This window comes from Cheilinus undulatus, linkage group 17 (genome assembly GCF_018320785.1).
Source record: "Cheilinus undulatus linkage group 17, ASM1832078v1, whole genome shotgun sequence".
Taxonomy (NCBI): domain Eukaryota; kingdom Metazoa; phylum Chordata; class Actinopteri; order Labriformes; family Labridae; genus Cheilinus; species Cheilinus undulatus.
The window spans coordinates 22,707,164-22,837,317 of NC_054881.1; the positions used below are offsets into that span (position 1 = coordinate 22,707,164).

The following is a 130,154-nucleotide window of genomic DNA, read 5'->3' on the forward strand; positions in this document are numbered from 1 at the left end:
AGCTTAATTAGGGCAAAATGAGAGTGGATTCTCAGAAGACATTTACCACACATGCACTGCTTTAAAATTTAATTTAAAGCGCATTTATTTCCTTTAAATTGTTGCAAAAGAAAAATCAACACATCACTAAGGCCTAATGTTTGATGGTGCCAAGGCTGTGCAGCCAAGCAGCGTCACTGATACATCACGTGGGACGCTCTCTGGCCCATTAAAAATCTATTTATATTTTAATCCTTTTAAATTGTTTTTTTTTTTTAAATGCTGAAACAAAAGTTTAAACTTTGATTCATAAATGGGGAAATTATAGAACAATTACGGCAATATTTATTAGTGAAAAAGGAAAAAAAAAACATTTTAACGAGTGGAGCAAACTTATTTGAAATATACCTCACATTTATTCCTTATAAATTATATTTTATCATTTAAATATGTTTTTAAATTGTTCCCAATTACTACTTTGTAACAGAGTCATTTTTGACGAATTAAGATTACACACACATTCAGCCAACACAGCGTGTGTTTTTGTTGAACATTAACTTTTTTATAGTAACGTGTTTGGAGGATGCTTTTCTTTTAAAAGGAGTCCTTCTTACAGAATTTAGACTGAGCAATATAAATGGCCCAGTACTATTTCAAAATGCGTGTTCTGCACGGTTGCATATTTCTTTTATTTTTACTTTCAAAACTGCACACTAGGATAGTATTTCTAATTTTGTGAAGTGTCAACAACAAACAGGCTAAAACACTGAAAAATACATGAGCCTTAACAGGGTTAAAAATGTATTCAATATGAAGTTATTTTGACTTCCGGCTTAGCTTTAATTTGTAAAATTTGCTGCATTTGTTTCAGCGTTGCACTCACAACTAAGCTAATTTAGCTTAATCTGACATTTAGCAATAAACTAAAACAGGAAGGTGCCACTTTAATTTGTTTTCAGCCTCAGACTATATCAAAACGTACTTTAATCTCAAAATAAATGGTTAAAATTGGTGTAGATAATCCTAATAAGGGGTAAACATGGCACTTCTCAATGCAGGGGTGTCAGCTAACTCTGTTTCCTATAATAACAAGAATGACACAAAAACCTGTTAGATAAATCATGTAATAATGTAAAATAATACTCTTGTAGTTCATTTTTATTGCTTCATTTTTACTTTATGGCTGTTTAGCAGGCTGGAGACTACATACTCATTGAATGCCTTCAGATGTAACTCGGACTGCTCAGGTTATAAAACATGTATGTGTTATGATGGTCTCACCACCAGCACCGTCACCAACCCTCCTGCTGAGCAGCCAGACAGGCAAGTGAGCAGGCTGAGAACTGAACCCAGGAAATAGTCCAGACCCTGCAGGACTCATGGAAAACCTCCAGTATCCCATAATAACTGTGCAAAATGACCCAAGTGAATATCAACGGAAGCTGAGAGGGAATAAAGCGTAGGATTTGCGCAGGTGTTAGTGGTAACAAGGGTAAAATAGAGTGTACCAGAAATGGCTGTGATACTTACCTTGAAATTAAAGCAGTTTTAAAACTCATAAACAGTGTGTAGACTTTAAAATATGTGATGTATTTTGTAATATGTTGCAAATTTAAGGTTAAAAGGCCTCAAGTCTGGCTAGCTTTAACAGTACTGCACTTTCTCCTCTGTAACCCCCTACTAGCTTCATTAGCATTTCCTTTCTAGCCGCCATTATCGGCCGGTTTCCCGTTGCAAATCGGACTCCACCACCGAGAAAAGATTTTAGGTCGCCCCGGGCGCTTAGAGGAGGGCAACCCGGAGGCTAGACCTCGACCTCCCGCAGTGCTCCTGTAGTTCACACCCCACCCACCACCACCACCGTCACCGCACACAACCACACACCAGCCCCCTCTTATGAATATTCCAGCTGAGAGGGGCTACAGGACGGCAAAATCTCCCTGAAGTCTCGTCTAATCAGCCTAAAACTGCAGTGTGATCACAGAGAGGGCCTTAAATCGATCAGATATAAGCTATCAGCAGGAATTATCGAAGCGTGATGTTAAAATCCTAATTGAGAAAAGCGTCTGGCTTAAGGCCTTTGTGTGCGGTAGAAGAAGGTATGGACACTCGCAGCCTCTACTGGACCCTAGGGTGGCTTTATAAAATAAACAAAACACGGTAATTCTCAAAAAAGAAGAAGAAAAAAAAGAAAACCGCATAAAGCAAAGGCACTTAAACTTATACCAAAGTATGGTACTACCAGACGACAGATAACAGAAATCACTGACAATTGCTATGATTTTGATTAAATTTGAAATTTTATTTGTAAATTAAACAATAAAAGCCTGGATATATATATATTGTTTAATTAAATCAATCAATTACAAAATCGTAATTTTCCTATTTTTGAAGACAAAAGAAGAAACTTTCAAAAAACACTGAATGGCTTGTCAGAAAATTTGCAGTGTGGATAAGGTACTCAAAAATGAGAGTGGCACTCTGATGTGGTAAATATCCTTTATTAGACAGAGATATCAAAATAAAGGACAAATAAATGCATAGTAAAAATGATAAAACTTTTTCACATCAGAGTTCAAGTTTGGCTTTATTTGCAATAATCTGGCAAGTGATTTATTCATTTTTAAAATTGCATTCTTGTCCTCTTATTCTGAAGAGCACCTGATCATGGATACATTTTTTTATTTAGATATTTTTCTTCTCTGTGCAGCACTCACCTGCTTCTATTTACAGAAAATGTGACCCCCCCCCCACCAATTCTGGGGATTAAAAGCTTGCAAGGATATATAAATATCTGAATGAGGCTACTTGAAGTTGTGTAAGCCTGGAATGGTTGGAGCCAGTGGCATGTTAGAAAAGGAGTACGAAATCGAAATTGTCCTTTAAAAAGTCTTTTTATTACTATTTATGCTCTTGAACTGCTTCGGATCAGTTTCTTGTTTCCAGTTGGACACGAATCACATCTGCCCTTTTATAGATTAATGACATATTTATTTTTGGAAGAAATTGGGATGGGGAAAAATTATCTTTGCTGCTTCATATTTTTGTGAAGTTTCTGCCTGACTCAGGTAATCTCAAAAGCACTAAAGAAGCCCCCCACCTCTCTTTCCCGAAAACGTCAAAAGATCTATAAAATACGAGCTTTCTCAGTTAAAATGGGACACATCATTTGCAGAGAACTATTAAACTGTTAATGCAGACACAATTTGAATTAAATAACAGAAATTATGGTTAAAAAAAGTCCGATATTGTATTAAAAAATATATTTTTTCTCAGTTTGTAGGGAAAATACCAGGCACAATAAACCCAACTAAAAATAAATTTGTTTTTCTTTGTATCACAAAAATAAAAGAGGAAAAAAATCTACTTGCCCTTAATTTGCATTTCCAAGCAGTAAATTAACACTCCAAAATGTGCATTACACTCTTTAATATGATGTCATTACAATCATGATGTTTTAAATAAAACTGCTTTATTTCATGCAGATGTGAAGCCTCCACAGCTGGCTGCTTGTGCAAAACAATTGTAATCCTATTGAAAAAATATGAATTTTATAGAGAAAGGTCTAACATTTAAGAAATGCACAGATTAAGACTTGCAATTTCCCTATATCTACTCAAATCCAATTAAGAGTGTTTTTAAGCATTTTATATAGGTTACAGTTAATATTGTTGAGTTTATCCTTTTTTTCTATATGTTTATGACCTGAAGGTCATTGTAGTCCTTCTGATGAGGTGATACTGACTTTCACAGTCATGCTGGAAAAGAGAATGCAGTGAGATGTAGGCTTACACAACAACCATGGGCATTAACACACACACCTGTGAGGCGACCAGTACTTCATGTGTTTAAACCGATCCAGTATTACAAATATAAAACATGTTGGTATTTACACAAACTATCGTAGAATTCCTGTCTCCCCATTTCCACATTTTTCTTGGTAGCCATCTCTGAATTTCCACTCATTCCTGCACACCGACATCAATCACCTTCGATGTCACGGTGCGGGCAGCGTCCAATGGGGTGAGGCGTTGTTGAGATGTGGAAGAGGATGTGGAAGGGGAGAAAAAAAAAGGCTGTTACGGAGATGTTTATTTTCCTGGAATCATTTTCTTTATCCTCCATGAAGGGTAGAAATAAACACCACGTTGTCCTGGTCTTGTAGTTGGTAATCCAGCTCCCCCTGAGGTTAGGAAAAACATACCAAACATTCAATATTCAAACGTCTCTACTAGTCAGAGGAGAAAAACACTCATGTGTTCCCAGTGTTGTCCAATCAATGACAAACTTTTCATTTCATTTACATCCTGTGCTGCGTCCTGTAATTGAATCAATGGGTTCAAATTGAAGCGTTCATTCTGCGTGTGCATGTAAATATGTGTTCAGATATATGAGGCCCCAAGGACAAACTTGTTCTGCAGCTGCATTCACACTACATGAAACATGAAGTGACTCAGAGAAAATGAACAATCACAGAGGCTAACCTTCACACCAAATTCCCCATTTAAACAGAGACATTTAAACCAGCTATTGGAGTTCATGAATGAAGTCATAACTACAGCTGGATGCATGATTCCCCATCATTTTACACTAGAATGGTGCATCCTCAAACAAACAACACCGCTTAAAAGAGCTCAAAATTAAGATAATACATGCTTGACAGACTGATGGAAATACACGCTATCACACACTGCACCATCTGACAGTGAACGTGGCTTCCAGTGCTTACCATTAGCTCCCAGTCTGCATCATTGATAAGCACCAGAATCCCAGGTCTCCTGTGGGAAAACACAACAGCTATGGGTCAGACACGTCTCCAAAAGGTGACAACCACACACAAGACGAGCGTGTGTAAAAGACTGAAACAGGCAGAGCTGGAAAGCAATCAAATAAATATGTGGAGAAAAAGCCCAAACGTGTAAATGTATAACATAAAAAATTGGGGACAATACACATAATACTCCATTAATAATAATAATATTATTAATTAAGTAAAACGCTAGGGTTTTCCATTACATCAACATATGACAACTATATCTGTAAATGCAATTAAAACAAAATATAAAGGTGTTTTAGAGGAGAAAATAGCTTTATCAGGTAAAATTTCCGATACTTACCTTTTTAATTCAGTGTGTACATCTGGAGATTGAATATATTGGAATTACACAAACCAAAACACATTGAAGCATAGCTGTCAAACTCACTTTGAAAAAGCTTATTTTCTTTTACATTGTATGAACGAAATCATGTTTTTATATTTTCTTATAGGATATATATCAACTGCAATCAAAGCTATGCTTTTATGAGTCAAAGAGAGTGGAAAAATGTTCAGAAATCTGGAGAAACTGTGGGTTTATCTTCATATATACTACATTTTAAGTACACATTACCTTCTTTCAAAGTATAACTAATGTATACTTGTCCCACGTTGCCAAACAAACCATCAAAAGGCTAATTTTCTTTTACATTTGAGAAATGAAATTACATAAAATTCATAATTTTGTATTTTTCTATATTATATAACAGCTTCAATCAAAGCAAGTCTTCTAAAGGTCAATAGAAAATAAAATATGTCCACAAAATAGTACAAATTGTGTGTTTACCTGCAAAATACAGTATATTTTAATTACACATTAGCGTCTTACTAAGTAATAATATATATATATTGTTATTTTAATAATTATGATATATACTTAATCCATGTTGTCAAACACACCCTAAAAGGCTCATTTTCTTTTACATTCAGTAAAAGTTATCACATTTAGTTTATATTTTCTACATAATATACATCAGCTTCAATCAAGAAATGCTTGTATAAGTCAAAAAAGTGGAAAAACATGTCAAGAAACTTGTAGAAATTGTGTTTATCTACAGGTATAATATTATTTTAATATACATTACCTTCCTATTAAGAATTACAAAAATACACTTCACTCACGATGTCAAACTAACCTTTAAAATGATTTTTTTCTTTTATATGCGAGAAATAATATTGAATTAAAAAAATATTTTCATTTCTATTTACCATGTAACATCTTCAATCAAAGCTTCTTAAATTAATAAAGTGTAAAACGATTTCGATAAAACTGAAAAAATTGTGTTTATCTGCAGATAAAGTATAACTTTAGTACACAATACCTTCTTGTTAAGAATTAAGTATATATACCTAACTCATGCTATCAAATACATCTCCAAATTTCTTATTTTCTTATACATTCTGTAAAATAAATTGTATAATATTTGTGTTTTTATATGATATATATATATCAGCTTGAATCAAAGAAATGCTTGTATAAGTCAAAAAGTGGAAATAATGTCCAGACATCTGACAAAATACAATTTCTAAGAAATTTTTGAATAATTATTGTGGAGGACACAAAAAAACGCAAACATTGTTGCAAATATAAATAATGGTATAAATCCATCTTGTATGTGACTTTATGTGTGTTCCATATGAGCTATGCCCATGCCACAGCCTACAGGTTTATAAAAAAACACTTCTTATATTTTCTTTTCTGCTGCTTCTGCTCATTCATGGAAAATATGGAGGAATTGTCTCAATCTTATTTGTTACTTGTTGCAATTTCCAAAACAATTTTCCAAAAGTGTCTTAATCTATATTAATAAAAATGGTAGTTGCTGTGATAAAGCACACATCAGTGGAAGTGGAAGATTGTGAGTGTGCAGATGGGGGGTCTCTAAAAATAATGGGGGTCCTAAAATAACTTACAGATGATGTCAGAGTCACGATCCCCTCTAGAAAGGATAATGGGGGAAGGTAGCACAAGGCTCCTATGGGTGTAGTGTTATGAGGGGAAAAAGGCCAAAGTGGGTGTATTTAGTCACAGACAAACAGGCTAAAAAAGAATTTTGATGCCTGAGCCATAGCTGCATTTAAAATTAAAACAATAAAACAAGAATACAATATGATTCATTAGTGTGCAATACTGCATGGGTCATGTGCAATATACACTGGGTTCTGAGCAAAATGCAAAGGAGGTGCATGTGCAATATTGTATTTTTTAGTACCATTTCCATTAGTGATATTGTGTTTTTCTTATTTGGTGTTTTTAGTTTTCATTATTTTATCTTTTGTCTATGCATCTGCACTGGCAGGGCAGCCATACATTTCTGTCAGGACAATAAAGGTCTATTTATCCAGACAGTATCAGAGGAAACAGAGCAGGTAGTGTGGACGATGTTAAAGATACTCCTGCGTCTCATAATGCTCTCCACCTTGTGGATGCTGGATGACGTCAGTGAAGAAAGGGCAGCATGAGAGGAACCTATGAGCTCCAATGTGGGTGTGTAAAGCTGCATTAACACACAACAGTGCTGCGGTTAGAAATATAAGAGAAAGATAGTTCAAATTGATAGATACAGTCGATATATGTTCTTAATTGATGTTAAATTTTGAAACTGTGGTAAAGCAAGTGAGTTAAGAAGCAGAAGAATGAATAAACAACCACATGCATGCAGTAATTTAGTTTAATATTAAATATAGTGTTGTCAAGATTAATTGTCATTAATTAGTGTGCAGAATTTGTGCATTAATTATTCTTAAATTGCATTAATCATATGCTCTAATGCCCCTTTTGGTACACTTAAGCTACTGCAGTGTCTCCCTGCTTTCACAGTGACATAAAATAAGTACAACATTTCTCCTTAATGTCTGATTTCACTCAGAGGACAAGCCAAAACTCTTCTGCATGTGTGTTAACAAAAATATACCATTTCACTGTTCCCTTATTTCCTTTTCAATCCATAACCAGCTCCTTTTTTCTATTGTTAAGTTCATGTTATAATCTTTGATCTGCCTATAAAAGCAGAACTGTGTCCAAAAAATCCAAAATGACACAAAAACTGTATAAAATGCAAAATAGGGGAACTTTAAAATGCATTAAAGAGGATGTGGTTAACTTCAGAAGTCTGAGATTAATTGTAATTACAAACGTGAATCCTTTCACAGCCTTAATTACAAATAAAGTCTTAAATTAAGTAAAGGAAATTTAAAATATAAAATCTGTGTCTATCACTGTAAGTATAAGCTAAAATATAAGCATATTTTACTGGGGTAGAAGTGTAGACGTTCAAACATGACGCTCACAGCTGTTTATGTCCAATTAAATTCATCAGAGCTTTAAATTCAGAATCATCGTGCACTGATTAAGCATTTAGACTGCAAACAGAGTGTACAGAGATGTCATTAAATATTATAAACCAAGTAAAAAGCTCTGATATAAATGTGCAAAGATGAAACATGCAAATTCAACAGAGCAGTCTGAACAAAATCATACCCAGTCTGCAGAGATTGCTTCAAAAGATAAAGAAGAAGCATCTTAAGGTGGTGTTTGCTTAAAAACAGTGTGCTCTTGACAAAGTATACACACACACATCTAATCTATAAGGTTTATAGGTAGTCCGGCTTTTTCTCCATTCACTGGTTTAGGTGGAGCTATAAATAGTCCAGCACAAAGGCAGCTGTAAAAGTCAGCCAGTCCTATAAGAGGGCTGCTGTGAGCCCTGGTGCCCCACATGCACATAGACATGCATGTGCGTACAAACACACAACGCACACTTGCACACAGGTAATCATCTTACTGAAACCCATAACCTGAAGGCTAGACTGTTTTCTTTTTTCAGCATTTCAGCAGTTTTAAGCTGCAGGAGAATGCTGCAGAAATCTCCTTGACTTAACGTCTCCTTAACTTACCTTCTTTTATATTTTCTAATATTCCTAGCAGCTATTTTTTTACACATATCACCTTTTTTGAGAATATTCTGGTTTGTCTTTGAAAATGATTTAAATAAATAAATCTAAAAATTTAATCTGGTGTTTGTGTGATCCATGACAAATCCTGTGAGGCTGCAAAACAGATCAAGTGTGTGTCAAGGGCATGCACACACTCACACAGAGTCGCCCTGGACAAAGAGCTCGGGCCGTTCCTTCAGCAGGTTCCGTTGGATCCAGACCAGCAGCTGCCTCACATCCCCTGAAAAAAAAAAAAAAAACACACACACAAACGTATAAAACCTCATACACGCACACACAAAGCCCATACAGAGGCAGACAACGGGGGTCAGAGATCAGGGTTTAAGGGTCAAGGTGCAACGTTCCAGCCCCCCTTTCGGTCGATGTGACGCGACGGACGCACCAGGCGGGACGACGCTGCGTATATATATGTGTATGTGTGTCTGTGTGCATGTATATTTATGAGTGAAAGTGTATGTTTGGAGGGGGGGGGAGGACACTGGAAATGGGGGGAAGGGTTGAGGAAAGTCAATGGCCAAGAGCGACATTGTTCACCTTGGATGGGGAGAAATAGACGAATAAATCTGTGGTGAAGAAAAAAGAAAACTGAAACCATACACATATTAACATGGCATCTTAAAAGGGTTAAAGAAAGCAGAAAAATACACTGATTTATTCATAAAGGCATGTAAAACAAACAAACAAAAAAAATTAATAATAATTCCCTCCAGATTTTAAGATAAATAAAGGAAAATGTTTGAAAAATACAAGACAGGTGCAGAGCAATCCTTAAAGTTTTAATTTCAATCACAATATTAGCCTCTCACATTCTGAAAAGCAGTTTTGTCCATGGGATTAGTCATTTGGTAAAAGTTTTCACATTTGTTGTTACACTTTTGTCTTTAAAATGTGTGTTTTTGCTGATTAATTTATATTAGATATCATTATTTTTGATATATTTATGTTTTTTAATCATTTATTTTCACTCATTGCTTTTTCAAAGTGTTATGAGTTTCAATAAATGATACCACTTGAAAATCAAGTTGTGTTTGATAATCCTGATCTCAATACATATTAAATTAATCACACAGATTTAATGTAACGATTTTAAAAAAGGGAGAAAAAATTAAATATTTAGTCTAAGATGTTCCTAAAGCATCTAAATCTTAAAAACACAAAAAATGCTATTATAATTCTCCCAAGCTTCTCAGGTAAATTCAATGAAAAATGTTTGAAAACATCTAAACATCTAAATTCAGACTAGTGAATCAATCTTAATTTCAATTTTAGCTTCCAAAGATCATGAAACAAGAAAACTGTGATGAAATGATTACTGTACCCCATGTGTTTTTTCCTTTTATTTAAATGTGTCTAAGTTGTGTAAGTGCATGTATTGCAGATGTAAAATCATCAAGTAGTTGTTGTTTAATAATCGTGATCTCAATACTAATTTAATTGGGATTACAATTTCAGCCATAATCAAGCAGCCCTAGTATGAACTATAAGAAACCATCCACAGATCAATGTAAAGGGTTTAAAGAAAGCAGAAAAAAACAAATATTTGGTCAAAAACAGTCCAAAAGCACCTAAATCTTCAATAACAAAAAAAAAAAATCTAATTCTCCAGATAAATTTAATGAAAAGTGTTTGAAAAATATCTAAATTCAGACCTAATTTTGCAAAATTCAATCAAGCTTGAATGTGAGCGTTGCTCAAATTTTCTCCCAGTCTGACCTCTTGAACAATCAGATTGACCTTGTCTGAACATTAGGTTGAGCGCCTCTCAGACCGGCTGACAGAAAGTCACAAAGGCGACAACAAAGAGAGGTTTTAGGATAAATCCCCACTAAACAACCAATAATGAATATATTATAGATATGGCAGCTGTTAACCTAAAGATTTAAAGTGCCTGTGTGTAAATACTGGGTGTGTTTACGTGTTAAAATGTGAAAAGCATCCTTACATGGACTCAAAAGGCCCTTATTTTTGTTGTGGCCATTTCAAGAATGTGTGTTTAAGTGTGCAGCATGTGTATGATCACAGCTGTCTGCTTAATGTACACGAGCATGACGACACGTGAGAGCGTCACCTCATTCGCTGGTAGCCATATCTCACACACACACATGCTCGCAAACCGACAAACGACCTTAAAATTAACAGCAGAGGCCTCCTTGACCAGTTAACACAGAAAAGAAAGGAAAAAAAGGACATATGGGAGCGGAAGAGAGGGATGAAACAGAGGAGAGTGAGGCAAATATGTTGAGAGAAAAATGGTGAGCAGCAGCAGCAGATGGAGCAGATACAGAGGGTGAGAGGACGGCGGTGAGTCATCCCGAGCCAGGTGTAAGAGGAGTGGGGAAGTCATGGCAGGTACACGACGAAACGCGCGCTGGGACTCAGGAGTTTGGCTGGATTGAGGGCACAGCTGACATCACATTAAAACAAATGCTGCATATTTTTACATGGAATACACTCAGAAAAATGCTGCAAGAACAGTCATGCAAAAGCTAAATTTCAAAAAGTAATGCAGGTGGTTGAACGCTTTACAATACTCTACAAAGTAACTGTCTTTTCCATGATTATGGGCCTATTTTTGCAGAGATGTTAGCATGAAAGTCATGTGTTTTATTTCTAAATTGAGACTTATTGGCATTTATTTTATACCTTTTTAATTAAAAAAAGGAACGTATCAGCTGTAAATATATATACAATATATTTGACTAGTTTTAAGCAGAACCAACAGACCTTCCTTTTTTCATCCTCATTCCTTAAAGTGTGCTCTAAGGACTTAAGTCTCTGAACCAAAGCTAGTTTAATTATTTACACTTGAGAAAAATGTGCTTTTGAGTTGCGTCTTTTAAAAGAAAATATGGAACGGTAGATCAGGAAATGACTATGACATTAATTTAACACGAAAAAGGAACTTGGCATGGATGGAAAAGGAAGTAAAAGAACAGAAAAGAGGTAAATGTTACACAACATGAGGTGTAGATGGCTTCTGATGTGTCCACTGAGCTGTCCTTGAGTACATTAAACCTGAGAAGTCCATGATCCCGCCAGCGTGACGTTGTCATGCACTATTTTTGTCACAGGATAGCATGTAAACAGAGCCACATCTTGGATTTCAATCACTTGTGTTAAAAGTGGGATTTTTAAGCTTTCAGATTTTGTTTGATATTAAAAGGCCAAGTTAGAGAGGAAATATGATCATTTGAATATGATATAAAGCTTAATTTTACACATGGACACAGAGATCCATACAGTACGGGACTGGCACTGGTATTGTTTTTTTTATAACTCTGGCATTTTATGTTATTGGAAAAACTTATATATTTTACTAATTGTTTATCACTGATTCTGTAAAACTGCAGTCCATGCAATTCAATTCTCCTTCGTATTTGTGCTCATAACATACTGCACAGTGGGACTGTTACAATGGAAAAATGCTGGTATATATAAATGTATTTCTCTGCATTCAGCTTGACTTTGGCTTACTTCTACATCTTTGTATGCTTAATTTGCACTGCTTGGGAATCCCTCACAATCTTGAAATGCCAATAATGCCACATTGGTCTCTGTATTTTTACAATTTCAGTTTTTGATTGTTTTTAAGAGGTCCTACATCTATTATACGGTAAGTTAAATCTAAAATAAATAAAGGTTGTGCTGAACAAATAATACCAAGCATGAGCATAGTAAACTTTTTTCAGAGTTGTTTATATTGTCAAAGAAAAGTATTGACTAAAAGTCAAAAATAGCCTGTGGACATCTAAGGGTTAAGGAGCAGTGGTGGACTTATTTGACATGACAGTGGCTGTAGGGAGAAGCTGCAGTGACTTAACCAAAGTGTGCTGAAATGAACAGCAATTGCATTTGATTAATGCAATTTTGTAAAAAGTATGCACTAATTATGGACCTAATTGCATCACAATTAACATTGAAAGCCCTTTAAAAATATACTTCCTGACAATTTCTGCCCTTTCAAAGAGGCAGATGTGGAAATGATTAATTTTAAAAAGTTTTTCATGATTTCTGTGGATGAGAACATGAGATACAGATGATGAGAAAAATTTAAGAGCTAATGGATTTTTTTTTTGTAAAATCTTAAAAAACATCTATTGTAATTAGGAACCACAATATTTGGATTAAATGATGCATAATGCTCGCGTTAAGCTATTATGTCCAACCTTCATTTTTCATGATGTTTTTTTTTTCATATATTAGTGCCATACAGGGTGTTAGCGGGGTCTTAAAAAGTATCTAAATTTGAAAAAATCAATTTAGAAAAAAATAAGGCTTTTTAAAAGTCTTGCATTCTGTAAGGTCTTAAGTTTTGTAGCATTACGAAATGGGTACAATATTTTAGATGCAATTAGGTCTTAAAATGTATGAAGAGAGTCTTGATAAAGGTATTAAAAATTATTCAATTTAATGTCAGATTTTATTATATACTTTGCTATATGTCACCGTTTACATCTGTCAGTGGGTTTTACAAGCTTTAACCAATTATAAGTGCCAAAAAGATGTTGAGTATGACCAATAAGTATTAAATTGTTTGAAAATACACATTTCCTCCCCTTCCCTGAAAGTGGTGATTTTGGAGATATGAGGTGATGGCCTATTGGCAGTGACAGATTGGTTAGTATTTTAAAGGCAAATTTTTATTCAGAATTGCCTTAAAATTGTGCTTTTAACTGCCCACTGGGAAGCATGTGCCTGGATCCGTTTAAGTTGAGTGGCATCTGGTTGCAGACCTCTGTGGTGGGGCGACCTCGACCATGGGCCAGAAGTGACACACTGACCCTTGTTCGGTTTTTCCTTAGTTTGTGGTGTTACTCTTTATTTTATTCCCCTCACATTTTCCCCACCCCCTTACCTTAACCTTAAGGGTTTGGGTGCCTAACCCTAACCCTCTTTTGGTTTTCCTTAGTTTGTGATGTGTTAAATTTACATTTTTCCACCTTAGCATAACCTTAAGGGTCCAGATACCTCACCCTGGTTTTTTTTTTTTTGGGTGTGTTGACTATAATGTTACCCCCACCCCCCACACACACAACCCTTAGGGTTCAGGTGCCTAACCCTAACACTCTTTGAGTTTTTCTTAGTTTGTAGTGTGACAAATTGAATTTTATAACCTTTACCCTAACCTTAAGGGTTTGAGTGCCTAACCATAAACTTCTTTAGGTTTTCCATTATTTATGATGTGTTATTCTTAATGTTCCCCCTTACCCTAACCTTTGGAATTTGGATGACTTACCCTAACCCTCTTTGGATTTTTCCAAGTTTGTGGTGTGTTAAATTTAAATGTACCCCCCTAACCCTAACTTTTAGGGTATGGGTGCCTAACCCCATTGGGTTTTCCTTAGCTTTTGGTGTTATTCTTAATTCTTATCCCCCTTGCCTGGACCCAGAACCCCTTACACAGCGAGCGGGAAATATACGTCATTCAGTACGTCATTCTGTTTCCAGCTTGGGCTATCTACGTCACTTTCCGCCCCATGGTCATAGTCGCCTTATTGTAGAGGTCTGCAACAGATGAGCCCACGCCCCACCATAGAGGTCTGCAGCCAGATCAGCTTCCCTAATTTTGTGCAAAACTAGGGATATGTAAACCTTCTGGCTCTGGCCCTGTATTGTAGTTGCAATTTAGGTCCAACTCCAATCAGCTGGTTTGTGGTACGTTTTACCTTATATATGTTTGATAATAACAGCATAGTGGATATCGGCAAAAATACCAAATCATGGGCACCAGCTTAACAGAAGCTTACGTCTTCAACACACTGGTCTCAGGACTGATGTTGTTTGGTGTGTGTTTATCCCCCTCTCTCTTTCCCTATATTTCCTGTCTCTCTTCAGCTGTCCTGTAATAATAAAGGCAAAAAAGAAATAATCTTTAAAAGCCAATACTAACTAAGATGCCTGTTCCTTCTGCAGTTAGCTAGCAAGCTAACCCAGCTTGTGAAAATTAAAACATTTCTGGATACGCCTGCATGGTCAGTGTTTTCATGACACGTAACATGAGCGTAAAACTGTAATTGTGTATCTGCACGTGCACTTCTAAGCCTGGTTGCGAGTCGTGTTCAGGTTAATTGCAGTGCTGTCGTCCAGCTCAGTAGTGTAATGATAGTGCTGTTTTTTCTACGGATCCAGGCCTTCATATAAAAAAGACAAACACCTCCACATGAAGAGAGCAGCAGGCAGTGAATATTGACCTCTGCGGGGCTAAAAACAGAACTAATCACCACAGCAGTCATAACTCCTTCTTTGTGGTCACCCCTTTCTTTTCTCTCTCTCTCTATCGGTCATTTTTCTCCACCATTACCCCCTTATTCGCTCTTTCATCTGCTCACCCATTTACTTTTTCATTTGCTCTCTCTCTCTCTCCGTCACTCACATACACTCTTTAATTCCCTCATAAACCTGCTCTCCTCCCCCCTTTCTTCTTCTTTCTCACTCTGAACATGTTCAAAGTTGCACACAGATGATAAAAAAGCCGTCGTAGCTCGATACACGGGTCAATGATAATTCAGACTTTCATCAGTTGAGATTTTTATAACAGAAACAGTCATCAGGCACTGTCTTTTTAATGGATCTCTTGTAAAAGGTTACACACAGGTCTGTAAAGCAGCCGGGCTTGTATAAATATACTGAATAAAAATATTGAAGACAATGCGGGGAAATTAGGAGGCGTTAAAAGAGAAAGTGAAGGTGCATCGAGCTGAGGTACAACAGGAAAAAATTCACGCTGATGGTAGAGAGGGGAAAATGCGTCACACTCTCCCAGAGCATCCTGGGATATGTGCGTTGTGTGGGTGGGAGAGACCAACGGAGGGAGGGGAGGCAAAAGGCGCCATTTTGACGCCGATTCAAACCCGCTTTTCTTTTGTGCATGCACATTTTTCCGCCCTTTCTTCTTTGGCTTTTCTGTCTTTGTGTGATTATGACGGTCATGTGAAGAAGAGGGGGGCCGAACGATCCATCTTTCTGCTGATACGAGGGGCCGAAAGTGTGATCCACACTGAAGGGAGAAAGAGAGAGAGAGGGGAAGAGAGGGGAGGAGAGAGAGGGAGAGTGGGGGTGGGGTCTTTCAGTCGAGGGTCATCAATCACCGACTGGGGTCAAAGAGAAATACGGAGGATTCAGAAGCAATTATATCTGCCTCCACTGCACCCCGTCTGTGCTCACACGCACTCATCAAACGTACATGAGGTGAAATTAGTCGGGGGATACGTTTTCAGGATCAGGAGGCACAAACGGACCTCGACTTCTGATCACAACCTGCAAATCAACCAGGAAATGTGAAGTCAGAATGAAAGCATAGAAGAATTTTTTTTCAGCATGTTGAAAAAATTCATTTTTTAGGGTTGTGAACGCAGACAAACACAATGATGCACATGCACACAGAGGTCGGCCAGTGCAGCAAGGTCATATATCGCTGACATTCCCAGTTCTGGTCAACTTTTGTCTTTCTGTTGTCGTGGTAACGCCAGCACTGTGGATGGACACCCTTTGTTAAGTCAAATACCAAAGACTCATATTTCTCTTGTTTGTTCACTTTTTTCATAACAGCATGCAAACACATTTATTTATATCAAACCACAAGACATTTTAACACACTCAACTTTCCCTTTGTCTGTTGTCTCAATGACGTGATCCTGTCTTGGTAATTACAGCGGCTGCAGAAGCATTTCACCCTTCGACTCCTCCATGCTGAGTTAGTGACCCTTGTTGGTAAAAACCTGAATACTTCAGCAAAATTACATCTAATCAGTGTGGATCCTGAGGTGTGCAATGAAGTTTTTATAGTTTAAAAAATGAGACAGAACAAAGCTCTGTCAATGCACAGCTCCTCTGTGAGAGAGAAAACTACACTTTTAACCCCTTTAGCACCTCTTCTTCAAATATACTACATCAGAAAGGGGGAAAATTTACATGGAAGATGGCTGTAAGGTTTAGGAACATAAAGAATGGTTTTGCCTAAAATAACATACTTATTTCTTACTATTCCCAATATGAAGTTAGCACAAAAAGTAAGGAAACTTGAGTTTTGGTAGATTATTTTTAAGGTGTAACAATGCCTCTTGGCAATAAATCGTACACTGTTGGAAAGCCTATTAATTTCCCTTTTAGATGGTGCAACATTTGTAAGGACAATACATTTGTGAGATGAGCAGCAGAGCTGAGTGTGTGGGTTGTGCCCATGACACATTTGCCAAATCTTCTGCCAATGCCAAACGGCTTATCTTGCTATCAGCATTATTTGGAGTCAGCCCTAGTACCATCTTCAAACTGAAGGCCAAGTTCCAATGGGGGACGTCAGAGACAGACAGCGAAGTAGGCACCCCATCCCAACACCCAAGAAGACCATTTTCTCACCCTATCAGCACCTAACCGTGGGTTGTCTTTTATAGATCTGCAGTCAAGGTTTGCAGAACGATATGGCCAACGGCTCTCTGCCCATCCAATCTCTGGTCTCATAGGGCTGCCAGGCCTGCAATGACTGCCCTTCACTGATGAGTCCAGATTTCGCCAACAGCAGTTGGATCATAGGATCAATATGTGGAGGAGGAGAATGCCATGCTGATTGCTGCATCAATAGAGTAACATCTTTTGATGAAGGCAGTGTGATGGTGTGGGGCGACATCTCCCCCTCTGGAAAAACTAGGCTTGTCACTGGAAGTAATCTCAATACAGAGAGATACAGAGATGAGATTCTGCTACCCATATCTCAAAGAAAACAGAAATCTCCAGCAACACTTGTAGTTTAGAGAACAACTATATTAGACCAAAGTGTTTTGGCTTGTAGCCTTCATCAGGGTCAAATAATATGGGCAATCCAGGCTGTTGTGGCTGTGTATGGTTCTTCCACAGGCATTGGCAGAGAAGATTTCATGGATGCAACTTTGTCTCATTGCCACACAAGATATCTGGGTGACCAGCCAAACTTCTTCCATTTGAGAATTATGTGCTCTTGCGAACGCTCAGTGCTGCAAAAAATTTGTGTAGCTTTCTTTAGATCTGTGCCTTGCAACAATCCTGTCTCTGGGCTCTGCAGGCAGTTCCTTTGACCTCATGGCTTGGTTTTTGCCCTGATATGCATCATCAGCTGTGAGGCCTTCTATAGAGAGATGTAAGCCTTTCAAAATCATGTCAAATCAGTTTATTTGACCACAGCTAGACTTCGCTCAAGTTCTAGAAAAATCTCAGCAAATCATGTGTAATTAGGACAACACGGACTTTTAAAAAATTTTTTCATGCACACCATTGATCTCTGTTGATACGGGATAAATGTTCAAAGTGAAAGTGGCAGACTCTTTATTTGTAAATCAGGTAAAATGATTAATATTGTAAGCAGAATTTTTGCCTTTGGCAGCCAAAAGTTTCCAAACTGTGTGTCTTAACACTATATGATACAATATGTTGGAATTCGGTTGCTATAAACATGTGAAAACACAGAGATCGATGTGTGACTGAATTTTGGATTTATTTGTGATTTGTGATGATTAGACTGTTGGAAAGTTGTTCACCTCTTTCCTGCCTTGGTTTAATGTAAGCTGGGCAAAAATATGAGCCCATCATACGACCAGTCTTGACAGTATTAATCCACCCCCTAAAAGCTACAATGATATAAAATCACAGAGCAGTTCATGTCACTGCCTTCATTGAAAGTTAACAGTCAGATACATGCTGTGTTTTTGTTTATTGTGAGGTTAATTTCCCAAGTCTATCAGCAACAGTGGTCATTAAAAGCATCATAACAGAAAGATTTGTACCAGGAAACAGTAACTCTAATGCCCAACTTCTGTCTCTGCTCTGGCACAGAGCCAGGCAGCTGTGGTCAGAAGCATTTTTTGAAATCTGAGCTAGAGGATTGTGTTCCTGGTGAGTGGGCATGGCTTCAGCTCATTCAACCAACACGCCCACACCAGCCTAGAGCAGATATTACTGCCTCGTTTTCATGATTTTGAAGCTTAAACTTACAAACATAGAGATTTTTTTCATGACTGACATTTGGCCTGGTGGTTCATAACTCTGTGGCCTGTCATACAACAAATCCAAAATACTTTTAATATTTTATATCACTTTACAGGGACTTAAAAAAGGAATTAAGCTTAAAGAAATACCAGACAGGTTACAATTCTACAACAATGAATGAACCTAGAGGACATCCCCGTTATAAATGGAGGATCTACTAGTGAAAACCCCAGCCATGCAACAAGTGATACTCACAGGGTTCTGATTGGCTTGCAAGAGTCACATGATGCTCCTTCACACCATTAAACAGCAGCTCTGCTCCACCACTGGATGAAAAAGACAGAACCATCAATTCAGAAAGGCTTTTTTTTTTAATCCTTTAGATACTTTTGACGATCCTACAATTATCTTTGGAATTAAATGACTCAGTTCCAGCAAAATTAACAACTAGCTGTGTTTCTTTGTTGTAATCCAAGACAACTATGTGCCATGTAAGCTAAGTGTCAAAAACTTTTGATAAAACCATTCACTTAACACACCAATAATTAAACAGAAGACATTTGATGTTTGTTTAATTACCTTACATTTATTAAATGTATGTAATATGTAAATCTTCCGTTCTTATTTGTAAATATGTTTTACTTTTACTGTACTCCTAACAGGTTTTTGTCCTCCTGTACTTTAAATAATTCCATGCAGGGGTAACTCTTTGCTGGACAAGTACCAAAATCTACTCATTGTCAAGGCATCTATCCAATTTGATATGGACTGTGCAGTTTAACCATCCATCCATCATTGCTGGAGTTTATTATGGTTTTGTCCTTCACCTTTCTCATTTTCATTATGTTCTTTAGTATATTGTACTGCAGTGCCCAAATGCTACTGTGCTAGCAGTAAAGGCAGGAGTTCATAAGCTTGTCTTTGGGCAGTGGGAGGAAGCCAAAGTATGCACACATGGGGAGAACATGCAAACTCCAAACAGAAAAGCCCCATGTGGGGATTGAAACGGAAACGTGCTCATGAGGAGACAGTGATAATCCTGGCCACACGTTGCAGTGCTCTACACCTGCTGTGTATTTGACCTGTAAATGTGAATTAAACAGAATATTCTGTAGGCATTTTTTTCATGTACCCAACAGAAAATGTCTATTCAGAAACTTTACTTTCTACATACAGCATTCTATCTACAGGCACTATGAAGAATTACTCGTGTTATTATTGTTAGTTTTCAACTGACACTTGATGTTCATTCCTGTCTCAAATCAGGCCATGTCTTTGGGGAGGGATGTCTTAAGTAGGTCGACTTTTACAGCAGCCAGCTCTTCCTGAGATCTCAAGTCCTCATTTATGTGATGGGCTTGTTTTTAAGTCTAGGCGCTGTAGTTTTAGTGGGGAGTGATTTACTTCAGTTCATTAACGTCAGTGACTATGTTTTTGTAACTCTTCTGGCGCGTTGAATGAACAGAATTTACACATGAGCTGCAGGAGGAACCACAGAAATAACAAGTCTGATGTGTTGGTCTCTTTACTTCTAAATCCGAGTTTAAAGTCTTTAACAGGCTGAACTTTGGCTTATTTCTACTGAGAAGATGGAAAACTAAAGCCAATCAGTTACTTGCAACGTTTATTTTACTCTCTGGGTGTTTTGTGTACTATGCGACAGAACCCGCGTGATAAATTACGCACCTCTTGTCGACAAATCATCTCTTATGTCCTTGTCAAGTTTAGGAGCGCACGCGACTACCCGACGTGATGATGTACATGTCATAAACAAACTCGTATCCTGCTCTCGGTCAGCTTGTACGCTGGTTTTACGTTTGGTTTTTATCAACGATAAATGCTATTGAAAAATTAAAGAAACACAATCGACGTAAAACATGATGTTAGTGATTATCTTTTGTTAGGACACAAAAACAGGCAAGTGGAACAGTTAAAAAAGCTTTTAAATTCGCCTACCCAAACTCCAGATGAATGCTCAGGGGCGCTGCCATATTGTCGGCACATGCAGGAAGTAGTGGAAGAGCTGGGCGGAAGTGACGTACATTCACGCAGTTTTCCCATTCAGTTTACATAGGATTTATGAATGTCCTGAATTTAATAAAATTTACAGATATATGCTATAATAATATATACATAATAATACAATAATACTATAAAATATTATTTATATTATAATAAGAATATAATACAATAATAATATACAAATATAATAGAAAATATAATATGATAATATAATGATATAGAATAATATAATATATATAAAATAACATATAATATATAATAAAATATATATAAAAAATTTAAAAATATATAATATAGTATACAGTGTCTCATGACTGTTCAGTGTTTACTTTGCTTTTTTTTTTTTCATTTTCATGTTAAAGCAGACACAATATTCTCTTTCCATTGTAAATGGTTGAACAGTTGGTATTTTTGAGCTCCATTTATCAATATAATATTTACCACACAAAATAAAAAAATGTCTATCTTTTTAAAGTTAGCTTTTTAACTGCCATAGAAGAACATTTGTTTTATAGTTACAAACACAATTGCCACATCTCAAAATATGATTAGATAAATAAATTAAGTGCATGATTTTAAATGCACTATTTGTATGTTTGTAAATATTTAGATAGTGTTGTGATTGTACATGTGTGGTGAAGTGTTAATTTGCTGTGTTTATTTATTGTTATGTTGTCAAGTGTCAAAGAAAAAAAGAAGAATGTCCTCTGACCAAATTATTCTGGAGAGCTGTTGAAAATTAAACAAAAATGATATGAAATGCAAGATTAATTTAAAAAATTAAAAAAAGCTTGGAGCGGAGCAGCACTGGACTGTAGCTGATCCTTTACCAATCAAAGGGAAAATACTAAAACTCTATTTTACTCCAGTACAGTTTCTTTGGTTAAATAAGTGAAGTAAAATGACAGCTCTATAAATCTAATCAAGATATAGCAAAAAGTCATCAACTAAAGTTCACTTAAAGTACTGACGAACTTCTTTTGATATATGCAGATATTTGCAGAAAAGTAAAACAACATTTTTCCCTCTCTTGCAACAGCTGTTTATGGATGTAACGTGAAGTTACTGGCCGTGTGTGACTGGCCAGTTTCATGCCATCGACAGAGAGCTTCCTTGTTTTGACTTATTTTTTTTACTCAGTAGGCTAAAAGATGTTTTTTTTTTTTATGAAGTACAAACTTCCCCAAAAATATGTAAGTGAAAGTAGAATTACTGATTTCAAAACTACTTAAATAGTAGTAGTACTAAAGTAATGAAGCAGTCACAGTAATTTGAGTAAATGTGATTAGCTTCTTTCAACCCTTGCGAATGTGCCACTAGCATAGGCTAAGCTCGCACTGCAGTTAAAAGCAACCCAATTTCTGTTTTTCTTTTTTTTTTTTTTTTTTTTTGTCCTCTCTTATGTGACTCCTACCTGATTTTTTTTTCAGACAGTGTGAACATCACAAGTCACAGTGAATCTGATTCTTTCATATCAGGTTCAGGTCACTTTGGCTACGTTCACACTGCAGTTAAAAGTGACCTGAATCAGATTGTTTTTGTGTCTGATTTTTCTCTGGCTACGTTCATACTGCAGTTAGTAGGGGTCTGAATCTGATTTTTTTGCTCACATGTGACCCGTATCTGATATTTTTCTGACAGTGTGAACAGTCACAGTCAAGTCACATTGAATCTGACCCTTTTTGAATCAGAATCAGGCCACTTTGGCTACGTTCACAACACAGGCCTTAATGCTCACGTTTCTGATTTAGAACCACATATGAAAGGCTATGGTCACACTGCAGCTGAAAGTAACCTGAATCTGATTTTTTTGCTCACATTTGACTTGTATCTGATTTTTTTTCTGACAGTGTGAAAAGCGCAAGTCACATTGAATCTGACCGTTTCGAATCAGAATCAGGCCACTTTAGTATGTGGTTCTAAATCGGATGGGTATCTGATCTTTTGGAAGTTGACTGCAGTGTGAACAGGAAAAACAAAAAAATGAGATCTGAGAAAAGATCAGAATCGGGCATTAAGGCCTGCAGTGTGAACATAGCCTTAGTGCTTCCATGATCAGCAGTGAAAATATGAAAATTTCTCAAATAAAATCGTTCTGGCCCTCAGGTGCATGTCCTTCACCAAAATGCCAGATTTCTAGTCTAGCCCTAGGACAGAGAAATGTATACGTTTGGGGAAATTTGGGAGAGGAACAGGACAGTTAATAATGCATACCAGATCCATTCAGAATAGGTGTAAAGCTTTTTGAGTGAGTTTTAAGCTGATATATAGCATGTTTTTGAAGGTGTGAGTGACTTATTGTGATTATTTTAGATATTAAGGAGCCAAAGTCATATAGATACACCTTTTCAGATCCAAATATGTAAAACCACATATGCGTCCGAAGGCCGCCAGTTTCTGAACTTGTATTCCTACGACTCCAGCATGAACCCCTGACTTGTTTTTAGAAAATCCTGATACTAGTTAAGTCATTGGTGCAAATAACTATTTCTTTTTCCTTCTTGCACATGTCATCTGCATGTGCATACATGTATTTGCTCTGTGCATGTCAATATGTGCGTGTGCATGGACTTTGCATGAGTGTGTGAATGCACATCTGTCTCTCGATCCCTCTCTCCCTCCTTATATACATCCTCAATCATACTGGTGACAGTTCCAGTCCCAGTACACAGGGGCTAGAGAGGGGGTAGGAGGGGGTCGGTCAGAGGTTTGAATTGCAAATCCGCAGCCTTCTGTTGGCGTCCAAGCCTTAGCGGGCCTTTCCCTGCCTTCATTCATGTGTTAATGAGGAGTCAGTGCAGGGGCAGATAGACGGATCGACCAGGGGCCTGGAGGGGGCGAGGGGAAGGGAGGAGTGAGGCGTGGGTGAGGCGTGAGGCGGGAAAATGAACACAGGCCTCTGATGGCTGGACATTCTGATGAAGACATGATGTAAACCTTTTTTTTTTGTTTGGAGTATGCTCACAAGTGAAAACAGTCCTGCAGAGAGCTCAGAGGGTGGTAGAGGCTGCAGAAGGTGGGGTGTGGGTGGGATTGTTATGGCTGTACGTTTCATGAGTGATTCGGGAATGATCACACCATCACTGGATGTCACATCATGTTTGCTAAGCTGGGCTGAGGCTCATGTAAAGCTGTGCATGGTACGCCTTGGCTCTGTTGTGTAGACTTCTTTTGCTCTAAATGCGTCCTTTTGCATGTTTTTTTGAAGAGTTTTCAAGCAACTTCAAATTTCACAGGACTTGCAATGATTTCATATTAAATGAAGATTCTTTTACGTATTTAAAATGTCAATTGCATGCATCAAGTTGAGAATCCTGCAAGAAAAAAACTGCAAACAGCTAAAACAGCAATGATTTCCCCATGTTTGACTCAAAACTCCCTGATGCATGAGGTCAGAAACTTTGTCCCATGTATCTTTTCATGGCCTTGTCTCACCCAGACTTCTGCAATCTTCACCTCAACTTCCTACTATTTAACCCCAGTAAAAAGAGATATAACAACCCAAATCCAATTAAACTATAAGAAAAATTAATGCAAGTTTGCATTGCCCCCTTCCCCCGCGATATCTGCACGTATATGGGTGTCAAAAGTCAACGCTACGCTGCCAGGCACCAGCTATAAAGCAGCCAGGGTCACACATGATCAGATGACAATGACCAACACAATGGATTAGCTGTAAAAGGACTTTGGGGGGGAGGGATTAGGGGGTGAATTGATGACGCTTGGCGGGCTGGTTGGCTTGCCTGCGAGATCCTGGGTCTGTTTCAATAAGGAACATAAAGAGGTGAAATTAACATGTACCATGATACCAAGCAGAGAGAATCCTCTTAGAGATTACATCCACGACATGTTACGCCTATGGAACTGTATGGTGGAGGGAGACAAAGAGGAGAGGGAATGATCATTTTCTATTGTAGCGGATTACAGGGCATCATATCCTCTTTAATTATGACATATTTTGCTCTCCCTTAAAGCTCTTTTTAAGTCTGTTTTCCCAGCTAATTTCTCTCTCAAATTAAACTGGACCCCCATTCCTATTCCAACAGCTGCTAGGCCGCATTGCTGCTCCCTCCATGAGGGGGGTAAGCAGCAAGTATTCCTGCAACATCTGTGTTCTAGTGCATGTAAACACACTTGTGTTGACCAAAGCGCACATTTGATATAAAAACTCATGCATACACGCATACAGGCACACGCTCTCCAATGTACAGATACCAACACACGTGCACGCACTCGGTCCATCTGTCTTTGTCTCCCTCCCACTGCCATCACTGTGGGTCTGTCTGCAAAAAATGTGAGATGCTTTGCACAACACGCATGCTCAGTACATTTCATATGGTGGGTTTTCACCTCAATGCATGATATATATCAGATTTTAATGCATTTTTAACATCAAGAGCGGTTAAAAAGTTGCTGATGAGTGCAGAGGAGGGCTTGAGGTGAGAAAAAATAGTTCACTAAACTCTTAAAAAGCACAGCAGGAGGGTCTAAACTGGACCAGGAACCAGGATGTTTATGACTGCAGTTGGCTGGATGAGGGGTAACCGTGAACTACATAAAAAGACACGGGTCAGCTTGAGTTTCATAGTGAAATGCTGCCATCTATTGACCAGCAATGTGCATTGCAAGTAGTCGACTCCAGCATGAACCCCTGACTTGTTGAGAGTTTTTGCTTTGTATCTCAGTGATAATTAGCGAAATCTGCTTGTTGATGGTTTATACCACCTAAAGTGCCTGTGTGGAGTTTTTATTAGTTGTGAAAGAGCCTGATATTATTTCTCATGGCTCTTTTATACCCATAATGGCAGACAAGACTATCAAGAAGATGATTAACTAAGTCATTTTAAGGCCTGAAACTGTTTCTGCAGTGCCAGATTAAACAATTTAGAAGAAGCGCAAATATTTGTAATGGCAAACATAGTTAAACTTAAACAAAAACAGGATGCAGTTTTGGTCAAAACATTACTTTCACATGAACATGACATGGCGTTGAAGAGATCAGACAAAATGGGTTTAGCAGACTAAAATCATTATAAACCAAAAGTTCCTTACACGAGCTTCAAAGGAGCCATATGTATTTTAATTATTTTCATAGTACAATTTTATGCTCCTCATGATTACAGCAAACACACCCAAAATGAGCCAAAAACATGCCAGTTTGGTGACTAATAGTACAGATTAATGCAATAAAGTGAGTGGTCAACCATTGTGCTCACCCACCTACGTTGCTTATTATCTGTTTTTAATTGAGGAATCTCAATAAAAACTGAACCCTACAAGGTATATCTAAACAATGAACCAATCTCTCTTCCTTGCAGCAACAACTCCAAGCAAGCAATTGCCATAACTGGCAATGAGTCTTTCAAATCGCTGTTGAGGAATTTGGCCCACTCTTCTTTGCAGAATTATTTTAATTCAGCCATAATAGCAGGTTTTCTAGCATGAACAATCTGTTTAAGGTCATGCCACAGCTTCTCAATCAAATTAAAGTCGGGACTTTGACTGGGGCACTCAAAAAGCTTCCTTTTTGTTTTGTTTTTTTTTTGTTGTTGTTGTTATTTATTTATTTATTTTTTGCCATTCAGAGGTGGACTTGTGGGTTTCAGATCATTGTCTTGCTGCATGACCCAAGTGCGTTTAAACTCCAGGTCAAAAATTGATGGTGAGACATTCTCCTTTAGGATTTTCAGGTATAGAGCAGAATTCATGGTTCCAGGAATTACAGCATGGGACCATGCTATGTTTGACTGTTGGTATGATGCTCTCATGCTGTGTTGGTTTTATGCAAGATGTAACACCTTCCAAAAAGTTTCGAGCAAAAAAACTTTGGCTCGTCAGTCCATGTAACATTTCCCCAAAAGACTGAAATCATGAACACTGACCATAACAGAGTCAAGTAAGGCTTACTGGTATTTATATGTTGTTCTGGTTCTTTGGTGACCTCTTGGATGAGCTGTCAGTGTTCTCCTGGAGTAATGTTGGTAGGCCGGCCACTCCTGGGATGGTTCAACACTGTTCCAAGTTTTCACCATTTGTGGATAATGGCTCTCATTGTGGTCCGCTGGAGTCCCAAGCCTTAGAAATGGGTTTGTAACCCTTTCCAGACTGATATGTGTCAATGACTTTTTTTCTCATCTTTTCTCAAATTCCTTTAGATTATGGCATGAGATCTTTCAGTCTGCTTCACTTTGTCAGACAGGTTCTATTTAAGGGATTTCTTCATTAAACAGGTCTGTCAGTTATCTGGCCTGGGTGTGGCCAGTGAAATTGAACTCAGCTTTAAGAAATTACAGTAAATTCGCTATTTAACAAGGCAGGAAATTGGGGGCAGGTCAGTTTGGATTTTTTCCCCTTAATAAGTGAAATTATCATTTTAAAACTTTATCTTGTATTTACTCAGGTTATCTTTGTCTTTTTCACAGCACTGTGTAGTGCATAGTTTTGATCAGAAAAAAATAATTTTGACATTTTTGGCATGAAAATTCCAGGAATTTTTACCTTTAAAGCTCCTGTGAGGTACTTAGGTACTCAGGGGTTTACGATGATTATGGCAGCCCCTGGTCAACTGGTAACTCGTTTCTCGTCGCTTATTCAACTTATTGAGCGTATAACATTAGTTGAGGTGGGCCAAGGAGTCAAGTGCTGCCATATGATTGAGATCAGCTGATCTCATGCAAGCCCTCATCAGCTGACAGCCAGTTGATTTGCTCTAAACATGCTATTGGCTAATCGCACACATGCTGCCTTTATTTAAAGTGCCCTAGCCTGGCTACACTTTGCTGCTCTCTCTGTGAGCCACTTTTTGCAACCCTCCACCAACCCAGCTCCTCCTTTATTCTGCTTCTGAGTTAATCAATGCCACTCAGTTGTCACTGATGTCAGCTCCGTTGTTTTTTTTTCTTTTTGCTGCCCCTTTCCTGCCTCAGGCTTTCCTTATCAGCACAGGAGAAGCAGGATTGATGCTGTTCTTGCTTGATATTTTCCACATAGGCTCGTGGAAGGGCAGGGGGATCCCAGAACAGCCACCCAACCTAACAAAAATAATGGCAATGAGTGCTAATTAATAACTGCTAATAAAGAAAAATATTTTAAACTGTTCATGATGGGGGGCTGTTGTTTTGCTTACTGATAGGATTTTTTTCTTAGGCTTAGCCTAAGTTCAGAAAGGAAGACTCATTAAGGCGTCTCCCTTATCCTGCTCTGGTATGGGCAGGATAACGGAGCTGGTATGGCCATTTAATCACTCAAGTTCTAGACCAATCTCATTCTGCCACGACCTCACTCTATCCAATCATCTTGCAGCTGTAATATTTTAAAAATCTGTCATTCTCTCCTCTGCAGTCAGTGTTTCAGTGAGACCACTTGAACCCTCCCCCACCCCAGCTACCTCCATTACATCTCATTGGTATCCAGGTCCAGCTCCTTCATCCCCACCTTTATCCATCTGTTTCTGGGTCACATTTCTAAAATGCAGGAGGACCAAGCAGGTTGAGTTGAATCTATCATTTTAAAAGACCTTTAAATAAATAAGCAACATTTTTCAATAAAATGTAAAATGCACACTTTCTCCCCCAATTGACAAGACTCAAACTCCTTGACACAAGCAATCATTTTATTTGGAAAAAAAGTGAATTGCTATGTACAGTACGTAAAAAAAAAAAAGAAAAAAAAAAAACACGAGATCAGACCTGTCTTGTCTTTTTGCTTTTTAAGTTCATCTCACACAGTCCTGTTGTAAAAAACAGGAGAGTCCACGCACGGTCAGAGCGTTCCTGTACAGCATTCAACAGAGGACAAATTAAAAAAAAAAAATCATCACATTATCATCATTATCATCTCTTTTTCACCATCAGTGTTATCAGATATCAAACCTAAGCCAGTAGGTTTCATATAAGATGAACCTAGAAAATCAAATATTGGTCTCAAAACACAAAAAATATTTTTTTCGCTGTGTGTACGAGTCTTCCTGTTCAGTTTATTACAATTAATGATTCAGGGTTACTTATTCATTAATCTTTTATCCTGACTACAGATTGCCTGTTGGATTGGATTGGATCAGAGAGTGAACTAGCACATCTCACCTCATGAACCGTTCATCTGTACAGCTGATCAGAAAGCAGACAACCAGATGTCTGTTTAAGGTTCTCTGATATTCTACTAAGGTTGACATTGTCAGATTGAATGTTTGCTTGATATCTGAAATGACTGCATTCATATTAAGATCTGGATAAAGTACGGAAGAACATGGGATAGTTTTTCAAAATAAGGTGGCATAGGGAGTAAAAAATAAAAAATGTCTAACATTCTGAATGCTTTTTTGTTCCTTAGGGGTCTAAGCCCTTGGTTGAAATGATTGCATATCTCTGAGAGTTGGCTCCAGCCCTCTCAGGCCCACAAGCTGCACACACAGCATTAGATTGACCACGGATCAGTTGACTAAAATGTAATCCCATGGCTGTAGCTCTATTGCTGCAACACAAAATGAAAGCATATAACCAAAAGACATTCTCTACATCAGGGATGTGGTCAACATTTCCTTATTTGGCTCAGTTTGGGACCTTTTTATCATTCACTGAAAATAAGATTTAAAAGAAAATTCTTTGTGCGTTCATTGTCATTGAAGTTCAGCACGGATACGACTGTATCATCTGCGTACAGTGTTATATTTGAATGACAAACATGAAAAGATGAGATATTTTTCTGTCTGTACAGTTTCATTTCAGATTAATAACAGACATAACTACATCATCTGTATACAGTGATATAAATACCATAGAATTCAGAGTTCAAGTTGCACTGGTTTATAGGACAGTCTTTTTTGGGGGTCTCCCTGACGGAAATATGATTTTTTTACTGGTTTCCTGTGTTATAATTTCCATTGTGTTATGAAAGTCCACAGTCCACTTCCTGTGCAATTCGTATACCATCTATTCTCACTTTTTGGAATTTGTGATCTTGCTAGGTACCAGAGCAGTAGTTGACGTTTCAGTGAACCGTAATGTTAAAAGATGGACCCAAAGCCTTTGAGTAATTATCTAAAATCACACTGCCGTTTCCATTCACAGCAGGACTATAACCCAATAAGGGAGAAAAGCTGTTAAAAAGTGGCACCATCAGCCTGGTCCTTGTTGCTATGTGCTAGCACATTTTTTGTGTAGCAAAGCAGATGCTTGCAATCCGAAATGCATATGGGTGCATTTTAATAACTTCAGGTTGGCTTCACTGAAGTTATTTCAGTGCAAGTCTCAGCATTGTATAATGATTTATTGGTCACTATAGCTTTCAGCCACATAACTGCACTGGCTGGAGAGCAAAAAAGTAGCAGAGATAGAATGTAACTTTATCATCTACCTGCCACTCTATTCTAACAAGCCATATTATTCTATAAGGTATGATACAATAACCAAGGCCTATAGTATTCAAGTTATAGGCTATTTAATAAGAGAGTTGGTATATAATTGATCCAAACTTGTCCTGTGTTCAACCATGCAAATGTTTGCTGTGCTTCCTACAGGGACACTAATTTCATAGGCATTTTCCTGCATTATGTCCGACTTGCTAGATTTTAAAATTTTGTGCATGACTTCTGCAGTTGCCTGGCAAAATTAAGGCATGGCATTGGTTCATTAGTTGCAATGGAGAACTACTCTGATATGATACCGTGTCAAACCATCCCAGCACACAGCCTTCTGTACATATCTGAGCTCTGACATGGGGAGGAGGAGACAAGGTTTTTTGGTAAGTGAGCAAGAAGGTTAACTCAGCTTTGTTCACAGTCGGCAGGAAAAAGTAAAAAAGGAGTTTAATCTATGCTGTTTACTGTAACAAAACCACTGATAGGTTAGGCTACTTTTATTTACCTTTCCCAGTGGCTGGTAAGTTAAACAAATTCACCCAAAACTGCTCTAAAGAGGTGATGGGTACTAATTTCCTACCCTGCTGTGTAGTGCTGTGGCACTTGGGCATTTTAGCCCATCTCTTCTCTTTTCTAACTGTATGTTTTGGTCACTTTGGGCCCTTATACAGCTCCTAGGACTATATTTAAATTAGGGATGTTCCTAAGTGAACAATTTCAGATGCAGTTACTGCAGATTAAAATTGCATTTAGCTGACTAGAAATTCACTCTGTAAAGCAACTTTACACTGTAATGGGACAAAGTTGGTTTGCAGAATGTGGCTAAAGTTAGCAGTGCTACCGCCACCCACCTTTCAGTCCTCTTTGCACATTAACATCCACATTCCTGCTCTGAATATTGTCACTCAGTGCTTTGGTTACATGTGAGTATAATCTGAGATCAAAATAGTGCTAAACTGCACTGTTCCTACAAGATGCTATGGGCGCTATCTGTTTACCGTTGTTTACATCAGATTGAATCACATTTTGGCAGCAGTGCAGTAGTCATGAAGAACAGTTACAAGAGGAACTAGTAGTGGGCTGCTGCATTACAGTTTAGTGAATTGTTAGACCATGATTGTGGGCCTAAGGTGGTACTAAGAATTTTATTAAGGAATTTAACCATTTAGCTGGCTATCGTGTGCATGTCTAATTGAAATAGCATACATTTTGAAAAGTCCAAGCCAGAACTTAGCTTTAGTAATGTTTATGTACTGGTGCATCTACAGTAGAGGAGAAGCATTTGCCTTATATCTCCACTGAAAGAAAGTCTGCAAAATTATGGGCAGCTTTATGATGAGTTTGGGCCAATAGTGCTACTGTTTGGGAAGTGAAGAGAAAGAAATCTTAATAGCTATAAATTAGCTGTCAGTCAGTGTTCTGGCACTGTAAAATCAGTTGAAAAGCAGTCTTATTTTGGTGAAGTTTACAATATTTGATCTGTTTAGTATTGCTGTCTATTGTAACCTAAAGAGACAGCAGAGCATCTGATAGCGTTTAACTGTTGTAGGCTTTTCTCTGGGTTTCCTTTGGGATTCTGTAACAATAATTTGGGCATGTCTACTCATCAGTTAGTGCATCCAGCAAACAACGACTATCTTTCATCTTATGTATTAACAAAACTAGTTAAATCATCTAGGTGTCAGCCGAGACTATCAATACTGTTATACTGCACAGTAGGAGGCAGTTCCAGGGGTGATTAAATGGGTGGAAAAAAGGGGGTTAAAAGTGCATCTGATACTCTGGATTCTACAGTATATGATGAAGTTAAAGCAACTGTTCACTTTGTATAACATTTAGAACCACATGCATTTAGTTAGCTCTGGAAATGTACAACAAATGCTGCAGTCATACCACAGCAAGTTCATAAATATTTATACGAAGTGAAACATTGCTTTTATTGAAAGAGTACAATCCTGTTTAAAGTCATAGTGCTGTTTTAGCTCGATTTAGTGCACAAGACAAACAATATCAAATATATTAGTCCTCTTTGTGTTTTTAACGACTCACAAAGCCCTCATATTTAAGTTGCTGCATTAGTATGGCAAATGTTTCATTGCTGATACACTTATTAATGCATGCCTGATATATTTTTAATGGGATTCAATGGGACTGCTCACTACATATTTAATGAGGTTTTATGAACATGGCTCCGACAGAACGAGCGCTGACACATTCTTGTGAGTTTGGTTGAGAAATGTCCGTGATGTTCAGGTATTCTTTGAACCATAAGACCCAAATAAATAAAAATAAAACATGTCAATAAACGAAGGAATGTCAACTCACACTAATACTCATTCACTCAGATAGAACAACTATACATGAGCTATGCAGGTTATTGTTTTTTATCTCTGCTACAGTGTTTGACAGCAGTTGTTTGCGACAAGAGTGTGTCTGTTTTACTGGTGCAAAGCCAAACTCTGCAGCTCTGTTTGGCCCTCAGGACACTTCGTACATATGTTTCCGTTTGTTCCAAGCAGATGAGCTGGTCATCTTAGTCTCTTATACTTCTCTCCAAGCAGCTCGTCTCACATCCCATAAGGTTTAAATATTTTAGTGAGGAAGTCCACATGGAGGAACATACGGAAGCGTCCACGGTGAGTGCAACATGTTTGATAAGTGAGACCCTCTTTTCTGTTTTCCTATTGCTCTCTTCACCCGCTCTGTTAGCTGCCTCTTCTTTCCATCTCATACCTCCCAGTTATTCACGTTGGACTCTTCCACATCATCCTTCGTGATGCAAAACAAGACCATACCACACTGAGTGGTAAGTGCAGAATAAGGGGGGGTGTCCCTGCAGGTGCTATAGCTCGCTGTGGCGCACCGGAGGTTCAAGCTTGTGTGACAAGGCAGTTAGGACCTTGTCGAACTTTTCGTAGCGCTCTGACTGGCTGCCTTCAGAGCCACGGCTGCCCCACAGCAGACGCATCTGGAACTCGGTTTGGAAGATCTCGAGGATTTCTGCTCGCTCCTGGAATCCTGGAGAAGAGAAAGATACAGAGGATGTGAGTCTTTGTGGGTGACACTCTTATCAAACCACCATAAGGTGCTAGGTGCTGTTTTTCGGTTTCCATACACATCATTGCAACTTGTTATGAGAAAGCAGATTGAGCTTGTTTATGAAACAAAGGCTGGTAAATCTTTTAGTGTAAGGCTTTCCAACATGGAATGGCCTCTTAGGAAACACTCACATGAGGTGATCCATACTAGAGTTTAGCTGTAGATTCCAAATGGTTTGACCAACACACCTAAGAATGGTACAGTTTCTTGGTCCTTGTACCAGTGGAGGAGGGTACAGGAAACAGTCTGTGTCTCTTTGGAGCCCAAATATCCCTGATTTAAGCCAATAAAAGTATGTTTTTCTCACATTTCACCCACTCTCCATAGGGAAAAAAGCTGTGTTTTGCAGCCCAGCTAAGTAGTTTTGTCTGGCGCTGACAGGACATGAGTGCAAACTTTATTGTGTGTAGCTCCAGCCTTATGGGACAGATAAGCAAGCCAAAAAAGTAGGATAGTACAGGCCAGTTTTTAGGGACCCTTTCCAACATTTGATAGTGGAAATGCAAATACACTTACTGTGCTTGTCCCAAACTGAACCACTCAGAGGACAACTAGAGATGAGTGTTAAAGCGCTTAACATGTACCTATGAGAGGAGAACACTTCACCACACTCTGTTCTCCAGATTAAGAAGAAACATCATTCTTGAAATATCATCAATCTGTATCTCAGGACAGGAATTTAACCTCTTTGCCCTCTTTGATGTTTATCAAGTAAACACAGCCTAAGAGATCAATGAAACAATAAAATCCCTTTAACCAGATCCTTCTAAATGAAGTTAGCTCTAAAAATTTACACTTGGAGCATAACAAATTTCCCCAACTGTATAAAGATAATATTTTAACATAGGCTCTTAGCACAGTAGATGAAGGAAGCAGACTGGCCAGGTCAGACTGATCGATCATGAGGTATAAGAGAAAAGAGAGACATGAGCTGATAGATATTGACACACGGTTCAATAAAGCAGTAATGGCCTTAAGCTGAAAGCCATTAGGGAGATATTAAGGATCAGTGCAGTTAGCATGGTAAGCACACAGACTCATACATGATCCTTACATGACGTCATATTACCTTAGTTATGTAGTGATATTAATCATACTGAACACACTCGCAGTTTGTTTTGTGGATTTTTGCACTCAAGAAAAAAACATATCAGATCACGTTTGCAGTGGTAATGCCACTTTACCCTTAAGGGATAAATGACAGAAATCCCCCTCTACAGGGAAATGTATCCAATTTCATGATATTGTCTGAAACATGCTGTTCATTTAAAGCTAAACCACCTGTTATAAGTATGTAGAGATAGCCTGGATGGTTTAGAAAGCGAAAGATGACGTATTTCCCAGTTTACACTGCTTTTTTTTTCAAAATTAACCACAAACATGACAATGTCATCTGCACACAGGGTTATACTTCTCTACAAATGACATTTGTACAAACACTGGCAGCCATACTCCTCAGTTCACATTACAGACCTTCTCTTCATATGAGGTGGCCATTGCATTACAATCTATCAATCCCATATTATTTCACACTTCTCTGCTGATATGTCCAGCTAGCTGTGGAGAAACTGCAATGTGCTTTTAATTGTCTTCAAAATGCTTTTATTACTTTTAAGATAGTTCTTAATACAAGTAAAACACAATTTATGATATTCTACAGAGCAAGAGATGTATATTTTAACAGCCTTCAACTACACAAACTCAACGGTAACAGTATTCAAAGGGTTTTAGTCAGAGGTTGCGCTGGACTTTTTTGTTGTCCATCATTTTGACAGAAAAGGTCGTAAAAAATCGTCATACCATTTTACAACCTGTCAGTATAATTTTCTATCTGTAATACAATATAATTCAATATGACTATGTTAGTAGTGTTTAATTAATGAAGCACCGTTTCCCAACTTATATTCAAAGAACAATCTTTGAGGTTATGCGTTTTTAATGGCATTGAGAGAAGGTTGAACACAGCAGCACAGCGTTTACTCCTCGTCATTTTTATGCATTGACGGTGGAGCAACAACCCCAGTCTTCAAGCAAGCAACTATGAACTTTGCCATTTAAGATATCACGTACAGTTTTAAGGATATTTTGATGTCAACATGTTGTAGTTTGACGACCATGACTGATAAGTTGTTAAAAGGCTGCACTGTGGAGCCATGCGCATTTTTGTCTGCTCCACAGGAGTCGTACTCCAAAAAAAACATCACGCACTCGGATCTTGCACACTGAGTCAGGTGCGTTTGTATTTGCCTTGACTGAGAGAATTCAGAGAATGTGGCAAATTGTTTCGTACCGCAAGCCTGTGTCTCTGTCACTTCTTTAAAATCCCGCTGGATCCATCCTGACAGAGGGCTTCATATAGCACACGCTCATGTGTCATAGCACTGAGACAAATTGGAGAGATGGAGAACAACTTTTTAATTCTGTCTCTGTTATGACCTATGAGTAGGCTACAAACATATGCTTTTATCTGTTATATTTCCATGGTTGGTATCCACATAATACACGGGCAAACTACGATGTTTAAAGTGAGGTTTCGGTTCCAGAGAGAGAGAGGGGAGGATCAGGCGGTGGTGAGCAGGCGAGGTGGAAGCAGCGGGAACTGTTTTGAATCATCATCACCCATTTAAATGACTTGGACTGACACGAAATTTCGCATAAAATCAAACCTATTCCAAAAAATGAAACGACAAAACCCGACAATTTTGGTGTCAGTGTGCAGACATGATTAGAACAACATGAAACAGACTCATTGTGCAAAGGCCTTAACACACTGCATGCTGACCTGTGCCCCTCTGTGACATACTGAGACTCCTCCCTGGTGGAGGAGTTTTACATACTGTGTGTTTAAAATAAGTAGCAATAATTTCACTTGTGACGACATTTGAACCACATCAACTATTCAATTGGTGGTTCAAATTAACAACTAAACCTTTGATCAAAGCATAATATGTTTGTAATTTTGTACAAGTAAAAGTAAAGGTAAAAGGGGAATGATGTAGCAAAATTCTTTTTATGCCTATCTACTGCATGGGTAAAAATCTTTTACTTGCAGTGGTTTTAAAGGACCATTGTCACAAAGTCATTGTGATCCATTCATGAGGCTTTACCGTCCTCATTATCAGCAGTAGTAAACAGGTGAACCAGTATCTGACTAACCTACAGACCCACATTTCCAAGTAAACATTTTGCTTTATCTGTTAATGTCATTCTTACCCTGCAGTTTGGTCTCGGCATTGCTCCTGTAGATCCCCCCGTGATGTGCGATGGTACGGGCCGCCTCTAGGTGGAACATGACTACGTCTACTCCCACCTCTGCACTCTCCCATGGCTCCAGCGCCTCCCCGAGAGCCATGCCTCGCTCCAGTAAGGATAGGACGGGAATAATGTGGGGGAATGAGGTGTTGGACATAACACTAGACTCTGGAACGTTTGGAGTAAAAAAAAAAACAAAACAAAACAAAACAAAAAAAAACAACTGAGGTTTGCATATTTTGTGAATAATGCACATAATTACAACCACACAAACTAGGATCCCACCTTTGCCATCGTTCATGTTCTTCATGAACGGTTTGAGCTTCTTCTCGTACAGAATAGCGCCCTCTGTGTGTCTCTGGCGTAATGTTACCCATGTCTGCTCCAGGCGGGAAATCTAAAGTAATAAGCGGAAGCATTTGATTAGAAAAATAAGTGAAACCTTGAGCTTTAGTGCAATTAACAGTGGCTTTTATCTGTTTTACTTGTGGCAGCTCTAGGGCTCTCATCACAGCAGCAAAGCCAAACATGTTCCCCAGGCTGCTTTTCAGCTCTGCTGCCAGCTGGATGGTCTTGTGGAGCAGAGCCGCTCTTTCCTCCGTGCTCCCTGTGCAGCCCAGCAGGTCCACCGCCATCATGATCGACATGGTGAAGAATCTAAGAGAGAGGACACAGCACGATTTAATAAAAGCTTTAATAAAAGGCTGTTCCTGCTGCTGATAGGGGAATATAGAATACAGAGTCAAAGCTTCCATACTATGATGAAAAATGTATTTTACCAAGTTCTTTATGAGTCAAACTCTGTTTTACAGAGAAAGATTTTAGCAAGATGAATATAAGGGGAGAAAAGAGAAGATGACTGATATGTCAGGGGTAGGAACAGAGGAGAGAAGTGAGAGGAGAGACGATGAGATGATCAGTAGCTGAAATTATTAAAGAGTGAGTCAGTGATGAAGGAAAACAGAGAAGGAAATGCATGTTTGTACCTCTCCAGTAGGTCAAGTCTTAGCTGGTGTCCATGAGGCAGTGTCAGCAACTCCAACCCTGAGGACACTCCCATCATCCTTTGCATTTCTGAGGTTACGCCTAATATTCTAGCCACCTGTCACCAGAGATAAAAAGACTAGAGTTAAATACTGTTTGTGTAGCCAAATGAATTGTTCTTGGTGTAAATGTTTGATGTATTTCTGAGTACCGTGCAGTCCACCATGGTGATGTGTTTAGCTGCTGTTCTTGCATCCACCTCAGCCAGCAGCTCTTTGACTCTCTTCAGCACCGACATCTCCAGAGGTTTATTCTCAGCTGGCATCAGGCGAGACTCGTACCTACACAGAAGAGATTTACCATTTTAAACGGTTAATGGACTTTGCATAGTTATTTTCTAGTCATCTGACTACTTTAAGCAACTTTTACACCGCAGGTCACACTTATCCATTCATGCCCATTCAAACAATGATGTCGAGTTGTCATCAGAATTAGTTTATCCCATTTATATACACTCAAACCCTACTGATGCAGTAGGAGCAATTTGATGTTCACGATCTCGCTCATGGACACTTCCACATACAACTGGGGATCAAACCACCCTACTGAAAGATGAGCCACTCTACCTCTGACCGACATCTGCAATGTTTTAAAAAACACTGTACAAGGACAGTGCACAAACATAATCAAGGACTTCAAGAAAACAGTTATTTTTTCATCTGTCTGTCAACTTACAGCATCTACCAGCAACACTGACTATAGTCTTTCTAACCTAATGTTGGCAGGTTAGTTGACCATGTCAGTTCAATATTAATGGCAGGGTGGGGTTGGAGAAGGGAATTTATAACATAGGAACTGTGCATCAAAATTGCACATTTGTAGGTTCTAATAGGGTGGCTTTAAAGTGAGCAAAACTGCTCTCAGTATTTATTAAGTAAATTTGCTTTCATTTCCTGAAAATTTCATCAAAATCCATCCATAGGTTTTTGAGTTATGTTGCTAACAAACAATCAAACAAACTAACAAAGTAACAAACTAACTAACAAATCCTGTCGATCACATAACGTCCTTGGCGGAGGTAATTAAATAACTGAAACTAAAATGTGAAAATAATTTTAGTTGACGGAAACAAAATAAAAACTAAGCTTTACAAAAGAAACAAAACCTAACTGAAACTTAATTCTGTGCTGACAAAACTAACTAAAATAAAACAAAATTGGAGACAAAATCTCCTTAGTTTTAGTCTTTGACGGCAGCATTATGACTGACATAGACACCCAAGCCTGTAGAGTGTAAAATCTCCTGATTTTGATTAGAAATACTTGTGCAGTGGTAATTATGGGTCTTGAGTTGTATGCAAACATAAAAATTGAATAAATGAAGAGAATAGTGAAGAGCTTTTTGCATCTCACCCCAGACAAGTTCCACATATTGCCAATGAAACTAAAACTACCACTAAAACTAATAAAAACTAAAGTAAAACGAAGCATTTTTGCAAAACAAAAACTAGACTAAACTAACAAACCAGAAGAAAAAACTAATAAAAACTAAAGTGAAATTTAAAACAAAAAGTAAACACAAAATAAAAATAAAAACTAATCAAAAATCCAAAACTATTATAACCTTGGTTTGTAATGGTTATATTTCTTGTCTGTAACACTGTTAAATGTGCTGCTCCCTGTCTTGGCCCGGACACTCTTATAAATGAGATCATTGATCTCAATGAGGTTTTTCCTGGTTAAATAAATCTGAATAAATAAATGCAAATGAAGAGGCGGACTTACTCTCAAACACATGCTAAAAGATTTCTCAATGCTCATATTAAACGAGATAACGCAGATGTGTCACGCGTTGGTGTTAGAAATCACAGTTTATTTGCAGTTATTTGTTGGATGTAGTTGGCAGTGCTGCATAAACATGTTTCGTCTGTATCCGTCTCCATGCAGCCAAACAGTGTGATGCTTTGTTAAAGCTCCAGAAAAGTGTGCACACTTTGCAAGAAAGTCAGAAGGCCCAGCTTTAATTGACACAAATACACAATGTCACGCAGAGATGCTGAGCCATTCTGCAGTTATTTGGGGATAAAAGCACCCATTTCCATGCAAATTGGCCTTATGGCATTAAGCGCTGAATGATGAGGTCGCTGACAGCATGGCTTTAATAAAGTAAAGATTAGTCTACTGTCTGTGAGATCTGATGGAAGTGCACTGCAGTTTTTATGATGCACAAACTTTCCAGAGATCAGGAAATACTTTCAAAAATAAATGATGATAAATAATGTGTAAAAAAGGTTGGTAAATACTAATCTAACATTGCTATTACAAAGCCATAACCAGGAGTTAAGTCAGTCTGAGACCCTCAGATGTTTTTTTATCCATGTGTGGCACTGTTATGCACGACAAAGATGTGAGTGTTGTTTTCTAGACTTCTCCTTTATTCAGGGAGGAAACGTCAAGTTGGTGCTTAACTGAACACATTAGTATTACCATTACTTTAAACTTATATTCTTAATATTTAAGATGAGGCTAATATTTCTGTCCTCATCTGTACATCGTTACAGTGAGTTGTTATTGTGCTGATGTATGCCAAAATGTTTAATTTTCTGCATAGTGTGGTGTTAATCAGTTTTTGGATGCTATAAAAGGGGGGTGTAACTTCATGACTGAAAGCTCAGTTGATAAATGTGGCTCTTGCGGCGTGACCCAGATTTGCAGAGTAGAGGATGAACAACTAGAGGAAATATGACAAACAATAACACAAGAGCAATGAAACTTCCCAAAACCTGTGTGTCTGCCTCAGACACCAGTAGCCTTTCCTCCCCTGACTGCCAATTTCCTCAGTAGTGTTAACACAGTCAATAATCCCACTGCACCAAAATTTCACAGGGGAACGTTTACATGTCCGAAGCTGCTTCCCGCTCCATTGCTTCTGCCAACTCAGCGTACCTGACCATTTTCCTTTTTTACAAGCTTCATCTGCTGTGTCCTCCCATGGCACAGTAAGCCCAATAAAATACAGTATCTGCTCGTCTCAAAGCACAGCACAAAGTCTGCCCTCAGGCTGCTTCCCACTGGATCATCAGCTGTTTGCTCAGGTCTATTTTTCAGCCTCAGCTTGCTCAAACTTGTGCTGCAGAGTCTGTCTGAAGCTGCCTCATCCCTATATATCTGCCTGTTTTGACAAAATGTCAGCAGCCGGTGTGATCTTTAAACATACCCACATCACATCAAGAGAGAGTGCCCTGTGTAATGTGGTAAAAACTAAGTAACAAGCACCAAGTGGGCTCTGCCTTTTCTTTGGACTTCTCTGTCATAACCAGTGATTGCGTGGGTGCATTCAGAGTAAACCCTGGTTTCAGAAGTGAAGCCAATAAGGAAATGCCTGAAACCTGGCTGTAAAAGAAGTGTCATTATATACAACTAGGCGGATAAAAAAAAACATCCTGATGACTGTATTTTTAATCACTACAACACAGTAGGATGTTAATTTGTTATTTTACGGCCAATTTAAGTGAAACTGAGGATAAGCAGGTTATGTTTAAGGGTTTGGCTCAGCCTGGGTGGTAACACAACAATGCGCATATGGTCACTTTTGTAAAGAAATCCAAGATAGCAATGATTAAAATTCCAATAGCTTTTGGGAACCGTGTTGTGAATGGTTGACATCTCAATGGGTACATCTACTTTTTTCAGAAAGATTCTGGTTATAACTAACTTATATTTCTTCTACTCTTGGGTCTAAGTGTTTATAAACTACCATCGGGCAGCATTAAATTTACAGAAATAAAAACAGCAATGCACACTTATGTTCAGGAAATAGTGGCATGTGTCAAAATTCTCTGATGACCACTCAACAGTCACAGAGTCACTCTGATGACCACTCAGCAGTCACAGATTTACTCTGATGACATTCAGCAATCACAGATTTACTCTGATGATCATTCAACAATCACAGAGTTACTCTGATGACATTCAACAGTCACAGAGTTACTCTGATGACCACTCAGCAGTCACAGAGTTACTCTGATGACCATTCAACAATCACAGAGTAACTCTGATGACATTCAACAGTCACAGAGTTACTCTGATGACCACTCAGCAGTCACAGAGTTACTCTGATGACATTCAGCAATCACAGTCACTCTAATGACCATTCAACAGCCATGGAGTTACTCTGATGACCATTCAACAATCACAGAGTCACTCTGATGACCATTCAACAGTCACAGAGTTACTCTGATGACCATTCAACTGTCATGGAGTGTCCAAAAAAAAACCCAAAGAAAATCAGAAAACAGAATTCGTAGCCCTGCTCAATGTAAAATATCCTGCACTGTCTCTTGCCGCTTTACTACATCTTAAATACTGTAAGAAAGCCTCATCCCATATGCACATTTGCACTCAATAATTTATTAACTGAAATCGCTGCAGTTAAATGACTTACCTCATATGCATATTTGCACAAACTAATCTTTAACCGCTCTAATAAGTAACTCGACTTAAATACTGTAAGAAGGCTCTCTGTGGTGAAATGCGTCAGCATTCTTGCACCCTTTGTACATCTTGCAACCATACTATCAATGTACACAGGGTTATATTTACTAATGCAAGCCAGGAGGCTAGTAGCAATAATACTGATCTAACACAGTGCAGTGATACTCTGCATCTGGAAAAGGTCTATTCACAGGGTTGTTCTAGGCCCCTGCCTTTTCTGTGGGCAGGCATATTGCTCTTTTTTTTTCATGAATAAGCTCACACATGTTTTTTAAAATAGGTTTAACTTTTTAAATTTGTTCAGTGTGTTCCACTTCAGTAAGTAATTTTTACTTAAGTGCTACATGTCTAGCTCTTTGGATTGTGCGTTCCTTTTTAAGGGCCTAAAAAACAAGTTTAAAGTAAGCAGTAGAAAGTGTTATCTTATGTTCTTATGTCTGAGTGTACTTCCATGTGTCTTTCACCTGGATGGTTTGAACGAGGATGTCGCTTCCACCTGTGGCATGTTGAACATCCCCTCTACCTCCTCCTTGCCTCCATTCTGCCTCCCTTCCTCCACTCTCAATCGCTCCACGTAGCTCTTGGTCGGGGGTTTTGGGGGCCCGGCAGGGCACAGTCTGAGGTCACAGTAACTCCCTGCTGTTTCTGAGGAATGTGATTGATAGCTGGGATGATGGGCGGGCGAGGAGTGTGCGGAGTGGGAGGTGTGCGCGGGATGCTCTGGAGGGTTGTCACAGGCGGAGGGGCTGAGCTGAGGGTCACTGGAGCGCCGCATCACAGGAGAGGGCGGAATGACGGCGAGGATGCGCCCGCCTGAGTGGGTTCTCTGCCTGGTGACTGAAGAAAAGAGACAAGCCTTAACATCTTTGAGTGATCTTATTCATGCGTTTGAATCTGTTTGTTGTTGTTACTTACTAGCAGTGTATGCAGGAGATAGCGGGGTTTCCCCGACAGGTGACAAGGGGCAGCGATACTCCTGAATCTGATCCATACTCATCGCACAGTTCCGCATTGCGTCTTTGTGGTGGTGGATTGTCGACGGGCTGCAAAAATAGTGTTTTTAAAAAGTTAAAAATCTTGTTTTGTTTTGGGTTTTTTTTTTTAACTCTGCTGTGATCCTGTAGGAAATCTCACAACAAAGTAGCAGAGTGTCAAAATGATCAGTTTATGACAGGAATAGTGGCACTGACAGGGCTTTTTTTGAGGTGAGAGAGGAGGGAACAATATTAGTTGGTGCAACCTTAAAGACATGTCTTTTACTCCTTTATTTAAACTGATTCTTGTGTTTTTTACAGCTTGAAACAGGATATAAGACTTAAAAAAGGAGCAGAGAATAAAGAGCAATTCAGCTTTTAAGCAGAGGTGACTTTTCTATTGTTGAAGCTCCTGTGAGGAGTTTTTTAAACTGGCTATTAAATGAGCTTTACTCTGTCATTATGGCATATATTCAAATAAAAAAGTGATATAATGTTAGCAAATATACTGCTGTAATTTTCACAAGTAGACCTGGGCAGCATAACTTCTACAGTGGGTCAGGACTAAGGGAAGATGTTCTAAAGTAGGAAAATAAGAGGTATAAATAAGAAAAAAGGGCTGGTCTCAGTCTGTGGCAGAGAATCTAACCTCTACGGCTTTGTCTACAGGGTGCACCAAAATTGACAAACAGAAAAATCCTCACAGGAGCAAATAAAACAGAGAAATGCTTTACAAGTCTTTTTCCAAATATGTTTTTCCCCCACAAATCTTTCTGAAAAAACAGCCTCTCATTGGCAGGGCTTCTTATAAGCTTGCTGAACTCTACTCCACACTCCCTATGAGGCTGACATTTATTTCCACTCTACACAACGCTCTCCTCTGCTCCTTCTTTGTGGATTCAAGTTTCCAACAGTCTTGTTCTGTTTGAAACTTGAGTGATCTGGTGCAAGAGTGGCTGAGTGAACGAGTCATTTTGTACTTTCACTCCAGGATGTTTGGGAGGGTGCTACAGGTGAGTGTGAAGTGAGGGAAGCTGCAGGACTGTGGGAGGTGAGTACTCTACTTTAGTGCTCTAACACAACACAAAGACAACCTGCTGTCAGGCACAGGCTCCGGCTCTGGTTCTGGTGGTGCCACTGGCGTCTGAACCGGACTGGGACTGTCTGAGTCGCTGATCATGAATGTAACAGAGCAAGAATAAAGAAAAACAGAATAAAAATATAGCATTCAGGGTTTTATTTCTTCTTTACTGGCTCACCTGTGAGGGATCATCTTCTCCGTCGTCAGCCCGTCAGTCATGGTGACGCTTCTTCTCTTGATGTATGCTCCTCTCTGACTGGACGGTGAGTAGGCGGAGCCTTGCTTGCTGTTAGCCAGAGCGAATGTGGCCTCCAGGTAGCGTAGAGGGAGAGTCCTGCTGACAGGACAGTAGATGTGGACGCCGCTGGACTGAGAGACCGGTTTGCGCTGGCCCACGTAGAACCGCACCAGCTCCTGGACTGAGTCAAAACTGTCAGACTCCAGCACATACTGCACCTGAGGAGGAGAAAAGAAAATATGATCATTTTTACTTTGCCTGTCAGCTGTTAATAGGAGGCATCATTATGAAATATCGATGTCTGTCTGAAACCTGCACTCTGATTGGCCAGCAGGGGGAGACTCTACTAGTTACAGAAAGAAGTCCTATTAAAAAAACAACAAGAAATTTAAAAATAACTCTACTTCTCCATTATTGTGCAACCAAAGAAGACATTTTCTTGATGTCTTTATGGTCTTTATACCTACTTAGACATTTGTTTGGATGGAGAATAGTGCTTTCTTTTGTAATCATGCTCACATTTTAAGTAAACTGATGATAAATTTGGGAGTATTTCAGGCAGCAACCAAGGACGCAGTCTCAGTGGCATCACACATTAGTTTCTTTGACCTTCTAAGACCTGCATGTTCGTATCAGGACATCATTATGTTTTGCTTCTCCTACAGGATAGACGTCATTTCTGCTTTGAGATTTTTTTAGATAATTGTCTAGAAAGTCAGTTTAAATGTAAGAAATTAGCTTTAAATGTTGAGAGAATTAGAAAACACATCTTTAAAGAATTTGCTATGAAACTCCTCAAAGCAAGTATTTCATGGACATTTTGGAAATATATTTTGTATATTTTGGAGAGTTTTACTAGAAGTTTTAGGGGAAATTTGCTTTGAATGGTACTTTCTTTTTTGTTTATAATTTTTTTTTTCCTAAATATTCTATATTTTTATTTGTTTTTTTCAGGGAGAAATACAATGTTACACATTCAAAATATACAATACCCATTGGATCTTTTTTTTTTTTTAACAAAACAGTGGAAATTGCCTCTGTATTAAAAGAAAGTTATAGTAAATCATGTTCCCTTTTTAAATCCATAAGATTGTTTTAAATAGAGTAGCCACAAAATGGGTGAATGGCAATAAAATGATATAAGCAAAAAAAACAAACAAACAATAAATTAAAACTTAAAGAGTGAGAGAGAGAGAGAAAAGGGGGGAAATCTGAATGTCCCTTAAGGGAATTTGGGAAATTTCCTGTTTTTATTGAAATAAGGGAAATGTATTTGTAATTTTTGAGAATTTGATTCAAATGTTAATAAATCAAACTGTGCCCACCTGTTGGGTAGTGTACTTAAAAGAGCATGTCAGCTATGCCATTATTTTTTATAACTGTGATTGTCCCTTAGTGAATCTGACATACAGAATGTTTGTTTATTCACCCTCTGAAAAGTTTTGCAAAGCTTCTACCCTTCCCAAACACATACTCTTGGCTGCTGGGGTGAGTGTAAAATATATATCCCATGCAATGGATATATGAAATGATCTTTCTGGAATGCCAGGTCACTGTAAAGCTGAAAGATGGTGAATGCTATAGACCTCACTACAGTGGACGGCAGAAGTGTCAGTGCTGTGCAGTTCTAGGTGTACTGGGAGCCAAAACAGTAAGAGAAAGTAACAAAATAGAATCAGTTAACATAATATAAATATCAGTGACTCTGTCAAATTAAGTCATTAACCCTGAAGGCGCTAAGAAAATGGACTGAACAAGGCTTTCTCAACAAGGCTTACGTAGCTGTCCATGCAAAAATCTCCTTGTTTGGTGATTAGAATAAATACTCATCAGATTACACAAAGACAAATCTGCTAATAATCTTTTTGTTTTTAAAACCTCATTTGTTTGAAAGGTACATGTTGTTTTATCATTCATCATGTTCAAAGAGACTAACCAATAAATTAGTACAGGGAGTATGTTTGTCTTAAGCCTTCTTTCTGGATGTAGTCCTAGCATTGTCCTGATGTTTGGTCAGGTAAAACTTTGTAGTCTAGCACGCCATTAATTTAAGCTTCTGTGGCTGGCTAATCTGAAAAGATTATATAGTCTGTAGTCTTATCAGTTTTTCCTTTTATTTAGGGAAGGCATGGAGGAAATGTGACTAATACTGATAATACTGTTTCTTTATCTTTCTGAATTAAATCAAATAAATAGACTGTAAACAGCAGTAGATAAATCCACAGTTTTTTATGCCTACAGGATAGAAACTGGCTCCACAAGACCATAAAATTCATGTTGTCAAAAGCAAACTTGACCACATAAAAGATGCCGTTTATCAGCATTTAAAAACAGTCTTTAAAAAGGGATGTGTGCTAAAACAGAAGGCCAATGAAATCTTAATTTCCTACCTTTGTCTCATTGGATTTGACCAGGACTTTACTGATCTTGAAGTGCAGCACCTCATTATCCCATCGACAGGTCAGGACGTAGTCGCCAGCACTGGTCAGGGAGTCACGCACCAAGAAATCTCCATTACGTAAAACCAGAGTCTCTGACACCTAGAATAAAAGCAAAAAAAAAAGTCTGAATATAAAAAAAATGCGACAAAAACACAAGAGCTGGGAGCGAAGTCTGCTCAGTGAAGCACAGCAGGGTGTGAATATTTAGTTTCTGACACTTTGACTGTTAAATAATTGAATTTAGACACTCACGATTGTTCATAACAATGCCTGAGGAGTGTTTCTGAACAAACACAACTATCTCTCTGTCTGCCAAAATGTCTCTGCTCTGTGCTGTTTGAATTAGCTCTGATGGATCAAATGCTGGGGACAATGGCCTGGGTGATTTTCTGAGGATGCATTTTATAGAGTGGGGCACTGTCACAATAATGAAAGTTGTTTTGAATGTATTGACTACCAAGAAAAGCAATCTCGGCCTCCTGCTCAGTGTAAGCGCTTCAGGCCATACATCTTGCTGATACCAAACATTGCAGATGTGTGCCTGGTTTTCAGAGACAACTAAAGATCCCAATTATTGATCTTCTAACAAAGCAGAGCAGGAGACAGATACTTCAGACTGTGTAGGATTATAGCTAAAAGTATCTGTAAAGAAATAGCTGAGGATGGCAGACAGTGTGAGGCTTTAAATTCACTCAACACAACAAACAAGGCGTGATATATGCAATGCAGCACAGCACATGGCCTGTAGTGTATCCACATACACCAGCAGGAGGCAGCAGACACATGGGTCAGAAGCTATGGCAAAGTGCAGTCTCCTCTTTTGTCTCCCATACTTATGTCTAAATCTGTGCTTCTGCCCACTTATCCTTCTGTAGGTAGGAGTTAATTGTTTCTACAAGACTAGTTTAAAACTTAACAGATATAATGCAAAACTTCTGACTAAAAAAAAAAAAAATTAGTCATGCGTTTTCATTCTTTTAATGTTTTAATCTTACTTAAATCTTTAAGGAATCATTAAAGGACAGCATCAGGGTAAGTGGAAAAAAAAACACTTGTGCAATTACTACTGAAGCTCCTTCAGGCCCGTCTGTGGTTTTAACAAATCTTTTTCTGGCTACTGTAGCTGGTTTAATCACCAAAAGTACAAAGCTTCCTGAGTTAGGTTGGATAAAAGACTAAAGAAAAGGGGACCAAGATCTAATTTTTTAAGCGATCTCGGCCTGGTCCTTCGGTCTGCACCAGGGTTTGATTGACAGTTTTCACACCAGCATGACTGACCTGAAGAAGGCAGTCCAGACTTAAGACAGAACAAAGCATCATAGTACAGCTGGGGACAATCTGACATTTGACCTTGTGTTTCACGTATGCATGACGCCATGAGCGTTCTTGTTAAAATACTTGCCTATACATAATGCATATTACCAAAGGAAACCTCTAGGGGGCACACGTGAGTAACTACCTGATATGTGGGATGTACACTACAAACATGATGACACTTGAAGAGGTTATTAAAGGCTTTCTGAGATCAAAAATCGCTGTATAGGGCATTGGTTTAGCTCAGTGGGTAGAGAAGGCACCCATAAAAAGAGGGTAGAGTTCTCAACACACGGTTGTGGGATCGGATTCCCAGTCTCCACACTATTAGTGCATGTTTTCCTCCACTCTCTCTCCCCATACTTCCTGTCTCCAAACAAGAAGTATGGGGAGTCACATCAATAGTCACATCAATAATCAAGGCTTGACCAGGCCAGAAAATCTGCCAGGGCGTCATTTCAAAAACATTTTTTCTTTTGTGCATAGACACAGTGATCCTGGTGTTTCAGTTTAATTATTGACCATGCAAACCAACCAACAATATTCAGAGATAGATTTTTGACAATATCCGATATGCCGATGATACCGATAATGATACTGATTTGGATATAAACACTAGGGGTGACCTGGAATAGTGATTCGACGATTCGATTCGGAGGAGTCTGATTCGACCGTGAACCTCATAGTCGAATGTTATGTAACCAAGATCGTACCATTCTGACTACATGGGGTGCCCACGGCTGCTAAGCCTGAGTTTCCGTTAGCCGGCATTTGCCGGTCATTGGCCAGTAAAAAGGGTGGAAGTCCGGCAGATAAAAATATAACTGTTGAAGACACCTCTAATAAACACACCTCTTTAACTGTAAAGAACGCCAGTTATCTCCTCTTAAAGACACGATAAGTCCGGCTGAGTTGAGAGAGGAGCAGGAAATAGACAGTCTGGTAGTAGTTTTAGGTTTTGAGCTTTATTTAAAATGTCCAGGGCTCAAAATTGGCCTCTTTCAGTGTTTTGTGCCAAGACCAGAATCCTATACCTGTTCGTACACTTATGCATTTTGCTGATAATTAAAGCTGATACTGTATGAGTTATACTGCTGATATGTATGGCCGATCTTTATATCATCTTTCAAAATAACTGACAACAAACTTTTATTTATTTTAAAGAACACATTTGCAACCCACTGTAAAAGGTTTTGAGTTGGGAAGCATGTACTTAAGGGGTTTATAAATAAAAATGAATTCAAATGAATAAAATGAAAGTCCATCGCATCTTTTAAAGGAGTAAAAAGATAAGTAGAGCAAGAAAACTAGCAGGACAGGAGGATTTAGAAGTGCTAATGTACAGTAGCTACACCACACACACAGTGTGTAACATTAAGTACTGTTTTGGTAACTGGGGGCTCGGGGTTCCCTTAACTTTACACGAGGGGCAGATCCATGAATAAATGAATATTTTATGTAAATTAAAAGAGGAAAGACTCACAGATGGCTGATTTGAATCTGTGTTTATGTGTGTGTGAGAACAGAGGTTGATCAAGAGACAGAGGCTGAATCAGTGCCCTCCACATGTGTCTGTATTGTGTGTGTGTTAATGTGAGATCAGTGCAGGTTTCTCTCTGAGTCTCAGTCACCAGCTGTGAAACTGAATTGCGTTCGTCAGCGACACACACAGCTGTCTGTTTGGCAGAGGTTCCCCTCCTTCTGAGCGCTAAAGCAATTCCTGCCGAGCTGTGACGGATGATGAGATTCATTAATCAGTGTCGTTCTGTGTGTAAACTGCGCTTTCAAAGCCACACGCATTCGACAATACACTCTTGAGCAAAAATACTGTTTACTACTGGCTGACAAGTTCATGAACCAATGCAGAAATGTGATTATGTTTATGCTTTATCTCATTTATATCATCGATGCTGGGAATTCAAATGTAAACCATTGAAGCAATTCATCATTTTTAAAAATGTATTAGTCACAATAAAAATTTTAATACTGCCAAAAAGACGTACAGACTGTGACATGTAGCCCCATGTAGCTAATCATTCATATGCTATTGGGTTTGCTGATAACTACATTCTTGGTCGTTTTTTAAGTATGAATGTTTTATATCTGCTGATACACAGATTTATTTTCTATCAGTGTTATTTTAGGGATGCAGTGCTTCAGATACAAATATCCTGATACTTGCTGCTAAGTAGAATGTTGCAGAGTTGCTTTTATCCCCAAAGAACCATGAACATTTGAGAGTGGTCTGGCAGTAGATCTCAGATCTCAGGATAACTCTACACTAACAGACCTCTACCATTAGATGCTGCTTCTGTTGGATCAGAAGGTATGGATTTTGCAAGTTAAACTTTTTTTAAAGTATTTTTAAATTCCACTTTATTCTTAAACAAAGTCTGGTAGTAACATTCATGAAATAACCACATTAAAAGCATTATAGAATAAGAAACATTTCATAAATGAAACAGAAAAAATCAGAGATCTAATCCATGATAAAATTACATATAGACTTGTTTACGAAGTAGCTGCTCACTTAAGCTAAAGCTAACATTGCTGCGCTAGCTGTGTATTTTACGTTACTACGTGAGCCAGTGTAGTTATGTTATCTTTAAAGTTAATGAAGCTAAAACCAGCCATTGTTTGCATAACTACTTCTAAAACAGGTCTAGCTCTTGCATATGTAGCACAATCTAATCTAGCTTACATAGCTTTGTTAGCTTTAGCTTTAGCTATGGTAGTTATGTAGCTACATTACCTACGTAGCTTGCATAGCTAACATTGCAAAACGGGTCTAGCTCTTGCATATGTAGCACAATCTAACCTTGCTTACGTAGCTTTGTTTGCTCTAGCTTTAGCTACGGTAGTTATGTATTTTAATTTATTTTTAATTTAACCTTTATTTAACCAGATAAATCCCGTTGAGATCAGGATCTCATTTACAAGGGCGATCTGGCCAAGAGGTCAGCAGCACACGTCAAATCTCAATTACCTACATAGCTTACGTAGCTAACATTGCCTTGTTTTAGATTTAGGTACGTAACTATGTAGCTACATTACCTATGTTGCTCTTGTAGCTTTGTTAGCTTTAGCCTTAGCTATGTTAGCTCTACTGGAGTGTTTGTTTGGACTGTTTACCTGGCTTTATTAAACATTTTGTAATTTGTTTTTGCAGGTCAGGTTTTTGACCTTTAACTTTTGGTAGCTTAATTCTCACCCTAACCTTATCTGAAAGTTCAATCTGATTCTATTTTGAAAGTTTTAGCATGTATTTCTCTTCGACAAAGGAGATGTCTCACTGTAGTGCTCTGCATGGGGGCATCAGAGACCAGCAGCCAAACTCTCTTCAAAGATTCAATGGCAGTAAAATAAGAGAGGAGGAGTGCATGTTCTTGTACCCATAAAGCTGATACTCTCTATGAAAAACCCCCTCATGTGCTGCACTCAAGACAATTTTATTTTCAAGTTCACGTGGTAGCTAAAAACTCAATTTATTCACCAGAAATGATTCACGCCAGAATCCTTTTGTTTAGTTTTTCATTTCATTCATAGCTTCAAAGTGTATTTTAGGCATATCAGAAATTGTTCAGTGTAACCAATGTTAAAACTACAACTATCATTAAGCTTAATGTCTCCAGTTAACACAGTCATTTGTTAAAACACAACACCTTCTCTTAGACAGCATTGTTATAATCAACTCTATATAAGAAATAGGAAATGTGTTATTGTCTTGAATTTAGAAGTGCGATCTTACTAGTACCCCATAGAGAATGTCACCTTTTCCTGAAGAGGCATGTTCATGACAAAAGGAAAGTATGAGCATCTTTCAGTGTCAAGTGTAACTCAATGTACTGTGAACTTAAACATTCAACAGTGTTTCCCCCATGCGTGTGTTTACCTCTCTGGGTATGTGTCCATGGTACCAGCCATGGCTCCTAATGTCAGCAGGGCTCAGTTTTAGCTCCTCTTCCAGCTCCTTACGAAGTTTCTCAGGTGGAGACTCCAGCAGGTACTTCTCCTTGGAGAACTGCACAATGACAAGGAGAAAAAAACATTAGTGGGGAGAAGAACAAATGGGGAAAAACTAGAACAACTGACACATTTTTACACGGCTCTGCAACATAACAACAGACACTGGTCTATGGTGGTTCATAGTAATTGAATCAAAAAGGGATGAACATGAGGCCTCATGACATTTGATGTATGGCCTATAAAATATTCAAATCCTGTTTATCCTCAAGTCAGAGTGAACACTGAATGAGAAATTGAAAAAATACCCTGGTGTTCTTGAGAGAGTTAAACACTGGGCTCAACTAACATGACCTTTCACCTCCAATTAAGCCAGTTCATCATTGAGTCAAGGGATATGTCAAGGGCACTGAACTAATCAGATATATGATCTAAATACTCAGATGAGATGCATAATCTAATCGGAACTTTATTTTGGATAATCCCACAGAGATCAAGATCTGATTTTCATGAGGGATTTGGGTACACATGCATACCACATGCATATTGGTATGCATAAATTCACATTTTACTTAAAATAAAAAAAAAAGGATATTGAAGTGATGCATTAGTATAAAAATGTCATAGTCTAATGGTGTATTTAGCTGCAGCAGAAGGCCTTTTACCCAAATACACACAGAGATGCACAAAAACACACACCTGCCTTACAGAAGGCAACACTGCAGGGAAGCAACACAGCATTCTGCCATCCACACAAGCACCCACACTTATTCGGTCACACCCACATGGACACACAAGAAAACAATCCAATTGACCCTGACCTGATTACAAAGAAGCAGAAATCATCTCGAGTAATCTCTTATTGTTCTCATGTTCTCTATAGAGACCGAGCTTTAGCCTGCGAGTGTGGTCACTCAGGAAGGCTTGTATTTGCAGTAATGCCAAATACACACTCGTGCGCATGTACACACTCGTGCACACAAACAGACGGCTAGTGTTTCCAGTTGGAGAGCTTTATATTTCTGTTTGGGAGTGTAGAACATAAAAATAAATCTGAGAGTCATGTGCCGAGCTTTTTCGAAGGATACTGATGCCAGTACTGGTTAAATTTAAGATCAAACTCAGGATGAGTAGTAACAAATTTTAGAGTTTTAATTACTTATCTGTATAAAGAGCATGATCATGCAGGCTTTCTTCAACTATCTTATCTAGTAGAGAGCTTTTTGTGTTGGAAAGAAAGAAAAATAGACAGCTGATGCTGGGACCTTGATTGCACCATAACAACTGTTGATTGTGGAAAGACTGAGCTTAGAAAGATGAGCTCAGAGCAGAGACACTGATATAAATATGCACACACAACAAGAAATCAACGCAGGAATAAACAGCGAAGAGGAAATCATCTCCACTCTGCAATACAAGAAGAAACTAGAAATGCACTCAAAGAGCGCAGACCTCCGCCATTAGCCCTATCTCCGTATAGTAAAGAATCCTTTAAAAAATTCCTGTATCCAGAGGGTGATCCGGATCATTCCCAAAATCTAATAAGTTCTTCCTTATGCCATTTCTGACATTTTCTGAAAATTTCATCAAAATCCGTCCAATAAATACACACAGTCTTGTCACTTCGGCTAGCACATTGCTCCTCCTAATATGTTCCTTCAGGGCCGTTCTTCTCCCTCTATCTACCTGGTTTTCTTCCTCTCTTGCCAAGACTTGATGGCACATTACTGTTGCAAAACTCATGTCATTTTAATGTTTTAGGAGCATGATTTTTTTGATTGTAGGCTCAGAATTTTCTTCAAACTTGCCATTAAATGATCAAAACTACCTGCTTGTGCTTTAATTTTCTCTGTTTCAGCTCCATATGTTTGCTTGTTACCTCACTTAAATCACAAGTTGCTTGCTCAATTTCCTGCACTCATGCACAAACAATTCTCCTCTCATTCAGGCTGCTTCTGCTAAGTTGTGACAAAGCCACATAGTGATTTTTCTCTGTGCATGTGCAAAAAACTTTTTCTGTGTGAAGAGAAAGTTTTGTATGTGCACAGGAAATCTTTCATAACCATCCGGAAAAAAAACAAAATTATTATAAGTTCCATACAAACATAGGAAAAGTAAGCATCAGAGAAAGTTTCATACACCCACAGAAAGCTTCAAACAACCGGGGTACGTTTCATACAAACGAAGGGAAAGTTTTTTTACCATCCAGAAAAAGTTCTAACCTTGCAAAGCTCCCGTCTGAACAGTTTGGGCCCCGTTAGAAAGTGACAGGACCAATCAGCATCGAGGGGATGTACTTTGGGGCGCGGCGGAGTCGTGATGAAAGCAATCAGCGACAAGAGGCCGGTGCAATGGCGGAAGACGTTAGCGTGGATGCTGCTAAAGCACCAGTTTTATCAGAACTTGATGACATTTCTTCGTTAGAACAGCATTGAGTTGTTTTCTTTTCAAAAACCACAAAAGTCGTGTACTGACTTGTCTAAAGTCGCCATGGTTCGCATGGCAGTTATGGAGTTTACACCTTCGGTAGGGGCATTGCTTGATAGCTATTGTGTTACGTGTTTTGTTGCTCTGATTGGCCTGTAAAGATGTGACAGACAGATCAGTGAAACACATCCATCTGGTGTGCCAGGCTAAGGATGTTCCATATAAGCGCTGGGAAAGTTTTGTATGTGCAAAAGAAAGTTTACTACAAGTGTAGGGAAAGTTTTGTGTGCACGTGGAGAAAGTTTCATACACATGCAGAGAAAGTTACCCACGAGTGCAGGGAAAAGTTTTGTACATGCCAGAAAAAAGATGGCAGGCACACAGTCTTGTTAATGATACCAAAAAATATACTGAAGAGAATTTGCTACCAAGGAGTCCAGCTGGCACCACAGGCCATCAGTCAATTTCCAGGCATCATGAGTATAGTTAGACCAGGAAGACAAGGACTGAAAGACTTGTTCTTTTCTCTGCTTAGACACCTGGAAGGCCACACTGTCTTGTTTAGCAAATCCCTTGCACCGTGTGTGGTTACAGAGGATGCTAATACATCTGAAAGAGGGTTAGTGTTCCTTGCCTCTGCAGTCTCAGGTTACGGGGTTTGCACCCCTTTTCTATTAAACTACATAACACGTTAACATCTACGAAGGAAGGATCCACACTGGAGTAGTACTCCTGACGCTGCAAGATCCACCAGACAAGATGCACATCACATGAAATCAGCAGAGCAAAGCTCTTGGGAAGCTTGCTGCTGAGAAGGATGAGGAGGAAACAACCTGCATCGATCAGGTAGGTTGAATGTTGCTGGAGCTGACGTTTCATCGACCATTTTCAACTGTTTCAACTCAACTTAGGCATTCTTTCTGGGTCGGCGCTTAGACCCTGTGGCTTCTCTTCAGCCAAAAAATCATGCTCTCAAAAACACTGAAATCTGCTCTTGAGTTTTGCAACAACAATGACTCCATAACACTTCATCTTCTCCTTTCATCACTATCAGGAAGTTGCACTAACTTGTTAAACTTTTGCGCATGAAACACAGCGAGTCAAAGAGTGCACGCTTGGATGGGAAACTGTGAAGACGTGTTTGTGTGCAGAGTGTCATCCCACCTTCCCTACAAGTCTGTGTGTGATATGAGGCGACTACAAGAGCCAAACAATCGATCTTATCGTCTCCAGGTCGCTGCCGGATGAAATTATTAACTTCCTCCTCCTTCTGCCTCTCTTCTCCAATCCTCAGGGGGGACAGATGGAGGAATATCGCCATGGTGGCTCACTCTGTTAGATTAGATTTGAGGTGTGTGAGTGTAAATGTTTGTGTGTTTCAGTGTATGTGTGTGTGAAGAGGCCAATAAGAGAGCAGAGGGGTCAAGTGTGCAGTTATTGCTTTTCCCTGTCTCTGTGGAAAACCATGAGAGGCCTGCCACTGAACTGATGCTCTATCGTGAACTTTGTGCACATATGTGTGTGTTTAAGTGTGTGTATACATATATATGAGGGGTTACGGGGCAAATTGAAATGTCAGTGGGGCTCTATTTATGATACGGTTCATGAAATAGGCTGACATCAGACCTGGGCGTGTTGAGAGAGTGGAAAGGAAAAATGAACAGACAATAAAGGAGCGGTGCAGGAATTGGATCACATTCTGACATTTGAGGGGAAATAGGAAGTATGCGTCAAACATACACTTATAGCCATCAATCTATAGCTACCACATGGTAATACACAAAGAAATTCCTCTTTGGGGCTGTTTGTACTTGCTGCATGCTCTACGCCGGAGATTGTGTCCTATAATAGCAAATAGATTCTGTCATAAGAAAGAAAAAGAGGCGAATAGAAAAAGAAAAGGAAAATTCTATTCATAAGAAATGTGTTGGTGGTAACACAAAGAGGACAATGCAATTGAGGACATGTGGAACGACTCATATTATACTGCTGGTACAACAAGCCCTGTATAAGCCTCTGTACCTCCACTAGGATGAGTCCTTGGCTGCCAACATACCACCAGCCTTTCACACATTAGCTCCTGACATTTTCTAGTTAATTTCAAGACTTTCAGACCCTGATATTCAGGAATTGGCCTTTCAAAGAGGGACTATACAATTAAAAATACTCTACTTGGTTCAAGTGAAGCAGTGAGTACAGCTGTCACCTCAAAGCAAAACAGTTCCCCGTTCTAATCTGCCACAGTGGGATGTGTACAATCTGTATGTTATCCCTACTCTGATTTCCTTCAACATTTCAAAAACATGTCTTATTTACATGTCTTGTCTGCAAATGCCAGCCTTGTGATTGACTGGCAACCAGCCCAGAGTGTAACAGCCTCTTGACTGGCTTAAGTGGCTCCAACTTAGTTGCCATTCACACATATTACATGTTGAGAAATCATTGTGAAATTATGCTAGGCCTAAGCCCAATTTAAATAATTTTTCACAAGTTGGCTGTTATGTTAAAGTTAAATCAACAATTCTGAGTTGTTCTAATGACAACTGTTCGGATGAGATACTGAGTGCAACATGCGGCATGTTACAAATGTGGCCTTTTAATTATTTATGATAAACAGAGCCATGAGGATGACAAGTAAATGCACAGACATCCCTGTGCATTGGTTGTGCTGAGCTTTTTCGCAAGCATTAGTCCGTTAACAGATGGTTACAGTCTGCACAGCTCTTTAACTGCTCTTTACTCACTTCATTAGCAAACCAAGTAACATCAGTGGAGGCTTTTTGTGTCTTTTTCTACCCGCATGTAATTGCTAGATGTCCCTCATTTGTCTCCCACTGCACTATTTCACCTGTCTTGTTGACTAGAGCAGGCTGCCAACGCTTTTTAGCAGCTTTTCTCCCTATCTCCCTTCATCCATTTTGAGTGTAACCTTGCAAAGCAGATGGATACGCCCCTTTCCATGTTTCTCACTGGTGAATCCATCTTGTAAAGCTCCTGTCCGAACCGTTTGGGCCTAGTTAGAAAGTGACAGGACCAATCAGCATCGAGGGGACATACTCTGGGGCACGGCGGAGTCATGATGTAAGCAAGCAGCAACAAGAGGCCAGTGTATTAGTGGTGGAAGACATTAGCGTGGATGCTGCTAAAGCATTGGTTTTATCAGAACTTAAAGACATTTCTTTGTTAAAAGAAGAACAAAGAACAGCACTGTTTTCTTTTCAAAAACAACAAAATCGTCTACTGACATGTCTACAGTCACCATGGTTTGTGTTATACAGTTCTATTCTATCATGGATTTTAGTTCTTCAGTAGGGGCGCAGCTCGCTAGCTGCTACGTCACGTGTTTTGTTGCTCTGATTGGCCAGTAAAGATGTGAAAGACAGAACATTCATCCAATCACCCTCCGAGTTTTATTTTCAAAGGCTCTGCCCTTTCTCAAATGAGTGTCGTTTTTATTGGATATACAGGATGTCTTAACCAGCAGAGCTGGTCAGCATGCCTCTCTTATTTATAAAGCAACTCTACAAGGAGGAGAGCTGTTCTGAAGTTAATATAACAAAAAAGGACAAAAACTCAAAAACCTGGACTCAAATGTAATTATGCTGCTATGTCTGATTGGACTTCTTTGACTCCCATCTAAACCAGCATGTCCATATGGGCCCCATATGGGTTATATGCCAACTGCAAATATGGGTCCTATGTGGGTGTGTCTGCGGATTCCATGGTGGCCTCACATGGATTGCCCGTGTGTCTTCAAGTGGGATCAACCTAAGCGTCTATTTCCCTATTCGGCTAAATGTTCAATTAAATTTCGTTTAACCGACTAGTCTAGCGAGGAAAAATCTCTAGAAAACAGTCAAATTCCTCACAGGGTCATAGTGTCAGCAATGTGATGTTAGTCTGATATACTCCCTACAGCATGGCTGACATTAGCAGCTAGCGCCGTCAGCCTTCGTTCCTCTTTGCAGAGTTATATAAGTATGTTGCCTCTTTTTACTTCAGGTGAGTATTTACATGTGAGTTAAACCCTTGACAGCCAACATACCACTTAATTTCCATTTACCACATTAAAAAATGGTCATACCGTACTGTTTCTGCTACATGCTAACTGCTAAGCCACCACTGAGCTTCTCATATTTACGTCCAGTGAAGTGCCAGACAGCAAGGCAGTGGCCATTAACTGAAGCTACAGTGGCCTCTAGTGGCGGGAGGCTCATTACAGTTTAAAAGAATATTATAGACCAGGGTTTCAAGCCTGTGTTTATAAAAAATTATCGGTAATTTGTTTAACCAACTCCTAAATCCCGCACCGGTTAATTTGATAAACGGATTTAACCGTTCTACCGATTAACCACGCACATCCCTGTTCTGGATGGAGCCTATCTGGACAAGGCCCATACAGGCCCCATCTCTCAAGATCCCAGGTAGATCTTACCTGAAGTCAATCAAAGGTGGAGCCACCATGGAACCTGCACACAAACCCACATGGAACCCATAATTGCTGCCAGTATATGACCCACATGGGGCCTGAATGGACATGCTGGCTGGGTTGAGCCAGCCTGAGCCAGAAGGGAGGGATCCAGGCCTGAGGGGTACGTCAAGCCAGTCTTAGGCATGGGAAATCTGACCTCTATTGTATTTCTTGCATGCTCAATGCAAAAACTGTAGGATACATGTTAATGAAAGTTGTGTGTGTATTGCATGTTGCACATTTCTTGGTAGAAATTGATATGCATACGTTGTATGCTGCATGCCTGTAGCTATATGATGTTATGTATGTTGCAAGTTGCATGTAGTATTGTGATGCATGTTCTTAATGTAGTTTGATTTTCTCATTGCTGACACTAACACTGACCCTCTGTAACCATTATTTTCCACCTACTTCAAAAGTAGTTGCAGCGAGAAAAGCTGAAATACCCTACAGGGAGCCTCTCTTATTCATGCATTGTTATGTCTTTCCTCTGGTTTAAATAGAACATGATCAGAATTCCTCTGGAAGACGTTCAGACTGATGCTATAAACATGAGTGGAAGGATTCATCAACAGAGCAGCCAGACAGAGCGGAAGACTCCCAGATCAAGTCCAGGGGAGTGATGAACCAAGGGGCTGACAGGTAACAGAACCAGTCCACCTGCTTACATACAGACAACACATCAGACATTCAGGAAGGCAGACAGACAGACAGAAACTCATTACCGCAGACAGAGAGAGGCAGACATGCAGGAAGACAGGTTGCCCATTAGCAGATGAGAGAGTTTGGACAATTTAGCAGCTGATGCAGGACTTTGCTTCCCTAGGGGGGCAGGGAGAGGGAGAGTGATTGGTGTGTGTGCTGGAGCACATGCAGGATTTAAGTGGGAGTGCAATCATCCATGTAGGCGTGCGTTCATATGTGTGCTCATGGATGGGGTAATGCTGTATTTTCAGTGTTGGAGAGAGGTGAAACCTAGCTAATAAAGAAAAAGGGTGCATTTTAATGCAAAACAGGCTTGGATGTATTCATTAGAGCACTTTGTAGTTAAAATAGATTGTGTGAAGGATGGGTGCGGGGTTCAGGGTGCACAGCTCAAGTGCACATGTAAATATGTAAAATATACCACCCCAATTCCATAAAAGTTAGGGCGCTGTGTAAAATGCAAATCGAAACAGAATGCAAGGCCAAAGCTTATAATGGACCGAGGCAAAATGGAAAACTGTTCTGTGGTCACGGTAAAGAAAAACATTTTTAAAAAAAGGAGGGACAGGGGCATGTTTATGTAGCATCCACTCTGTTGTCTGGGAAGTGAGGGTACCAGGTGCTACTGTTTTGGGAGAGGAATGTTGTCCCATTCTGGTCTGATGTAGGGCAGCTGCTCAACAGTACTGGGGTTTTTTTGCCAGATTTTTTAATTTATGATGTGTTAAATTGTTTCTATTGGTGAAAAGTCTGAACAGCAGGCAGCAGTTCAGCACCCGGACTCCTTTACTGCTCGCCATGCTGTTGTGATGGATGCGGTATGTGGTTGAGGATTAATGAAATAAAGCCCTCCTTTAAAGATACGTTGTCTGGATGGGAGCATACGTTGATATAAAACCTTGAAACTTTTCAGTATTGATAGTGTCTTTCCAGATGTGTAATCTGCCCACACATCCAATGTGCAAATTTAGTTTAATGTGACCACAGAACAGTTTTCTATTTTGCTTCAGTCCATTTTAAATGAGCCTTGGCCCATTTCTACTTGTTTGTAATGTTTTGCTGCCATCAAATTCAAATGAGCTAATATTTTTCATGAAATGGTAAAATGTCTCAGTTTTGACATCTGTTATTTATTTTCTGTTGTGAATAAAATATGGGTTTATGAGATTTGCAAATCATTGCATTGTTTTTTTCCCTAACACTCAGCACCCCAGCTTTTTTGAAATTGGGGTTGTATTAGAACACAGGTTGATGTGCCATCTAATATAAATCAACATGCATTTTGGTTTTGTTCTTCAAAACCAATTAAACAGCTCAGTCCGATGACACCACGAGTGAAATGATCCTGCTATCGCTCAACATCAGTAGGAGAAAAAAGGACCACCAAAATAAATGAAAGGGATGATAATGGGGTGAAATCCTAAATGTATGCACATATTTATACATAAATTATGCTGACACACACCCTTTTTTTAGAACTTGTGTGTGTTACTGGGGTTTCTGGTTTGTTATGTTGTCTTTTTTATGTTGAATCTTTTATTTTTATTTATTTTTCAGCTTGCATACTTTAATTTCCATGCAAGTTTGCAGTTTTAATTGGGGAAAAAGCAAGATTAAAGCGAAAGTAACCTCCTCATCACTGCATGTTTTTGATGTTTAGTCAGAAATATGCAGCCACAGGTATCGCAATGCACGACACAGTGGTATACAGTGTTAACTCCAGCACAAATCGGCACGTCGTTTGTTTGTGGCTGAACTAGTTTGTTTGCTAATTCTTGCGGAAGGAGCACAAAGACGAGCACCTCGAGCAATTTTCAAAAACGGATGCAGCTTAAAAAAACAAACAACTCGGAGGAGCACGATGGCATGAATGAGAAATGAAACAGAAGATAATTGCTGACAAGTTGAAAAAACCTGCAGGGAAGAGAATGAAGTCTCGGGCATTCACCGGCACGGATGCAAAGTGGAAAAGAAAAAAAAAAAGAGAGGAATGTGTGGTTTAAAGAGACTGCAGCACTTAGATCTCAGCTCATGTCAGAATGCATCGTCTTTCTTTTTCAGCTCATGGGGTAGCCTCTAACCCCGTTGTCATGGAAATGCCCTGTGGTTATTGCAGTGAGGGGGGAGCAGTTGGATCCACCCCTTGGTCATGTGTGCATTCACAAACAGGCATGTATGAGGGTCAGAGGTCTACCTTTTTATCCCTTGATCTGGTTCTCTTTCTCTCTTTTTTTGTCGCCCCTAAACTCCACGTCCCCTCTCTTTTGGGAAGATACAGACCAGGATTACTGAATGAAGACCCTCGTAGTCGCCTATCTCCTATTTCACACACTCACAGAGTCGTACTTTAAGGGCTTATTTGTATGTACGTGGCCGATATCGGCGCTCTCCAGACGGTTATAATCCTCTGTGCCCTCCAGTCTGATTCCACTGTTCCATTCATGCCGCTTCACACGGGTATAATGCTCTCTAACACACATGTAAAATGATATGAGCATAAGATGGAGAGCTGGTAACATCAGACTTCATTGTTTAGACTTTAAAAGGAGAGTGGTGTCAAATCAAAGTCAACAAAGCTACTAAAGCAACAAAAGAAAAAGAAAACTGAGATGTGGATCAAATATCTTTCATTTTATGTGTGCTGTATATCAAATAATAAGCTTTTAAAGAGTGCAAAATAAAAGGGGATATGGCTAAAGCATGGAAATGGTTCATTTATGTGTTTAATTGAAAATGCTTCGAACGACAATAGCGCAAATAACAAAGACGGTTTTAAAAATCAGGAATTATACCAAGGAATAAGGTGTTACTTTAAGAAAAAGGGGTGAAATTGTATTAAATACTTTGGTAAAAGCATAAAAACTTTCATCAAATACTTTATTTTTTACTTCAAATACATTGGCATGCTGTACAAACAAAAAATAACTGGCTAAAGTAAAACTTTCTCATTCCTTAAAAAAATGAGCATTAAAGCTCCCGTGAGGAGTTTGAATCTGGCTATCAAAACAAACTGAAATTAAAAATGATGTATCTTTATGGCCTACAAAAGCAAATAAGACCATTAGTGGCAATATTGATTATTTCCATGTTTTTATTATTAATGGCTGCAATGACTGCTGCCGGGGGGTAGGTGTCAGGTTAATTGGTAGAATGCAGCCTATAAGCCTTTGTTTACATTTTCTATGCAAAGATCCCATTAAAGAAAGCAGGGTGAGAAAAAGACAAACTAATTAGCCAGAAATGGGGAAGGCAATTTTTCCACCAAAATTGACATAAACCAAAAGTCCCTTACAGGAGCTTTAAACATTGGATCAAAATTTAAGATTCTGCTCTGTTAAGGGCTGTTTGTGTTTATCAGTGTTGTAGTGGCACCTGCAGAAATAGCAATACTCTTTATTTATGCCCCAAGTTTTTTAAATGACCCATCCACCCAACGTTAATGACTGCTTTCTAGTACACCTAAAATAAGCCCTTTATATCTGCACATTGACTTCAGGTAGTAAGGATCATTTTGAAGTTAGAATGAGAAAAGTAAGCTGATGAAAGTAGCTTTCCCAGCTCCTTTCCCCTTGCTAGATATCTAAAATAAAAAGTATAAAAGTATAACCTGACCTACTCTGCCATAGTTTGCTTATCCCAATATTCTTATCTAACCATCAACGAGGACATTAGTTATAGTTAGAAGCAGAGTTAGGTGCATTTGCCATCCTAAGAAAAAGAAAAAAAGCTAGTTATTGTAAATGATGATCATCAGTGGGAATCATAAGTGGGAATACTTTATGGAGACATAAATGACATGGGTATACGCTGTATACATACCCTGCACTATATACAAATATTGAAACTACAATTTGATCACCATAGGGTCTAGAGTAAGGGGGTGGCAGTGCTGTAAAATAAAGGCTAGATTTTAATGGCATCACTTGCTTTTTTGTTTTCTGGAGCTCCACATCCTAAAGAATAACAAGAATCTCCATCTTAAAGAGGACTTAGACAAAAGCTTGTTTATAAGCTTGATACCTATCTTACATCTATTTCACTGTAACTTACTGTATCTTAGAGCTGCTCTTACTGATTTCCTCAGTAAAAGTACATTTGTCTTTTCTGCCTTTCCCAGCCTTGCTCTTCTGATTCTTTAAAGAATGAGATGTCCTTCAAAAGACTTCTTCAAACTCAGCTCAGCTGAGCTGAACTAGTTTCAGATTATGAGAAGGACACAGCTCAATGCCACTGTAATAAAAGCACACCAAGACATCCTTTACGGTCATAAATTATTTTTGACAAGGTTTTTTAGACTTCTAAATCCATAAACAGCATTGTCAAACCAGCAGCCAGTGGGTTATAGACGATAATAGAGTAAAAACGTACATGCTAACAGATTATCTTGCTAGTCATAGTGAAAGCTAGATTTCCCTTTAGTCATGTGACTTTTACTTCATTATAAAAGTTCAACTGTTGACAAACATCATTTATTACATTTCCAATATAAGTTGGATTTTTGACCAAAAAAAACTGTCAGAGTGAAACAGATTTTTGCAAAGTAATGCCAATTAAATAAAAAAACATTTAAGGTAAAATTGCTGACCCTGCCCCTTTTTGGGAGTATCCAAAAATGTCTTTCATTGATAAGGGCTCCTGGGATGAATATATAAAGCAATAAACCCACATCATTTAAGGTAACAGATTAGAGCAAAAGAGTCAAAGGGAAAAAAGAAAAGTTTTTGAACTGACTTACCTAAAATAAATACACTTTTGATCCATAATGCTCCAAAACTTCTTATGGTGGAAACATACTTGATGTAAACTACTTGTACATGTATGTGTTCCCATTCACATGATGGCTGCCACATGTCTCCTACATCTGTTTGGCATGTTGCCTTTGTATATCCTCAAAAATTGATGTGATGCAGACGTGTGATGCAGAATACAAATGACAGGTGTACTCCAATGCAAGGTTAAACAGCAAGTATGTTTTCATCCTTAAGGTAAAAAAAAACAAACTTGATTTGAAACATAAGGCTTTAAAAAAAAGCAAATTATAGTTTGGAGTAGCTGTGTTGTCATCTGACATAAAGAGACTGACGGCTGGCTGAGAGACACAATGAGAAAATGAGACTCATAACAGTGACCTTCTACTGTCGTTATGAATGAGTGTCTTCTACCAGCGCATACACATATACACACAAAAATGCACACAGGGCATTCACCCCTGGAGGCAGCTGTATGTGATACAAATATATATTTATTACTAGAGGAATACATCCACACACAGAGCACTGGTAGGAGTTGTCAGTCAGTGTGGAGTCAGAGGAGAGACCCCCTGGATTGAGTGACAGCTGGTGGACAGGATAAGACATACAGATACACTCCCACTGAGGCTGCAGGAAGCACGCTGGCGCTCTGCACTGCATGGTTTCTCGCTTTTTCTAAACTGTACACTCCTGTGCTGTGCATTTTTGTCTCCCTTTTATTCTTCTGAGCCATTGCTATTTTCTCTCAACTGTGTTCTACTGACTCAATCTCGAGAATATTTAAGCTGCGTTTCCACCAAGCTGTCTGGCTCAGTTTGGTTTGGTGCAGTATGAAATTAAGTGGTAATAATAGACAAACACAACACATGCTAGGTTTTATACTTTTCTGAACACCTTTCTCCCTCATTTTGAGATATATATGCTTTCAAAGAAAATAGAGACATACTATTTGGCCAAAAAATAAATAAATAAAAAATAAATAAATAGTAAGACTGAAATTACTGCTCAATTCAAGACATTAAGTCATGAGCCCTAGTAACGAATTGTTTTTGAATGGGTTAGTTCTAGGCTATAGGTCTGCAGAGCCCTGAACCATACAGAGGCCAATGCACGTATAATGTGCATCTCCTTCAGAATTTAACAAAGTGGTCAAATAAGTGCAAAACATTTCCTGTCCTCTTGCTCAGAAGATACAACAACGATCCTCTCCAAACCCTAAACTTTTTCTTTTTTGCAGTAACTTCAGTTCAATCAACTGCTGCTTAATATTTATCAGCTACAACTCCAACATTCACTCACATACACTCAGTTTTAGTTGGCCGAATCTTTCATAACCAACAAGAGTGTAGGCAACTAACTAGACCAGAGCTTTTGCACCTAATATCAAGCAAAAATCTCTAGACACACTTTAAATTAGCCAAAGTAACACATGACACACAGTATCTTTAGTTGTATAGTTGCTGTAATAATGAATGGTTGCACAAAGTCATACACACACCTAGCCTCAAGGCACACCACGGCACCACTTGTGTAAAGTCAATGCAGAAAAATAACCCAGGCTTAAATGCTGGCTCTTCTATGTGAATGGCAGGACGTGGCTCCTGTTTTAGAGCTGGTTTCCTTTATTCCCTCATTATTTTTTGTTGTCTGTTACAGTGGTCTCTAATTGTTGTGCTGAGGCCCACTGTTGTGTAGACTCCATGCAGAAGCATGAACGCAGCTTGAATGCTGGCTCTTAGGTGAATGGTAGGAGCTGGCTCCTGTATAAGAGCTGGTTTTCTTTTGTCTTTTTTTATGTCGTGTTCCCAATTGTTGTTCTTAGGCACACTGGTGTGTAGGCCCAATGTAGAAGCTTAAACCAGGTCTAAATGCTGGTTCTCTTATGTGAAGAACAGAAGCTTGCTCCTGCTTTAGAGCTTGTTTCCTGTTATTTTACGTTATCACAACAAAAACTGTATTACAAGTTTTGGAGGTTTTCAGATATCTGAAGATGATGCACCTTTATATACTTGCCTGGTCTTAGGTGTGCATTGGACATGGACGTTTGAAAACTGCTGTCAAATGGACAAAAAAGCTCAAATAGTACCAGATAAAGAGCCATTTGGGAACCAGAATAGTGGCTCTTATTACTGAGATGAGCCAAATGATCTGGATCTCTAGAACAAGCCTTATTTCCCATCAGCACACATCATTAAGAGTCTAGACAGACATTAGCTGTGGGAACACAAGCAAGATCAGGGTCAACTGTAACAAACCATACCAAACTGTGCTGAACTGAAGTGGACATCTTGGTGAAAACGCACCATGAGAGAACTAAGCGATTTACAAAAAGGGACATTATGTAAAGCTTCCTAGATAACCATCATGAAAAATGTGAGCATATCTTGTCAAAACTGATACCAATAAAGGTCTAAATGATTAAAATACGCCCTCTTTTTCTCTCTGTCAGTGTCTGACTCTTCCATTCATATCCTCATGTCTCTTCCTCTATGAATCACTTGATTCACTGCCTCTTGTTTCTGTCTCAAAGAGCAGAAAGCTTCCTCTCCCTCACTCTCTTTTAATTCAGCCTGGTGAGCTACATCTATCAGCACTTTGATCAAAAAGCCATTACTGAGAGTGCAGTACAATTGCCTATATGCAGATGATGGCCGACTTATAGGTCTGATGCATGCGTATGTACTGCATGTGCGAGCCTGGTTTCATATGTTATTTTTATCTTTTCACAATCATGCCACTCCTGTGAATTGAATTGTATCTTTCTGCCTCATTTGCCTCGATCTTTTTGTAAAAACTCCAGCGTTTGCAAATGACAGTATTGTCGACACAGATAAAGGGGGGTTAGGGTTAACACAGAAATGCAAAAAATTATACAAGACTTTTTTTTCCTTCTCACAAACAAACACAAAGAGAGAACACTACCTCAAATACACACAACACACAGAGAGGGAGCAGAGAAGATTTTAATGATGTTTGACTGTGAAGTTCGCCTCCTAACTGCAAGCCTCTCCCTCGCCTCCTGACCTGCGGTTTCTTTGCTAAGTAGGCCCATAGGCACAACACCATCTCCCTCTGCCTAACACATACATGCAAGGGGAGTAAACATCTATTTCCCCAAAGTGTCTGCACACACACACCCCTTTTCCTTCTACTTATAAATACACACGACAAGCAAAACCCACATACCACCACATACGAAGACACACAACTGATTCACACAGTGTTCAACACTCGTGTTCACACAGGTAAAAATAGGCATGACAGAGCTGCATGCCGCCAAAGGCACTGACTATGAGTTAGTCAGGAGAGCTTTAAGTGTGATGCAGATACTGATTAGAGATTACACAGATTCCATTAGGTGTAACTTTGGATAAAATTAGATAGCTTTAATGAACCTAATTCAATTTAAACCAGTCTAATACTTCAGCTAATGACAGCAGTGAAACCACACATGCCATGTTGCTGTAATTATACAGACAGTATGTGATACAAACATGCATAGGTCTAATCATAGTCTTGTCTAGAGCAGATGACCGACTGAACCGTTATACCTAAAAGCTTGTTATTTAATTTACCGGCTTATTATAAAGGACTAAGCATGAGCAACCTTTTTTCTGCCAGAGTTTTAACAGGTTTGTTTGTCTCATACTCCTGGTTTTTCTAGTGGTAGTTGGCTATGTTTGAATGTTCTCCAATGTCAGTAGTCAGTACCTGTCAGCATTCAATAAACACAGGCTCCAAATCAGTCCATTTCTACGTGAATACAAATTCAATGACAGCACATGTGTATTGCTTTTGTGGTTTTTCCTCTGATGTGACTGGAGAACTGACATCGTCTTCTATGTTCACACTGCTGTTAATACAACTACAGTTGTGCAACCAGAACTCCTGCTCTTTAACTAACTGTAAAGCTATAGTGATGTCCTTGGTTACTTAGGTAGGCCTACATCCACCAGTTTTTACGTGCAGTTTCAATTTGCATTTAAAAAACCTGACTGTAAACACTGTGATTACAATACACCCTAAAAAAATGCAAAAAGTTTACGCTGAGATGAGGTGGTAAGAGTAGGTGTGTCAAGCACAGATGGCCTAGAAGTTAGGTCCAGGTCCATGAATGGAAACAAGTCTTCCAACCAGTGTCTTCTTTCTTGCATGTCATTCTCTCCCCAAGATTTCCTAATCCTACCCACTGTCCTGTCCTGTCTGATTAAAGATACAAAGCCCAAAAAGAACTCTTTAACCCTCTAACCCCTGCTTGATCGCTGACGATCCCAAGCAGTTGTTTACAATGTCACAGGTACCGTAAGACAGACTTCTCTGGAGTAAAGTGTGATTGGAAGTGTAAATTTTGCCAGTCTACAGATGGCTTCTTGCATTTATAGCTCTTCCAGAGCATTTTAAATCCAGGCGTAATGCATGGTGATTATTCAGAGCTTTGATATTACAACTCCAGATTGCTAAATCTATGATAATATGACTATTTATTATGATTTATGCAATTAAAAAAAGGGTTGTTATCAGTCTTGAAGTAAAAAGCATTAACTTCCTGTTAGTTTGTCGGCCAATCATGATGCCCCACCTTCTTCTTCAGTTGTTTTTTTTTAATGTTGATAGCGACCAATCAGAGCCAGCCAAAGATCATCAAAAGACAAAAAAGTTCTCTTTAAGTATGGAAATGTAAAAGAGAATTCCTCCACTATGGCCCAAATAATTAAAATGATGTCTGCACTCCCAAAATGGGTTCATGTACATTTTATGCACTGGAATACCAAATGTAGCTGATAGTGATAGTTTCTGTTTTGTTTTTTGTCATTAAGTTGTTATTTTTTCACTCCTGACAGACGAGGCCTATAGGAGCCAAATGCAGATATAAAAGGTGTGTTCACTGTTGATCTGGGTCAAATTTTAATTAAGTGCTGAGATTCAATTTCCATTTCCAATTTCCAGTTATGACCTAAAGTTATGGTTTTGACCATAACTATTCTGACCTTTTCAAATCAAAATTTTGACTTTTTCTCATCTTTTGACCATTAAATTCACGCTTTTAATTTTCTAGTCATATTTTGATGTTCCAAATTCATGTATTTGAATTTAATCTTATCGTTTGACATTTTTAACTCCTAACTTTGAATTTTGATCCCAAATATTAACCTTTTTCATTTAAAATCTTAAAATTTGATCTCATCTTTGGACATTTATAATTCAGTATTTTTAATTTTTTCTCATATTTTGACATCAAAATCTCTTGATTTTGAAATTTATTTTATATTTTGACCTTTAAAAGCCTTGATTTTTATTTTATCTGATATTTTCGCTTCTCTAATCTCTTGATTTAGATTTTTTTTTCATATCTTGACATTTTCAACTCCTTACTATAATTCTAATCACAATTATAGACCTTTTTGATTTAAAATTTAAAATTTCATTATCTCATCTTCTTACCTTTTAGACTCAAGGTTTTGAATTCTATCTCATATTTTGACATTTAAAACTTAAATATTTGAATTTTATCTCATATTTTGACCTTTTAGACTCATGATTTTGAATTTTATTTAATAACTGTTAAAAATCATGATTTTAACTTTTGACCTTTTTTTTGTCAGGATCACTTACCAGTGTTACATTTTTTCCCTATAATTTGTCACCTTTGATTAGACACAAATTTAGAATTCGGCCCCTGCTGTGATTGAGTCTGACGTCCCTCAAACTGTTGAAAAGCTGTAACAAATGTTGGTGTACTTTAGAAACAAGACAACCTTTAGTCTTTTTGTTATCTACTTATGTTCGGAACATCTTTTGCATTTAAATATGCAAATGCAATATGTAATATCTGCACATCTCTGTTATCTGTCAGTTTGTAACGTGGAAAGCTGCAGTGCTGAACAGATGGAAACAAGCCCATGTAACATATCATGAATAACAGAACACACTCTACAATATCATAGATAAAAAAAAAGACACATACACATTCACACCCCACTCCCTTCCTGTCGACTCAGCAATGCCACACCTATAGATGCAGTTGCCATGGAAACTCCATACTCTGCATGCCCCAGCTGGTGTTTCCCTGAGGAGGAGAGTATGTGATAGAGAGAGGTTAATGTGCCCCATGTGTGCTTTGCTCTGTCATGTGCAGTGGTGTGCACTGAGGAGGAAAACATGGCTGGTTTGGAGCAGTTATGGTATCACATCGTGTGATGTTTTGAGGCTTTATCTTTCAGGAAAATTCAACCCTGACTGAGTCCAGAAGACTCAACCAATCAGGACTCAGCACTTATTCTTAGACATCAAATTAAAGAGATATAAAACAGTAAACCCAGGGAAAAAAAAATCATCTGTACTGCCAAGAATCAGCTGCCAACATCTGAACTCGGCAGATTCATTAAAATGTGATAGTGAAACCACAACAATAGCTGAAAACAAAGGCATGGAGCGGCAGCAGAGTAAACAATTAGCTCAGCAGCCCACTCGATCTGTTTTCTTACAGTGACTCATGCTTTAAATTTACACACATTACAGAGTGTGCTGACCTGAGCCTCTGCCAGCATGACTGAGAGGATTTTGGGACAAAAACATTTGCTAGTTTCCAGCTTTCAGGCTGTAGCATTCACCACAAGAACTCACACAAAGAAAATATAAAGGATTTAGTTACAACCATTGTCTATGACATAATAGCTTATGGCTGTCTCATCATCACTGCTTCATTATGCTGTGCTGCTTACTCTGCTTTTTGAGTGATTAACAGCAAGTTTATGCCTGACATGGCAAAATGAGTTTCCATGACAAATGTAGAAATAGGATGAAGCCTTATTATAGAAACATTATAGAACTCAAGGGTGTGTCAGCAAACTGTGATGTCATCGCTGGGTGTGGTTTAAGGTGAAAGAGTGCAAACCCTAAAATTGACGCTTTCTTAACTTTCCATGTACAAAATGTGCACTACTCTGATCACTGCTAGGAATCTGTGGACAAAAGTATTAGGCTATTGCTAGTGTTGTACTCTAGACCACACCATCTAAGACCACAGTTCACCGAGACCAAGACAAGACCAAGAACTTGTGGGGGTCAAAATAGAGTCAAGACCGAGACAAGCTGAGACCGAGACGAGGCCATAAAAACCAATTAGAAAAAACATGATGAGGTTGAACAGTTAAAGAGCATTCTCTCTTTAATTTCAGTTGTCTTTTCAATAAATTTGACAGATAAAAGCAAGGCGACTGCAACTCTTTCAAAGCACAACATGCAAAAATCTCAAATCTTACCAATATTGTTTAACTTTTTGTAAAAAATTATCTCTGTAAGTATTTACAGAGATAAAGTAAAGCCACTGACAAATCCAGGATTATTTTTAATATCTGAAAATGAGACGTTTAACTAGATTTGTGACATGAATGAGGCTGAAGTAAGTGTTCAGAGGTATTTCTGACTAGAAATAAGGACTGATGTCCAAGTTTTTATCAGGTGAAGCTATTTGTTGTTTAAGCAAGATCTTCTCCTTATTAACACATTAATGAAGTCAAACAATACCAGATCAGTGCTGGTCTTGACCAGTCATGATGGAAAATCCTGAGTCTGGTCAGTCAGAGATCGAGACAAGACCAAGACATTCAAAATGTGCTCTTGAGACCGGTCTTGAGACCAAGACCATTCGAGTACTTCAACACTAGTTGTTGCTCTGGCATCTAATCACTGGCATGTTCCTTTTGCCCTTAAGGCAGGGGCGGGACTGGGAGGAATAGACCATGTGGTGTCATATTCAAATGGTCTAACAGTACTTCGAATTTCGACTTTGTACATATCTTGTTTTTGAGTCCTTGAGGGATGAGGCAAAGAAAGTGAATCCACTTTTTTGTGTTACTTTTCAAAGTAAAACACAATTTAGGCTGGGTTTCCATAGACTTTTTGAGTCTCTTCAAAGTAATAAAGGATCTTTTAGATACCTTAATGTAAGCCATTTAGTTGGTTATATTGGTAAAGACACCTAAATGAATGTTTATTTTCATGTCTACCCTCCAGCCTTGGCCCGAATGGTTCATCTCACTTAAAAAGTCTGGATCCCCCCTGGCCTTGTTATACAACAGCCATCCTATTAGCAGCCCACATTAATAATTCACATTTAGCAATGATATAAAGTAAACTTCAGACACTGCCTCATGTATTATATAGCAGTAAACATTGTTTTAAATCAATGCTCCTTTAAGAAGAGTAGTACCTCTTTCCTGCACAGCTGATCCATCTCTCTGAGCTCATCTGAGCTCAGATTAATCAACGATGAGCTCAAGCCTTCTGCTCAGTTGCTGCTCTTCACTCTGCTTTCCTACGCCTCTAAAGCTACACTTTCTCCTCACTGCAGTGCAATTTATAGACCCACCTCTGACTCATCATATGGTCTTGTGTTACTTTTTGTAGGTAACACTTTCTCCTACAAAAAATCTTTTGGTCAACTTGCTTGACTCATACCTGTCTCCTACTCCCACCATAAATGCTTGCTCCATCTTATATTCAACCTTTTATGTTTTCTTTACTCCTGCCAACATACTTCATTACCTCTACTCCATCTTAAAGTTCTCCCCTCTCCTGTAAATCAACCATCTCTGCTGCTCCCTCCATCTTTCCTCTCTCACCTGCCATCCTCCTGACAACATATCATATCACTCTCCTTTCTCTGCTCTCTTCCTCAGAGATCCACTCAGCCTGTCTGCCGGCATGGATGTGTAGATGTTTGTGTGCGTGTATGTGAGTGTGTGTTGATATAAAACAACATAGAGAGCATTACCGTGTTCTGTCAGCAAAACACAGACAGACGGATAGATAGAGAGGGAGGGATAGATAGAGAGTGGGAGAAGTGAAGCATTAGGAGGTGGATAGGGGGAAGAATATAAACAGGCAGTATAAAAATAAGAATTTAAGGATCAGATCCACCATGCCTTTTGGAATCAGTTTAAATTGAATTTCTCATTTTGTGAATTTGGCCATACAACGGCAACAGCTTTTCAGGTTTCAAGGTATTCAAGTGGAGTCAGCTTACAATGGAAGAACACAAAGGACCTGCAAGATACTTAAAGCTTCTATTCGGTTATGAGTTTATGTTAAAACTCCCATGAAAATAATACATAGTTTTTTTAGTTTTCTTGCAAAATTATGGATCCACATTTTTGGGTCCTGTCTCAGACATGTTCTCACATCTAATCGATGTAAGGGAAAACATCACAAAGTCATAAATACTGAATTTATCTGATCCAATCTCAGCCAATCAACACTGAGGCCTGAGTGGATCCAACTTGGTCAAACACTTGTAGTTGAAGTACAAAGTTTAATTTTACACTTATCAGGTTCTACTAAGATTCATACTAAATAAAGTGATCCCATGTTTTTAATGCTCTGACATTTAATTTAACCTTTTCATTTGATTAGAATAAAAAGGAATTTTTCCCTTTCCTGTGTTTAAAAATTTACCTTTCCCTTATTGATTTTTAAAAAACCACTAATTTTTCATCATTTGTAGTCTGTGATTTGGTTAATGATATAAAACCACTCATATATAACGCTCAAATTCGACTGGTTTTCTCTTATTTTCACCACATTCCCCCTAGGGTGAAGAATATCCTCTATTTGTCTTTAATTGGAGTAGAAGCCATTAGTGTCTATGACAACCAGGACCAGCTGGGACTGCTGAATGATGCTCTGGGCAGTTTACCCACTCAGCTGGAAACACAAATCTAACCTTTTATTTGGCAGCTCACAGGAGAGAGAGGAGACTGTCATGAGTGTCAGAAAACTGGAGAAGTAGGATTTTAAACCATGACCTTATTGGCGTCCACACACCTATACCTAGCTCATCTCAGTCACTCACACAATTACCCCTCAGGCCTGTGCCACCCCTCTGTCCTGGGCTGAACCATTAATGGCTAATTTGGAGCCTTTTGGGGTAAAAGGTCGCCACACTGATGGATGGAAGGTCTCAGGACACATCAATACCAACCGTCTTTTTCTAACCCACACACTATAGAAACACGCACGCACATTTGTCATATGATTGTCCAGGTGCAGACACGCGTGCATGAATTTAAACAGATACTGCAGCCAATCATGGGCACAAAAACACACAGGCACAGCCAATCCTTACTTGCCATTAAACCCCAAGCCACCACCATTACCATCCATACTAGAACCATCTATCTTTACAGTGACAGGTGTGATGGGAAAACCACAAACCCACAATGCATTTCTCCAATGCAGTTAAACAGGAAAGGGACAGAGAGGGAGTAAGCAGCAGCTGAAGGACAGATAGCAGAGAGGCCACATGGGAGAATGGGGGAGGGCCATGGTTGGTTAAAATGAAAATAGAAAGCTGTGTTTGTCATTGACTTTAAATAGGAAAATTATTATGGAAAGTGATTTGGATAGCCACTTCATGAATGTGACACTGTGATGGATATTAAGAAGGTTGGTGTTTTGGTAATCACAAATGACAGTTAATTGTAGCTTGACATTTTAAGCATTTTAGGCTACTAACAAAATGTTTCAGATATCATATCTTTTATTATTTTAACCATTAAAATCTGAAGGCCAAGCTGCAGCCTTGTTATTATGGATACACACATATGGTGACACAGCATCTAATTAATTAATCAATGAGTGACAGCAGAGAATTAATCAGCTTTGCTTGGCTGAAATCAAGCCAAGATAGAGAACAAGGACACTCTCTGATAGACATAACCACAGCTCTGTATGCTTTTAATGTATTATTATTAATGAACTGAATTGAACTTTATATGAATTTCAAAGAATTTAGAACAGCTACAGAGAAAGAGAAAATATGCTGAAGACAGGGTGAGATGGACATGCTTTAAGGACCATGGTCAGGAGCTAAATCAGTGACTAAGCACAGTATCAGTAAGTACAATATCATATAATGCATTACAATAAGATATATATGATAAAATGTATGACGCAACTTGTTGCAATAAGAAGAGATACAGTATTACACAATAGATAGGATACAATGCTATTCAATTCAACACAAAACTATTAAAATACAATACAACAGGTTTCTATGTATTACTATGTACCATACTCTATCATATCATATCATATCATATCATATCATAAATCCCTACCATTCCATACTATACCATACCATTGTACCCTCTTGTACCTTACCATACAATGCTATCCTAACCTACTATTCCACACCATATCATACCATGCTACCCTACTCTTCCCTACCGTACAATAACATAACATACCACATTCCATACCATTCAATACAGTACTACACTAACCTAGCATTCCATGCAGTTCAATTCCATACCATGCCATACTATACCATATGAATCTTCACTGTCCTTCCATAACATTCTTTACCATATCATACTGCCCTTCCCTACCATTCCATGGCATACCACACAATACTACCCTACTCCCTACAATTCTACACCATTTGATGCTACCCTACTCTTCCCTACCATTCCATTCCTCATCATTCCATTCCTCACCATACCATACCATGCCATACCACACCACACCATACAATACTTCACTAACCTACTATTCCATATTATATCATACTATATAATTCTTCACTACCCTTCCTTACCAATTTACCATACCAAACTGCCCTACCCTTCCATTCCATACAACACCATACTACCCTACTCTTCCCTACTATTCTATTTCATACCATACCCTTCTTTTCCATTCTTTACCATACAACCCTACGATACCATACTATTCAATGCCATACTACCCTATCTTACTATAACATACTATACTATACTACCCTATTCTTCCCTACCATTCTATTCCATACCATAATACCTTACCATAACACATTATTGCATACTACATTACCATACCATACCATACCATACTATACTATACCATACATTCCTGTAGATATTTTGATGCACTTTAAAACTTGTGAGGGGAACTTTCAGCTTGTGTGAAGGCTGGCGCCACCTTGAATATCGTTATCTCTTTGCTATCTTTTCCTGTACACATGAAGTAGCCAATCACTCATTGAATATCTTTACCATGAGAATAAGAAGGTTGTTTGTGAGCTGCCCTGCAACAGTCGTTTCCAGCATCAATAAAACAATAAACAAATAATCAATCTCTTTGCAGCTGGTCTTGCATGCTTTCATAGGTCATATAGAGACATCTTAATTTCAGTCTGCTTTATAACCAGATAAAAACTCATCACAGGAGCTTTGAGGAATATTATATGGCTGCCTTTTTACATTACAGATGCACTTTATAAAGTTTTATCTTTATAAAACAGTTGACTGTCATTGTATATTTTCTTTTTGTATTTGGCAGCTTGTGGATGGATGAAATTTAATTTCACTATGCTCTTACTTGTTGCAAAACATGGGACAATAAAGGACCTTAAGGATGTAGAACACTGAATTCCAAATATATTTTTCCTTTCAATATGAAAGTGGAGCCAAGAAGCAGTTAGATTAGTATAAAATGTATAGAAGTATACTAATTATGACTGCCATCTGTTTCCCTAAAAATAAACACACAGATAGAAATAAAGCCATGACTAAGAATCCATGATCCATTAAGACTAAAGTTTGAAGTATGGAAGTGTATCATAAACAACTTTATCTAGAACTCGGTCACAGTGACATCCTACTCTCTGCTGAGTCAGTACACGCACACACTTCCATTTTGCAGAGTCACAGCACAAACAATGACCTATTGACTGGCCTTGGAAGTTGACGCACAAACAAACCACATGCACAGGAAGAGATGATGATGCTGCTGCTGAGGATGCAAGAGGAGAGGGCAGAAATAAAATATCTGAGAGAAAGGGACAGATAAGGAGAGGGAAGAGGAAGAAAAGAAGGAGATATCATGAAAACAGTTCATTTAGGCTGCAATTTTAAATGTAGTCGTAGTCGTAAAAGTCTTAATCTTTGTCAGATTAAAATGACTTTTAGTGCTAGTTAAATTGTTGTAATTTTTAACGTCAATAGTTTTTGTCTCGTTTAAGTGAGCAAGATATATTAGTCCAGTTTTGTCAATAGAAAGTCCTTGATATTTAGTCCCCACATGAAGACAGCTGAAGAATAGTTGAACACACATCCAAGCATAGTCATGTGCAGACTTGGGGATCTTTTAAACATTACTATGATTTACATCACTTTGCTTGACAAGAGTGATGCAAAGCGTCGGATGCAGTGGTGTAAAGCACGCCACCACTGTACTCTAGCGTTCTCTGGAGTGATGAATTGCGCTTCTCGTTCTGGCAATCTGATGGATGAGTCCGGGTTTGGCGGTTGCCAGGAGAACGGTACTTGTCTGACTGCATTGTGCCAAGTGTAAAGTTTAGAGGAGGGGGGATTATAGTGTGGGGTTGCTTTTAGGAGCTGGGCTTGGTCCCTTAGTTCCAGTGAAAGGAACTCTGAATGCTTCAGCATACCAAGAGATTTTGGACAATTTCATGCTCCCAACTTTGTGGGAACAGTTTGGGGATGGCCCCTTCCTGTTCCAACATGACTGTACACCAGTGCACAAAGCAAGGTCCATAAAGACATGGATGAGAGAGTTTAGTGTAGATGAACTTGACTGGCCTGCACATAGTCCTGACCTCAACCCGATAGAACACCTTTGGGATGAATTAGAGCGGAGACTGAGAGCCAGGCCTTCTCCTCCAACATCAGTGTGTGACCTCACAAGTGCCCTTCTGGAAAAATGGTCAAAAATTCTACAGCTACAGCTAGCTCCTCCACTTAAATGTTACTCGGACTGCTATTGGCAGCAGTAATCCATCAGTTTATTGTTATTTTGATTGCCAATATGTTTAACATTTCAGTCACAAAAACATTAATAAATTCTTGTCAAAATATTTGTTTACACAGTTAACATGGTTGCACTGCCTTGTGCTGAAACTATGAAGTACAATACAGTCAAGCACAAGCTTTATATTCTTATTTGGGCCAGGCCATATTTCATTTTATGTCAAGAATTTGCTGCAGGCCAATCAAAAATTTACAGCAGGCTGCATTAAGTCCCAAGGCCATAGTTTGGACACCCCTGCCTTATGTGTGCATTGGAGAAATATAATCACTTTTGAATGCCTACTATCCAGCTCTTAGATTTTTATCTTGTTTTAGTCTCCTCGATGAAAACCAAACTTACTTTTGGTTAGAGTTTTTATGTCATCAGAGATCTATTTTTGTCCAGTCTTAATATCGTCTTCCTCATGAAAAAGGTAGTCGACTTACATTTTTAGTCAGTAGTTTCAGTTGATATGATTGGCACTGGATGAAAGAAGAGGAAAAGTTAGAGAAGAAGAATAAAAGAGTGAAAATGAAAGAATAATGAAGAGAGAAAGAAAAGAGGAATGGAAATAAGAAACTGTTTTGATCCTAAAGGTGGACAAGAGATGCATACCAGTCAGTTCTTATCTCCCTATTACACGGACGCTTACAGAGACACAAACAGACTGTCAGAATGAAGCACACCCTACAGCTGTGATGCCATTGGCCGGTGATGATGTCATCTCTTCCTGGAGGTTGAGCTGAGGCAGACAGTGGGAGAGCGACGCTGAGGTATCACTTCCATTCATGCACAGGCAGCAGTGGAGCGTATATGTGTATGTGTGACCCCCTCCCCATAGAGGCGTACAGGCAGACCTATTTGGGCGGCGTCCATCACTCAGAGACTCAGACGGTACCTGCTGGGACGCTCCCTAATGCACCCTCTCTCTCCGTCCCGCACGTTTGAATTCCACTTAAATGCACACTATCAAATATGCACGTAATCAAGCATGCACGCACTCTTCCTGCTCACACAAACATCTAATGGGGGGTTGGGAGGGTTGATAAGGGTGTTGTCTCCTTGTTGTTACCAGGCTGTTGTCATGGCAATGCAGATGGAGCTTTTACTGCTAGGTTGTTGAATGCACGCTCTCTAACCCACACCTCTTTTTTCATCTATGCCTGCACACCTTTCTAGAGCAGCCTTGCCCTTGCTACCACTTTCAAGCAGCAGAGGAAACAGGACACAGAGAACAACTCGCTTTCTCTGTTGAAGTGTGTGAAGGTGTGAGCGTAAACACTCCCCCGAGAGACACCGGAGTCGTTCCTCAAAGGGATGCTCATGGGAAATTAGCCTCTGATAGCCTGTTACAAAGTGCTTCGCGTTCAGTCTGCCTCTCTCTATTTCCTCCTTACATGTTTTACACTCCCCTCCCCCTCTTACCTCCCACCGCTCAACCCTAACACCCCTTTTTTTAGAGTATGATGTCACTCGCAGGTTTGTAATTGGCAGGATAGCTTTTGGGATTTCTTCCAAGTCTTCACGTGTAAAAACAAGATGTAAACAAGCTCAGAGACTCATTTTAATGCACTGCATTTGCAAGTTTAAACAAGAAAAAAAATCCCACTTGCAGATCCAGACCGAGATGTCAAGATATCAGACTTTAAAGTCTGATCCACAGGTACATCAGAATATCATGAAAAAGTTTAATATTTTTTGTCACTCTTTTCTTCTTTAATATATTTTCTTCTTTAATATTCTAATTTTTTGAGACACTGAATTTTGGGTTTTCATTTCTGTATTCCATAATCATAACAATTTCAAGAAATAAAGGCATGAAATATATCACTGTGTGTAACAATTCTATAGAATATATGGGTGTCACTTTCAGAAAAGAGTTACAAAAAATATTGAACTTTTTCATGATATTCTAATTTTTGGAGATGTACCTGTGGATCTGACTAAATTAACTTAAATTGATACCTATTTTGAAACCATGGCAACAAATAGTAATGCTCAGCACCTTATATGGAAAATTCTTTGTTTTGTACACCAAATACTGCAGGCAAACTGCACTATGTCTAAATTGTACAACTCAATAGCAAGGTAATGTACTTGTACAATGAAGTTCCTTTATGATGGTATGCACCATTACAATAACAGGGATTGTGTTGTTAAAAAAGTATAAAGAACTGATCATCAACTGGCAGCCAGAGAGCCACATCAGGACCCGGACATCTTCCTGTCCCGTCCCCCAGAAAACTATTTAATTCAGAAATATGCAGGGGAAAAGATAAGTGGATGCATATCTGGTTTACTTTTTTGAAGACAATTGAGATGAAAAAAGCCATTACAAATATGATGCATGCACAAATCAGTTAATTCTTTCTTAAAACTATTATTTTCTTTAAACTTCAGACTTTTTCCTAAAGACCTCTTTTCTGCATGTGTTTTTCACCAGTAAGAACATAGCATATTAGCATCAAACTCACCGATGGAGAGCACAACAGCCCTAGAAATATTCTGCTGAAATATCTCAATTGCCCTCTTGTGGCTGGTTATGGTATAGCACCCAACCTTACTTTTAGAGGCTAAATAGCATACATTTCAAAGAAGATAAAAATGTATTTTCTAAATATGTTCATTAGATCAAAATGTCAAAATTTAGTTTAGTCTATTTAGAGTCCTTCCCCCCAAACATCCTCCAAGAGAAAAGCTGGCCCTTATACAAATGTAGTAAATGACCCCTGGTATAAAATCAAGCATACAGCATAAGTTCAGGCAGACCATGGAGTTGAATCTGATGGCCCTCATCAGCTGATGGACAGATGATTTGCTCAGCCAAAGATTTTAGGGGAGGCACGAGGCTTTGTTTGCTCTGAGGCTGCCAAAATTAAATTAGCAAATATTGACTAAAACCATGATATAACAGTTATTAAGCAGTTTCTTCTGATAAGAAAACATGCATAGTCCTTTTTTAGGGTTTCATTAGTGAAACAATTTAAATCGATGTTGATTTTTGGTGGTAGTGTGCCACTTTCTCTTCTCCCTTGAGTTGTGGGGGGCTTCGCTTTTCTAAGGTAGATGTAGGGGGAGCTTCCAAGGAAAATGATGGGGAAACACTGCCCTAGAAGTGCAGCTGCCACTCCTGTATCCAGAAGCCGACCCTCCCCATCCCTGCTATCCTGAGAACGCCAGCATTAGTCACATGGTCTTGCCCATGATACCTAAAAATGTGCCAAAGAGAGGTGATCACACAGTGGTCCAACCAGCCCCTTTAGACTCAGTTGTCCAGGCCTCACAAGAGTACAGAAAGACTGGGAGGACCAAAGACTCTGACTTTTTGCACACAAACTCAGATACCAAGAGCGCCACACTACCTCGCCCAGCGGAGCCATCACCCCATGAGTGAATCCAAGTTACTTATGATATGATTGTTGGACATGAAACAGGAAGCAATGGCTAGATAGCATCCTCTGCTGATAAAGATTTGATTGAAATATATACATTTTTGTCATATAAATTTAAATTATCCATATTTGTTTAAATTAAAATCATGTAACGTTATATTCCTTCCAGAGACAGGGGATGGGCATTTCATGTTATAAATCACAAGTCCCTTGCAATGGCAGCTAGTAAACCATATTTAATGCAACAAGTGCCAGCAAAAGTAAGAAAAATACTGTTTTAAGTGTGATAAAAGTCTAGTGAAACCTTAGACACTTGTTTTAATTAATGGTCATTCAAATATTTGAACTCCACTGTGACTAAAAAGTAATTTCTCCAACCATGATAACATATATTGTTTTCTTCCAGATATAAAAAATAATTGCCTTCCTGGAGGATGTGCATTGCCCTGTCCCTTTCTTGTCTGAACACACCTTACATACTGGAAAAGAATAGCATTTTCTTCAGACATAGTCTTCTTCTAATATTTCCCTCTGCTTTGACTAATCTCTGGAAAAATCAAGAGATTATGTGCACGCATGACTTATATATGTTCCAGCTCATGAGCCAAGTGTCCACACTGCATAAATGTTATCTTATTAGCGGGGGCCTAATCTCATTTGAATTGAAGTACATCCAACAAAACTATTAAATTCCAGTCAATTAAATCTGTTTAATCTCTCATCAGGATCTGTATCTGGTTCATATTAACACCCAATCTCCTTCATTAATAACTAAAAAACCTTATCAGCACCTTTAATGGAATGGTGCTCTATCTTTCTTCATCTCTTTGTGTTTACGCTGTGTTTCTGCAGCAGTGCTGACACAACTACTCAGTAACTCAACCGATTGGAAATTATTTGAAGATGTATTCGTAAAAAGTTTCAGCCGTTAAATGAGGAAAAATGCAAATAGTCCAAGAGCTTAAAAACTTAACAAATCACTGAACTGAAAAAGAATGGTATTGTATATTATATTACAAGCAAAAAAAGTAGCAAAGGCCCCAACTCATACACATAAATGATTGAATGAGTGCGTATGTATTAGAAAAAGCAAGCGTGTGCAAGCATGCATTCACTGCCATTCTCAGCTGCTCTCTCAAATCACCCAGAGACGCTCTAACAGCCCCGGGTTTTTCTCTTAAAATGATGCATTAAAAAACTCCACCGAGGTCCGGGGCCTTCTGTAAGTCAAACACACTGCACCCAGTGGGATTTATTAGAAATTAGAACAGAGAGTAACACTGCCATAGAGAGCTGAAATACAAACCACCACGAGAATGCAAAATCTCCCTAGTAAAATGGACTCTGCACTGAATAGTCAGTCACATAAGTGGAAAAAATCAAAATGAGACTTCAGAGTAAGGCTGGATGGTGGTTAAAATCCTTTCTGTGCTATCAATGAATAGTTTTTCTAAGGTTTAAGCACTTCCAAGAAAGAAAGGATAATTTGATCACACATAATCTAGCTAGAAGTAAAAGCTGGCTAAGCTACTCTGTTTACATGTGGATTAAAAGCATGTTGCAGCTGTTATTCAGTTATTCTACATTTTACAGCATAGATGCTAATGATTGACACATTTAGGCAAAGGAATAAAGAATAGCAAACAGGTAAGACATGTCACTTTGTCAATACAAAATATAACTATAACAATTCTGAATAAAAACCCATGCAAAGATCCTCACAATTTCTAAGGCTGAGATGGTGCTATAAACTCAATTTGCATCCATTATCTATCATTTCAAACCAGAAGGCCCCACTTTTTGTGGCTAACAATAGGGTGTTAAAGCATGAGAGCGCACCTCCCAGTGCTGGAATGGCTATTTGTTTCACTTGGGAGTTCTGAGCCTTTAAAGCTGCAGCCGCCTGTGTGATCCAATAACCTCCACATCCTCCCAGGTCAGCTAAGGTCAAAGATGAAGAGGGCAAACAATTGGCAGCCGCCTGCTTCAAATCCCTTCACTGTGCCACACTCCCTCTCAGCTGTGACGTTCCCAGCATATGTGAGCCTGGTGTGTGCTCGTGTGGATCCGCAGGCATGTGAGATTTCTTCAGTGGGAAGCGGGCGGAGAGACTTCAGAGGAATCATCCTCACACATCCTCTGTTCATCCCTCCCTGTCAGTTCTGAAGGCTCGGTTGTAAAACTAACAAATTCTCAGCTTCATTCATCCCTAAACTCAAAAAAGTTTGAGTTTGTGAATGAATGCTGCAGTAAAGGCGACCAGAACTGAGAGAACAAGATAAGAAACAACCAGGGGTGTGTGAAAATATATTTCCTTTCCCTTGTTCACTTCAGCATATTTTCCATTCACCACCACACAGTGGACATTTTTCTCTTATGCTTAGAGTTAGAAGCTCATTTGATGTTACATTGCTGTCTTTTTCATTGAAAGTTGAATGAACTTAAGAAGTTTGATTAATTGCCATCATTTACTGATTGATCAGCAACTTAACAAATAATAATAAGTGGAATACAGGGGAAAATTGTGAAATATTTCAAATGAGAGCAACATATTAATGCCATTCCAACCAGAGCTTGTATTTAGCAACTTGCCATGCTAGTATTCTACTGTGATGGAAATGTTAGATACAATAGAAAAGGCACAACTTTATAGAGTATGAGTGGAGTACACCCACTTACTTTTTTTGTCTCCATAGAGTATACCCACTTCTAAACAAAAAGTGTACCCAATAAAAGCACACAAATTAAGAGTATACCCACCTCTGTTATCACCGTTACACCACTGCTGTTGTCTGATGGTAGATAGGCTAATGGGTAAACAGGTTGGTTTAACATAGTTCAACACAGTCTGCTGTGAATGTTCCTATACCTTTGTATTACATGTTCAAAAGATACAGTAATGTTGAATTTCAGATAGCAAATAATGGCAGAAATGTTCAGAACTGCCGATACCAGTAATTTTTTTGCTAAGCCAATGTCCGCTGAAACCTATATCATGTCGATAATATCCTGCTTCCCTAGTTTAAGACACAATTTAAGGCTTTGGATTGCTATTAGCTAGGAAGTGACTGAATGCTAACATCAGGCTATACTTTGATAGGGCTAATATATGGTAGGAAAGGTGTCCTAGCTCCTAACAGAAATATAAGCAGCAGGAGAGTAATGTTACATAGGAAATACGGACTTCCGTGCGACATGCACACTCTGCAGGTGTCCTTCCTCCAGCATTGGAGATGTGGATGTCACTGGGTTGTTACAGAGCTGTTTTCAATGAAATAGCCATTAAACTTGGTTGCTTAGTTAGTTTGTGCCGTTTAAAGCAGAATCAGGAGAACTACTTCAGCTGAAGTTTTATTTCTTGTGTTCATCTTGAGTCTCAAAAATTTAAAGGATATTTAAGCTCTGAACTATAGCTAGATTTGTTTGCATTTAAAATCTTTTTGTTGTTGTTGTTATTTAAAGCACTTTGTCAGGAGTTTGGCTGTACTGTTAAAAATACATGTAGCATGTAATGCATGTAAAGTAACCCAAAAACATTACTGTAAGTTTTTCATTAGTGTATGGCTGTATTTTAAAAAAACAATGCATCCTTTATTTCTGATGAAAATCAAATATTTTGTCTGTTTCTAAAAAAAAAATAGACTACTGTTAAAAAAATTGTAGTACAGAATGGAATTGGTGTTTTTTACAGTGGAAAAAATGTAATTAAATATCAGTATCAGCTAAAATGAGTTTTCAAATATTAGCATATCGCCTATTGGCAAAAATCCAATACCGTGCATCCCTATTAATAACTATTAGCCTACAATAAACCCTTGTTTAATGTGAAACTCCTGAACATCTACAAACCCAAATTTGTGGTTATCTTTGTATAATTTTAAGGCTAAACTTTTCAGCATTCATTCAAGTCTGTGAACAATCACCCTTACATTTTTAGCACCAGTGTGCAATAATGTGTGCAACAGTGACACGTGTTACCCAGCTCTTATAATCTACAGATTCAAACAAATCGACTACAATGAATAATAACAACTTCAATTCAGAAAGAAGAAGAAAGGATAATAAAGCGGAACATCAACTGTGAATGAAGGATTGGAGATCAGTGCTAAACATTCATGAGTTTCTTTAGAGGCAAAGGCTTTAAGAGATAAAAAATGTAAATATTCACCAAAGCAATTACTTTAAGCCCCACTTCTTAAACGCTGAGAGAGAGGAAGATAATTATAACGCCGAGTTAAAGGGCATTTTCATGTCTAACCTGCCGGCAGGTATTCTTTAGAGTAATCTCCATTCTCCGCCTGCCTCTGTTTGAAGAGTCTACGCTATATGCCCTTATGTTATTCTGTTTTAAAGCTGTTCTCTATCATGTCAAGGAAGAGAGCAGATGATTACATGAAGCACTGAGCTGGAAACCTCTGTGATTCAGGCCTGCAGCTCAGAGTCATGATATGAGAGGACCATCTTGGTTTTGCATTTTAACTGGTTTGAATGGTGGTGCATTATGTGCTTGAGTTTGCAGAACCATCAAGTGCCTACCAACACAATTCTATGAGAAAAAGCCATCCACATTCATTTAAATAGAACAACTCTACATCTTTCACTAGCCTGATTGTTTTTAGGACAAACAACTGATCCTATTTGGCCCTTAACTTTTGTTTTTTATACAATAAACCTGGCAAACTCTTTCATGGTATATGATATAGGGCTAAATAAAGCATATTCAGAATTTCTCTTCATCCACATTTTAGCAATTATAGTAGTCCTTCTACCTCTGAGTGTAAGCCGCTGTAGTGACTTGTAGTTAGAGGACCACTTAACTTAGAGTCTTTTCTCTGACCTCCTTGGCCAAGATGAAGATTAAAAGAGAGCCTGAGCTCAATGTATCAGGGAGACAAAGCACTGCTGAAGAAAAGATTGTTGTGGACTATGTAGTATGCCGTTTAAGCTTATTTAATACTTCCTGTAGCAGCTTCAAAGCAAAGCCCTAAATACAAGGGGAAAATAGGTAGCAATGGGTGTTTCTGTGGGCAGCAATATGATGTGCTATTCTGTTTGGCTGCTTTTATATTTTTTCCTTTTTTTACTGATGCCATTTTAAGTCTTAATACATTTAAATATGTGCAGCCAACCAACCCTTTCATATAGCACCATATTATCAAAAATGCCCCACTTGAGGTGAAACATAGCAATTTCAAAATTAATTCCTGGATGCTTTCATTTTAACATTTTTCTGCGGCTTTATGTTGATGACATTAATCTGTACTCATTCAAAAATGTCAGAAGTTATTTGAGTGTCTTTATACAACATAATGGTATTAAATACTGAATTCAAACTGAATTTGAAATAGCAGAAAAAAAAATATTGAAAAGTATGGCCATCCCAAGCACAGTGGCATTTTGTAGAAAATATACTATGCATACTGCATTGTATGAAAAGGTTTTCTGCTAGATTACAGTGTGAATTTCGTTGACTAAAAATATGACCAAAAATGTTAGTCAGCTACCTTTTTCTATTAAGGAAGAAAAGACTAACACTCGCTGAAAATAGATATTTGATGATGACATCTATGACTAAAAGTAAGTTTAGTTTTCATTAAAGAAACTTAACTAAACATTCAAAATCCATAATATTTCTCCACAGTCCGATAATCTGTCAAAATACAAGCAGAGGTGAGCTCAGAGAGCATTCAAGGTATGGTATGTTTTTTCTTCAGTCAGTGTATTGATAGTTCAAATAAAATATCTGTATTGACTTAAAGCATTGACTAACATATGCAAGGACTTTGTATGGACTAAATGGGCTAAAATGGGTTTTTTTGTGAAGAACTTGATTGAAATACTGTGTTCACCATTAACTGAACTTAGCTTTAGCAGCGGTTCTGGCAAATTAACACCACTAGAGAATTTTCACCTGCTTCTCTGCATGTGTTTAACACCACAGCCCGCTTCTTTGACTCATCATGGACTAGAAACAAAAGAGTTAAAACACAACTTCAAATAGCGGTTAACTGTTATCCGTTAAATCCCTGCAGCACTGGCCTGAAGACAAACAGAGCTGATCCAGCGTAGCACATAGCGTGTGTTAAACAGAGAAGTTCTGCAAAGATTCATGTCAGACCTGCAAAAATGAACTTTTACTATACTGAAATTATACAAAACGTCCAAAAATAAATATTTCTAAAACTTCAGATACATTTTAAACCCTTAGTGCACTGTCTCCAACTTCCCATACAGGTGTTACAAAGGTAAATGGGTTGTTAGTTGTGCTGCAAACATTTGCAGCATTAGCTCTCAGCATTGGTAATATTTACGTGACTGTATTTGACATACTGATGTACCACCATTGTCTATGGAGCTATGACACACTCAGCCTGTCCGGTTCTCACAACAGAAAAGTGTTTAGATCCTTGTGGATTCTAAAACCCCCCAGGTAAGAGAAAGCATGATGGTCGGATGCATTCAGTATGACAAGTATGCAACAACAGCAGGCAACAACTGCTGACCACCACTTTAGGGATCTGCCAACCAAATCTGAACAGGCAATAAAAATAATGAAACAGTTTCTTTAACAGTGACAAATTTTGATTTAGGATCATGTAATTTCTTCCACTGAAAAGTTCTGATCAATATTTTGGCTTTAGTTATCTTGCTTCAGCTCACAAATGCATTCATATTAAATTATTTTACAATTTAAGCACACAATAATGTTATTTTGTCCTATAATTATTTATAGCTCCTCTGTGTTAGGCAGAGAAAATGGAATCAAATTCTAAGATACTAAAGATTCACCTTCCTCCTGCAGGTATTGAGTAATATTAGATTTCACATCTAAATTTAGGCCTTTCTCTCAACTATTTTTAGCAGAAACAGCACAGAGTTGGCTTCTTTCTTGTCTGGGCCTCAAGGCTCAAAAACATATGATCAAGGAAGGTAACTGCTTACCTCACAGAATATTTTTACCATGTTACCCTGAAAGCTGTCCAAACAACATCAGGAGGGAGATCCTCTAGAAGGATTACAGAGACATCTGCAGTAATCAGCACTGCTGGTTACTGTGTTCAAAAAAACTGAGTGGTTGCAAACAGAGTCTGTAATATCACTTTCATCAGCTGATTGGCATTAGTCATTTTATTCAGGCTTCACAATCACTGGCTGATACAGAGTTTGCTGCAATAAGCTGACTAGTAATGCTCAATCATCAGGTATTAGGTTGCATAATGATCGCCTTGGTTTGTATTTGTCATGCTAAAATTGAACAGTGCACAGTGGGGTCAGTCACACACTTTAAGGCTGTTATTTGAGACTTCAGCTATGTTCACCAATGCAGACTCCATCATTAGCCAAAATAGCACTGCAGCAAATGGAGTAAGAGTGAGTGTGTGTTCCTTAAAGGACAAATTTTCATCAAGCAAAAACCCTGAATATTTAAAGATATGAACTCAATTTCTTGACTGTCCTTTGTAACATTTTTCCCTAACAATGTTCCTTTAGCTGTTTTTGACGGTGTAAAGGACATGAGCTTAGTCTGATCTGCATTTGGTTCAAGTTCCAGCTGACGGAGCTGATCTAGGACTGAATCAAAGGCACGCAGAAGATTTGTGCAGGCAGGTGCATAGCACTAAATAACTGTATCATGAGCATAAAAATGAAATGAGGAGTTGGGAATTTTCTGTCTAAGGTAATTTATATGGATAGTAAATAACAGAAGGCTCAGTACAGAACCCTGAAGCACACCCTCTCAATTCATGGTACCATAGAGGTAACACCTGGGTTCTACCAGTCAGACAGATAGCAAACCAACTGATCCACAGCATCAAAGGCCTGAGAGAAGTCTATAGACTAACAACACTGTGATCCTTGACTGAAATATAAGGTTAGTTATAGGGCTGAAATCCTCCAGTCAGTTGGTCAATTGGCCTGTCAATGAGCTCTCATCCAATCAAAACTGTTTTGGTCAAAAAATCTTGAAAATGGTCCATCATGGTTTCACAAAATCAAAGAGATAATGCAGTTGCATGTTGAGATGTGATCGCATACTTAACTCATGTCAAGGTATAAGATCACAGAAAATGATTTATAAATCTCTTCATTTGCTTCTTTATAACTGCACCTGTGGTTGAAGTTTCATTCTCTTCTGCTGAGGTGTGTCAAGCTACTACTGACTATACCACATTCCCTAATATGGGTGTCCACACTAAAAGCACTCAAGAAAGACAACAATTGAGGACTTTTATTGTAAAAAACTTGATGGTAATACAGTAACCACTAGCTTTATCAGTGGTACCAGCAAATGTACATAGCTACAGAATTGTTAGCTGCTTTTCTGACCTTTTTTTAACACCACAGCCCGCCTTTTTGATTCATAATGAACTTAAAACAAGTGAGTCATGACTTGAGACGACTTCAAATAGCTGTTCAAGCCATTATAAGTTGAATTGCTGCACTTGGTTGAAGAAAAAACGAGTCTTTCCAATGCAACACGCTTTGCAAAGTGAGCTCACTCACCACATGTTGCTGTTATTACATGTTAATGGTGGCACCTGTTATGCCCCTTTTGTGTGAGACAATACAGTGCATGCATTTAAACAGGTGCATAGGTTCTGTCTCAAATTAGAAATTACCTTTAATCTAAGATACATTTTAATCCAGTTCAGAGTTTTTTCATTCTATCTTGACAAGCAGCCTCTTGTGATGATGTAAATGATGATATTTCTGCCATGAGCAAGGAAAACGGTCAAGATTGAGGTTGAGGAGAAAAGACTCATGTTTTGATGACTGTAGTTGATATAATTAACAGGTCTAATCTCTGCCCTGTCTCACAGTACAGAGAAATGCTTGATGCAAGGTTGATTAGGTCGGCTTAAACTCCTTCTTTTCCACAGCTAATGTTTAAATATAATGTTGTAACATGTCCACTTAAAAAAAGAAAGTTTTGATCATCCAGACATTCACACTCACATTTATCCGCATACAAAAGCCAGCACATGCAGGATTTTTCCTCATTACTGCCAAAAACATCACAGTGCTCTAATGAGGATATGGACTCAACAACAGGGGCAATTTAAGCTCACACACACCCAAATACACACACACAGCTGCCCTTCACACTCCGCGCCGGAGGGTGTGACAGGCAGGCACGCCAAAAGAGGATTTGTGGTGAAAAGCTTTGGGGAGCAGGGTGAGAGGGGGAGAGAGAGATAGGAGGAGTGGAGTGGAGGGGATTACATGGTGAATATTTCAATACTTAAACATACCAATTGGCTGTGGCTGCCTTTCTGGCTGACAGAGAGATACGTACACATCAGAGCATTAGCAGGGCTGTATCTTCAACAGCTAGCTTAGCACGGACTAGACAGAGTGGGGTGATGGGTAATGCTGGTGCAGAAACCACAGTCGGACCCTCTCTTGGGATCTGACTGACAGGCTGATTGTGGGTTAACCTGCTGTGGCTGACTGAGTGACCCAAACCCACTAAGCTCTCCTTCATCTAGCAGAAGAACATATCAGGAGACACCTTTAATATCACTGAGGCAGAATAATGAAACTTTATGATGCTGTAAAACTAATAACAGCACATACTCCCAGCTTTGTAGGGATATATGATATATATGTAAGTATTAAAAGGACATTTCACCAACAGTACCGGCCAAATTTCTCTTATTAAACACGTGAGCTGCTCTTGGGAATAGGGATAAAGTGTCAGACCAGAAATCAGATGGGACATCAATGTAATAAAGATGGCCAGTTTAATATGTATGGCCTGTTTGTTTCAGACTTTCTTATATGTGCAAAAGATCCAGCTGCTTGTATTAAAGGTATAATATGTGACTATTAGAGTAGATGTCAAGCAGGTGTCACACTTAAGCACCAGTGTCTCTAACCAATACAAAGCTCTCCCACTAAAACTCCCTCAGTGTTCCCAACAAGTGCAGCTTTTTGTAGGACTGAGCTCCATTCAGTTATGCCATCCAAATTAATTTAATCCTCATCTTTTTGTTGAATTTTAAATCAAATAAAGTTACATTTGGAAAGTTTTTGGTTCTCCTGAAAAAAACAAAACAAAACAAAACAAAAATGCCCCTAACAAGGGATAAAGGGAGTGTGCTTCCTCTTTTTGCAAAAGAAAATATTCTCAAGTTCCCTTTTAACCTGGCCCACCAGATACTGTTTCATGTATCCAATGCATGGGGTATATTTCAACTGGGAAACCACCTATACAAAGTGTTTGGGAAGGGCAGGAAAATTCTCCAAAAGTGAATGGACAAACATGATGTCTGCCATATTTATTGCTGGACAATCAGAGCATTTGGACAAAATGAGGTAGCATGCACAGCTCTGGTTGTAACCTGAGCTCGACAAGCAGACACTGCCATACTTCATGAACAATGGAGCTTGTTGGTAGATAAAACTCATGCCATGGTCGGTAGTGAGAAGTGCAAATCATCTCATCCGGAAAGAAATGCTTTCAGTGAGACTCTTTGGTCCTGTTGTAATGTCATGCCACCCAAATCTGATAATACTGTTGCTAGCCAATGTATATACCAGCTTACAGTACAACTTAACCTCAACTGTAGCTACTGCAAACTCATGCAAAGGCAGGTCGGGAGAAGAGCGCAAACAAATTTTCCGTCATTAAAAGTGCTGTTTTTGCTACTGTTTTAATAAAGAAATGTGGTTTGTTCTGATATAACTGCCACAATACTTTAGATACATCTGAGCTAAATGCTACATCGGTGGTAGCCATTGCTACTTGCTAGCTATGTAACACATGGCTACCCCTCCTCAAATGAATCTGATTGGTCAGGTCTGTTTTCAGACCTGACACAATTGTTTCAGATTGGAGGTCTGCAAGATAGACCTGCCTGTAGACAGACATGGAATCTGGCCAGTCCATCTGATTTGCAAGGTTAGCTCCCCTCATTCTTCACCTTATACATCAACACAAATACAAAAATATAGATATGTGCAGGAAAACCTATCTCACAAAAGTAGGATGTGTTTGGCTTTCTTTCATACCCTCGTTTGCACAGGTGGAGCCAAGGGTGAAGCACCTTCCCCCCACCCTCCTTTCTGTAATATTGGCCGGGCCAGCTCAGCTGTCAGATCATTCTGTTTGTATTTCATAAAATGTGAATTTCAATACTATCTAATATTCAAATAAACATAATGATTCTAAAGGCTAGGAGAAAATCTGATTGAACAGTTTAGTTTTTAGGGCCATCACTTGTTTTTTATCCACTTTGTTCGACTCTTAGTGCTCAATAATCAGCAGCTCATTTGCATTTGTTTCTTCTCATTGTATTATCAGAGGATCCTCTGAGCTCCACACATCACAAGAGTCCCTTAGTTACTATAAACTAAAGGTAATCAGGACAGTGTAGCTGCAAGGACACACAATCAAGGTGAAAACTAAACTTATCCACTACTTGTTCTGCTCCGGTTTATTTAAGTGACACCCAAACCTATTTGTCATCTCACAGCCTTTAAATCTGCCACGGTTTGAATCTTTAGAAGCTAGTTTTTGGTAATATTTTGATTAAAAAAAAGCACTTCACTGTGCTGAAGTGGAGGTTCTGTATGCTGAAACAGAAACCTGGTTGACAGTGTAAATGGGACTAGGTGGCAGAGAGGTGCCATGTTGCCAGGTTGGAGGTCGACAGCAACGTTCCAGATACAGCACGGCTGCAGGAATGCTAAAGGACAGAAGGGCTGGCTGCTGGCTGGCATGATGGCTGCCACATGCTGGTCAGGTCAGTAGGGAATGAGGCTACGGAGTCGAGAGGACAAGAGCAAGAGAGAGAGGTGGAGTGGGGGAGGATAGTGGCTTGCAAAAAAAAAAAAAAAAAAAAAAAGAAGAAAGGATTAACTTCAAAAACAATCCCAATGGGGAATATATGTGTGTATTTTGTGTCCATGCATCTGTCTCTGCATTTAGTGTGTCCATGTGTGTGTAGAAGTGTATTTTTCTGGAGGGGGTTTTGGGGGGTTTAACGCTGCAGGAGTCCAGTAGACAGTTGCATTGTCCCAGTTACAGAGATGAGCTGGAAGCACTGGCTATAATGCAGACACAATGATTAAGCTGCATGTCTGTCTGTGTGCATGAATGTGCGCGTGTCACTGTGTGTGCGCCCATAGTTAGCATACTGCCGTCTAGACCTGGGGATCAAATGTAATCTCTCTGCACTGATACAGCTGATGCGCTGAGGTCACACAGTGCTGTCTCTATATAAACATCACGTATGCCTGTCACCTACAGGGTTAATAAATCATTCATTAATCAATTACAATAATAAAACATTCATGAGCCAATTACATAAATCAGTGCAGAATGTATTTAACCCTTTCTAGCTTCAGCATTAGTTATAAAGCTGTAGGAATTTGTTTAAAATACATGTTTTTTGGGGGGTTAGACTTTTTTTTTGGAGACTTTTATGTCTTTTTTAAATAGGACAGTAAACATTTTCTAATACTGGGAAGAAAGATTGGGGAAGGATATGCAGGAAAGGAGCCACAGGCCAGATTTGGATGCAAGCCTCTTAGTGTTCCACGGTAAGCCAGTAATATTTCTGCCACACTATGGATTCCTGCAACACAATCGTCACCCGTTTAAACCTATGCAGTTTGTTACAGGAGGCATAACTGATGCCACCATTTGCTCAATCTACCAATCACAGTGGTGGGCAAATAACAGCAGCAAGTGTGCTCACTTTGCAAAGCGTCTCTATTGACCTATTTGAGACTTTAACACCCAATGGAGTGACTCAGTTTTACTTGAGCCCAGCAAGGTCCTTGGTGTTGAATAAGGTGAGGGAAGCAGCTATAAACACTGTAGCTCTGTACATCTGCTCTGTACCTCTGCTAAAGCTAAGTTAAAGCTGTGATGAAACTGAATTTACAGGTGCAGTTACAAATAACTGAGCACAGGAAGGCCAATAAGAACAGAGGTGACGTACGTTACCCAGGCCAGAACCACAGTGACGTACTGATGACGTATATTTCCTGCTTGCTGTCGAAGGTTACGGCAAGTGGCTATTTATCAAAGCAGCAGAATTTTATGAATAGAAATTTAAAGTTTTGAGGAGAATATTTTAAAAGTCCCCTGAACCCTAAGGTTAGGGTGAAGGTGCACAACAAACCAAGGAAAAACCCAACAAGGGTCAGTACGTCTCTACATGCCAACTACCCGAGGTCGCCCCACTGCAGAGGTCTACAACAGATAAGCCAAAAATGCCCCAGCATAGAGTTCTGCAGCCACATGGCTCCTGGAAGAAGGGGGTTGTAAAAAAAGAAAAAAAGAAAAAAAAAAAGTGATATAAAGTCCAGGCCATTTCACCAAGCTCTAGGGCCGCTCAATGACCTCCACATGTGGGGCGTGTTTACATAACAGGCCTACCAGTGTCCCCAAAAACACAATGTTTTAAAAACACTATTCCAGCTTTTAAAGGAAGATTACTACTGTAGTACACAGATGTTATCCACCATCTGGCATTTTTTTAATATCTCCTCATATTACTCTGTAAAACTCAAATCCAAGGCGTGTTTGTCTAATTTCTTGTCAAAAGCAAAATCCCCCCACAAGTCAAAATAAATAACTTATTTCAACATATAAAACACAAAATAAGGCTTCTGTTGCTTGTAATAATCAAAAAATATCCAGGGCAAGCCAATTCTAGTGGTTTAGTACCTTGCATGTACAACTAATTTAGATAGAAAGCATCTCAGTAAAATGTGCTTATTGGATTGGCAGATAATTCTACTTCCAACAAGCCTTTTATTTGGTTAATATAGCTAAAAGTAAGTTTTTTATCTGGTTATCTGGACTTGTCAGTTGACTGTGATGTATAACTGTAGCTCAGTTTGTAGTTGGTTGTCTCTTAACTGGAAGGTTGAGGATTCACACCACTACAGAAGTGATATACAACATGAGTCCATTTACCATTTAAAATTAAATTCAGTGGGTTTTTTCTACTAGAAATGAGAGGAATACTTTTACGTGGATTTGAATTTTGCAGTGCTGAGATTGTTGACAAATTATCAATCACTAACCACCAGATGGAATAGGCTTTTCTTCCAAGTGAAAGTATGCCACTTTAATGGGGGTAATACATGGATAAGAAGATCAGGATTAACATCATTAGTCCATCTTAGTGTTCGTAGTCTCACATAACAATGAGGCAGCAAGTAATCCTCGTGTTATTTGACAAGTAGGACCTTGGGCAGCTGTCGCACAGACTGTAAGGACTTGAGCTAGTCTTGACTGGACCGATCTGGGAATGTTAGGTGCCAGTTCACTTCCTCCGAGTACTGACAAGGTGCATCTGAGCAAGGTATTAAACCCCCAACCGCTCAGCTGGTGCTTCCTCATGGGCAGCAGCCCTTGCTCTGACATCTCTCCATTAGTGCATGTCCATAGGAGTGTAGAGTGGAAGAAATTGCCTTGAGTGATTAAAAAAGTATATCTTTTTCTTCTTCTAAATTATGAGTTGCATGTGTCTGAAATAATAGCAGATATGATGACAAATGGACACCAACTGGAGGCAAGAAAGTATTAACATGGGATTGAATTTTCAGAACAAGTAATGATTAAAGCATCACTTCTCTGTTTGGTTTAAGTGACAAACAGCATTGTGTCTGACAGGCCATGCTTAATTAGAATGGATTGGCTTGGGATCAATACAAGCCTACTGGCTAAAAAACAGTATTTGTACACAAACCCAAGTTGCGGTGAATTAACTAATTCATTTTTTTTTCAATGGAAAGGCTCCCACTTAACTCTAACCATTCAGTGACTAATTAATTTACACCCCCCTCTCTGCTATCACACACGTACACACAAGCACCACTACGCAGGGCGCCCATGACAGAATTAATTAAAATAACTTCATTAGCGTGAGCTTTGAAACACTTCACTCTAAACAAAAGCAGACGCCTCAAAAACCTAAAAGACGTCAGAGCCAAGAAAGTCTTTCTGCCTCTTTTCCATGTGGTTTTCTAGGGACTGACATGTGGTTTTAGAACAAAACAAGTCAAGTAATCCAGCAAAAACTCGTCTCATTGAGGAGTCCTGCTGCCATGCAAGGACGAGGTGGAACACGCCAAAACACAAGGATTACTGCCCAGGCAAACTGTGCACACAAACACGACTCTGTGGCTTCCCTGTTTAAAACAAACTATAATTACAACAGCCAGCTACCAACAACGTGGCATGGAGAGGAGAGGAAAAATCATTCTTCAACAGCAGTCCAGCTGAGGATCATAACCCCAGTCTGTAACGTCTCTTGGTCCCTCACAAATAACTACTACCATGGTTAGGATTAGGGCAAGGGCTAGGGTTAGGTGCATCAACTATTAACCTATGCACTTTGTTTTGTTTCTCTTATTTTGAAATATCTCACCACCTTAAGAACTACAAAGGACCATCCTCCTTAAACAAGCTTGATTTCTTAGTCCCTGGGAAGATGACAATCTCCAAACTCCAGCTCTCCACCAATGGGTATTGGCTATCAAGCATAAACGACACACTAAACATGCACACAAAACACATTGTGTGTGCCGTTTTGTTCCATGAATAAGGTCAGATATTCGGTTTCATGCGTGACGCCAGATTTAGACTGGGGTAAAACTGATACTCTGTACAGTACTCTTCACACATGCACTCCCTTCTCATACAAAAACACATAAATCACATGCACTTACACTCCTAAAACCCCCTCTTCCCTCTATCTACCTCCACGCCGTGATTTCACACAGCCCATCTGACACCCAAGTACTGTACAGCACCTATGATATCATCAGTCTGCCGGCCAGAGCAGGCAGCCTGACATTACCGGCTGCCGGCACAGGAGAGGAGCCAAACCTCCCACGAATATACACAGGAGCACAAACTACAAACACCAACACGTGCACAGAGGAAATGTAATGACACCTGGACTGTATATGGAACAGACAAAACATATGTTTGTTTCTGACATAACATGTACTTTAGATACTTTGCTACCAGTGTTGATTTTGTTGACTAAAACTATGACTAAAATATTCATGATTGAGACTAACTAAAAATAGATCTCTGGTGACGAAAACTCTGACAAAAAGTAAGTTTAGTTTTCACCAAGAAGGCTGGAATAAGACTAAAATGTTAGTGCTGGACTTTTGGACAATCCAAATCCATGATATTTCTTCACTGCACATATAAGGTGTTTTCTTTAGTGTATTTTAAGTCAGTTATAGTGCTGACAGTCAACATATATGAGTGTGTTACATTTTTATCAACTTTAATAGTCATTTTTTTAAGTAAAGACCAAAATGAAAGGAATTTTATTAACTAAAACTGGACTAAATGTTTTTTAGTTATGTCAACTAAAACTAAAATAAAACTATAAAGATTGAAAACGATGAAGCCTAACCCAACGCCTACATCTAACCCTAGGTCTAAGCCTGACCTTGGGCCCTAAAAATGAATAGAACTATACTAAAACTATAAAAGGGGTAAATGCCTAAGCCTAACCCTAAGACTAAGCCTAACCTTGGCCCTAAAATTGACTAGAGCTAGACTAAAACTAAAAGATGTAAATGCCTAACCCTAACCCTAACCCTAGGCCTAACCCTAACTCTAAGACTAAGGACCTCCCATAAAAGGACTAAAACTTGAGTAAAGCTATAAAGAGGGAAAAGCACTGAGCCTTACCTTATGCCCAACACTAACCCTCAGACTAAGACTCACCCTGACCCTAAAAATGTCTAAATCTAGACTAAAACTACAGTAAGTGAAAATGGCTATGCCTAACCCCGAGACTAAGCTTACACTGACAAGTCAATACTTGGAGTAAAGCTATAAAGAGTAAAAATGACCAAGCCTAACTCAATGCCTAACCCTAACCCTGAGACCAAACCTTTCCCTGACCATAAGAATGACTTCTACTAGACTTAAACTATTAAGAGTGAAAATGACTTAGCCTACTTGAACTATAAGACTAAACCTTACCCAGACCCTTAGATTGACTTAAGAATGAAAATGACTTGGCCTAACCATAACCCTAAGACTAAATCTAACCCTGACCCTAAAAATGGCTCAAACTAGACAAAAGTATAGACAGTGAAAATGTCTTAGCCTTTCCCTAACCCTATGCCTAACCCTGGCACTAAAATGACTAAAACTTGACTAAAGCTATAAAGAGTGAAAATACCTGACCCTAACTCTAACCCTTAGGCTAAGGGTGACCCTAAAATGACTAAAACTGGACTAAAACTATACTAAAACTACTTAGCCTTATCCGTGCCCTAAGCATAGCCCTAACCCAACAGTTGACTTAATTGTGAATGCAATTTCTAAAGACTAAGACTAAACTGGAAATAGCTGACAAAATTAAACAATCAGACTGCCCCAGGAGAAAGCACAACAAGCAGACACATGCATGGATGCTATAACTCACCTGCACCTGCATGAAAGATCCCCGGTAGAAGCAGCATGCTGCAGCCGACAGGGCACTCCACAGACTACACCTCTCCGTCATGGTTGGTACACACCTTCTTCTCCTCCCTTTCCTTAAATCTCAACCTTCTCTCCTTTCTCCTTTCCTTCCTCTTCTCTTTCTTTATCTCTTCCCTCTTCCCTAGAGATGTTTGGCTTTACCTGTCCCCCTCTTCCAGCCCTCCTTGCCTGCCTCTCTTCCCTCCTTGCCTCGCTAACAGCACCTCAACATAGTGCCACCAGTCATAAAAATCCGAGCTAAACCGCTAAAGCTACAGCCTGCAAGCAGCAGCCAGTTGAGCACATCAGCTATTAGCTAGCAGCCGCTAACAGCTGGTACTGATAACAGCAAGTGATATCACAGCCCCTGACATCTCCACCGTCGCTGCTCCCGCTTGCTGCTGCTTCTTCCTCTGCCCCGCACCGGCTTCTGCTCTCGCTCTCACTGCACTTGCTGCACTTCACGCGGCTGCTAGGGATTACCTCATTGCTTGCTGATGAAAGGAGTGTGGGTGGGGGGAGGGCGGACCAGTGGGAAGAGAGAGAGAGAGAGAGGGTGGGAGGGATGGATGAAGGGAGGAAGGGAGGGGGAAGCAGAAGAGAGAAGTGCTGTCGAAATTGCAGGCAGAAAACCCCACCCACTCAAGTGCCCCACACCGACGACCCCCGGCTCCAGTGCTGAGACAATACTGACACAGGGGGGAGTGAATTGGGGATAAAAACATTAGGGAAAGTGGGAAAAGATGGGAGAGGGAGGATAATTAAAAGATGAGATGATGAATGAAGAAGATGCAGGGAGAAGGAGGGAAAAAGGAGGAGGAGGAGAGAAGCCTCCCAAAGGAATCCAACCTTTCTTTTGCCATGAAAGAAACCCAACAGGGGTGCCCCCCAACCCCCAAATCTCCACTTTATACACACAAATGCAAATTCACACCTTTTATTCCACCTACAAGTCCACAGACACACACAACTATACATTACTAGAGATAGCAGGAGTGAGATTTTGGCTCCTGTGGCCAAGTAATGCCATCCTTCCATGTGTATGTGGCAGAATATAATGATGTGTCTCCTAAAAAGCCCAGGCAGACTGCAGCTAGACAGCTCATTATAAGCTGATACACACAGGCAGGTGTTTCAAGGATAACACAGTGTGATTTTCACCGGCCCATTTCACACACAAAAATACACACATTCAGGGACACACTCCTATAAAAGCACACATACCAGTAGGGGAGAAGTCAGGAGGGGTGGGGCTATGTCTCCAGAGGCCTTGAGTGAGTGACATCATTGAGGACGCTTCGCCATGGCAACACAGCGAGATCCTTGACAGCATCCTAAATTCTGACACTGCATTTAGCCCGGTCTGCAGCACTGCAGGAGCGCATAATGAAGGCAGGAAACACATTTAAGAGATGCAGGGAAATGTCTTGTTTTCATACTTTATTTAAAGAGCAACTAAACACTAGAGTTTCAGCTGACGTGCATCTACCCTGGAATTTAAAAAAATGCCTTTAGAACATCATGGAAAGGGCTGGGAGGGAGGGTGAAACACACCCACTCCTTCTCATCTTTCTGTCCCTGATCAGCCACAATATCACTCACTCTATACTTCTCTTTACATTTGATTATAAGCCATAATGTCACAACTATTCAAGGTAGACTTACCATGAGCTACATAGGTGTGAAATGATGATGTATGGTCATGTAGAAGATGCAGATATCTCATGAAATCAATCTTGTTTTAACCCTAATTTAACATTTTTTAACCATTTTAACCAGGCTTATTGCCTTAAAAGCTTGTAAAACATCAATCCTGTGGTGCACAGCCAAGCACTAAATATCATTTCTTTGTCCTTGAGCTTCTTTGTATTGGCTCTATTTGTGCCATTACTTAAAACAGTTCCTGTCTGCAGTGACACAGAGGGCCACATCACAGGCTCTCTTTCCCGCTATTATGAGCTTCTCAGGCCATCCCCAGTGAAAAGACACATGCAGTTGGATACAGCATGTATCCACGACAGAACAGCCTGCCATTGGTTGTCACAGCCCATTGCATTGCATTGTTGGATACAAAATGGTGGATAGCATTAGCCACTAGCAGCAGAAACGATAAAAAAAAAGTGGATTAGAAATGCGGTGAAAAGACGTTCAGTGTCCGAGTTACTGGTGTGGGTTTCATTTTCCAAGACCCCGGAATGTTGTCCGGGTCCAGGCTCACTAGAAAAGCCTCTGTAAGAGCAACAAAGGCAAGGATGGCGACACTGGAATAGCACAACAGCAGGCTACAATAAGATAAAAAAGTAAATGGCTTTAAAAGTTATTTAACTTCTTGTGGTATATGACAACCTTGGTCTCAGAGGTTTAAGAAAGCCAGCCAACAGTATCAGCTACTCATACCCCTTGACTGTCACAGTGACATCCCTGATTGGCTGAACTTTAACCTGACATGCAAGATAGACTATTTCATGTATCCCCTCAATGGGATATATTTCAAATTCATCTGGGAAAGTTCCCATACAAAGCATTTGGGAAGGGCAAGACTGTTAAAAAAATTCTGAGGGGGTGATAAGACGAACGCTCTGTCTTTCACATTTATCACAGGCCAATCAGAGGGACAAGGAAAAATGAGGCAGTAGAAGTGGGAAGCTGCTGTAGCATGAACTTGACAGACTGGCACTGCGGTAGTTCATAAACAGTGGAGCTTGTAGATGGCTAAAGCTAATTCTGAGGCCTGTCAAGAGAAGTGCAAAAAAAATTCTCTCTGCCAAGAGAAGCTTTCAGTGTGGCTCCTTGCTCTTGTTCAAATAAAGAAATGTGGCCCAGTTCTGATCAGACTGTTGCTATAGTAAAACTACATCTGATCTGATTGCTACACTGGCATGTCATGAAAAGCTTTCAGTGCTGTTCTTTACTCTTTATTTCATGTGGCCCAGTTCTGATAAAACCTCAACTATACTTAAGCTTCCTCTGAGCTAAATGCTACACCAGAGGCAGCCATTGTTATTGTATCCAGTATGCAGCAGGCAGCTTGTTCTCCTCATATGATGCTGATTTATTAGGTCTGTCCTCAGACTGGGTGCAATTGTTTCAGGTTGAATCTAGATACAAGATGGCAGACAAGATGGCTAATCTATCAGCTTTGTAAGATTTGATAAACCTGCCTTCCACATTCAATCCAGTTGTGCCACTCAGAGTGAATTTTGTCTTTTTAACAAAAGATAGTTTGAATTTGTTAACAAAGGTATGTTGAGGATATAAAGTCTATGTAGAACAGTAGCTCTAAACTGGTGAGTCTTGACCCAAAAGAGGCTCGCAAAGCCATTTTTGGTGGTTTGCAGAAGTGGGACTGGGGAAAAAATAAGTGGTGAAAAAAGTCTATGATGTGCTTTTATTTTGAAGGATACGTATCCATCTCTTTACCCGTCTCATTGTTTTGTTCTAACTTTAATCCAAACTGTCTAATGATTCATTAAAAACATTTTGTTATGATATAAATTTAAAGAAATTTACTTTGCAGTTTGTCATTAAGGAGGTTGTGGTGGGTCCTCCTGACACTAGACCAGTTGAGAACCACAGATCTAGAAGACATAGTTTGTATGTTATCAACTTTATTCTGGAAAAAACATGGTGTACTCATAATCACAGTCAACAGAACTACATTACCCAAAATCCTACCGTGTCACAGCAATGTCTCTAATTGGCTGATCGCATTTTTGCCCATGAAAGTTCCATGTTCAATCCGGCACTACCACTAGAGGTGAATTAGCTGTTCATTTTTCAACAAAACATGGTCTAAATGGTAAAATGAAGATATATGATCATGTAGAAGACAAAAGCAACCAGCGAAGTGAACAGTTGGGGAGAAAGTGGTGCCTACGGTAACATCACAGATCACTTGATCAGCTAGAAGAAATTTTTCAAAATAATTCAGTCATAGTAGATGGTTTCAACCTGTCAAGGGTAGTTGCTATGCACATTTTTAAAACAAAATGTAAATTAAAATACTTTGTGCTTAAATATAAAGATCTGGATTCTTACTAATTTTGTACTTCTAAATCCCCATACACCAAAGTATTCATCTGAAAAAGTGGTCCCTTTTAGGTCATATCTCTAAAATCTCTCTGATAATCAGCCTCTTAAATGCATTCTAGTGGGTCACAAGCAGAGCGAATAGGCATATAGATAAAGAGCTAGAAGACACAGGATGGATTCATTAACCACAGTGGTTCCTCTTAATGTAATCTCAAACCATCCAGCGCTGGATTAGACAGATTACACAGTGGGGACACAAATAATCTCATAAGAGGGGCCCTGTGCTTTCCTTTCCCCCCAATCCTCTGTAATACCTTGCCAAAACAATCCCAATGTACAGCGTGTTACATCTGGCTGCTTTTTCCTTACACACATAACCCAGAGTTGCAGTGTGGGGGAAGCATATGTGACATAGATGGAATCACCGACTGTTGTGGTGAAATTAGCAATAAAACAGGAAAAGTAAGGGGCATAATTAATGCTTAAACAAGCCTACATGAATATGGCTTGTGCAAACTAAAAGCCACTTTGTTCTGGAATAAACATCTTATAAAACACGTCCAAAACAAAACCTTAGCCTATTTAAAGAACCTGCTAAAATGGGCTTGTTTCTCATATTTTCAATACAAATAAGCATCCTGAGTGCCATAGTTTGTGTTGCTGCACGTCATTTTCCATCCTCAGATGAATTAAGTGAAGTCAAACAGAAATCAAAAGGCTGCTGTGCCGAGCTGCGACTTAAAAAGCAAAGCAACAGATTCAACTGAGTCACACAATGTTCTCTGAAAATGCTTGATATGGATATAAATATATTCTGCGCTATGATATAACACTCAAGGGGAGATGCTCTGGTGCACTGGTAACTTGCTCTTTTTTGCTTTCATCCAGCAACTTGCAACAACTGTGTCTTGAATTTGACTGACAATGCCAATAATACCATCCATTCACAATGCTTAATAGTCCAAGTCACAAATAATACCACAAATATACAGAGTGTAAAAACCAATATATCCAGCTTCTTCATAGTCGTTATGTAATTTATCAAGACAGTAATGTGATATTAGATCAATATGACGAAGTAACGATCATGCACCGTTGTGTTTAAACTGTTAGTGTTACATTTTTCATTACAGACATGATTGTGACAAATTGCTGTAATACACAGTGAAAGAGGTATCATCAATCCCTAACCTTCACTGCTATACATCACTGGAGATGTTTTAATGTAATAGACTAAACTCTCCTTGGAGACAGACTGAAAGAGAAATTGGTTCTAACTTTGTCTCATGTTTGCCTTTTGGGAGGGATAAAAAGAGACTGAGATTACTTTAGTGTCTTCTTTACCCTGAATCCTCTCATTGTTTTCCTTACTGTTTTTAATTCTCATTAGTTTCAGCTACCTTTTCCAATAGAACTGTAATGAGAAAGAATCATGTATAAATATTCAGCCCCTTCAAAGTGACACTCTAATTCAACAGAGGTCCAGCCATGTGGTGCTAGCAGTCTCATAATAAGTGAAACAGGGATCACCTGAGTGGAGTGAATGTGTCTCAAGTGACACCTGTGTCTGGTTAATCAGTATTCCTAGCTACCATTACACCGTGAAGATAAAAGAACACTCCAGGCAACTCAGAGAGAAGGTTATTGAAAAGTATAAGTCAAGTCGTCCTCACAAACTAAGTGACCGTGTAAGAAGGAGACAAGTGAGAGGCCACCAAGACACCTGTGACTACTCTGAACAGGTTACAAGCTTCAGCAGCTGAGATGGGAGAGACTCGGCACACAACTGTTGCCTGTTCTTCACCAGTCAAAGCTCCATGGGAGAGTGGCAAAGAGAAAGCTGAACACATATTAAATCTCGACTAGTGCTTGTTCCTTTTAGGCAATCTGGCAAGATGCTATGTGTGGAAGACACAAACACACCATCCCCACTTTGAGGCATGGTGGTGGCAGCATCATGCTGTGGGGATGCTTCTCAGCAGCTAGCCTTGGAAGGATTGTAAAGGTAGAGGGTAAAATGAATGTGGCAAAATACAGGGAAATCCTGGAGGGCAATCTTATTCAGTCTGCGAGAGAACTACAGCTTGGGAGAAGATTTATTTTCGAGGAAAAACTACACAGAAATTGTTTAAAGACTCTCAAGTTCTGATTTAGACTCAGTGCTGTGACTACAGTCAAGGGTGCATCTACTAAATATTGACTTGAAGGGGGTGAATATTTATGCAATCACTTATTTACATTGCATACATATCTATTTATTTGACATTCATTTGTAGAAATCTGTTTTCACTAATTTTGCAAAATAAAAAGTTGTGTTGTAACAAGTCTTTACCATTTTTTTTTAAACTTTGATTTTCTTCTTTTAAAGAAAGTTCTTTATTTTTTTTATTCTGTTAGCCATTCTTTAAACTTTTGCTTTCTCTTTCCAACAATCCCCCAGCTCCCTCTCTCTGCTCTTTCAAATCCAACCTTTCTCCAGCCCTCCTTATCACCGCGCTCCTCCCCTCATCTCTCCTCCTTATCCCGGCCTCTCATCACCATCCTCCCCCTCTCCCTCCAGCCTCCCCCTTCTCTCTCTGATCCCTGTCTTTCCCTCTCCGTCCTTTCCTTCTCCTCTGTGGCTATCCTTCCACCTTCTCTTCCTTCCACGCTTGTATCTCCACATCTCCTCCCCTGCTCGGAGGCGGTCTTCAGTTAAATATTAATTAGTGAGCCCCTTCCCGCAGGCTGATAGGGAGCACAATGGAGAATCCCTGCATGTGCCTGCAAGCATCCAACTAATGAAAGGCGTGTGGGAGAGGGACACAGAGAGATAGAAGACAGTGAGAGTGTGAGTAAAATGTGTGTGTGCATGTGTGTGAGAGATGAAAAGAGCTACACCAAGGGCAGATGAAGATTAAAAGTACACACATATCTTTATGTGTCCGTGAGCACACGTGCGTGTCTAAAAACAAAGACTGGGCTCTGTTGTGGGTTTAGGGGGGTACTGCTAATGATCTGTGTGCGTGTCTGATTGTCATCAGTGTGTTTTCACAGGGCGGACCCTTTTCACCGACTGGTTAATCCGTATCGAACCGGCAGATATGTGTTTCAAAGCCTGTTTGAATCCTCAGCAGTGAGAGAAAGAGGCCTGCTGAAGGATGCTGTCACTCTGTCCCCACAGACGTGTAAAAAATATTTATTTAGGTGTGAAATAGCGCAATTAAAAATCAGCTGTCCTGCTTTCATTGCTTTTAAATGACTTAACCTCACATAAATGTGTTGCTGTAGCAACAAGGCTAATCTTTGGCGTGAATAAAGCAGTGTATAATAGAGTCTAAAATAAATCAATGCGACATTATTCTCTATCTGTGTACTCTTTTGTGGTACAAGCATGCTGACCTTGAAGACGGTGAGCAAGTAAAAGAATTTTAAAAAGCTTTTCTGTCAAAATAAGAGCTTTCTTTCAATGAACTCAGATTGTGAAGGGATATCCAAAGTCCCACTACATCAGAGTGAATGCTCCTCTTTGATTGTGTTTTTAATAGTATTTTTACATTTGTGACACAGTTCATCCTGTTCTATTATTATATATTTGCACTGTTCATGTGTTAGCCAGCACTGCGGTGTAAATCATCTTTGCAAAGGTGAATACACAATGACTCATTAAAAGTTGACGGCCAATTAGCAAAGTGTGCTCAGAGAGAGTCAGCATTCTGAGCCAATTAACTGGCATGGCTTCAAAGATAGCAAAGCCTGTCTGCAACTTTTGTTTGATCTGAACAGAAGGGATGAATGCATAAATATATAAAACAAGTAGATAGTCTCAGTGACATCACCAATTTGTTCCTGAAGAGGCATTTAAAGCTGGTAGTATTATGGAGGTGTAACTATCTGGGATCATTCCAGAAACAGGCAAAGAGGCCTTATAGGTCAGAATTATCCCTGGTGTTGGCCTAAAACCTTGTTTCTCCATTTATCATGATTCTTACTTTTTTCATAAATCAGTCATCCTCTATAGCTGTCAGTAGATTGTAACCAATTTTAAAGCAATAAAAAGCGTTAAAAAGTTGTTAACTATGAACATTCAGTGTTAAATTATCTGAAAAATTAAGTGTTTTTTTTTCATTACTGAAATTATGATTTTGGAGATAGCAGGTTTTATACCGTGGCCTGGAAATATAACACAAAAATACAAGTCTGAAACACTTTTAACAGAAACATTTTTATATTTCATGAAACAAATTTAACATTTAAAAAACACTTTTACAAAGGATGAAACAAATTTTCATTTTACAAATCAAATTTAAAAAAAAAATACACAAAACACTTCTACATCTTCTGAAACTGTTTTTTTTTTTTTTAACAAAAGTATCTTACAGAAAGGGAATGTACCAAATGCTGGAAGTAATCCAAGTTTCAAGTTTTATAAGTGTTTCAGATTTTGTATTTTTGTTTTGCACCTATGGGCCACCGTAGTTGTGGCCTGGTGCCAGTAATATGTAGAATTTCTGCACTGAAATGTCGATACAAATCTAAAAAATGACCACTTCTTCATATTTGTAATTATTAATAGAATTCTAGCAGTACCTCAAATATTTCTAACAGTTTCAAATCCAGAAAAAAACTTTTTTTTTTCTAGCAGGACCCGTCTTGTCATGGTGGCTGCCATCATAGAGCTGCCATGACAGATGCAAAATGTTTCATATTGTCGTGGAAACACTGGATGTACTTTCAGAGACTGTTTCATAAAGAAGCGTGAACTGCTACTGGTGGCTGCCCCTCTGTTGCTGTACCTCATTCAAGTTTTGTGTTGCTTACTTGTGACAGTCCATGAGTACAATTACTATTAAGTGTGTTAATTTGGTAGCTATTTTAAATCTATTCATAGTTTTCAGATTAAAATGCCTTTAAGTTTTCATCACAGTTAAAGGGATACTTCAACATTTTGGCAAATTCGCCCATTGCCATAATTCCTATAGTCTTAGTAATAGGTTCGTTACCTTTAGTTCAGTGCAAGCTGTTTCTAGATCTGCACTGCCAATTTGGACCTGCTGTGCCAACTCAATGTAAGCAGACGGTATTCCGGCTTTCCCTCATCAAACTCATCAAATACACAATCCAACAACTCCAAAATGCTCTTGTGGACAAGTTGTGACCTGCACATTCACCACGCTATGAAATAATAATGTATAATTATATAACATTACGACACATGAAGCAAATACATGGAACTATTTCTTGAGTAAACCACTGGGCGGAGTGAGACAGTGCAGCAGCCATGTCTGGAGTGTAGTTCCGGCTTTACATTTAGCTTTGAAACATCTCCGTCTTGTAATGTTCCATGATTAGTCTGAAAAGTCTGCTGTGATCAGATTAGTTCACATTTTAAATTGTTTTTTTGAAATAATGTCTGTTTAGTCCACCAACCTAAGAGGAAAAGGACCGTCCAAAATGTTATCAATGCAGAGTTTAAAAGCCAGCTGTGATGGTGTGGGGTGTAAGAGTGCAGGGATTCCTATCACATCTGTGAAGGCATCTTTTATACTAAGAGGGACCAGTTTTGGGGACTCATATGCTTTTATCCAGATGACATTTTGTTCAGGGACATTCCTGCTTATTTCAGAAAGACAATGGCAAGCCATAAATTGCACAAATTACAATAGCATGGCTTCAAGGTAAAATAGTGCAAGTACTAGACTGGCCTGTATGGAGTAAAGAAAATCTCCAATTGAAAATGCATGGAGCATTATGAGTTGCAAAATAGATCAGAGGAACAAGGTTATAATAGTTTCGGATTTTTTTTTTTTGCTAGCTTTTATTTTCATTTTAAAGTTTAGTTGAGTTTTCATTAGTTTTATTGCTGGTTTGATGGATTAGTTTAGTTCTTATTTTGCAAAGATGCCTTCTTTAGTTTTATCATTTTTAGTGTTAGTTTTAGTTTTTTCTGCAACATAGGGTACTTTGGTGAGAGCCAAAAGGGCTCATCAATTTTCATTTTATTTATTCAATTTTGGATGTTCTGGTGATCTGGGGCATCAAATTCAGAATGAGTGTATATCTTTAAACAATCACTTTAGTTTGAACATTAAATATCTTCTCTCTTTGCTGCATTAAATTGGATATAGATTGAAAATTCTTTGCAAATTGCTGTGTTCAGTTTTATTCCCATTTTACACATCGTCCCAACCTTTTTGGAAATGGAGCATGAATAAAATATTCCACATATTAATGTGTGACAAAAAGATGAAGTGTGCATTTAGGCCTTTTATTAATTGAAGACTTAATCAAAGCCAAGCAAATATCCTTTAGTAATCACTGTGTTTGTGATATTTTTGCAGACGTTTGTCACTGTGTCTGCACCATGAAGGGAACAGAAGTGAAGATTGTGTTACTGAGGGCCAGTCCTGACAGTTTACACCCCCTCTCATTTACAGAGGCGCCACATTAATTCAATCCACTGTAATAGTCACACGCACACACGCTTACATGAACCCACAGGGCACTGCCTTAATTTAATCAGGCAGCACACAGACACTCGCAGATTTTGGAAATTCAAACCATTCTCATAATCAAACATGCAGTAACACACAGACAGACACAGCTGAGCCCGTCCCACACTCACAGATTTTTTATAGAGCATGAATGTGGCAGACGTATGTTAATAAACCTCATATACCAAACCGTTTCACCTCCCCCTTCTGACAAAGTAGCACCAAAACCAGTAAATAGGACATGAGACAAAGCAGGGCTGGGCTGGAGGCTAAAACAAACACACACAATCAAGTGTAAGTTACACATTTTTGAAAACATGCTCACAAATTCTGCAGTTTCCTGCAGCACAACAACATCAGGCCTACTTTTTCAAAAACCATTAAAAAAGTACTTCTTCTGTATTTTTCACTAAAAGTGACAAAAACAACAGGAAACAGTGCTTGACCAGCTGTGTGTCCACATTAAAAATGAATGATGATGGATTTTTATGATAAAACTAAAAAGATGGATAACTGGCCCTAAATGCTCTAGGGCTTTTCCTACAGATGCTTATTTTCTTCATCATACACATAATTACCCCTGCCTCATTTTTTTTTGGTTTTGTATGCCTGTGTATGTGTACGTGTGAATGTATGAATAAGCAATGATGCACGCGTGTAAGAGTGCACATGTGACACAGCGGGGGTAGAGTCCCTGGCCTCACGGTCTCTCCCCTCATAACAGGAACATGGAGGCAGACTCCTGATTTAAACATCAGCTGTCATAAATGTTTCAGAGAAACGGAGAGAGACGGAGGGACCGCCGGCAGCTTTCAGCGAGTGGGTGGGGCTGTGAGCCGGAGTGGGAGGGGTTTGTTTTGGTTTTTGAGAGATAGAAAGGAAGAGAGTAAGAAATACTTGGCTGAGGAAGTGTACTTCAGAAGAGGTTTGAACAAAGAAATGAGTTGTGATTTCAGTCCATGTTGGATGAATAAATCATGGTGGAGGTCCATGTTTAAAGAGCTCTTTCACATGAGGATCAAGCTTGTTTTAAACTGAAGATGTCAGGCAGCATTTCTACCAGTGTAAAAGGTATGCTGTGGCATTAGGGGCAGGATTCACAGATAAAGCATAAAATATAAGTAGCTGTCTCTTTTAACCCTTAAATATCCAAATTAAAGACTTAGGTGTCTATTTCTAATGTGCTGAAGCTCCAGTGGACCATGCTGAGAGCCATTATCCACAAATGGAGAGAACTTGGAAGAGTCGTGAACCTTCCTAGAAGTGGCCGGCCTACCAAACGACTCATCCAGGAGGTCACAAAAGAACCTAGAACAACATCTAAAGACCTGCAGGCCTTACTTGACTCAGTTAAGGTCAGTGTTCTGGTTGTAACAGTAAGAAAGAGACTGGGCAAAGATGGCATCCATGGGAGAGTCCAAGGCCAAAACCACTGCTGACAAAAAAGAACACAAAGGCTCATCTCACATTTGACGCAAAACATCTCTATGATGTCCAAGACTTTTGGGAAATTAGTCCATGGACTGACAAGACAAAAGTTGGTTGTGCCACCAAGGATTTCGAATTCTCATTTCTAAGTTAATGACAGGCTACAGTGCAGGGTCCCTCCCAGTGTCTTCTAGTGGAGGTGAAACACCTCCACAGAAATAAAGAGTGCATCATTGTCATGAAAAATTAATTTTCTTTCATAAAATATTACATACAGTATACTGTAGCAGGATAGAGCTCTCAGGAAAAATTCTACACTATCAGACTGCTGCTGCTGATTGTCACACAAAAATGTTTGAAACTCAGCATAGCTTATTTGTATTTACCTTACTATTTTTGGTCCCAAAATGTCCTGTCATGTGTTTGGCAGGTGATCATCTCAGACACTGGCTACAACACACTAAGATGAATTAAGTATACTTTTTTAGTCCACAAATCCCCTAAGAATGAGAGAGTATGTACTACACAGATATGGCTGCTAATGAGTGGATTTAGTGGTCACTCAACTGAGAAAGTAGATCTTGTAATGAGACCTGTTCAACCTGGGGCATGAGATAAGTCAATAGAGTGAATTAAGATATGGTTCCATTCAGGGTTTTTCCATAAAACCCACAAGCATGTTTCAAAACCAATGACCCCTTAACAAAAGTGTATAAATCAATCATCTAGCCATGCAGTCTCCATTTGCAAACATTTGTGATACAAAATGGGTCGTTCTGAAGAGATCAGTCACTTCAAGTGTGATGGATGCCACCTTTGCAATAAGATGGTTTGAGAAATGTTATCCCCACTGGATATTCTAAAGTCAACTGTGAAAGTGGAAGAGTTTAGGAACAACAGCAAGTAAGCCATGAAGCAGAAGATCATGCTTGACATTTTGTGGAGAGTAGACAATAGTATGAGGCTGTTTTTCAGGGCAAGGGCTAGGCCCCTTATCTCCAATCTTAATGCATCAGAATACCAAGATGTTTTTGACAATGCTATGCTTCTAACTTTGTGGCAACAGTTTGGGGAAGGCCATTCCTATTCCAGCATGGCTGTGCTCAAGTGCACAAGGCAAGGACTAATAAGACATGGGGTGATGAGTTTGACTGGCCCGCACAGAGCCCTGACCTCAAACCTGTCGAGCACCTTTGGAATGGAGACTGTAAGCCAGGTCTTCTTGTCCAAAATCAGTGCCTGACCACTCCTTGATAGAGTGAATGGGCACAAATTCCCTCTGAAACACTCCAAAAAGCCAGGTGTAAGAAGACCATTACACCTAGCAGGAAAACTACATAAAACTAGGCCTGATAACAGAGAAATGATGCTGTCATGATGACAGATGTAGTCGCAAAGGAAGCTGGGATTTCTTCACTCAATTTGTTGTGGTGGGGATATATTTGTTTTACAAAAGCAGCACAGGTCAGGGTCACAGGAGAAGGCTTTTACTACCTTGTCTGTGATGTATAATCAATAGAAAAGCAGATCCCAGGAGCTCAACAGTTCATAAGAGTTTCTTTTTCCTTCCTTCCTTTTCATTACTGTCTCCTTCCATTCTTCCAATCCCTCTTATTGCTCTTACTTCAATGTCTGCCATCAGTAAATGGCTGTTTGTGGCTCATACATTTCTTTTGTCCATCATCCAAGGTCAGGAAGCAGCTCATCTGACACTAACAGCTCTCTAACACTAACAGTTCTCTGGTATTAGAGGGCTTCACATTTGAAGTGTACAGCCCCACCTACTGGCTGCAGCATGCTTTAGCACAGTGCTGACTTTTGCAATGCTACTTTAAATGTAATTAGCTAAATGGCAGACAGCATAAGGATAAATGCAGGGTGAGTTTGCAGAATTGAGCACAACTGCTGCAGACTAAAGACACAAAACAGCCAAATATATAAATATCTGAGGGCTACAGCAAAGAATCTCATTAAAAATAAGGGAAAGGAAGAATTGAAACAGTGTCCATTACTACAAAAGGGAGAAATATAAATGTATGCAGAAATATTAGGTATATGAGAGCAGAAAAACAACAAAGTATCTGTATATTATAGGCTTATTCAAAGGCATGGCCTCAGATAAAAGACAGTCTTACCTGGACGTATTCGGCCTGGCTCTCTGCCTGCTCCATGTTGCTAAAAAGAAAAAAGAAAAAGGAGAAATAAAGACATGAAAGAGGGGGATTGTTAACCAATGGAATAACAGAAAAAATGGCTATAAACCTCTATTGAACCAGCCTTTATGTTTGATGTGGTAACAGGTGCGCCGCATGTTATTACAGACATAAAAAACCTGCCTTGTATTCCCATGACCCATTCCTGCTGCAGCCTCTCCTTCGAGTAAAATATTGTTGCAGCGGTCATGGAAAACATTCAGATAACAAACCCCTCTGTGCATCTAAGGTTGCCGAATATGAAACTGGACTCTCAAATCTCTCAGGAGCCATAACTCACACTTTTACACTCATGATGGATCCAGATCTTGTGTCAAACCCCCCCCGCTGTGCTGCAGTCTTGGGAGCTATATAGCACCGTGCAGCTTTGAGATACAGAGCAGGCGTGAGCTAAAAGAGGGCTATTACACCCCCAGACAAGTTAAAAGATCAATCAGCCCAGATCCCCAATTGCATGATGGGTCTCACAGGACCCCGAGCAAAGCCTTGTTACACATGGCCACGGAGAGGCCGGATCAAAGGGTGCCAACATGGCAGTCAGCGGGCTCGGGAATGTTAATAGGTCCCACAAGAGAAGCTTTACGATCCCCTCCCAGGCTGAGACTGTGCTGTTAGTGTAAAAAAGGCTGTGAAATGGAAGGTATTTGTCTCAGTAATATGCAGAGATAACATCAGGATTTATCCAGAACAGAATTTGACTGAGATGAGCTGAAATAGAAAAACATAGCAATCATACATGAGGCTTTGAGAACGAACAGAGATCGGAAGAAGGCCACTAAGCCCTACAGTAGAACTCAATGTCAAGGTTGAAATTTCGATAAAAAAATCTTTTACGTGCCCTTTTTTTTTTTTTGCTAAAAGGGCACATAAAAATGGCGGTAAAATATGGCTCCAGTCAGATCTAGACAAGTCCAAAAACATACTTGTCGGGTTAAATGGTGACTCTAAATTGCCCGTGAGTGTGACTGCCTGTTTGCCTCTGAGTCAGGCGACCAGTCAAAGCTGTACCCTGCTTTCATCCAATGGCAGCTGGGAGTACCTCCAGCCCCCTGGCCTCCCTAAAGCCATTTTAAAGGGTCAACATATGGATGGGTGGATTTTCCTTATATTAAAAAACAAGTCGAGGAAGTTGTCTTATTTAGTACAATTTGTAAATCTCCTAAAGTAATCCCTGCTTTGGGGCTGTTTTTGATAAAAATGTACCTGAAAGCTCCAGAGAGATGTAACAGTACCGTTAAATTTGCAATACTGCAGTGACAGAAGCACCTCAATATCATTGGAAAAAATGTTGGATCCTACGAGTATATATAAAAGTATACATTTTAAGCCTAGGGCCTAAGCCTAACCCTGACATATGGCACTCTTTGCAAATATTGTAATATTCAAAATGCAATTGTTGTTTAATAAAGGCCTACATCACTTTTTTCAAGTCTGTAACCAAGGTATTATCGTACCATGAGATTTTCATACTGTTACATCCCTAGTGAACAGCTTTTCATGTGTGTTAATTTGAATGCCCTCTTGGATAAAACAGTATCTGTTTCCTTACCATCTCTGGCCTAATGATGTTCCTAGGTGAATGATTTTACATCCCATTAGATGCAAATTATAACTCTGTTTAGTCGGCTAGCCTAAAGTAAATAAAACACTCAGTAAACAGTCAAAATCTAGGACTATACCTCCATCACAGTTGGTAAACAATATCAAGTTGGTTTATGGAATGTTGCTAACAGAGGTGCTAGCACTGCTAGCCTCTTTATGTGTTAAGGCCAGTGGTGTCAAAAGTATTTACATTCATTACTCAGGTAGAAGTATAGATACTAGGGTTTAAAAAGACTTCTGTAGAAGTTGAAGTATCAACTCAAGATTTTTACTCAAGTAAAAGTATAAAAGGACTGGTTTCAAAACAACTTAAAGTATAAAAGTAAAAGTAATGTAAAGGGGAAAAAAATCCATTAAGGACAAAAGCTTAGGCCGCACCACAGGGGCCAATTCCATTCTACCATTCCATTATATTTTCCATTCCATTATACATTCCACTCCATTATACTTTCCATTCCATTCTATTTTACCATTCCATTCCATCATACTTTCCATTCCATTCTATTTTACCATTCCATTCCACTCTAACATTCAATTCTACCATTCCATTCCATTATACCTTCCATTCCATTCTATTCTACCATTCCATTCCATTGCATTCCATTCTACCAAAGTGCACTACCCCGACTCCCCCAAAAAAACATTTTTCTAAAGGCCATAATGACTATAATGTTATATTAAAATGTTAATGTTGGGGAGCAGGTGGCCTAGTGGTTAAAGGCGCCCTCCATGTACGCTGGCGGCCCGGGTTCGAATCTGGCCTTAGACCCTTCACCGCCTGTCTCTCCCCCACTCTTGACCCTGTTTCTGACTCTATCCACTGTCCTCCTCTATCTGATAAAGGCACAAAAATCTCATAAAAACAAAAAAATGTTAGTGTTGAAAAATTTGGGATGCACCTGTTTCAGTTACATTTATGCCCATTGAAAATAAACGCATTTTAGTACAATGCAAATACATTCAAGAACCATATATGTGTACTACCAACCTCCTGGCTGGTGCTTGGTTGGGATATTTCGCTCCAGTTCTTTTGAGTCTCTGCCACGGACATCTTTGTACTAGGTTACATACGTCTGCTATTTCCTTGCTGGAGTGTGACGTGATTTGTGTCATGTCCAAAGGTGCAATGAATCGCGTACAAACCAATAGGGTGTCAGAATGGTATTATGTTTATACTTCTCATCCAACCACAATCAATTTCACTCTATCCGGATGGTGCGATTTATCTGGATAGATTTTTGTTTTTTTTATTTGTGAGTTTTTTGAACGATGCCAAGCCGGAATGAAAACAAGCTGAAATGAATTAGGAGTAACAAGGCTATTTTTAAAATGTAAGGAGTAGAAAGTACAGATAATTCCATGAAAATGTAGGGAGTAGAAGTAAAAAGTTGTCTGAAAAATAATTACTCCGGTAAAGTATAGATACCCCAAATTTCTACTTAAGTAAGGTAACGAAGTATTTGTACTTAGTTACTTGACACCTCTAGTTAAGGCTCACATTTATTTGCTAAATATCCTCACTCAGTGCTTTGGTTATATGAGAGTATGGCTGAAAAAGCCTATGCACAACTTTTCCAGATCAAAATGATGTTTAACTGTTGTTCTTACTGGATGCTATCATTGCTATCAGTTAGTGGTTGTTTACACAAGGTTAAAGATCACTGTGGCAGCATGGCAGTAACCACTAATCGCTACAGAGGCCAGTGGCAAGCACGTGTGCAACAGTTTAGACAGGGGCCTGAACTGCAGTGTTAATTTTGTTAACAAAACTATGACGAAATGTTCGTTAACACCCTATTTTCAAGGAGGAAGACGGGACGAGGACGGGCAAAAAATAGATGATGATAAAACCTCTGACAAAAAGTAGATCACTTGTTGTTACAAAGACGAGACGTGACAGAGATGTCTGTGCCGGACTGTCTATTAATATTATATTATTATCAGTAAAGAGTTTGAAAATTAAGGCGCAAAAGTTAGAGTACCACATGAATAAAATGTTATCCAATATTTGTTAGTATTTTCATCAGTTTTTTTCAGATTATTTATTACATGTAGGCTACTGATTGTATAAAATTAGGGTTTCATTTTTTTACAATTTCACAGTTTTTTTAAGAGAGAAAATATGATGTGACGTAAAGTAAAGACTAAATTGTAAGGACTTTTTCTGACATAAAACTGGGCTAAAATGTAAAACCATTAATCCATTAACTCTTGAATGTTAAACTCCACTCAACCCAGTTCCTCCTCAAGTAAGTCCCAGAAACACCATGACAGCTTTTCATTTCAGAGTCTAAACTTCACCAAGCACCCAAAGGCGCCATCAAACCTGTCTGAGAATAAACTTAAATTGGTTTTCAAGCAAAGAAGTGAAGAGCTGTGGACGGAATGAGGAATGGACAGGGAGTGAGGGCTGCAGGAACTCTGATTTAAGGCTGAGCAGAAGGACGGAGAGCAGAGACAGCTTTTTGATGTGAACATACTGGACCTGCTGTACACCATACTGTTACATTTCCCACGGTCCCTGAGAGCTGAACTAATGGGCTGATGCTGCACGCGCGCACATGCCTACACATGCACGCACGCACATATAGCCTACGCAGTGTTAATCCTGCTGTAACACTATACGCGCACTGTGCTATCATACATGAGGGATATTGGAGGCAGAGACCTTGGCATGTCATGGGAAAGCAGCGAGAAAAAGCAATCTGCTCGGCTGAGAAGTCGAGAAAGAGGGGGAGGAGGCGGAAGGACATATTTCACACACATTCTTCGAAAAAGTTCAAACTTTCTTTAAAAAACACTACAAAGTTTAAAAAAGGCACACAAAGGCTTATTATATCGCTCCCCTGCGTGTCAGAGCAGATCAATGCTAAATAAAATAACATCACACCAACAGCGCGGCAGCTTTCCAGAAGCTTCTGATCAATAAAAGGCATCGATTTCACCTGCTGCCTTTAAAAAGTGAAGTAATGAATCCTGTTATTATCTCACCTCACACCCATCATCTCAGAGGAGTCCTGTCGGTAGGGTCAGAGAGAGAAACGTCCAACTTCCCTGGTGAGTCTAGCAGTAATGACATCTGCACTCCCTGACTAGTACACATGGAACAACAGGGGCGTATTCATGTTTTCTGAGGCCCTGGGGCAACAATGTACTGTCAGACCCCATAAACCCACCCTGCATTCCCACGGTTAAAAATGTACAGAGCTTTTGTTCTAAACTGGAAAAGAAAAGCCAAAGATCTCAGGGGTGGGGTGGTGCAGGATCCTGTCTGCTCTGATGTTTTCAAAATTAGATGTTTATGTTTAAAAATTAGAAACATAATGTACAATGGCATATAGATGCCAATCTAAAAGAATAAAATATAAGGATTATATGTTGACTTTTGATCAAAAAGGTCAAAATTTTGTAGGAAAATAATCAAAATTTTTTAAATTATGAAGTCATATTTTTAAGATTTCAGAGTTTCAAAAGTCAGGAATTTACAAGAAAAAAAAATAGATTCAAAAGTCTTACATTTTGACATTAGAAACTCAAAGATTTCCAGTTTTTTAAATCATAATTTTTCAACCATGTAAAGTCAAAAATTTACAAGAACCCAAACTAAAAACAGTGGTCAGATTTAGACTTTTGGTCTTTACAATCTCAAAAATTCAAATCCAGGGTTCAATCACATTTAAAATATTTAATAATTTTTCTCATAAATTAATTTTTAAACTTGAGAATTTTCATTTGTTTTTCTTGAAATTAAAATTTCTGTTTTGGCCCTGAAACACTGTCATATTAATGGATAGTTTATACATAGATCTTTAGTCAATTGGGTACTTTTCCAAGTGGGCACCACTGACCACTGACCACTGCTATAGACTGTTACTTTGATTCTACTTTGACAGTTAATGTTCCTAAAAGTAAAAGCTGAGACATGTTTTCTTTTTATAACCAGTGCAGGGTTTCAATAAAAAAATTTATTGGTAAGAAATTTCCTGCTGAACAAAGCAAAAATGTATTGCATTCACTCTCTCAACATTCCCTGTCAAAATGGCCCAGAATTAAAAGAATATATAAGTAGAGCAGCTTTAATCCCAAACATAACATAACAAAAGGAAAACTTACCCACTCATGTTGTCAGTTTTCTGGTTTTCTTTGTCTGCCCTCTCAGTCTTCTCTCCATTCTCTGCCTCCTCCATAGGTTCAGCTGCAGGTCTGGACTCTACAGACAGACCATCATCTTCCTCTGTATGACTCTGGGTCTGATCCTCTTCCTGACTAAGGACAGGTGTTGGAGTCTCTTCAGGGTTCAGGTCAGTCTCTTGCCTGTCACAGGTTTCTTGTTGCAGTGCAGCACTTAAACCACTAGATGGAGACAAATCTTCAGCTTCAGGTTCAGAGTTTGGGATGCTGGTTTCATCTGCAGGTTCAGGCCCGGTTTGGGGATCTAAGTCAGAATCTTTGCTTGGTTGAGGCTCAGTTTTGATTTCAGGGATATCCTCAACCTCTTTGGCTGAGGCAGCTGTGATGTGGGGTTTTCTATCATCTTGTTCACCTGCAGGTGGCTGGCTTTGACTGCTGCCTGTGCTGATCTTGTCTTTACTCTTCTTGCTGCTACCTGTGGGAGAAAAACAGGGACACGAATAGAATAAATAAACAAGCATGCTGTAAAAGACTTGTCGACTAGACCCAAGAGCTTCTGATTCTTTACCTTTATTACTCTTGTCCCTCCTCTTCATCAGCAGCCGTGGCAGCGTCCCCATATGTGTGTAACTCTCACTGGAGCGGACGTAGCTGGAGGTGCGAGGACGCATAGCATCCATGTCGTCCACCGTGGTCTCAACAACTGCAACCAGGGTTGTCGTAGTGAGAGGAGCACAGTCAGTGCCATCTCCGAACACAGACCCAGATCCCTCTCTAGACTTTGATGGAGAGGACTTGGAGTCTGACTTCTCAGTGGAGCGACGGAAAGAGAGACCGGTAAGACTTCCAAACCACTTGAAACCTGAAAGAAACATGACAAAATAAGATGATGTTTGAGTGACAATAAAACATTTCTGAATCCATCCCCTGTCTTACACTTTTCAATAACCTTTTCTCTGAGTTGCTTGGGGTGTCCTTTTGTCTTCATGGTGTAATGGTAGCAAGGAATACTAATTAACCAGTGTCCCCAGTTTCACTAATTATGAAACTACTAGCACCACTGGCTGGACCTCTGTTGAATTAGGTCAGTCACTTTAAAGGGGGTGAATATTTATGCTGTCACTTATTTTACAAAACATGTTTTCATTTAATTGAGATTACTTTACAGAAATCTGTTTTTGCTTTGACATTTAAGATTTTATTTGTCATAAAACAGCCAAACTATATCCTCCTGAGACCCTGCATGCACCTATAAGGACACCATATTTTGGCTTTCTTACAACATAGTCATAATTCCTGCTTTTTTCCTGAATTTTTAAAGATAATGGTCCAGAATGCCCACTGAAATTTCTGAGTTTTCAGGCAATTAAATGGGAATTATTTTATATTTTGGGGAATTTTCAGGTGTTTTCAAGAAATTTCTGGGGGATGTTTTTTTATTTATGAGAATGTCAGTAGACAGAAAAATTAGCTATGAAATGTATGGCCATTTTGAGATTTTATTTCTAAATGTCTTGGATTTCTTTATTGGTGGGGGGTTTTATTTGTTAATATTTGGGAATTAGGATGGCATTTGGGGGGACGGGTGTCCTTTGAGATTCTTGAGCATTTCAGGAAATTTGTTTGAATATTTTGGGAAATTTTCTGTCATTTTCCTGGAATTTTGGGTGATGTATTTACACATTCTTGGAGAATTTGATTTAAAAATAGGGGAAATTTCATAGCAATGTTTAGGCTCTATGATCAAGTTTGACATCTCAGCTGTCAGGAGAGTATTTACCATGAGTGATTTACAAAATCAGTAAAAGGTTTAAACATCCAGTGGAGTGAAAACTTTTTTATAGGCACTGTAAATATGGCTATGCAGGTGAGTTTGTTGTTGCTCGGTGGTATACCTGGGTCATTCCTAGTGGGCATAAATTTTTCAAAATAGGTTCCACAAAACTGAAAAAATGCTCAGACCTGTCACAAACTTCAATGATTTTCTATGTCATTAAAAAAACGTGAAATGTGTTTAAATATAGCAAAATAGGAAACACTTATTTGCCTTGCTGGGAACCCTTGTACAGACATAAACAAAGTACAGCTGACACACACTCACAGGGTACTCACCCAGTTTTCGTAGGCTCATGTTGAGGCTGCGGTGAAAGAACAGCTGCAGGTGACTGACAGATGGATCATCTGAGAGGAGAGGCAGTGAAACAGACAGAAAATGCCTAGTCGGATAGGGAGGATCACTTGAGAAAAAACAAACTCGGACCACAGTTCCTCTCTGTGGGCGAGATGCTGCATGTAGTCTAAGTGTGTGAAAAAGAGGCACAACAGTAAGACTGAGAGGCTGCAGGTTGCAGGGAAGAGTGTGACGCTTCCTGTGTGAAGCTGAGACAGGCTCTGGTAAGAGGAAATGAAAATATGAGACGAGATGACAGGGGCTAAAAGGCCGTGATAAAAAGTGTGAATGTATCACACATGTGAGGGTGCCCTATTGTAGGGAGTGCTGACGTGATAGATAGATGATAGACCGATAATTGAAAGTAGGGCAGCTGCATTTATAAGTGCTGATAGGTGACTTTTGTCCTATGAAAAGTCATAAAATGACCTCTGTTATCATTCTGAATCACTTTAACTAGGCTTCCTTTAAACTTACCGACACAGAGTTTCTTTTCAGTCTAATCTAAATACTACAGTTGATCTTAAGAGGAAATTCAAGGTTTCTTCCTGGTTCAGTTAAGGTGATAAAATACTGAGGGCCATCAAAGGAAAAGAAAAGGAAAAAACAGAAAAAAAAAATTGTAATCATTTTAATGACCAGGTTGCATCTCTACAGTTTACATTTATTGGTCTGCATCCAGTAATGTGCAACAAACATATTTTAATTAATAAATGAGGCTTAACCTGGCAAAACTTGAGAAAACCTTGAGAAACGTTGTAATGCACACAAAATCCCTGGGGTTTTCTGCCCTCTACAGTCAAATTTGGGATATAACACTCCTGTGTGCAGTGCATTTCAGAATATGTCTAAAAACTTATTTAGAAAAGTCAGTCAGTCTCAGTGTGCCTTGCTTCCTGTCTTAACAATTGCGGGCCGCCAGAAATGTTTCTGCGGGCCACCATTGGCTCTGCGGGCTGCACTTTGAGAACCTATGATGTAGAGGAATGTCATGTTGATCAAAGTTTGATTTAAAAAGGTACCCACTGCTAACAGTCTGCCATTAATAAAGATGGTGTTCAAGCACCAAATAGTCACAAAAGTGGAAACCTCAGGGATAGAAAAGGAAGTCAGTTCATATACACCGGCCATGTTAAAATGTCTTTTCTTTTTTACATATTTACAGACTGATTCAAAATACAGTGTTGGTTGGAATAGTTAATACCTTTACAGGTGCACATTGTACAAGGGGACTTTTTTTGTACTTTGCCTGTTTTTGTTTCAAGAGGTATATCAGTGTTGCATTGTCTGTGGCTGATACAACTGTATGCTAGTCAGCATCCTTGTCTCTTTTTACATCTTGCAACCATACTATCAATGCACACGGACTTGTGTTTACTATAAATGATAAGTACAAGAGCTTGTACATAATTAGATCTAATTTTTTACACTTTCTTTACTTGTATTTATTTTTTGTAAATAATGTTTAAATCTTGTGCACTGAGAACAAAGCTAAACAGAGTCAAATTCCTTGTTGCGTGAGTATACTTGGCTGATAAAGCTGATTCTGAGTCTGGTTTGTCAGATTCAGGTGATCACAGAGCCATAAATTTGTGCCATGACTTGAACAACTGACATGATGGTCTACACTAAGGTACACGATCAATCATTGTGATAAATGTGAGGGCGTTGGAAAAAAGAGGGGTTCAGCTGGCCCTAAGCTATTTTTTAACCATTTCCTCTCACCTGGATTTTTTGTCTTTAAAGCTTGTAAAACACAGTCAAGCACTTAACATCCTTTTTACAGGACTGCCAGGGCTTTAAGAATATCTGGGCTGCATTAATGTCACTTGAATTTTAAAAAGTTATGGGACTATAAATACAACAGAAAAAACTAAACAGAAATTAGACAGAGATTTTTATGTATTACACACAGTAAACGATAATGACGAAGACTTTTTTTTCGCACAAACTTGAGCTCCCGTATTGTGGGAACCAAAAAGTGAAAAATAATTATTCTGTGACGAACAGTCTTCAAAAAAATCACATATTTACAAAAAAAAGTCCTTGCGCTTCTTTCCATCCATCCATTTTTTTTACTGCTTATCCTGTTGGGGGTCGTGGGGGGGCTGGAGCCTAACCCGGCAGTCATTGGGCGAGAAGCAGGGTACACCCTGGACTGGTCACCAGTCAATCACAGGGCTGACATATAGAGACAGACAACAAGGCACGCTCACACTCACACCTGCGGCCAATTTAGAGTGATCAATTAAGCTAACGAGCAAGTTTTTGGTGGTGAGAGGAAGCCAGAGAACCCGGAGAGAACCCACGCATGCAAAGGGAGAGTATGCAAACTCCCCACAGAAAGGCCCTGACCGGGAAGCAAACTAGAGACCTTCTTGCTGTGAGGCAACAGCGCTGACCCCTGGGCCGCCGTGGGTTTCTTTGTATTGGCTAATTATGGGCTATTATTCAAAGCAGTTCCTGTCTGCAGTTACATAAAAGGGCACATTTCAGACTCTCTCTCTCTTCATTATGAGCCACTCAGGCCCTCTCCTTCAGTTTCTAAGAGGATGATGTGACAACTGAAGAGCCTGCCATTGGCTGCCATGACCCATGTGACAACCATTTTTGGGAATATCGTCGTGGCTAATGCTAAGCCAGGGACTGAGATGATAAAGGAATTGATTAAATAATGGATGAAAAGACGTTCAATGTCAGAGTCACTGGTGTGGATTTAATAAAGGGCACATATGCAAAATACACTTTTTCAGGCTTTTGTAAGAGAGATATGAGCCCCTGGCCTGTCCACAATACCCCCAAGAATCAGAAAAATCTCCAGCTTTCAGAAAATGTGTGCTGAAACAAATTCAGATTTTCCCAAGCAGCAACCTCCCGTACTAAAAAATTAAGCCAATGCAGTAGTGCAAAAAAAATGCATTACGGCAAGTGTCCACTTGAGGCTGGCTGAAGGAACACCGGAAGTCAGAATGCTAGCTAGCTGACAGGAAGTCGAGCTTACTCGATCGGGTCGATCCAAAGTTCGGCTGAGACAGCGATTGCAGTATAGAAGCTTCGGATTGGCTTCAAAAGCAGTTTGCGTACGCCTATTGTAATCAGATGGCTGACATCACACAGGCTTTGTCTAATTCTTTCTACGGATTTTCCCCTCATGATGTCATGTGGGGAGTTAGCACCGCCCCCAGGTTTGGTTGGCCCTCCCCGCTTGGAAGAAAGTTCTGCCTTCCTCTCCTGACCCAGCTGAGAGGAGGATCAGGAGAGCCACATCCATTCAGCTGCACCCATTTCCAGCGAGAGGCGGAGTCAGGGGCGGAGTCAGACAGCTCAGTAACATTTACAGCCACAGACACAGAAATGCCTCGTTCTGAGCAGGCCCGAAACACTGAAACAGAGGGTTTTTAAGACATGCACAAATCCATTACTGGAGTGTTTTTCAGCAACAGACTTCACAGGCATGTTTCGGGGACATCTGAGACCAATATAAACTTGTCTTAAAAGGGTAAAATATGTGACCTTTAAACACCCTAAAGAGTCATCCAAGTCTCAGGCTCTCTGGAAAAGCAACCTTAGGGGCAACAAAGGTGTGGAAAGCATCATTAGAATAGCTTTAAAAGGTTTCAAGAGGAAATAAAGTAAGTGGCAAGGATTTATGGTTTAAAAGTTATTTCACTTTTTGTAACCTGTGGATTTGAATTATGGAAATGTGGGTATGTTGGTTTCGTTTTCAGTTGTTGTTTGAGTCTTATGGCTTCACAGTTTTTGGCTTTTTAAGTCTTTTCATGTTATGTTTATATATCTTTGTTTTAGGTATTTTAATTATTTCATAGCTGAGACTTTCACTGGGCCTGTTTGTATGTGATCACATTTAACACTGTAAAGCGACACACATATCACACAGAGCACATCTGGGTGATAAGTACACTAAAATCCTCTTATCAGATCTGATTTTATTGACATTAAATTGAGATTAAATTGACTTTAAAAGCAAATCTTTTAATGTGCAATAGTTTCAGAGGACTTTTATCTTTTAATTTCTTTTGTTCATTACCTTTACACTGCAAAGCTCTATAATGTTTGCACTTTGAACGGGAGCTTTTAGGTTATTTCTTACCAGCATATAGCTTTTGTTTTCTTTCCCCGCTTCCTATTGATCGCCTACGATCTTAGTGGTTATCCTTTTAGGATAACTTAAAGAACCCCACCCCCTGCCTTATCCGCAATTGTGTCCTAACTCCCCTCGTCCTGACAATTATCAATGGATTTCCTTATTTAATATTAATGTGTCTTGGGTTAAGTAAGCTAAGCTCAAGCTGAGGTCAGGCTACAGGTTTCAGAAAGACTGTAATCCGACTCAGCAGTCATAGGGATTTGGGGCTCATGTAGTGAGTCATTATGAACAACAATCACAAACACATCTGAGAGAGAAATTCTAGCATGTTTGATTTTTGTCCTTCCTTCTAAGATTTGGTCCATGATGTCAGTGATGTTGACCCATGATGTCTGCATGGGAAGCTGTCATAGATGCAAAACAAACCAATGACAAAGCAAAGTTGCAACTTCAGCAACCAGCAAGTAAGTGCAAGCATTAGCATCAAGCAAGCGTATCAACTATCATCATGTCCACTCTCTCAGAATATCAGATTCTTGTTGTTAAAAATCTCAAATCCTCGGTCCTACTGAGACAGTCATGGCAGAGCAGGGAGGAGGAGCCTCAAGAGGTTATTTAAGAGATGGGTGTGGTTATCGGCCTCCCTTTGTCCTTGAGCCTGCTCTGTCCATGCTGCCACAGCACTTAAGTAGAAATTTGTTTGACCACTGAAACCACAAAGAAGATCTAGAGACAGAATTGTTTGTCTACTTTAAAGGACACATATAAGAAGCTGAAGCAATTCCTCACTCCTTGTGTAACATACTGGATGCATAAATTAATGTAAGTTGATCCCTGTTAGCTTTAATTTAATCGTGATATGTGCGTGGCAATGTTTTCATTTGATATATCTGTTTTGTACAGAAAATCATCCATCCATCCATTCATCCATCCTTTCATCTTCATCTTCAATAAATGGTTAATCTGATTTCTGGATCCATGTGTTTAAATGTGCACCCCACATAGAGGTTCGATGAGCTAGCATCAGTTGAAATTCAATTGGCCTCCACTAATTCAATTTAGTGACAGTTTTTATACTTGTGTAAAAGTCGCATTTCTATTTCAGTCCTAGAGAGAGCTTTTATCAGCTTATTAACTCCAAACACCTGCAAAGATTTTCTGAGCCTTCATTCTCTCACTCTGGTTCAGTGCACACAACCACAATAATGGGGAAGGCTGCTGATATGGCAGTTGTCCAGAAGACAATCATCAACACCCTCCTCAAGGATTAAGTAAGGCGTATAATGGTGAGTAGGCCCACCTGAGGGCCCCATCGGGTGGGAAGGAGGATTGACACATCCCAGGTCATGCTCTGGATGTCTTTGGACATTAACCAAGGGCATGGGAAAATAATCTGATGAAAACAAAACAAAAACCATAGCTTTTGGGAGGAGTTATTGGTAGATGTGGCGCTTAAACATAGCCTAGAGTCCTGTTAGGGCGGGTAGGAGGGTTGCCACAACCCCCTGGTTGTCGGGTGTATGATCTATTTACTGGAATCCTTTGGTCTCCAGCAACATGTAAAAGGCCCAACCCATGTAAAAGGTCATACCTTAGATCTAGTCCTCTCACAAGGTGTCCCTATCATCAATCCTGTGATTGAAGATTTTCTCCTTTCAGATCACAAAGCAGTTTTATTTGACCTAGAGCTACCATATTTTCCTCCAGTCTGCCCTGCTCCTCCCCGATCCAGAGTCTTGAACCCCTCCACTGCTGCTAGATTCTCAGAAATCTTCAGAGAGGCAATCATTAGCCCCAGTGTTGTGCCTGCAATATCCCACATCACTACAGAGGAACTTGTATCATCATTCAGTTCTGCCGTTTATGCCACCCTTGACACTGTTGCACCATTTAAAACAAGAAAACAGAAACCTCAAAACTCACCATGGCTAAAAAACAGTAATGTTATAGAAACAAGGAGAGCTTGCAGAAGGGCGTAGCGGAGATGGAAACATGATAAATCTCAAATATCTTTTCAAATCCTAAAGGATCTCTTGAGTGAATACCAGCTTACTGTCAAACATGCAAGAACAAAGTATTTTTCAAATCTTATCAACGAAAACTGTCATAATCCAAGAGTGGTTTTTAGTGTCCTAAACTCCATCACAACATCCACTCAAACACCTGTTGTTGATGCATCCGCTTCCAAATGCGAGGACTTTCTGAAATTTTTCAGGGATAAAGTTCTTAACATAAGATCCAGTATTTGTCCCTCTGCAGATACCCTATCCATCTCTCCAGAAAATACTACAGTTCTCAATCAGTTCAATTCTATAACATTACAACAACTTAATCAAATAATCTCCTCTATGAAGTCCTCAACCTGTTCACTTGACATCATCCCTACAAAACTTTTGAAGAAAAATCACAGACTGCACACAGCATTCTCTCTATTATCAACAGCTCATTAGAACATGCATCCACTTTAAAAAAACAGAACCTTGACCCTTCAGTACTCAGTAATTACAGACCTGTATCCAAACTCTCCTTTCTCTCCAAAACCCTTGAAAAAGCAGTCCAAAATCAGTTGCTGTCCCATCTCACCCAAAACTGTATCTTTGAAAAATTCCAGTCCGGTTTCAGAGCTCTCCATAGTACAGAATCCACTTTGTTGAAAATAACAAATGACCTCCTTCTAGCCCTAGACTCAGGCAACTGCCCCATCCTTCTGCTCCTTGATCTAACCGCAGCTTTTGACACAGTTGATCATCCCACTCTCTTAAACAGGTTACACCAATGGGTAGGAGTCTCTGGTTCAGCTTTAAACTGGTTTTCATCATATCTATCCAACAGATTCTGTAGCGTTTCAACAAATAACTCCTCCTCCTCATCTGCTCCCTTACCCTGTGGTGTCCCCCAAGGTTCCATACTCGGCCCAATTCTCTTTTCCATCTACATGCTCCCGTTAGGTCAGATTATTCAAAAACACAATCTTTCTTTTCACCTTTATGCAGATGATACCCAGATCTACCTTCCTCTTGAACCCAATGACCACAACAAATTACATGACCTTAATGACTGTCTTTACGATGTAAAAACCTGGATGGCAACTAACTTCCTTCAACTAAACGAGAAAAAAACAGAGACACTCATATTTGGTCCACAGCATCTCACTTATAGTATCTCATCTCATCTCGGTCCACTATCCCGCTCTGTCAAACCACATGCAAAAAATCTCGGTGTCATATTTGATTCAGGTTTAAAATTCAACAAACAAATCAATCATGTAGTCAAGGTTAGTTTCATGCAACTCCATATCATCTCCAAACTCAGACCAATTCTCTGCTCTTCCGACTTAGAAAAAATAATCCACATCCTCATCTCATCCCGTATTGATTACTGTAATTCACTTTATTTTGGCATCACACACTCCTGTCTATCCCGGCTCCAGCTCATTCAAAACACAGCTGCAAGAATCCTTACAAGGTCAAAAAAGACAGATCACATCACACCCATTCTTTCCCCCCTGCACTGGCTTCCTGTCACCTACAGAATAAATTTCAAAATCCTTCTGTTTGTTAAATGCCCAACCAAAGTGGGTCAGACCCAAAAGTGGTGCTCTCAACCAAAGTGCAAGTCCATGCTGAACAGCCAAAGAGTCCATGAAACATCCAAACATTCAAACATTTTTGTCCTGTCTCTTTGATTTGTCTTGTACTGTATGAGATCCAAACTGAACTATTTTTCATCAATCAAACTAAATTGGAAAAAAAAAAAAAAGAAATTTTGGTCACTATTTCTCAATGAAGAGTTGACGATGGGTCCTGTTGAGTTGAGAACTACTGCTGTAGAGAATCTCAAGATGAAGATGAGAGACACCAGACTCAACAATACAGACAAGCTGAAGGCTGCTATCAGAGCAACATGGGGGTCATAACGTCCCAGCAGTGCCACAGAATAATTGTCTCCATGCCATGCTGCACTGATGCAGCAATTTGTGCAAGAGGAGCCCAGCCAAGTACTGCGAGCATAGATGGGAATAATTTTCCAGAAGGTCAACATATCTGTGTTACAAATCCTTTATATATTTGTGTTTTTTAATATTCTGATCATTTGAGATAGTGGATTTTTGATCAATGTGAGCTGTGATCAGTAATCAACAATATTTTTAAAAAGTGGGTGATGAATATGACCCTTTTGTTGCATCTGCATACAGTTTAGACATCCAGTAGATCCTAGTTTGTCTTCTGTGACATGTCCTCTGGATGGCACCAAAGGTCCCTGAAAAAAACACACTGGCCTCTGTTCATCCCATACATACTTTCCTGTAGACTAATGGAGCTACATGCATGCTTGAACTGGAAAATTGCTGACAAATTAGCCTTACATCTTCCCAATTAGGAGTCATTAAGGATATTGATGTTTAGTAATGACTCACTGAGGGGACTCTGAATCGTTGGCTTATTATGGGCCCAATGGGTTGTTTAATTCTACCATATGTACACATTCAAATCCCCTTTTATCCATTAAAAGTATGTTTTTGAGATATCATATTTTATCGTTACATAATCAGATTCTTCAGTTTAATACTAGTGTGACTATGAGGACAGTGTCCTCTTGGGGGAAAAGGTCAATAGTGCTGCTTTACAGACTGGACCGACTGAAGAGTGCTGATCATGACCTTGTAATCCACCAAAATAGAGGTAGGCAGAGAAAGTAAGTCATATAATATTGGAGTAAATACACACCTGAGCACACACTCCTGCCCTGAAGCACTGGGTTGGATTTTTTGTTGTTTTTTTCCACAAAGGTAATTTGCTGGAGTGAATGACTGCAGGTGTGTGTCACTTTAATTTCACCACGATGAAAAACAAGCCTTCAATTATTCAGCTCGCTCCCTCCTCACATGATGACAAATAACAGTCTCTTTGACCCAAGGCCACACTGATACGCAAACACATACACCACCCTGTGAGAGCGACACATAAAACTGAAACCTTATTTGGACTGAAATAGAAAAGTGTGGGGTTCCTCCCTCTGTACTCGCTGTTTCATTTCTTAGTTTTGTTTTTTAGGATAACACATAAAAAAA

At 39.1% G+C, this 130,154-nt stretch overlaps 2 protein-coding genes across 3 annotated transcripts; both read right to left on the reverse strand.

Moving 5' to 3' along the window:
* Positions 1–3,393: 3,393 nt before the first annotated feature.
* On the reverse strand, positions 3,394–20,728 carry urm1 (ubiquitin related modifier 1). Its single transcript, XM_041811624.1, has 5 exons — positions 20,663–20,728; positions 18,962–19,032; positions 8,891–8,972; positions 4,709–4,757; positions 3,394–4,162 (listed from the first exon to the last, which is right to left on the reverse strand). The coding sequence occupies exons 1-5, from the start codon at positions 20,695–20,697 to the stop codon at positions 4,094–4,096; spliced, it is 306 nt and encodes a 101-aa protein (XP_041667558.1). The 5' UTR covers positions 20,698–20,728; the 3' UTR covers positions 3,394–4,093.
* Positions 20,729–28,382: 7,654 nt separating this feature from the next.
* Positions 28,383–121,038, reverse strand: sh2d3ca (SH2 domain containing 3Ca). 2 transcript variants are annotated; one of them, XM_041811199.1, is made up of 16 exons: positions 120,918–121,038; positions 119,374–119,667; positions 118,788–119,280; positions 112,995–113,034; positions 51,852–51,980; positions 46,595–46,744; positions 44,145–44,422; positions 43,980–44,057; positions 42,827–42,954; positions 42,376–42,748; positions 37,630–37,759; positions 37,421–37,536; positions 36,920–37,091; positions 36,720–36,831; positions 36,396–36,602; positions 28,383–33,101 (listed from the first exon to the last, which is right to left on the reverse strand). In XM_041811199.1, exons 1-16 carry the CDS (start codon positions 120,934–120,936, stop codon positions 32,926–32,928), a joined length of 2,895 nt encoding a protein of 964 aa, XP_041667133.1. In that variant the 5' UTR covers positions 120,937–121,038; the 3' UTR covers positions 28,383–32,925. The 2 variants fall into 2 exon arrangements, with proteins under 2 accessions (XP_041667133.1, XP_041667134.1); XM_041811200.1 differs by lacking the exon at positions 43,980–44,057.
* Positions 121,039–130,154: the final 9,116 nt, after the last annotated feature.

Coding starts and splice junctions, on each gene's coding strand:
- urm1 (XM_041811624.1), bottom strand. CDS start 20,697: ATGGCAGCGCCCCTGAGCATTCATCTGGAGTTTGG. Junction 8,973..18,961: donor TGCAAGCCAATCAGAACCCT/GTGAGTATCACT, acceptor TTTTTTTTTCAG/GGGATGTGAGGCAGCTGCTG. Junction 4,163..4,708: donor ATGCAGACTGGGAGCTAATG/GTAAGCACTGGA, acceptor TCCTAACCTCAG/GGGGAGCTGGATTACCAACT.
- sh2d3ca (XM_041811199.1), bottom strand. Junction 113,035..118,787: donor AAAACTGACAACATGAGTGG/GTAAGTTTTCCT, acceptor TTTTCTTTTTAG/CAACATGGAGCAGGCAGAGA. Junction 42,955..43,979: donor GAGCCTGTGCCTGACAGCAG/GTTGTCTTTGTG, acceptor CTATTTTTGCAG/CCCGTCGACAATCCACCACC.